At 43.7% G+C, this 144,179-nt stretch overlaps 5 protein-coding genes and 1 long non-coding RNA gene across 9 annotated transcripts; 4 read left to right on the top strand and 2 right to left on the bottom strand.

Moving 5' to 3' along the window:
* Nucleotides 1–16,021: 16,021 nt before the first annotated feature.
* Nucleotides 16,022–27,546, bottom strand: LOC109896960 (prostaglandin reductase 1). 3 transcript variants are annotated; one of them, XM_020491434.2, is made up of 11 exons: nt 27,424–27,506; nt 26,532–26,681; nt 26,072–26,196; nt 25,890–25,935; nt 24,855–24,914; nt 23,931–24,098; nt 22,063–22,219; nt 21,829–21,945; nt 21,515–21,620; nt 20,234–20,352; nt 16,022–16,366 (listed from the first exon to the last, which is right to left on the bottom strand). In XM_020491434.2, exons 3-11 carry the CDS (start codon nt 26,175–26,177, stop codon nt 16,256–16,258), a joined length of 990 nt encoding a protein of 329 aa, XP_020347023.1. In that variant the 5' UTR covers nt 26,178–26,196; nt 26,532–26,681; nt 27,424–27,506; the 3' UTR covers nt 16,022–16,255. The 3 variants fall into 3 exon arrangements, with proteins under 3 accessions (XP_020347023.1, XP_031688081.1, XP_031688080.1); XM_031832221.1 differs by lacking the exon at nt 26,532–26,681 and having other exon boundaries at nt 27,424–27,546; XM_031832220.1 differs by lacking the exon at nt 26,532–26,681 and having other exon boundaries at nt 27,456–27,525.
* A 76-nt stretch (nt 27,547–27,622) lies between these two features.
* On the top strand, nt 27,623–35,010 carry haus3 (HAUS augmin-like complex, subunit 3). Of its 2 annotated transcripts, none has more exons than XM_031832219.1 (6): nt 27,623–27,748; nt 29,623–30,657; nt 30,850–31,062; nt 31,297–31,535; nt 33,287–33,530; nt 34,325–35,010. In XM_031832219.1, exons 2-6 carry the CDS (start codon nt 29,650–29,652, stop codon nt 34,553–34,555), a joined length of 1,935 nt encoding a protein of 644 aa, XP_031688079.1. In that variant the 5' UTR covers nt 27,623–27,748; nt 29,623–29,649; the 3' UTR covers nt 34,556–35,010. The 2 variants fall into 2 exon arrangements, with proteins under 2 accessions (XP_031688079.1, XP_020347022.1); XM_020491433.2 differs by having other exon boundaries at nt 33,287–33,581.
* A 182-nt stretch (nt 35,011–35,192) lies between these two features.
* LOC109896486 (uncharacterized) lies at nt 35,193–49,643 on the top strand. Its single transcript, XM_031831349.1, has 11 exons — nt 35,193–35,331; nt 35,572–35,665; nt 40,030–40,203; nt 40,403–42,045; nt 42,733–42,863; nt 45,575–46,420; nt 47,956–48,137; nt 48,247–48,359; nt 48,458–48,600; nt 49,332–49,446; nt 49,636–49,643. Exons 1-11 carry the CDS (start codon nt 35,193–35,195, stop codon nt 49,641–49,643), a joined length of 3,588 nt encoding a protein of 1,195 aa, XP_031687209.1.
* Nucleotides 49,644–49,763: 120 nt separating this feature from the next.
* On the top strand, nt 49,764–53,468 carry LOC116375285 (uncharacterized). The gene is made up of 6 exons (XR_004211043.1): nt 49,764–49,827; nt 50,017–50,081; nt 52,437–52,690; nt 52,780–52,836; nt 52,941–52,997; nt 53,403–53,468. It is a non-coding gene; the product is annotated as an uncharacterized LOC116375285 (long non-coding RNA).
* A 30,351-nt stretch (nt 53,469–83,819) lies between these two features.
* On the top strand, nt 83,820–121,580 carry poln (polymerase (DNA directed) nu). Its single transcript, XM_031832217.1, has 10 exons — nt 83,820–83,885; nt 86,303–86,380; nt 96,794–96,905; nt 101,081–101,163; nt 108,158–108,289; nt 118,819–118,929; nt 119,028–119,106; nt 119,753–119,820; nt 120,161–120,222; nt 120,896–121,580. The coding sequence occupies exons 2-10, from the start codon at nt 86,341–86,343 to the stop codon at nt 120,986–120,988; spliced, it is 780 nt and encodes a 259-aa protein (XP_031688077.1). The 5' UTR covers nt 83,820–83,885; nt 86,303–86,340; the 3' UTR covers nt 120,989–121,580.
* A 1,794-nt stretch (nt 121,581–123,374) lies between these two features.
* LOC109896437 (N-acetylaspartate synthetase) lies at nt 123,375–142,917 on the bottom strand. Its single transcript, XM_020490690.2, has 3 exons — nt 142,478–142,917; nt 140,608–140,772; nt 123,375–131,010 (listed from the first exon to the last, which is right to left on the bottom strand). Exons 1-3 carry the CDS (start codon nt 142,791–142,793, stop codon nt 130,643–130,645), a joined length of 849 nt encoding a protein of 282 aa, XP_020346279.1. The 5' UTR covers nt 142,794–142,917; the 3' UTR covers nt 123,375–130,642.
* Nucleotides 142,918–144,179: the final 1,262 nt, after the last annotated feature.

Raw genomic sequence — 144,179 nt, 5'->3', positions numbered from 1 at the left:
AAAAACGGCAGCTCTAGCCTTTAGCTCAATGCGGATATTGCCTGTAATCTATGGCTTCTGGTTGGGATATGTACGTACAGTCACTGTGGGGACGACGTTATCGAGGCACTTATTGATGAAGCCGATGACTGAGGTGGTATACTCCTCAGTGCCATTGGATGAATCCCGGAACATATTCCAGTCTGTGCTTGCAAAACAGTCCTGTAGCATTTGCTTCATCTGACCACTTCCGTATTGAGCGAGTCACAGGTACTTCCTGCTTTAGTTTTTGCTTGTAAGCAGGAATCAGGAGGATAGAATTATGGTCAGATTTTCCAAATGGGGGGCGGCAGAAAGCTTTGTATGCATCTCTGTGTGTGGAGTAAAGGTGGTCTAGAGTTTTCTTTTTCTGGTTGCACGTGACATGCTGGTAAAAATTTGGGCAAACGGATTTAAGTTTGCCTGCATTAAAGTCGCCGGCCACTAGGAGTGCCGCTTTTGGGTGAGCATCTTCTTGTTTGCTTATGGCCATGGAGTTGATTGAGTGTGGTCTTAGTGCCAGTGGTGGGAAATAGATGGCTACGAATAATACAGATGAGAACTCTCTTGGTAGATAGTAGAGGTCGACCGATTATGATTTTTCAACACCGATACCGATTATTGGAGGACCTAATAAAGCCGATACCGATTTAATCGGGCAATTTTTTAAAAATGTATTTGTAATAATGACAATTACAACAATACTGAATGAACAGTTATTTTTACTTAATATAATACATCAATAAAATCAATTAAGCCTCAAATAAATAATGAAAGATGTTCAATTTGGTTTAAATAAGGCAAAAACAAAGTTGGAGAAGAAAGTAAAAGTGCAATATGTGCCATGTAAGAAAGCTAACGTTTAAGTTCCTTGCTCAGAAGATGAGAACATAAGAAAGCTGGTGGTTCCTTTTAACATGAGTCGTCAATATTCCCAGGTAAGAAGTTGTATGTTGTAGTTATTATAGGAATTATAGGACTATTTCTCTCTATACCATTTGTATTTCATTAATATTGGATGTTCTTATAGGCACTTTATTATTGCCAGTGTAGCAGTATAGCTTCCGTCCCTCCCCTCGCTCCTCCCTGGGCTCGAACCAGGAACACAATGACAACAGCCACCCTCGAAGCAGCGTTACCCATGCAGAGCAAGGGGAACAACCACTCCAAGTCTCAGAGCGAGTGACGTTTGAAACGCTATTAGCGCGCACCCCGCTAACTAGCTAGCCATTTCACATCGTTACACCAGCCTCATCTCGGGAGTTGACAGGCTTGAAGTCATAAACAGCGCAATGCTTGATGCACAACGAAGAGCTGCTGGCAAAACGCACAAAAGTGCTGTTTGAATGAATGCTTACGAGCCTGCTGCTGCCTACCACCGCTCAGTCAGACTGCTCTATCAAATCATAGACTTAATTATAACATAATAACACACAGAAATACAAGCCTTAGGTAATTAATATGGTAGAATCAGGAAACTATCATCTCGAAAACAAAACGTTTATTCTTTCAGTGAAGTTCGGAACCGTTCCGTATTTTACCTAAGGGGTGGCATCCATTAGTGTAAATATTCCTGTTACATTGCACAACCTTCAATGTTATGTCATAATTATGTAAAATTCTGGCAAATTAGGCGGCCCAAACTGTTGCATATACACTGACTCTGCATGCAATGAACGCAAGAGAAGTGACACAATTTCACATGGTTAATATAGCCTGCTAACCTGGATTTCTTTTAGCTAAATATGCAGGTTTAAAAATATATACTTCTGTGTATTGAGTTTAAGAAAAGCATTGATGTTCATGGTTAGGTACACATTGGAGCAACGATACACACCGCATCGATTATATGCAACGCAGGACACGCTAGATAAACGAGTAATATCATCAACCATGTGTAGTTAACTAGTGATTATGATTGATTGATTGTTTTTTATAAGATAAGTTTAATGCTAGCTAGCAACCTACCTTGGCTTGCTGTATTTGCGTAACAGGCAGTCTCCTCGTGGAGTGCAATGAGAGGCAGGTGGTTAGAGAGTTGGACTAGTTAACTGTAAGGTTGCAAGATTGAATCCCCCGAGCTGACAAGGTGAAAATATGTCGCTCTGTCCCTGAACGAGTCAGTTAACCCACCGTTCCTAGGCCGTCATTGAAAATAAGAATGTGTTCTTAACTGACTTGCTTAGTTAAATAAAGATTAAATACATGTGTAAAAAATAAATAAATAAATCGGTGTCCAAAAATACCGATTTCAGATTATGAAAACTTGAAATCGGCCCTAATTAAATCGGTCGACCTCTAGTAGATAGACCACACTACCGCTTATCATGAGGTACTCTACCTCAAGCAAGCAATACCTCGAGACTTCTTTAATTATTAGACATCGTGCACCAGCTGTTATTGACAAAACGACACACCCCCAAGTCTTACCAGACTTAGCATCTCTGTTCTGCCAGTGCATGGAAAATCCCGCCAGCTCTATATTATCCATGTCGTCGTTCAGCCACGACTCAGTGAAACATAAGATATTACAGTTCTTAATGCCCAGTTGGTAGGATAATCGTAATCATAGGTCATAAATGAGATTTTCCAATGACTGCATGTTAGCAAGTAGAACAGATGGCAGTGGGAGTTTACTCGCTAGCCTATGGATTCTCAGAAGGTAGCCCGATCTGAGTCCTCTTTTCCTTTGTCTTTTCTTCACGTGAATGAAGGGGATTTGGGCCTGTTTCCGGGAGAGCAGTATATCCTTCTCGTTGGACTCGTTAAAGGAAAAAGTTTCTTCCAGTTCGTGGTGAGTAATCACAGTTATCACAGTTATTTTTGGTCATAAGAGACAGCAACATTATCTTACCTCATTTGCACACACTGTATATAGACTTTTTCTACTGTATTATTGACTGTATGTTTGTTTATTTCATGTGTAACTCTGTGTTGTTGAATGTGTCGAACTGCTTTGCTTTATCTTGGCCAGGTCGCAGTTGTAAATGAGAACTTGTTCTCAACTAGCCTACCTGGTTTAATAAAGGTGAAATAAATAAATAAAAATAAAAACATTATATGCAAAATAAGTTTAAAAACTAAGTTAACAAAACAATGCAAAAAAACGAACAAAATAGCACAATTGGTCAGGAGCATGTAAACCATCAGCCATCCTCTTTGGCACCATCTTAATATGCCAAGGACAGAGTTTCTCTATCTACCAGGACTACTCCCCCACTGTGTCGAGGCAGCGCGCAGCTTTCGGGCAGACCAAACGACTACCACGGGACCATCCATTTTTCATGATGGAAAAGACTACACCTTTGATTCTCCGGGAGGAGACTATGGCTCACATTCAACTCCACATCAAGAAGTCTTGAACTTGCTCATAGATCAGCAACTGTTGCTTGCTAACTGTGGATAGTAAGTAAGTAGTACCCGACCTGTGGTATAACTATGTTTAGTTATAACTAAAATTCCTGTAAAGTTCGGGAGTTGGCGAACCCAGGTGAGCTACTACTCAGGCTTATTTGATGTGATCGAATGTTTTGATCATCTAGTGTGCTTGCCTTAAAAGCATTCTGTAACGCTTGTCGTTGTAAGGAAGAGTGGACCAAAGTGCAGCGTGGAAAGTGTTCATGATCTTTATTGTTAAGAATCACTCAAACTAAAATAACGAATACGAAAGCGAACAGTTCCGTCAGGCACAGATACTAAACGGAAAACAACACCCCACAAAACCCAAACGGAAAATGACAACTTATATATGATCCCCAATCAGAGACAACGATAGACAGCTGTCTCTGATTGGGAACCACACTAGGCAAAAACAACAAAGAAATAGAAAACAGATTCTCCCACCCGAGTCACACCCTGACCTAACCAAACATAGAGAATAAATTAGGATCTCTAAGGTCAGGGCGTGAAACAGTCATTTTTATTTCATTTTATTAAGGTTTTACATAATTCCTTTGTTTCTATGCTGTCTCAATGACCTATTCAGTATGTTTACATATTATCTCATTGACTTTTGGTTATTTGTTTACCACATCCGTTTGTCTCAACCCAGTAAACAGTAAATGTTCTGAGGCTACATGTTTTTGGGGGTCTTTAATTCAATGTTGAAGGCTTTTAACATAATTTATACTCAGCAAACGTTCAATGTTGCACAGACGTTGTTTTGTGGTCTTGGCTGTACATTGTCACATCGTCCAACTAGATTTTTTTTCTGGGGTTGTTTTACTACAATTTGCTTACATCAAATGAGAGGTTTTTGGCTGAGAGCCTGTCGTGGCAGAAATCAGAATCAGAATCCTTTAGGTAACATTTATAAATATTAATTTTTATAAGTATGCTTATGTGGAAAAGGTTACTTGGGCCCAGAGAGGGGAGAGGTCGGGTTAGTCTTATCTGTGAATGTGTCTAACTATTCCTAAACCATGTGAAGGGATGGTGTGATTAATGGGGAACCAGTTAGGTTGGCTCCACAATGTCTGTGTGCCAGTCACGTCTCTCTGTAAGCTTGTCCAGGAGGGGGTGTATTTGATATATGCCATTGGATGAGGTAATGTCTTGGTTCTAAGTGGTATCAAGAACGAGATAAGAGCTTCGGTTTAGGAGACCAAACTGAACGATAATTTATAGCTATAGCTAATACTCTTTTTTTCTGGTAAAAGGTTCTTTGTATAATGTTTCTAAGATCTGTTATTCATCATGTGAGTTTTGATGGGTGTGTCTTGGGTATAATGATACTAAGGACTGTTTTGTAAGCACTCTCAGAGAATTCATTTATAGACACTGAATTGATCTGAGAGTCACAGGGCTATGGTGAAGCTCATATAATTAAAAATGAACTTTATGATAACTCTGACTTGTGTGTGGTTTGCTCTCTCATGATTTGGTAATACAGGAAATGTCCACGACAAGCCTTAGTATATTTAATTTATTTTCTCTCTCAATACCTGTTATAAGACTGGGAATATAATTGTATAAATCTGGTGCTTTTCAAATTTTGTTTGCACATGGGATTCACTTTTTAAAAAAAATTTTTTTGCTGCTTGATTCACTAAGGCAGAACGCTACTTTAAATGGTGGGACTGTGGGTTTGGGTTTAACACCCCACTCTCACACACATACTGTATGAAGAAAACATGTTTGTACCTCGTTTGGGGAGGTATTGTCTGCGTTGGGGGGAGGAAAGAGTTTGAATTGTTCAGTTCTAATGTTGTCATTCTGTACTTTTTCCAAGTATCTTACACCGTACATTATTACTCTGAGACAGGTTATTCTGGGGTTTTTGGCTATTCATTGTTTTTCCACTCTATGCTCTAATGACAGGGTTGTATAACGGGAGTGCTCGGGGTGGCCAAAATAATACCATCACGTACATTTCATGGAACATCAAATGGGCTAACAAGAGGGTGCTGACACATTTTAAACGGTTTGGACGCAAATTTAGCAAGAGGCTTTCTTGAAGACTGGTGAGCACTTTAAGATTAGCAGGGACTGGGTTGGTCAACTGTGTCACTCAGACTTTCATAGTAAATCAAAGGGTGCTGCCATTTTGGTTGATAAATCTACTCCCTTTGTAGCTTCTGAGGTTATTGCTGATCCTAAGGGACAGTGCGTCATAGTAACTGTTAAACTTTTCTACCCCTCTTGTTTTGGCTAGTGTTTATGCCCCCAATTGGGATGACACAAGTTTCACTTCTACCTTTTGATCTGCTATACCCAATGTAGATTCCCATTTGTTGATTTTAGAGGGTGATTTCAATTGTACAATATCCCCAGTTCTTGACAAGTCCTCACAAAGAACTACAGACCCATCTAAATGTACCCTACTTATTCAATCTTTTCTTCAGAAATATGCTATGTATGCTATGCCTGCTGTTTCCTTGACAGTATTCCTTTTTTTTCTCATGTTCATCAAACATACTCCCGCATTGATTGATCGGCAGTGTACCTTTTAATGCTTGAACTAGAGTTTCCCCAGCGATCTCCTATGTGTTATCAATGGCGTCTTAACCCCATTTTACTCTCAGATAAGGAGTTTGTCAATTTCATTTCTTCTGAAATCACCTTATTCCTAGAAATTAATTCAACTGCAGGGATGTCCTGCTCTTCCATATTGGAGTCCTTCAAAGCATACCTATGTTGCCAAATTATTTCTTATACAACCAATAAAAACAAAGCTCACTCTGAGCGGCTTCGAGACCTGAGCGAAGCCATAGCTACATTGGATGAGAAGTATGCCACAAATCCGTTCCTCTGATCAATATAAAGAACGCCAGCTACTCCGATCTGAATTTGACAAGCTCTCTACCAGACAAGCTGAACAATTACTCTTATGAGGTCGATACAGAGTGTATGAGCAAGGCGACAATGCCAGTAAACTACTTGCACATCAGATCTGTAAATTGGGGGACCCAGATGTGGTGGTTGCACTCGATGCCTAAAAAGCTTTTGACCGTGTTGAGTGGGACTACCTAACAGCTACTCTTTATAGATTTGGCTTTGGTCCCAAATTCATTGCTTGGATAAAGATAATTTATTTCTCTCCCATAGCTTCAGTACGGACTAATAACTTGTCTTCTGACAATGTTCCCTTGCACTGTGGATCCAGACAGGGTTGTTTTTTTTGTAATCGAGCCCTTCGCCGTCATACTGCACACGAATGATGCTATTCAAGGTATACTCAGGAAAGGCTTAGATCAGAAAGTCTCGCTATATGCTGACGACCCCTGTTTATCTCCAACCCTGATGCCTCATTACCACATGCCTTATCTATTCTTAAACAGTTTATTTGCTGTACAGCTTTTGGAACGGGTTCAGCGCAAACTGAAAATTGTAGGGAGAGAGGATTGACAAATTAATTTGCAGCTCCAATTTTTTTTTTGAATATGTTGATCAAGAATATGAACATTTTACTTTGCAGGCTCACCAGCAATGGGGAATAAAGCAACAATACTAGCATAGGACTGCTGGTCTTTTGGTAAGTCAAAATTGCTTGAAACATTTAGGCCGACTTATGAAACTTGCATTTGGAATTTGTTCAAATTAATTACATAACCAAAATGTGTTGTCGACAAAATAATGAAATGGTCTATCTGGTAGCCTCAATAAATAGACAAAGATTTGTAGTTTAACAAGTCATTGCCTGTAAAGATTTTTTATACTTGACTTAACTTGCTCTTAGAATGCAAGATTTGGACGTGACTGGAGACTCGACCCATTCTACTTGGGACTCGACTTGAGACTTAGAACTTGCTTGTGACTCAAATAATAGTGACTCGAAAACCGATATGGGACCGAGTGCACTTAAAATATGCTGCATGCAATACGAATTGCCTTGATCGTAATGAAGAGGTACTCCGTTAGCCATTTAGCCAATTTATTGAAAGTGAGGCCAATGTTAGTTTGACTAGCCTAGCCAGCTACTGTGTAAATGTCAAGTTACGTTTTATTAGCTAGCTAGCTCTGTCAGTGAATAAAAAAAATGTAATCATATTTTGGCATGATTGTCTAATTTCAAGTAACTATCTACAGGCTTAAAGAAACATTCAATTATATACTTTGCATAGAACCCAAATAAAAGCATGTTGATAAATGCAGGCATGAAACGAAAGCTGCACATGCATATTAGCCAATACATGTGGCATAGCCTACACATATAGCATACCTTGCAATACAATCTTAACAGTTGTACAATGTACTCTGCAATAAGAACCAGAGTTTGATTTCTAAACCAGATCAGTTTTTAAATACCATCTGCCAAATACAATGGTGGGCATGCATAGGAATATAAGGTATGGAGAATTATAAAGACCCTGTAGGATTATAGAAAAAGCAGCTAGGAAATGAATGTTTGAGTTTCAAATACTAAATGTTCGGTGAATGTGAGTGTTGGAGCCAATTTGGTTTATCTTATATTATGGTAATATTTGGGCAATTACACTCCAGACCACTAGGTACAGATAAATGGTGGCGGTAAACACACATCAGGGATCTATAAACACCAGTGGAGGCTGCTGAGGGGAGAACAGCTCATAATACTGGCCGGAACGGAGCAAATGGAATGGCAAACACCTGTAAACCATGTATTTGATGCCATTCCACTGGTTCCGCTCCAGTCATTACCACAAGCCCATTCTCCCCAATTAAGGTGCCACCAACCAACTGTGATAAACACTGGTGTTTGAACATATGGTGTGTGTGCGTGGATGGTGGGAGAGCTCACGGTTCTTACTGCAATCAAACAAAGGTAAGAAAACGCAAGGAACTCCAAACAAGATACATAGATTTGCTACAGTCTACGGATCAAGAGTCATTCATTTAAGGTAACCCCTACTGCTAGTTTGAAGCACGTAAAGAAGTCTAACTGCTACCATCCACTCACCTGACTGAGTATATTTAGGTGGTTTACATGATTAACTTTCCTACTAACCTAAAAGTTTGATAGTGCCAAAATCTTGTCAATCCATTAATTATTCTACTAAATATGTATATAAATACTTAAGTGTGAGACATGTTTTCCATAATGTACATTTCATGCAAATACAGTCCATTCAAACAAAGAACACCATGTAATAGTGTTTCAGTATTTGAGTGCAGAGACAAGTAGCAAAAGGTGTCTCAGGCAGTATTTGAAGTATCTAAATATAATGTAACCTACCAACCAAGTGCTGTGGAGGGCACAATCTTACAATGCTGTAGTCCAGAAATTAAAGCTTTTCCAGCTATGCCAAAAGCCTGGGCTTCTGATGGAGATTGTAGAACTGCTGTGGCATGTATTCAAATCCAAGTTTGTCACGTGCACTGAATACAACTGGTGCCAAGGGAAGCCAGGCTTCCCCAAAGATATTGACCAAGGATTTTTTTTAAATTTTATATTAGCTTTCGTCTCTGTGTTCCATCATTTTCCTTCAGTTCACAAGGCTGAATGTATCTCATCGGAAAAATAATCAGAGTTAGTGAAACAGCGTGTCTCTGTATGTGTAGCCCATCTGATGCTGTCTGGTCAAAGTTTAATTTCAGTTGAATTGTTGAAGATGATGGGATGGTTAACGAAGATACAAAAGCATACATGGTAGTGATTTTCTATTAAACAAATGCTCATGAATCTCAATAACATGAACAAACATAGGCGAACATGAGTAAAGGAAATGCATAAAGCAAACATATTGATCAAATAAAGTGAATGTTCTCAATCAAATTATAGTATCAATTTAAGAAGTAAGAACAAACTTACTTTGTCATAAATATATTGGGGCGGCAGGGTAGCCTAGTGGTTGGACCGGAAGGTTGCAAGTTCAAACCCCCGAGCTGACAAGGTACAAATCTGTCGTTCTGCCCCTGAACAGGCAGTTAATCCACTGTTGCTAGGCCGTCATTGAAAATAAGAATTTGTTCTTAACTGACTTGCCTAGTTAAATAAAGGTAAAATAAATGCATCCAAAATACACAAAGAAAGGCATAAGGTGTCTTGTAACAAAATACAAACTGAAATGGTAAGGTTTGCCACACTGATTATTGGCAGGTGTGGGTATTTAAAGGTGGTGCTGGAGTCTGGACAGGGGATGGTGGTTGGTGATAGTCTCAGGGTAGGGGCAATTCGACCACAGCTGCCCCAAATATGGAAACATATTTCCATCTTCATCCTTCATGGCTGGTGTAGGCGGAGATGGGAAGAAGGTAGGTCTGACATTTTGGGGACATGGGGCTTGGCTTTCCATTCCCTGCACTTGAGGCAGGAATGTTGGTGTTGACGTACAGCTTGACGTCCCTTCAGAACCCAGGAATGTTGGCGGATGTCAGCAAACACCGTATCGGCACCAGGATGGACAAGCTTGTCATCATAGTGATTGATGAGGAGCCAAGCGATTGGGTTATTCGGATCCAGCACTACTGGGTGCACCAAGTCTGGTTTAAGAGTCTCAGCTCTCCGGAGCCTGCCCCCAACTCAAAGGAGACCTGTAGACTTGTCCAATTCAGGAGAGAGGTTTTGAAGTTGGCTTTTCAAGGGGGCCACTTTACTTACTAATTAACAGCGAATGGAGGTCTTCTGGGATGGATGTTCTCTGGGAGTGCTGGAGAAAGAGGATCTCACATTAAATGGTCAGTAGCTGGAGAACCAGGGTTTTGAGAGTGAGTTTGGTTGATGGACCGTAAGTGGCTTCAATCAGGTCCTTCCAGGTACTGAAGTGACTTGCATCTGGCAGAGGAAGCACAGCTTCCTGGGGGGCCTGGGTAAGTGGTTTCCTCAACTCTGATAGTTGCTCCTGTGGCGCTATGGGAGGGGAATAGGTGAAGGAAGGGAGGGCCATGATTCCACATGTGAAGAGCAAACAATTTAGCCAGACTCTTTCCTCGGGTGATGTCATCTGCTGTGGTGTTCTGTGTGTCAACATACCTCCAGTCGTGGGTGATATGTGGTCCAGGATTTCAGTTACAGGGTCGGCAACAACAAAGACTTTGTATCGACTGAATTCTGAGTGCAACTAAGTCAACACTAGTGGAGTCTGACCACAGAACTGTCCTGTCCATAGGTAAGGTGATCTCGGTCTGTAACAGCTTGGCCAGCTGGTCACCTGTAAGGGCAGCGCAAAGTTCAAGGTGGGGAATGGCGAGAGGATGTTTAGGAGCTATTCTTGAGTGAGCCATGGCAGTAGGAGACATGGACCTGTGCCTGCTGGGTTTCTATCCTGAGAAATGCCACTGACCCATAAGCATTCTCTGAAGAATCATAGAACACATGCAACTCTTTGGAAAGTGACTCTATGGGATGTACACTGGGACTATAGCATCTGGATCTTGACCAAGTCAGGAAGCTCACCTTCCCACTCAGTCCAGGCCTGATGGATAGTGCTCTCTGGGGGGGATTGGGTCATCCCACTCTGTTATTCATCCACAGTCGCTGTAGCAGGACTTTACCTTGGGCGGTGAAGGTTGATATGAAACACAGCGGGTTATACTGACTTGCCAAGACTTTGTACACATTTTGTGGCGGTATTGTTAGAGAAGGGTAAAGATTTTCGTTCTGGCACCAGGCAAGTATTAACTCCGCTGATATGAATGGAGATGGATAGGGATACTGCTACCACACACGCACACATCAGCAGAGGAGACTGCCTAGAATGTAGCCTGTTTGCTAGCTAGTTAGTGGAGAGAAAGGATAAGACACACCATATAACAACAAGTCACAGCACAGGGGTATCCCAACCAATAATGCATCATACACTAATAATAAATAGATCAACTCAGAGGCAATTTCGTAGGGGCAACAGACAATAACGAACCCAGTTATTAGATTTACAAATATCTGTATTCCTTACATAGAGTGAAAAGGGAGTTAGGTACATTAATGTGTGACTGTGTAGTTCAAAACATAAAAGGACTTTAAAAATATCCCCAAAGTCTCATTGGCCAATACAAAATAAATCAATCCATACAGTTCCAAAAATATAATAACAAGCGATATACTCAAACCCACACCCCCTTTAACGCAAATGTCAATACCAGTGCATTTACAGATCCCATCTGCACTGAACAGAAAAAAGTCAGCTCCAGTGTAATGCACTAGAGAGAGACGGAGGGAGAGGGCTATGGTTTTTGCTGTGAACTTCCGGCTTGCAGTGCATTTACTTCATCCTACCTGACAGCTGGTGTGCTCTTAAAGTGCAGGATTTCGCCACACAATTATCAGGCTCTTGTACTCAACTGGTCAGTGCTTGTAGCCCAATCTATCCGATAGACAGTGCCAACTCAGGCCCAGGGTACCCTGTCTTGGTTTTGTTTGGTCATGACAACCAGAGTTTAGTGCTTTCAGATCGTGCTTCAGGAGGTATGTGGTCAACTCCAGATAAACGGTTGCTGGCCCACTGCTGTATTTCAGAGCCCCTTGAAGCTAGCAGTTGTCACATTCTGACCAGTAGTTGTTTGGACTCCTGGATGGTGGGAAGGCTTTGTAGACTTATCTACATATGAGTGCAGTACTGAGTTGTACTCTCAGTTGTACTGCACATTTCTGCAATGCATATGTGGCACAACATGGACTGCAGGTGGCGCCAAAGGGTAAGACTTGCCACTCATATACATCTGGGGGTTTTCCTTTCTCATTCCCCTCCACAGGAATCTCAGGAGAGAGCGGTTTTTGGGAGGCAGTCGTACCTGGTGAAACATGGACTCGATGTCAGCACTGATGGCGATGCTGTTCTGGCGGAATCAGAGGAGCACATTGAGCAAGGATGGTCCCAGGGTGGGTCCAGGGAGATGTTCATTCTGGGATTCTCCTTGGTACAGGAAGGTCAGAGGATAGGTATGACTGCTACCTTGGGGGCATGGATTTGGGGTGCCATATTAGTGTGAAGGAAGTGTGTTGAGTAGTGGTCAATCCCATTAATGGAGTCTAAGGACATGGCTTCTGTATCTTGCTTGGATCAAGTGGTTATCTTCTCATCCTGGAAAGGGAGCACATCAACTTGCCATAGTTTCTCTATGTTGTAGAGTAAGTTAGATTTAGGAGCAAGGGATGTTGTGAGCAGGCACTGCTGCAGAGTGGACTGGTCTAGGAGTTGGGTATGGCCTTGGAGTGTCCATCCAAGTCTAGTCTTTAAGGCTGCTGGTGCTCCTGGTGGACCTAGGTGAACATGCTCAATTGGAGTGATGAGATGGGGGGGTTATCAGATCCAATGAGGAGGAGGTTTAACTCTGGAGAAGGCACGCAAAGGGAGGCCTTTGAGGTGATGGTGGCATCTCTGCATTATATCTACTGGGTAGCTTTGTTCTACAAGGCCCATCTTGTTGGAGGTGAATGCACCCTGGATGGTGAATTTCTTGTTGCAAGTGGACTGTGGCTCCTGCTAGTGTCTCTGTCTCTTGTAGGATTGTCCAAAGCACTAGGTCTTCAGCTGCTCCGTTGCGCCCTAAGTGCTTGGTAGCAGCTGACAGTAGCAGTATGCGTTCTGAGTCATCATCAAGGAATAACAAAGATCAACATCTTGAGATTTATGCCACTCGGGAAGACTTTAACAACATTCGATGGGATCTTTGGCGGAATGGCTTTGTGGGTTAACATAGATTCTAGAGTCTGGTTTTCTGTTGTGTACATCATGCAGGATGCCAAGATGCTTTCTGTGACACTTGGTACAGGGTTTCTTCAAGTTACACTCTGAAGCCATATGTGGGTGTATGGAACATTGTCTGGTGGGTGAGGATTTGGAGGTCGAATTGGAACCATGCAGGACTGTAGCTTTATTAGATGAGGGCTTGGAGAATGTCTGGCAACCTTTCCTTTGTGTCCAAGATGGTGCTTGGTGGAGCTCATCAACCTGGGCAGCAACTGCCTGACACTCTGCTTCATCTTGCAGCCACAAGGAGAAGTCCTTCAGATTGTACTGGACACCTGGCCTGGTTCTGTGGGCATGATGGGCATAACTGGCAACTTGTTCTCCTGATAACTTACTGAGGAGTTGCTAAACATGGGAGGAGCAGGCCAGCTCAGCAGATCCCTCGCCATGCTGGAATGACTGGAGCATCCCCACCAGTGAGCGGATTCGAAGGGCAAAGCTACTGAAAGCTCTTGCTTGCATCACCTGGGCAGATTCTGAATGGTTGCTATCTCTCTCAGGACTAGGTGGTGGGGTTGGCCATACTTCTGGTCCAGTGCTGAGGAGTATGGCTGGGGGCATTAGCATAAGCCAGGCCCATGTGGCAGGCAGAGACCAAGTGCAGGTGATCCAAGAGGATGTGGTACTTGTACTTCTCCGTTTCCTCCTCTGGCAGTAGGTTTGTGAGGGCCATTCTTAACGTTGCAAACTCTTCAGGATCTTCGTGAATGAAGTTGGGGAAGGAAGGTTCCTCTATCTGGGATGAATACCTGGGTCTCTCCGGAGCCACTTGTGGGGTGTGAATTGGTACTACTGGGACTAGCTATTGGTCGGACCGTTGGTAGTAGTGAGCAGTAGGCACATCGAAGGCTTGTGAAGCTGGTTGGGGTCTACCATACTGCTCAAGGGCAGAAGCTGAAGGGTATCACACTGGGGGGGGGGGGGTCACCTGAGGTCTCTCTGGGTTCAGGACGTTCTAGGTTTGAGTGGTGGACGTTTCAAGGTTTGTACGCTGGGTAACGAGGCTGACCTGGTGTAGGACTGGCATAGGACGGGGTAGGATAAATCTCTGGGTGGAGGAGGCTGGTATTAGTTGGAATAGACTTGAGGGTCTGGGTAGTATTGTGGTTGTTGGTGAAACTGCACAGTAGGTTGAGAGTTCATGAGAGATTCCAAGTGCACAGGAGGTCGATAGCGCATGGAAGGCCAGTACACATCAGGTAGAGATGGAGCTTGTGAGGATGCTGATTGTTCAGGCTGAGGGGTTGGTAACATGTAACCTGTAGGGAGGGGAAGAGACTCCGGTTTACTTTGTGGGGGGTGGGGAGGGGGGGATATGCTTCTTAATAAAAACCTATCTGAAGCAAGCCATTACACTTCGTTAATATCATGGCATTGCATTATTATTATTCATGTTATTACTTAAATATGAATCAACAAATTAAGAAATGCTAGGCTGGAGAGGATACGTCACATTTTTTTATTGACATTATTGGAATCAAAATAAAGATATAATGTATGCCTACCTGGTCTTTGTCTGTTGGCTTTTCTGCATATCATTTATTATAATACAGGTCCTATTTCGACGCACAACCATTCAAGCAAAGTCCGATGGGTTTCCTCTGATAATGTCACAAACCCTGCTGCTGCGGTCCTTCGATGGCCGTGGCATTGACATATGTTCTTCAAAGAGAGGATGGCGTAATGAGAGAAATAAGGTAGCCTAAGCTACTGAAAACAGGCATTTTATAAGATTAAATCATGACAGGAGCATTTCATTCTTATTAAAGAGAGATGGAGTCCAGACATGCTACTTTAGGAAACTTTCTGAATAGAGATAGGCCTACGGAAATAATCTCTCTTCCTCTCTTCCTCTTCTCTCTTTCTCTCTTACTCTTCCTCTTCTCTCTTTCTCTCACTCTCTCTTTCGCTCTCTCTCTCTCCTCTCCTCTTTCCTCTTCTCTCTTTCTCTTCCTCTCTCTCTCTTCTTTCTCTCTCTCTCTCTCAGCACCCGTCAATCATGTCAGTTACAAGAGCAAATATTTATCCTTTGCTTAAAACCTAACTTAGGCTATAAGATAATGACTTGACAAGGAAAGTATGAATGGGACAGCTATGCTATAGTATGGCGATGAAATTGACAATCATTAAAATAGAAACGAATACACGTAACATGTCCATAGACCTTTTTATCAGCGACGTCGCTTATCGAGGGGGCGAGTGTTGGAAATGTTTTTCAAAAACTGTGAGGAACTATTATAATTTGAATGGATGTTAAAACACATTTACTTTGACTCACTGTGTTTTTTTTTTTACTTAGTAGGTTAGCTGGGAACTTTCCTACATTTGTGAGAAGCAGGTTTACTTTATTTACTAGCAAGTTAGCAAGCAATGAAAACGTACATTGTGTAAAAGAAAGTACACATCAATGTTCCATGTAAACAAATTTGTGCAGAAAAGGAGATAAATAAGCGTTGTGTATAGAACTTTTCTGGAATCTTTTATTTCAGTTCATGGAACATGCGGCCAACACTTTACATGTTGTTATATATTTTTGACCAAGTGTGCATGCGCCAAATCCACTTAAAGGAGAATCGTCATTCAACGTCTCCTGTAAGCCCAGATCCTGGTTCAGATTAGGCTGTTTTTTTCTGGGTCTATTTAGTCAGTTATAGTATCGTCAATTGTCACTGAAAAATAGGTGTTTGACGAATATTTAGTGACTTTTTGTGGAAGAAATTAAAACTGGAGCAGAGTTATTTTTAGAGCTATAGCCTGCAACAAGACAGAATAACCTAGATCTGGTACAGTGTGGCGATGCAGATCTTACCATTACTAAATTACTACTTGCTTGCCTACGAAACCCTATTAATTCATTTGAAACTGATTTGTGAGTAAAAATATGTAGTCAGACAACCTTTTTACAAAACAAAAGCCTGAAAGGACTTTAATACTTCATACAAAGTAAACATTTTTGAGTCAAGGACGGACTATGATGTGCTGGTATAATAGGGTTGTTCTACGAATACACTCTACAATACAAATAATTCCAAAATGCATTGTCATAGTTACACTGTGGCTTTCCTATGGGTAGAATAGAATGCTCCTTGAATCCTAATTCTATGGGTTATAGAGTATCTATTGAAGCCACATCAAACTTTAACAATAGCTTTTCCAATGTTTTCTCCCTGCAGCATTCCCATAAAGGCAGCAGGCATGTTCTCAAAGCCTTCAGTGACTTGCTCACGACACTGCAGTTTCCCCTGTGGATGAAAACACTACATTATGACATGGTCATTCAGCAGTCACCTCCCAGCTAGCACATTTGGTTCCTTGGAAGTTTTGGGAATGTACGTTTTTAGTTTCCCATTGATTCTGGGAACGAAGCCATAATTTTCCTGATTGTTAAAACGAAAGTGAAAATTGCAAAAGCTGGCAATTAGGCCTACCGGCTAATGGAAGATTTGATAAGCCTTTTCAATTCTAGTTAAGGATACGATAGTTATCACATTGGATTTATTAACTACAAAAAAGGTATAATGTGTTTTTATTTGAATTCTGATGCCACAAAAAAACGATATACAGTCACTTTTCTGGGGTTCGAACCGGTTCAGAACTTTATTTTGCTTGTCAGAGCAATGGAACGGAACAAAAAAAAAGTGAAAATAATTTGTTCCAACCCTGCTTTTAACTTCTTTAACTCATACAAAGCTGTTCATTTTAGTCTATTAAAACAGACCCTATTTCAAAGGATCATTAAGATCAGGTTTGGCCAATTAGTGGGCGCGGCCAACAAACATGAACACACTTAGCAAGAAAGAATAATTATTATAAAAAAAAAAAACATTATTACTACATTCTTTGAACGTTGCTAATGTTTTCTTATGGAAGGTTTTCTTAATGTTTTGAGAACAACTTTAAATAGAACCATGAGGAAACCTGTCAAACGTTATGCTGAACTACTGAAATTCCCACAGAAGAACGTTGTTTCTTAAGGTTTCAGACGATTGCTTTAAATAGAACCATGAGGAAACATTATGGGAAGGTTGTATGCAATATAACAACCATGCCTTAAGAAACATATGGTTCTCAGAACGTTATGTGCTAGCTGGGTATAATCTAAAGTATACAGTGGCAAGAAAAAGTATGTGAACCCTTTGGAATTACCTGGATTTATGCATACATTTGATCTGATCTTCATCTAACTCACAACAATAGACAAACAAAAGTGTGGTTAAACTAAAAAACATAATTTAAACATTCATAGTGTAGGTTGGGAAAAGTATGTGAACCCCTAGGCTAATGGCTTCTCAAAGCTAATTGGAGTCAACTAACCAATCAATGAGACGAGATTGGAGATTTTGGTTAGGGCTGCCCTGCCCTATAAACACACAGAAAATTTGAGGGTTGCTATTCACAAGAAGCATTGCCTGATGTGAACCATGCCTCGAACAAAATAGATCTCAGAAGACCTAAGACTAAGAATTGTTGACTTGCATAAAGCTGGAAAGGGTTACAAAAGTATCTCTAAAAGTCAGTCCACGATAAGACATGGTCTATAAATGAAATTTCAGCACTGTTGCTACTCTCCCTAGGAGTGGCCGTCCTGCAAAGATGACTGCAAGAGCACAGCGCAGAATGAGGTTAAGAAGAATCCTAGAGTGTCAGCTAAAGACTTACAGAAATCTCTGGAAGATGCTAACATCTCTGGACGAGTCTACAATACACTAAACAAGAAAGGTGTATATGGGAAGACACCATGGAAGAAGCCACTGCTGTCAAAAAAAAGATTGCTGTACATTTGAAGTTCGCAAAAGAGCACCTGGATGTTGCACAGCGCTACTGGCAAAAATATTCTGCGGATAGATGAAACTAAAGTTGTGTTGTTTAGAAGGAGCACACAACACTATGTGTGGGAAAAAAGGGACACCACACCAACATAAAACCTCATCCCAACTAAACTATGGTGTAGGGAGCGTCATGGTTTGGGACAGCTTGTTAACATCGACAGAAAGTTAAACATTTTGTCTGCCAATTGAAGCTCCACAGATGTTAGATGATGCAACAGGACAACAACCCAAAAGACAGAATTAAATCAACAACAGAATGGCTTGAACAGAAGGAAATACGCATTCTGGACTAACCCAGTTAGTCCTGACCTCAACCTGATTGAGATGCTGTGGCATGACCTCAAGCTGTTCACACCAGACATCTCAAGAATATTGTGGAGCTGAAGAGGAATGTTCCAAAATTCCCCCTGACCGTTGTGCAGGTCTGATCCGCAACTACAGAAAATGTTTGGTTGAGGTTATTGCTGCCAAAGGGGGGGTCAACCTGTTATTACTCCAATGGTTCACATACTTTGTCAAACTGCACTGTGAATGTTTACACGGTGTGTTCAATAAAGACATGAACAATTATAAATGTTTGTGTTATTAGTTTAAGCAGAGTGTTTGTCTATAGTTACATTAATGACTTAAATGAAGATCAGATGGGCCTCCCGGGTGGTGCAGTGGTCTAATAGCTGTGCCACCAGATACTCTGGGTTCGAGCCCAGGCTCTGTTGCAGCCGGCCGCGACCAGGAGGCCCATGGGGCGGCGCATTGTTGGCCTAGCGTCGTCCGGGTTAGGGAGGGTTTAGTCGGCAGGGATATCCTTGTCTCATCGAGCACTAGTGACTCCTGTGGCGGGCCGGGCGCAGTGCACGCTGACCAGGTCGCTTGGTACACAGTGTTTCCTCCGACACATTGGTGCGGTTGGCTTCCGGGTTGGATGCGCGCTGTGTTAAGAAGCAGTGCGGCTTGGTTGGGTTGTGCTTTGGAGGACGCTCGACCTTCGCCTCTCCCGAGTCCGTGCGGGAGTTGTAGTGATGAGACAAGACAGTAGCTACTAACAATTGGATACCACGAAATTGGGGAGAAAAAGGGGGTACAAAAAAAAATGAAGATCAGATAAAATGTTATGACCTATTTATGCAGAAATCCAGGTAATTCTAAAGGGTTCACATACTTTTTTCCTTCCCCCTTCCCGGATGTCGTCGTACTAAATTCGCCAATATATGAAGTATACACACAAAGGACGCTATTTCCTTAAGGGCTCATAGTAAAATTCAGAAAATGGGCGTGGCTTCACATCGTTTTCAGATTTTAAGAAAATGGTAGAAAATATGCAGCCGAATTCCAATGATAGCGGATACAATTTCATTGCTTTAACTAATTATGACAAATGTTAAAATGTTGAGCAATGTAATAAAGTAATTACTTTTCAAATAAGTTACCTTACACGTTATGCTGGCTGACAATTTGTTAGCTACGCTGTCCTTACGAACCACATAGCATATCATTACAGCACACCGTATGTTAGCTATGGGAAGGTAAACTTGCCACTTGTCATAAACTTGCCAGTATATTAACTATAGGCTCACTAACTACCCAACGTTAATTGACTTGATTATTCCCGTTATTCTTAGCTTAGCTAAATGGTATAGTCGTTGTGTGTTCTCAATGGACATTCGGGTGCCTTCGTAAATTCTTTGTAAATTCAGAGCCTTGTCAGATTGTTCGTTTGTAAATTCAGAGCGATCTGACAACGCTCTGAATTTACGAGCGTACTCTGACACTCCAGATAGAATTTAAGAACACACCCTAAATCGTAAAATGTCGAACTAGTAATTTGTTATGCTACCTAGCTAGCAGGTGGTTGCATAGCAACATCATCAACTTCCGCTAGACCGGCGAAGAGCTAGTACGCTCAACTGAAAGGATACTGTTCCGTTTACAGTGTACTAAAATTAACTAATAGTATGTAGTATACACTATGTTAGTATGGGTATTTGAACACAGCTATAGTATGTGACAAACATTTCATATTGTAAATGTGAATACCTGCAAGCAGGGTGTACAGTTAACAGACATATTCAGAATATGTAAAACATGGTGTCCAAATTGATTACCATAGAATTGTCATGATTATGATTGGACAGTTTTATCTAGCCTGAAATCTCAAACCTGTTTTGTGCTAACATTCCACTCCATGTCAATGCTAAACTGTGTGCATGACAATGAACAAGGAGTGGAATGATGGCACAGACTGAGACCCAGGCTAGCTTTTATCCCAAGTACTGTACTTGCCTCTCTCTTCCAAGCCATGAGTCTCCTCAGAGACTCTGGGTTCTTATGCTCCCACCTGCCCACCATGAAGCCCTCCATCTTTAGCTGCTTGAAGATCATGGTCAGGTGGGGGTATGGGCCTGATAGATAAGATTAGATACAGTGCATTCAGAAAGTATTCAGACCCCTACACTTCTTCCACATTTTGTTGTGGAAAAAGGCTGTAACGCAATAAAAAAAACTGAAATTACATTTACATCAGTATTCAGACCCTTTACTCAGTACTTTGTTGAAGCACCGTTGGCAGTGATTACAGCCTTGAGTCTTCTTGGGTATGACGCTACAAGCTTGGAATACCTGTATCGCAATTTAGAGTGCCAAAGGGTCTGAATACATATGTAAATAAGGTATGTTTTTTAAAAATCACTGTGCACTAATTTCTAAAAACCTGTTTTCGCTTTGTCATTATGGGGTATTGTGTGTAGATTGCGGATTTTTTAAAAATGTTATCCCCTTTAGAATAAGGCTGTAACTTAACAAAATGTGGAAAAAGTCAAGGGTTCTGAATACTTTCTGAATGCACTGTAGATAGACTGATATAGACAGAAATAGGAGAGAGAGGTGATGTATAGGCATATTTTTTGATGTTGATTTGACCATTTAAAATACATAAAGAAGCCACACCAAGCAACAAATACATCTACCGAAATGGCAGAGGATTATATACACAAAAAGTCTAGACTTGTTTCCATTGTGGTCCTTTATAATGGAACACAGAGTTCCAATATGTTAATTCATATATTTCTATGTAATCTCTCATGGCCAGATCTATGTAAACATAACTGGTACAGTAGAATATTTTGTGACTGAGCGAGATGCATACGGTTGTTCCGGTGTTTGGGTTATTCCTTACTGGTTTTTCGGTGCTAGCATCTATTCAAACATGGGACATTCAGAGAGGGTGAATGAAGCATCCTGTTCCGGTTCCTCTCCTTGTTTTAGCCTTTCTTGATCCCTTCTCTTTAACATGTTTGGACCCGGAACATAATCGAGTAGTTGACCAATTACATGAGACTAGTTCTGGGTTAATCGAGATTATTTACTATGCAATGAAACATGAGTGAAATGCATTCAGTTGGTCACAGGTCAGTCTGAGTGTAATGCTGGCTAATGGTGCTCTCTAGTGGAATATTAAAATGAGCAACACTGACAACATATCAACGTACCAATACAGTATGAGAGTTAGGCAATGTAGACTTGACATCTTTGAATGGTTTTGAAGATGAAAGAGAGAGATCAGACCTGTCTGTGGATTGGTGTCATTATAGGTTGAGATGCTGCCACACACAGCTATCCTTCCAAACTCCTTCATCTGAGGAATGGCGACACTGGAGAAAAGTCCTCCCACCTTAAAAACGGAGATGTCGAGCTAAATATGTTAAGATGAAATAACTATTACCCAATACTGACAATTTATATCCATGTCTAACAATATTAAAACCAGAGAAATACTACTTTATCACTCAATATTAACCCTCCATATCTAACAATATTACCAACTACCAGAGTGAATTACTACACTTTATATAACTACAACTAACTACTTTATAACCTACGTTCTCAAAGAAGCAATCGTATCCGTCGGGCGCGGCAGTCATCAGGACCTCCTCCAATGAGTTGACTGTTTTGTAGTTGAAGGCCTCATCGAAGCCTAGCTCCTTGAGGAAGGCCACCTTGGCATTGGGAGAAAAAAAAAGTGAGTGCTGGCCTCTTTTTCATTTTCAGGATAAGCAAGGATAGAGATCACTAGAATTTGTGCCTCCCAGTATTTCATCTTAATCCCTTTTTACCTTGCCGTTGGACCCAGAGGAGCCCACAACTCTGCAGCCCTTGATCTTAGCGATCTGGCCCACGATGGAGCCCACGGCCCCAGCTGCAGCGTTCACCAGTAGGGTTTCTCCAGCCTGAAGTCCCAGTACCTCCTCCAGACCGTACAGGGCTGTCAACCTGAAGTCAGAGCACAAAGGGAAGATGGAATAGAAAACAACTTCCATTCAAACAGAAATGTGTATTTTGCGATTTGTTTATCCATTCTCAACCTCCTGGAAACCACACGTACACACTGGTGACCAGTCTGCAGTCAGAGAAAAAGAGGGGTAGCTCTTTAATAAGAAATGTAACTACAGTCACCTAGCTACAGTAAGATAGCCGTCGATGGGGTTTACTTCCGTTAAAACAAACAGTATCAAACTCATTATCAACACAAGCAATCATACACATAACATCTGTGTATCACCACCAACTGTCTCGTCATCCTAAAGCACTGATTACCTTTCTCCCCCTCGTCTCAAAACAAATCCTCGCTTCAGTCATGTGTAACATTTAATTACTTGTAATCAGTGTTGTAGTACCCGAGTCCAGTCTCGTGACTACATATTGAGTATCTCGGTCTTGGATACATTTTTACTCCGTCTTGGACACGAGGACTCATCATTTCTTCCCGAGACCAGCTGAGACAAAAACTCAGAATTATCAGCTTCTTTTCTGTCAGCGCATAAAACCGCTTCGTCAGGCCAAATACTTACACTCCATGTATGACACATGAATATCTTATCACCTATTGAAACTTGGGCCTCCTACTTTACTCGTAGCATTACCGTCCTTTCCTTTTGTAGAAAAATATCCTCAAACTTGGTGGCGCTCATCAGAATTTCCTTGATTCCCTGGCAGGGAAGAGTGGGGGAAATGGTTTGAATGTTCCGCGCTCACTTTTAGTAAGGGAGATTGGGGAAATTGTAACAGTGTTTATCTATTATAGGCCTGTTTGAGTTCGCAATCATTTGTAGAGTGGCACTCTATTTGCCCTCAGCATCCATTTGTTTCGCCATTCTGACTGGCTAAAGAATCCATATGTTGTTCTGAAATATGAACACAGAAATAATGAACATTTTTAGCTCTTATAATGGTGGCGATTTGACAAAATTACAATTTGCTTCGGTCTTGAATCGGTCTCGAACCCAACACTGCTTGTAATATTTTAAATTCAAAATAGTTGTGATTCAGTAAAATCTGCTTTTTGTTCTATGTTGCTATGTCTGTATGCTACGTCTTGCTTGTCCTATGTTGTTCTGTCTGTATGCTATGTCTTGCTTGTCCTATGTTGCTATTGTCTATATATTGTAATTGTTTTTAATAACCTGCCCAGGGACTGCGGTTGAAAATTAGCCGGCTGGCTAAAACCGGCACTTTTACTGAAACGTTGATTAATGTGCACTGTCCCTGTAAAAATAAAATCAAACTCAATAACTCTTTAAAAGAGTTCTGTGGGAAAGCAGAACAGGACCATAAGTGGTGACCGTGACCTGCTCGCGAAGATACCTGGGGCCCAAATGTTTATTTTATCAACCTAGAAGGAAAGCATGCAGCTGCTTTTCCTGGCAGACTTGAAGTCAACATTTTTTTCTGCCTTTATTCTGTGAGCTAAAACTACGAAACAGTTGTGCTGTAAGCTCTCCCACACTAGCTCCACTGTTAGTATAAACATATGTCAGCATCCCTCTTTACCCAGGACGCCAGAGCGTGACATGCATTTCTCTTCTGGCATGAAAATATAAATGTTCTACTCTTTGTGGCCAGAGGTTCATAGTGACCCCCCCCCCCCCCCCCCCCCATATTTTACCCAGAAAGCACCGGCACTCAGGAAGCCCCTCCTCCTTACCCTGGCATGCCGATGGCCCCCAGAGCCAGGGACATGGAGACATCCTGAGGCCAGTCAGACAGAAGGCATGTCAGACCTGTCCCGTCAGACACAGTGTGGGTCCTCCAGCCGCATCTACCAACCACATGGCACCCCACAGGGAAGGCTGGGTTGATGCTCTGGATCACCCTACAAAAAAAAAAACACACACAAATAAACAAACTGAATTAATGAGGGTTGTTTATTATAATTAAAGTCTGTCTACAACAAGCCTGTGTCAGAAGACACAGATTGTAAAGTATGCTTAATGGAGAATCTTCCATTGAAAGTGCTTTTTAGTTACAGAGAATGCTTCATCTGGGTCTATATGAACCACCCTTAGTGGTTGTTAAATGGTTTTATCTGGAGGCTAGATCGAAGACATCCTGTAGGAAGAGTCAATGGAAGCCTTTGGGATTTTCCCGAAGTATCTGTACTCCTTTATAAAGACAGTAAGTACTCAGGCAATTTAAACTAGTGAAATAATTTTAAAAGCCCTAGGGGGCAGGGAAGAGTCATTCGGTTCTGTATATTTTCCCAGACTGACTCACTCGCACAAACAAACTTTCTCAGTGAAAACACATTGAACCACTTACTTGTGGCAGGAATGGAACCTCGGTACACACTGCCAAGTACATTCAATTTGTTCTCTTACAACTTGAGTCATGAAGAATAATATATGGCCTCAGAAATGAAAAACTGGTGCAGGACTTTTTCTCTTCCAGTAAACAGCAGGCATGCATGTCACCTCATGGTAGAGAGATGAAATGCAGATAACTTGGCCTGCATCCCAAATGGCACCTCATTCCCTGCATAGTGCACTGCTTTTGACCAGGGGCCTAAAAGCAGTGCACTATGTAGGGAATAGGGTGCCATTTGGGAAGCAAACTTGTTTATTTTCCTTACTTGGCCACTTGAGTTCCGATCATCACTTCCCCCTCCTTCATACGCACTCGGCTGAACGGTCTGGAAACAACCACAGATGGCAGGAGAACAATCAGATGCAATGTTTTTCTGTACTATCTACTGAAGTATGTGATTTAGTAATGTTATGGAAAAGTCAATACTGTTCAGAGAACTTTCAATGTTTTAATGTGAAGAGTAACATCTGCCACACTGATCCTCAACACTGGGGCCCCTCAGGGGTGCGCGCTCAGTCCCCTCCTGTACTCCCTGTTCACCCCCAAGAGCGTAACCAACCACAACACCATAATTAAGTTTGCTGACGACACAACAGCGGTAGGCCTGATCACCAACAACGATGAGACCGCCAATTGGCAGAAGATCAGAGACCTGGCAGTGTGGTGCCAGGACAACAACCTCTCCCTCAATGTGAGTAAGACAAAGGAGCTTATCGTGGACTAAAGGAAAAGGAGGGCTGAACAGGCACCCATTAGCATCGACAGAGCTGAAGTGGAGCGGGTCGAGTTTCATGTTCCTTGGTTTCCACATCAAGACAGTTGTGAAGAGGGCATGACAACACCTTTTCCTTCTCAGGAGACTGAAAAGATTTTGCATGGGTCCCCAGATCCTCAAAGTTCTACAGATACACCAGAGAGCATCCTGACCGGTTGCATCACCGCCTGGTATGGCAACTGCTCGGCATCTGACCGTAAGACGCTACAGTGCGTACAGCCCAGTACATCACTATGCAGTGTCAGAGGTAGGCCCCAAAAAATTGTCTAAGACTCCAGTCACCCAAGTCATAGACTGTTCTCTCTGCTACCGCACGGTAAGCAGTGCCGGTGCGCCAAGTCTGGGACCAAAAGGCTCCTTAACAGCTTCTACCCCCAAGCCATAAGGCTGCTGAACAATTAAATGGCCACCCAGACTATTTACATTTGATCATATTCCGTATAGATATCACATTACATGAGTCATGACAAAAAGTGTTCAGTGGCAAACGTTAGGGGAATCCCTCCCTGTCCATTTTTCTCCTACCTCATGTATGGATCTACACTGAGAAACAGTGCCTCCAAAAGCACCTCTGAAACAGGAAAAAAACAAAAAACATTAATGTATGACATCACTTGGCTTTAGTCAGGTACAGGAATGTTGTATTTAGTACAAGTACAGGTCCAGATAACCTCAGTAATAGTGCAGATGAGACCTTCAGTCATTACCTCCATCTTTAGGCTCTGGCAGCTGCTCCAGCTTCAGCTCAAAGTTGCTGTCCTTCGGGAAGCCTTCAAAGTGACGTGTCAGGACCCAGGTCTTGGCTTGAACCATGGCTCTTTGCTTTGGACAACTGAAAAAATAGGCTGTTTACTTACTACTTAGTTAGTTACTTGCTATGCCAAAATCTGAAGTGATCTCAGAGCTCATCTTGGGAACTGTTTCTTTTCTATATGTGCTAGGAATTTTGAGGTAAAGAGAAGAGCAGTCAAACAATATCTATTTGCTTTATTACAAGTTGTAAGAGGGAGACACCTCCAGCACAGAAGCAGAGAAAATGTCTAGCAAACCTCTTGGAGACCCTTTATATCCTAATCAGACAGCACCAAACGTTCTGTTAACACCAGCCCGGGAGGCTTGTAGGAAGACAAACAAAAAGGAAGTGACTGAGCTGCAACAGAATCACACCGTGTTCACAAAATGTCATCAATGAAACAGTGAATAATCCGTGTCCTCTGTCCTTGTTCTTGGACCTCCAGTCTGGTGTCAATCACTATCAACCCATATGAGGATAATCCATAACTTTCAGGATCAAGTCGATTGACCATCAAGCCACACCTAGAGTTTCACAAACAGAACACTGGAAATAATGCGTATTTCAGAGAGGGAAAATATATAAATATGCTAAAGATCGCTCTAAACTTCAGTTACATTTCCCCATAACAGCAACCTTTTCTACTTAAGTATCCTACATTTAGCAACATGTTACTGTCAAGTCACCTATATACAAATATCATACTTTGAGATCTAAAATAGCCAAAGTGAAGAAATGTAAAAGAGACAGTTGAAATACCCACATGCGTCTATCATAGCAGGAAGATGAGAAACTTGAATACTTCAACAAAGGTTGTTATTCAAAGACTTTACATCTCTCTCACACACACACACACACACACACACACACACACACACACACACACACACACGGGGGGGGGGGGGGGGGGGGGCTGTGCAGGAAAGAGTGCACTGGTGCCAGAAGATGCTGCACAACTGAAAAAATATGCTGTTTACTTTGTTTAGTATATGCATTGATTTACAGTACTGAACAATTCTGACTGTAGTGCAGGTTGCTATCTAGAATAGCTAAATTCACATGGATTTATTTGCAATCTACTGCACTAGCTTAGCTTGCTAGATAAAGGACTTGCAGAACCTAGGAGAGCGCAGTGCATTGTTGCAAAGTGAATGCCATGCAAGCCCGCTTCACAGTGGGCTGTCAACCACAACCGGCGAAGAAACTATTTAAACATTTCTCTCCAAGAACGTGGTTTAATATCATGCGGTACTCAGCAAAACTCACCTCGAATAAATGTTCAACAGATGGACACCTACCGGTCACTGCTCTCCATGCAGAATGAATGAACTATCAAAATGTCACAGAAAGGACAAAGCGAGCGTGGGTAGGCTGTGCTCGACTACTTTCTCATTGGCTAAAAACGGTTGTTAGTCGATCCGCCTCCGCGTGACGTACTCTACGCAATGTTTCCGGAGTGAATTCATTTTGGATGAGAACGCGCGCATTTATCTAGCCGACCTTTGGCTAACTGTTACCCGTTTCCTTCTACCAGAGAAACTGTCGGAAAACAAGTCTGAAACTGATTTCTTCGTCGAAATTACTTGGCAAGGTAAAATAATACTTAAAACAGATGGACAAATTACTTCAGAATTTATGGTGGTTTTGGAAAAATTATTCACCAACTTCAGGCGTTCTATAGCATGAATGATGCTGTGGCTAGCGGTTAATTAGCTAACGTTAGCTAGCTTGCATAGCTATCCGTGAAACAACTTATTCTATCGTTAGCTAGCTAGCCTGTAACGTAAAGGACACTGATAGTTTCACTGTCATACCAGTTATAGGTAAACAAAACAAGTGTTTGGTTAAGTATTTCTACAATGATCAGCTCTATAATGTATTTGCATGAGTAAAGTAACTTAGCTAGCAATCCCTGTTGTGATTTCTTTCAATTTCCTAGCCTCCTAATAAACGTGGGCTAACTAGCTACCCATCTAATAAATAGTGGATCTTTTTGACTGACAGGCGATCATCAGGGTGGAGAAGCTCTGCTCCTGGCAACTTGTTTGTCCTTATAGATTTCACATTAAAATAGCTAGTTAAGACTGGGGAGGATGCCTCATTTCAGGGACCGTCTTCTCCACAGGAAATTGTCTCGCTTTAATCAGTGTTTCCCTTTAGGATTTATTTCTGCAGGGTGGAAGCACCCCTGATAAATGAATATAGGGGAAGCACTGCTTGATGGTACCATTTCTATTAGGGGTGTAACGGTTCACCATGGTTCAGTACTTATTGTGGTTTTGGGGGTAATGATTTGTTTTCTGAACAGTGGAAAATGAGATGACAACAGTTACTGTAGTTAATTTGTTTAAGAAAATAAGAAAGTGTTGGTATTCCTGATTCCATATGATGAGTCATATAATGTCTGATGACTGCACAATCAGGAATAACAATTTTTATTTTCTTAAATCAACAACAACACTAAAATAAAGTGCAATATCTGTGTGAAATCAACATGTTAACATGGCTCAGACAATGTATAAGCTTATGCTATGTTGCAAAGAGGAAAAATATACTCACTTGTGTCACTCATAAAGGGGGCGTGTGTTTAGCACAGTAGGCCTACTTTTCGTTTCCCTCTTTTCATTTCCACTGCGGTGTAATGTGATGGGCTGTCACTTAACTAGCGCTCTGTAACCCTGGAGGTCCATCCATCTGCAGAAAGGGGATACCCAGTCAGTTAAACAAATCAAAACTGGTTGAGAGAATGCCAAGCGTGCAAAGCTGTCATCAAGGCAAGGGGTGGCTACTTTGAAGAATCTCAAATAGACACTTTTTTTTGGGTTACTACATGAATCCATATGTGTTATTTCATAGATTTGTGGTATTCACTATTATTCTACAATGTAAAAAATAAAGGAAAACCCTGGAATAGTAGGTGTGTCCAAACTGTTTGACTGGTACTCTAGGTGTGAGAAGGCAACGTTCGTAATTAACTGAGCACTTCCAAGAGGCGTTGAAACTCCCCATTCTTCTCAACCACGAGAATGGTCGTACATCTTTGGCTATAAGCAGACCTATTGCTCATGTCATTTATTTGGCCCGGTCAGAATCGACTGCGGTTCGTCTTGCTCCGGTGGTAGGAATACGGGGTTTATGTCACCGTAAATGTGTCAACATGTTTGAGGTGTTGGCAGTTGCATAGGCCGTTCTCATTCAGCAGTGGCGACACACACTCTCTTTCCAGGCATAGCCTATAGGCCTAGTGTTTAATATTTTTACTTGTAATTTTTATATGTATTCATTTGGGTTCACTGTGCGGACCGAAGAGGTCCCCATACCGAACAGTTTGTTACGAATACGTGCACCGCTACACCCCTAATTTCTATTGAGTGACTATGATTTTACAGTGTAAATATCGTTGATTATCTTTCTGTCAATTCTCATCTGTATAACTCCCACCCTTGACCCTACTGCTTCTGACAGTTTGGTAGCCTGTAGAGTGCTGTCATCATGTTAGACGGTGGTCAGTTCGTGGAGGCGTTGGGTCGCCTAGGTTACCCAGGCACCCCATCCTTGAAGGGCTCTGAGTTTGACTGGCTCTTCGACTGCGCTCCGGAAAACCTCCAACTCCTGCGCTTCGTCTGCCGCACCCTCAACCAGGGAAATGTGCTCACCCCGGAGGAGGCCCGGGCCTTCAAGGCCCTCCGCAACTCTGGCAAGCCCATCCTCGATGGGACTGCGCTTGATGAGGTCCTCAAGACCTGTGGGCCTGCTGCTGGAATGGGTGTGGTCGGTCCTTCCTCAGCGGAGGGGGAGGTGAGCGTGGAGGATCTAGAGGCGGAGCTATCTGCTCTGAAAAAGGAGAAGCAGCTAAAACAGCGCAGGTACAAGAAGCTGCAGGTGCTCGCCACCGCCCGGGCTGACGTTGCGCTCCGATTGGCCTCCCAGCAGGACGCTGCCACCAGCAGGCTGAAGGACGCCAACGCGGCGCTGGGGGCGGAGAACGCTGGAACCAACGCCGCGCTACAGAACCTCATGGACGAGGTGAAAAAGCTAGGATCATTCCTCAAAATAGACCCAGTGTCCAACGAAGGAAAGGCCCAGGGAGAGGCTGCTGTCTCTGGTTCTGTGACCATCACCTCCCCTCCAGGGCCCCCTGTCCTGCTCTCCCAGCTGTCCCTGGAGCCCTACCTCCACCAGGAGGAGCTTAACACAAAGACCCTGGCCGCCCTCACCCAGCGCCAGTTCTTCCAGGGTATCAGCAACATGGTGGAGACGTCCTGCTCCGAACGCTTCCAGCTCCTGGACCTCAGCCTCTGCGATGTCGGGGATGAAATAAAGGAGAAGGGTAGAAAAGAGACTGAGGAGAGAGTTGTGGAGCAGAGGAGGAAGGAGATGGCCAGGCTCCAGTGGGGTCATATGGTGGCCCAGCACCAGCTGATCAAGGCCAGGGCAGAAGAGCAGGGAGCCAGGGTTGGGCTGGAGTGGATCACAGGGAACCTGCAGTCATTCACCAAGGTAAGGCACTGGAGAGGGGTAGAGACTAGAGTAGTACATCTAGCACAGTTCAGTTCAGTCTTTAGTGCTGTTGGTTTTGTAAGTGTTGCATGCTCTGCAGTCTGTACACACAATCACACCAGCCTTACAAACAAACATCATTATACCCACTCTCTAATGCAACCTTTTATCGTTCTTTCTCTCCTCTCCCAGGGCACCACCAACTCCACCTCTGCTCTCCAGACGCGTGAAGCCGTGTCTAGGCGTGAGCTGCAGGTTGTGGCGGCTGATCTGGAGTCTCTCCTCCAGGGTTCTCTACCGGCTGCTCTGAGGGAGAGCGCCAGGCTGCTCAACGTGCCCGTGGTGAGGGGAGACTTGGACCTGCAGCTGGCCAGACAGGACTACTACACCTCCAGACAGGAGCAGGTACAGTTACTTAGTTTTGCACAAATGCTGTTTTGGATCTTGTTGTTAGAATATCCATACTCAGATCTGCATGGGTTTTCCCATCATTTAGTTTTGAACACCAGGTGAAACAATTATCATCATCCAGTCCATCATTATCATCTTGTACGTATTGTCAATGTTTCTATTGTTGCCCTCCTTAGAGGATAATAACGTTCTCTCTCTATCCATCCATTCCTTCATCTCTCCATCTAGGTCCGAGACCACCTCCTGCGGCAAAAGGCCTCATTCGAGCTGCTCCTCCTGGCCCAGGAGATGGAACTGAGGATGGGTAGGCAGGTGCTGAAGCAGCTTGGGGAGGTGGCAGGCCGGCTGGGGGAGGGAGGAGAGAAGGCAGCCCTCAGGATCCAGGCCCTAGCCCATCCTGAGCTGTCCCATAACCCCAGACCCAGTCCTCAGTCCATCATCAGCTCCAAGGATGCATCCTTCACCAGGTAAGGATTAGAGAAGGACAGGAACCAGGGTCGTGCTCAGTCAGGGACACTGAAGCAAAATGCTTTTCAATGGAAAGCAAGGCGTTCTTATTGGACGGGTTTAGGTAGTTATTTCCCGTTTCACTGAAAGCGACCCAGATGTATTTGCTTCTCTCACACTAAAATAAATATGGAACACAGTGCGTTGATAATCGGTACAGTAGTGATTGGGGTGGGGGTGGGGGGGGGTGGTGGTATCGATACAGTTGCATATCACAGTATTATTTTTGGAAGATATATCGATATTTGACTCCAAGTGTTGATTTGTAAATAAATAAATACAAATATACAGTGAGGGGAGAAAGTATTTGCTGATTTCACGTTTGCCCACTGACAAAGAAATGATCAGTCTATAATTTTAATGGTAGGTATATTTGAACAGTGAGACCGAATAACAACAAAAAAATCCAGAAAATGCATGTCAAAAATTGTATAAATTGATTTGCATTTGTGCTGCCCCCCATGGGTCTCCCGGTCACGGCCGGCTGCGACAGAGCCTGGACTCGAACCAGGATCTCTAGTGGAACAGCTAGCACTGCAATGCAGTGCCTTAGACCCCTCCACCACTCGGGAGGCCCCACCTGACCAACATTCGGTGAAATTGCAGAGCTCCAAATTCAAAAACAGAAATACTCATAATAAAAATTCAAAAAACATACAAGTGTTATACATTGGCTTAAAGATTAACATCTTGTTAATCCAACCGTTGTGCCAGATTTCAAAAAGGCTTTACGGCGAAAGCATACCATGCGATTATCTGAGGACAGCGCCCAGCACACAAAACATTACAAACACTTAACTGCCAAGTAGAGGAGTAACAAAAGTCAGAAACCGCGATTAAAATGAATCACTTACCTTTATGATCTTCATATGGTTGCACTCACAAGACTCCCAGTTACCCAATACATTTTTGTTTTGTTCGATAAAGTCCCTCTTTTATATCCAAAAACCTCTGTTTTGTTCAGTAATCCAATGGCTCCAAGGCGGTCACAACAGGCAGAGGAAAAATCCCAAAAGTAAGTATAAACATGTCGAACGATGTTTATAATCAATCGTCAGGTTGTTTTTAGTCATAATAATTAATAATATTTCAACCGGACAATAGCTTCGTCAATATGAAAGAAAAGCAAGAAAGGTGCGCTCTCGGTCGTGCGCAGTAAACAGCTCTGGGACACTGCAGGGTCCACTCATTTAGAGTGGTCTTACACTCTCATTTTTCAGAATACAAGCCTGAAACAATTTCTAAAGACTGTTGACATCTAGTGGAATCCATAGGAAGTGCAATCTGAGTCCTAAGTCATTGGATCCTGTAAAGGCAGTCAATGGAAAATTACAAACATAAAAAAAATGGCAGATTTATTTTAATTTGTCAAACGGCAGCCAAGCTTCGATCACCAGAATAAAACACTCAATATTTATTGGAAACAAGCATCAAGGTCATCACTGTGCACTTTCACCACCCTGTGAAGTTCATCATTTATTTCATCTGTAGCCAAAGAAACTGTATGGTTTCCCGAGTCGTAGTGGGAGGACCACACACCATATCATCGTGTGACTCCAAGTTGACTTTGATACGATGGTTATTATATCATTATTTGCGCATAAAAGCGTTTCCACCTCCATTTCTCCCATGATTCAAAAAGATCCCACCTAATCTAGAGTGTTTACAGTATGTAAATATACAGTATGTGTCACACCTCTCACTCCCCCAGGCTTCTCCGGATCCTAGAGTCAGGCCACGCCTCAGAACGTGGTGGCCGCGAGGAGCCCTTCCGTACCTACGAGGGGTTGGAAAGTGCCGCCCGCGACCTCCAAGAGGAGCTCCAATCCTGCCGCGAGGCCCTGGCCGGGGCCGCCCGCCAACAGCACTACACGGGTGCCCGTCTCCACGGCGACTGCGAGGCGTTGCGCCGGGCAACCTTCTCGGGGTTGCAGCAGCTGTTCTTGGCGCCGCAGGTATGTCCTACTGCGACGTCACTTGACGAGGATCTCTGCCCCAACGCACAGGTACGTTTATGAACACCCACACACTTCCTCGTTATCATCGTCTTCTCAAAGTAGCGTGAGTTAGCAGAGTTTTATTATAAAACACGTTTGGGAGATATAGTGGTAGCACAGGTCCTATGGATTTTATACGTAATTTGCACTGCTGCCGGAGTAATTGCCCGTTGTTTGATAAATACAGTATTTTGAAATGAATGGAATTCTGTTTAGTGGTGGATTCACTGGTGATGCTTCACTTTTAGAACACTGCATTTGTATATGGGTTTTGTATAGTGACTGCACTGGACAATGAGGCACTGCCACTTCTGTAATGTACAATATGTAAAGAGCACACGTTTATTTCTTACAGGTCCACAGGGATCCTTTTCACCCCCCCGGTTCTCTTCTTCCTCTGTGTAAAATGTACTAAATTCATGTTTGCTTCATACAGGGTTTCATCTCCGTTCCTCCTGCAGTAAAGAGAGACTTTTGTTTCTCTCTAAAAACGTGTCGTTGTTTTTAAAAGCTGTGAATAACCATCTGTGCGAGGAACTGTTGGTGTATGTCAGTCAATATTCTAGAAAAGCTCAACCACTTGTGGCATGCAGATGTGAGAAAATACTGAGTACTGTTCTTGCAGTACAGGATAGGACTTTTAAGTCAGTGTCCCCACTATTCGTTACTTTATCAGCACTAGCTAGCAGTTATCTGATGTGTCTCTCTGGATGTCTACTAAAAGCCTCTTCCTCCCCTCCCCCTCTCTCCAGGAGTTGACAGTGAAGCTGGGAGAACTGGAGGTCCAGCAGAACAGTCTGTACAGGCTGATGCAGGACGTGATGGGGGAGGTCCGGGGTAAACGCTCCCAGCTGGACCACAGTCCCCTCCTCAGGAGAGAGAGGGAACTGTATGTCTACTTCCACCTGGACCCCAGGCTGCTGAACAAAGTCGTGGAGGAGCTGGAGAGCAAAGCGGCTGCTGCCAAGAAGGGCCGGTTGTAACGGGGCTCTCTTACCACCTCCTACCTCACCTCTCTTCCCCTCTCAATGACCCCTTTCTCTGGTTGTGAGCGCAAAACACAGCTCATACAGAACAGTGGAGAATCCTGCAGAAAGTAGTGGCGGTGCTTCAAGGTGAAGTGGCCACTGAGAGGTTCCTGCTCTGCCTTAATGAACCCTGGCTTACCCATTTCCTCTTCCCTCTCGCCACCCCGGGTGCCAGTTAAATGCCAAGCATTTGGAAATACAATATGGAGAGAGGGTTCCGACCGAAAGACAATTGGAAGAGGATGACTATTGGATCTCTTCTCTGTTTTCTTGTGGCAATGTTTCAATTCAATGTAATGTCACTTGTTTTACTGCTAGTGTTCTTTGCTAATGTTCCTGTAAGCGCCTTAGTGTAATTTGTTTGTTTCGTAAGAAATTATAATAAATATTGTCTTCACAACTAATAGAAAAATGTTTTGTGCGTGTGAGTATTCCGTTTTTATATTTTTTCTCCCCCCCCCAATTTTTTTTATTTGAAGACAATTCGGCTCCATCAACCAGCTTGATATAACCAGTGACAGGACAGAGAAAGCATGATCATAACTCTGATATTCTTCCTGTTCTTTGTGTAGGCAGCTAGGAGGAATAGGAAATGGAGAGGTACAGTAGCAGCAGTAATAGGCTGTACTCAGGGCCTCTGTCTGCGTCTGGACAGAAGATCCTAGCAGCTCTCCGAGCCCAGAGCCACAACCACTACTCTGACACAGCCAGGGCCCAAAGCTACAGACAGCGTGAGTCGGCAAGGACTGAATAGTGCAGTGCAATATTTAGAATGATGCCGATAGAAATGTGACCTACATATATTCTATAGACCTGACACCACTGTTTTATTCTAAACAATCGTAAGCAGTGGTGTAGTGGTAAAAAAAGAAGTGGGTAAAGTAAGTATTCTCTATTCTACTGTACCTGCAAAAAAATAAAATAAAATTGAATTTCTTTTTTTGTAAAAAGCCTATCTGTTCAAATGTTAGATGAGCGGTATGACAGCAGACCGAGAGGGTACAAGTCAGAGGCCAGCTGGAGCAGAGGAACACAGGAGGAGAGGAGAGGGAGAGAGGCAGACCGGTGAGGAGATGATACAGTAGTAGTGGGGGGGGGGGCAATTGGCTTGGGTGTATAGGCTGTGTTAGTTGTCATTAGCAACCAAACATGGTACAGAATGAAGTGACATAAAATAGTTTATTTGGTTAGGGATAGGCAGGTAAGAGGTGTCGTTAGAAACCTGAAATGCAGTAAGGTGGTATGCTCTTCAGGGAGATGGATTGAGTCCTTACTATATGACAGTGGTGCATGTGGTGAAATTCAATTAACTATTAGTCCCTTGAGGAAAAATCTGGTGTGGTATTTCTTGTGCAGACACAGAACATATGGGCCAGTTTCCCAGACGCAGATTATGCCTATAGTCCTAGACCAGGGATGAGTAACTGGCGGGGTCCCTATTTTGAAGGCCCTTAGAACTCAGTCGGGGTCTCGACTTAATGTTGCGAGTTAGCATAGTATAATAGACTATGTGCCAATTTGGTTGTGCATCGTCAGTTTTTCTCTTGTTTCGGTCACTGATAGTCAAGTAGCCCATGTCAGCCAATTTTCTTTTTAGATCGCTACATAATTTAGCGGCCAGCTATCTAAATTTATGGTCGAATTACTGGCCGTGGTGCCCCCATTGATTTTGTTTGTCTCATTCAGATGTCATTAAAATCTACTAACATTTCTTTCCACCCTATGACAAAATGTGTAGAATTGCAGGAAATTTGCTGTACAACAGCTTATTTTCCTATCCGCCCCATGGCAAAATGAGTAGAATTGCATGAAATTAGTTATAAAGTTGCAATATCTTCTCTAGGCTCCATGGCAATATGTGTGGAGTTGCAGCAAACTTGCTTTAAAACTAGTGTTGTGTTTGAGACCAGCTAAAGCGAGACCGGTTCAAGACCAGAGGGCGGGGCGAGACTGAATAAAGACCGGGAGGAGGACAACGAGACCCAGTCGAGACCAGAAAAATGCGAGTCCAATTCAAGACGATGATTTTGTCAAATTGCCACTATAATAAGAGTTAAAAATGTCCAGTATTTCTTCTGTTCATATTTCAGAAGAACATATGGATTCTTTATACATTCAGAATGGTTTAAAAAAAAAAAAAAGGCATACTGAGGCCAAATAGAGCCACTACAAATGATTACGAACCCAAACACTGGGGAACAATGAGGGCTTTTATATTATTAAATTCAATGATGTTCTGATTTAATCTCTTCAGTTTTTGTTTGAACGGAAACAGTTAACACTGAATTTGAAATAAAATGTTTCTTTGGTCTCTGGGGAGATAAATCTAGCTAACTAAGTCAGCCATTGGCTAGGCCATCAGAAGCTAGGTAATAAGCCTCTGCCATTCAACTGTATTAATTAGGGCAACATTTTGGAGTGACAGTGGACTCATCACTTTTTGACTGGGACTGTTTTTACAAAAGCTTATGGAAACGTCTGCCTTCTGGAAGGCCAAGAAGTCACTGCAATACCAAAGAGTAGTTTTCCCAAGGTCTAGCTAGCCAGCTTTTGCGTTAGGCTTGTTTGCAGGGGCTGTAGCAGGTGTTATCGAAGAGGATGTTTTGTTAGCTACTCCCTTTTCAAGAATAACTTTTAAGAGATTAAGTTTCAAATGATCATCGTATGAGTGGAAGTGATTTTTAATTGCAGCTTGCTTGCTATTGTTAGCCATCTCTTGGAAAATAACTTGTGTGTGAAACATTGTTGCATTTAAACTTTAGATCATCGGTTACTTTGTGTGCTAAATGTGAAATGTTTTTTGCAATGGGAAGTAATAGTTGTACATTTCGATTAGGAAATACACATCATGACCAAAAGTGGTCACCTGCTCGTCGAACATTCCAAAATCATGGGCATTAATATGGAGTTGGTCCCCCCTTTGCTGCTATAACAGCCTCCACTCTTCTGGGAAGGCTTTACACTAGATGTTAGAACATTGCAGAGACATGCTTCCATTCAGCCTCGAGCATTAGTGAGGTTGGGCGGTTAGGCTTGGCTCGCAGTCTGCGTTCCAATTAATTCCATAGGCAATCGATGGGGTTGAGGTCAGGGCTCTGTGCAGGCCAGTCATGTTCTTCCACACCGATATCGACGAACCATTTTTCTATGGACCTCACTTTGTGCACGGGGGCATTGTCATGCTGAAACAGGAAAGGGCCTTCCCCAAAGTGTTGCCACAAAGTTGGAAGCACAGAATCGTCTAGAATGTCAGTGTAAGCTGTAGCGTTAAGATTTCCCTTCATTGGAACTAAGGGGCCTAGTCCGAACCATGAAAAACAGCCCCAGACCATTATTCCTCCTCCACCAAACTTGACAGTTGTGACTATGCATTCGGGCAGGTAGCATTCTCTTGGAAACCGCCAAACCCAGATTAATCTGTCGGACTGTCAGATGGTGAAGAGTTCCAAAGAACAAGTTTCCACTGCTCCAGAGTCCAATGGCGGCGTGCTTTACGCCACTCCAGGCGAGGCTTGGCATTGCGCATGGTGATTGTAGGCTTGTGTGCGGCTGCTCGGCCATGGAAACCCATTTCATGAAGCTCCTGACGAACAGTTCTTGTGCTGACGTTGCTTCCAGAGGTGGTTTGGAACTCGGTCGTGAGTGTTGCAACCGAGGATAGACGATTTGATTTGTATGTGCTTCAGCACTTGGTGGCCCCGTTCTGTGAGCTTGTGTGGCCTACCACTTTGCGGCTGAGCCGTTGTTGCTCCAAACGTTTCCACTTCACAACAACAGCACTTACAGTTGACCAGGGCAGAAATTTGGCGAACTGAAATGTGGCATCCTATGACAGGGCCATGTTACAAGTCACTGAACTCTTCAGTAAGGCCATTCTACTGCCAATGTTTGTCTATGTAGATTGCATGTAGATAGCCTACTACATAATTGATCAATTGTATACAACTACACTACTTGAATATGCATAAATGGGGGTTAAGAAGTGAATATACGCAATATGAAAACAAAGTGGGTATAGGACGTATATCTGCATGTAGCATACACTACACCACTGGCCTTTTTTGTATTACAAAAAATCAGAGGTGTGAAGTACTTAAGTAAAAAGTACTTTAAAGTACTACTTAAGGTGTTTTTTGCGGTATCTGTGCTCTACTATTCATATTTTTGGTAACTTTTACTTCACTACATTCTTAAAGAAAAAAATGTACTTTTTGCTCCAAATATTTTACCTGACACCTAAAAGTTTGAATGCTTAGCAGGACTGAAAAATGGTCCAATTCACACACTTATCAAGAGGTCATTCCTACTGCCTTTGATCTGGAAAACTCACTAAACACACATGCTTCGTTTGTAAATTATGTCCGAGTGTTGGAGTGTGCCCCTTGCTGTCCGTAAATGTAAAAACAAAGAGAATTGTGCTGTCTGGTTTGCTTAATATGATCATTTTGAAATTATTTATAGTTTTATTTTTTACTTTTGATACTTAAGTATATTTTAGCAATTACATTTATTTTTATACTTAAGTATATTTAAAACCAAATAATTTTTGACATTTACGCAAGTAGTATTTTACTGGGTTACTTTAATTTTTACTTGAGTCATTTTCTAATAAGGTATCTTTACTTTTACTTAAGTATGAAAATTTTGTACTTTTCCCACCACTGCAAAAAGTACATTCTCCTACATAAGTGCCCTGGTATTACGGTTGTTATCCTTTCAGTATCACGAGCCTGTCACACACTGTAGCCTAGGTCCAATAGGTTTGCCACTGTGCAAACATGTCTATAATAGATATAAAAACTGTTACAAATCCCCCTCTCTCCCCTTACTAATAGTGAGAGCACAACTTTCCAACAATTTCTCTCACTCTTCCTTACCAGCGAATCAAGGAAATGCGTACAGTTTGAGGATATTTTTTTATTGAAAGTAAAGGACACTACTGTTACTAGTAAAGTAGGTATCCCAGGTGATAAGATATTCATGTTTCAAGAAAGGAGTGTATATTTGACCTGGCGAAGCGGTTTTTATGCGCTGACTGAATGGAAGCTGATAATTCTGTGTTTTTTTTACTCAGCTTGTCTCGGGAAGAAATTACAAGTCCTCTTGTCCAAGATCAAGTAAAGATTTATCAAAATCTTGGAGGGGGGGTGGGGGTGGATGTGGATACGCAGACCCGCGAGCAACTGCGGCCCCTCATGATGAGTTAATATTTTTTTGTGTTGCCCATCCCAGTCCTAGACAAACAAATATCATATTCAATGGAGATTCTCCATAAAAATGCTTCAAAACTAGGCTTAATCTGTGTCTGTGAAACTGTCCTGTAAATAATTAAATGGTACCATCCTTCTCTGTTCATGTACTTTTAGTACATGTAAAAGAGACAAAACATAGAAATAAATGGTAATATCCTTCTCTGTGCTGTGTACCAGGCCTTGGTCCAGACCCCAGTCCTATTCCCAGTCTTCCTCCTCATGGGACGCTGCATCCCAGAGGGACTACTCTCAGACCCCAGCACTGTCCCAGGACTCTGCCTCCTCTTCTACCCACAGAATGAGGTACCCTCTGGCCCTGCACAGGCCCTCAAACGAGCCTCACTGGAGAGAGTGAGTATCTAAGCACCTCTCTAATACATAACAACAACTATCCCCTAGTACTCCTAGATGCTTATTTCTCCTCAGAGTGACGGATGCATCAAGCTCGGGTTCAGTAGGGGATTTTTTAATTTAAGAATCGGAGAGGTACTATCTCCAAACAGATTTTCATTTTCTCTGTTGACTGATAGCTTTTGGTCTTTTCCCATAGCGCTCCTGAAGAGACAGAACCCACCTTCTCACTCCACTTCGCCTTGGAGGACCAGGGCCCTTCCAGACCACCCTTGCCCAGAGTGGAGCACCAAAGAGAGAAGCCAACTGGGGCCTGTGGACCACCATTCTCCAGAGCTAATGTTAGCGTAGCCCCAAAGAACCACGTAAAAAGCCTAGAAACTCAAAGTGAAGGCTGGCACTTAGGCAGTGGAGATGGGGAATGGCAATGCCCTGAACGTAGCCAAGAAGAAACCTCCATAGCCCCAGAGGACCAAAGAGAGAGGCTGGCTAAAGCCAAGCCCATTGAAGTAGCCTTAGCTGGTGGAGGAGATGCTGACCGTCGGGCCCCAGTGCCTGTTACTAAATGGCAGTTTGGGAGTATAGTACTGCCTCCACCTCAGAGAGCTTACAAGGCCGAAGAGAAGGCAGACTGTGACAAAAAGAGACCAGCGAGAGGGCTGTTACTTCCTGCATCAGAGAGTGAGGACTTCACAATGAAGGACATGGACAGTGGTCCGAGCTTTGAACTAAGAATGGAGGATGACATTGGGGAAAGTTGTGCATTGGAGAAGGATAGCTTTGGAGCAAGTCACACAGTAGAAAGGGATGGCTTTGGAGCAAGTCAAGGTTTGGAGAGGGATGGCTTTGGAGCAAGTCACATAGTAGAAAGAGATGGCTTTGGAGCAAGTCACACAGTAGAAAGGGATGGCTTTGGAGCAAGTCAAGGTTTGGAGAGGGATGGCTTTGGAGCAAGTCACATAGTAGAAAGAGATGGCTTTGGAGCAAGTCACACAGTAGAAAGGGAAAGCTTTGGAGCAAGTCACACAGTAGAAAGGGATGGCTTTGGAGCAAGTCACACAGTAGAAAGGGATGGCTTTGGAGCAAGTCACACAGTAGAAAGGGATAGCTTTGGAGCAAGTCACACAGTAGAAAGGGATAGCTTTGGAGCAAGTCACACAGTAGAAAGGGATGGCTTTGGAGCAAGTCACACAGTAGAAAGGGATGGCTTTGGAGCAAGTCATGCTTTGGAGAAGGATGGCTTTGGAGCAAGTCAAGGTTTGGAGACTGACTTTGGAGCAAGTCACACAGTAGAAAGAGATGGCTTTGGGGCAAGTCATTCAATGGAGCGATATGGTTTTGGAGCAAGTCATTCACTGAAGAGAGATGAGGGTGATGTCACTGGGGGCCACAGGGACAGCACAGAAAGCCCGTGTGTAGTTGGGTTAGTTGATCAGCAGGGGGCGCTGCATGGAGACACAGCCCAGTCAGAGGAGGAGATTGTGACAGGAGGAGGACCAAGGGAGAACCTCAGCGAGAGAGATCCCTTTAAGAGGAAACGGCTCTTCGGTGATATGACTACTGACAACCAGAGAGGGATGGGGGGTGGAGAGATGGGGGGAAGAGTGGAGAGGGAGAGAAAGGATGACATCAATAAAGGAGGGTTGAAGAAAAAGATGGAGAGGAAGAACAGCAGGAGTAGTACCAAACCCCACCAGCAGAGGAAGGTGTCACCCTCACTGGGGCAGATGAGGGATGGAGAGGGCCAGGGGGTGACAGAGACTGATAGTCACCCAGAAGAGAGAAGGAACATGGATGGGCCATTGGTGACAGCTGCACAGAGGAACAGTGGAGGAAACACAGGTTAGTTCAGGACAGGACCCACGCACACACACACACACAGGTTAGTTTAGGACACAGATAGATAGGTTGCCTTTTAGTACAATATATGAGAGCGGAATGTTGGGGATTTTATATGCTGGACAAATAGGCACTTTAGTAATACGCCACTAGATGGCGGTACAGCACTTCATTCAGTAGTTACCCAATGAAGTTGTCCATAGATGCTGTTTTATGGTCAGTTTTGCATTTTCCTTTTAAGCTGATCCTGGATCTGTGCCATGGGCAGCGTTGCGATGTCCAGCACTCTATAGGACCCTGAGTTTTCCCCTGACCACAAGGCCTGACTAGGGAAAACTCAGGGCCCCAGTGAGCTCGTATATCACAGTGCTGATTAAATAAAAAGTGTGAACAAGTATACAGCAATTATAAAGGACCAGTCTGAACACGCTGACAGAATCTGGACTGCTCTTGTTTCAGTACACAGGAAGTGTGTGCGTGTGTTGTGTGAAATGCTCAGTCAAGAACAGCGTAGTGTAGTGACAGAATATCAGTCCTGAGCAATGCGTCTGAGTTTAGCTGACCTCACTCAATATGCAGACACAGGTCTCATATTCAAACGCAATCACACACACATTTACTCATTCAGACACAAGCACACACACACGATTTTAAGCAGAGAGAACGCATATTTATTTTGAATTTTTCTAGAACCCTTAGCTGCTGGACATTTCATTCCGAAGCCGTCTCAGGAGGGTGGGAGAGTATTCAGAGCCCCCACTCTGCGGGGCACCTGTCTGGGACAGACCCCCCTGGCTACTAATCATCACAACGACACTCAGGTATTTTACCGCTTCAGCCAGAGGACCATACTGCTTCACATAATAGAATGTTTTATCTGCAGTCCGTAATTCAAAAAAACAATACAAAATGGCCTCCCAGACGCCATTTGTTGTGCTGAACAGTGAGGGATGGGCCTGGAGAAATGTAAGCTTGTAATAGTTGGTATTTAGCTACCGTGCAGAAAACCACTGAAACCTCAACCCCCTGTCCCTCTCACAGAAACCCCTTTTGCTGCATCCTAAATGTAACATTTTCCTCATTTAGTAGACGCTCTTATCCAGAGTTAGTGCATTCATCTTAAAGGGATACTTTGGGATTTTGGCAATGAGGCCCTTCATCTACTTCCTCAGAGTCAGATGAACTTGTGGATACCCTTTTTATGTCTCTGTATCCAGTATGAAGAAAGTTAGCGCAATGACTGGAAGTCTATGGGTATCTGAAAATAGTCAAGCGCGAGCGAGTGTTAGTTCAATCGAGTACAAGATTAACTGAATGAACAACAGAGACGAATACAATATGGAATTTTCTTAACTAGTTTGGGGTAAGGCCTCAACTCCGAGGGATGCTCCTCGAAGGCAGATGCTGATGACAGGTTGCTATGCTTTTATTTCTTTTTTTACGGGCAGGTTGGTGCTGTGGGGTTATTAAGGATACTCTTTGAAGAGGTTTCAGATGTTTTCGGGGGTTGGGCAGGGACTCTGCTGTCCTACCATCAGGGAGAAGCAGGTTAAACTAATGGGGTGCCAGGACAGGGAAGAGATTTGACTGGGCTGAGTGGGAGCTGCCCTCCCGTAGGGGTCAGAGGGCCAAGAGACCAGAGGTGGCAGAACGGAGTACTCGGGTTGGGGTGTTGGGTTTGAGCAGAGCCTGAAGGTAAGGAGGGACAGTTCCTCTTGCTGCTCCATAGGTAAGCACCATGGTCTTGTAGGCGATGCGAGCTTCGACTGGAAGCCAGTGGAGTGTGCGAAGGAGCGGGGTGACATGGAGAACTTGGGGAAGGTTGATCTTGGGAACTACTTTTGACCAGAGCTCTATGGGTCTTGGTCTAAAGTATTGCACTACATAGGGAATAGGGTACCATATGGGACGCACCCTAGAGGGTGAGGGGAGTGAAATAAAGAGAATTCCCCCAATGCTCATTCCCCTTCATTTCCATGGAAATGGAAGACTTCAGCAGTATTACACCACACCACAGGAAAGAGAAGTGATGACTCCCAGTTGGGTACTAAAGTAAAAGGCCTGGCGATCGGGCCTTCTAGTCTATTTACTGTATGTCTCTCTCTGTCTCTGTGTGTGTGTGCGTGTGTGTGTGCGTGCGTGTGTGTCAGTGTCAGCAAGTAAGCGTTTCTGTTTACAAGGAAATGAGCAGAGCTCTCCCTAGAGAGCTGAATCAGTTGATGATGTTCTCTTGGTAGAACACACACACACACTGTTCCGGCTGACTATTTACCTCTACAGTCCTATATTCCCTAGAGCACAATTCAGTTCACTCACACACATACACACACACACATTGACTCGAACTCTGCACTCACTTTGCATTAAAAATGGAGTTTCTTCCTATGAATGATGCCGGTGTTCCAGTGCAGAGTAGAGAGACTTGGAAGGTTAGATGGAGGTTAACCTGTTTTCTCTGGATTGGGAAGTCTGGACTCACTGTCTGGGACTAGCTGTGCCCTAGAGAGCACTGTCTGTGACTAGCTGTGCCGTAGAGAGCACTGTCTGTGACTAGCTGTGCCCTAGAGAGCACTGTCTGGGACTAGCTGTGCCCTAGAGAGCACTGTCTGGGACTAGCTGTGCCGTAGAGAGCACTGTCTGGGACTATCTGTGCCCTAGAGAGCACTGTCTGGGACTAGCTGTGCCCTAGAGAGCACTGTCTGGGACTAGCTGTGCCGTAGAGAGCACTGTCTGGGACTAGCTGTGCCGTAGAGAGCACTGTCTGGGACTATCTGTGCCCTAGAGAGCACTGTCTGGGACTAGCTGTGCCCTAGAGAGCACTGTCTGGGACTAGCTGTGCCCTAGAGAGCACTGTCTGGGACTAGCTGTGCCCTAGAGAGCACTGTCTGGGACTAGCTGTGCCCTAGAGAGCAATGTCTGGGACTAGCTGTGCTGTAGAGAGCACTGTCTGGGACTGACAGGTTTGCTCTGTTAACGCAACTAGACACCCACTCTCTTTCTCTTACTCTCCTCTCTTTGGCTCTTCACCCTTTCACTTTCTTTCTCTATCTCTATCTGGCTCTCTGTCGCGGTCTCTCTGTCTCTCACTCACTCACTCACTCACTCACTCACTCACTCACTCACTCACAAACACACACTCTCTTGCTCACAGGTGGAAGGAATTGAGAGAATAGCTAGGTTTATTTTCAGTCTACTCATGCTCATTATCTGCAACCAGAGAATTTAATCACCATCCTTCTGGACTTGAGCCGTCACACTTATCTCTCCATTCATCTAGCTGCGCCCCAAATTGCATCCTATTCCCTACATAGTGCACTGCTTTTGACCAGGGCCCATAAGGTAGTGTGGTATATAGGGGATTTGGTAGTGCACTATATAGGGAATAGGGTGCCATTTGGGTCGTTACCATTGACTGTAGTAGTAATAGAATCAGAGCACAGTCTATTTTAAGTTTCAGAATGAATCGCTTCCTGTGACTGGAATAATGCTTCTCTTGTTCTCTCTTCTCTTCCTCTCTCTCTCTATTGTGAAGGCTGGTGATGGAGGCTCCAGAGAGAGGGGGTTGAGTATAGATCCTGCACTAACCAACCCCTCTCTTGCTGGGCATGGAAGGGCTGCAGGGCTGGGGTCCGGCCTGACCTCTGTACGTGCTAGTGGTGAGGAGGAGAGCAGCGGCCATCACCCTCTCCTCTCTGCCCAACAACCGCCCCTGACCCCTACCTTCTCCCTCAAAAGTAAACACGGCGCCCCTCTGCCCAAAATCGCCCTTTTCAGGCGGCCGGTGAAATGGGAACCCCCTCAGTCCTGTCAGGAGAAAGCAAGGACCTTGCAAAGGGGCCAGGAGTGGTGCAAAACCCAAACCCTCAAACACCCAGACCTGACCCCAGCCTTTAGCCTAGACCCCCGAGCCAAAACCAAGACCCTCCACAAGACTGAGGGGACCAAGAGTGTTGCTCTAACCACTAACACCCCACATCGACCCCCAGCCAACCCAGTTAGGCCAAGACAGGGGGTCCCAATGGGGGAGAGGGGGCTTGAATCAACCAGGGACCATTCTAGTTCAGACACTCCTCAGCATAGATCCTCCAAAACCCCCAAACCACCCAAGCCGAAGCGGGCCAAACCTGGGCCTAACCAGTCTCAACTCACCCCAGAAACTGAACCAGAGGGGGGAAGCGGTGCCGGTGACTCCCGGACCCAGTCCAACCAATCCAAAACCTGTCTGACTACAGCCATGATCTCTGACCCCAGAGTAAGGGATGCTGGGAAGTTGAGTCCTGAAGAGAGAGGCAGGGTGCTGGAGGAGGCAGGGCAGGCCAGTGCGCTGGTTCTGACCATGGTGTACCAGGACGGAACCACTCAGATGGACCCAGAACAGGTGGGCAAGAGTTGGCGAGGCCGGATTGGCAGTTTACTTTTGACCTTCCAGAAAGTCAAAGCAATGTTTCTAACCTCAGTCCAGTAGACCTGGGCAGAATAGTTTTTATTTCGTAGCTTATTAGAAATACCAATTTTTCAAATACTCAAGGTGGTCAAATATAACCAATCAACTAATGGCAATTATTTCCTTTGATATCCGAATACAGGTCTTAGAAAATACAATATATAAACCAATATTTTAAAATATTTTAAATACCTCTCAGAAAAACAAATCATATTTGAAGGCATTTGATATGCAAGTTATTTGAAAACCGACCAAATATTTATTTGATGAAGAACAAAAAAAACTACAACAGTGACTTTTTAGGTTGTGGTCTTGGTGGCTCTGGGCCCATGCAGGTTTCTGTTCCAGTCTGAGGTAGACCAGACTGTCTCGTTGTGCCACCCCCTCCTCTGTTCCTGGTACTGGTCCAGTCTGGTCCAGATCTCTTTTCAACATCACCAGCACCCCAAACTGACTAGGCAAGTCAGTTAAGAACAAATTCTTATTTTCAATGACGGCCTAGGAACAGGGGCAGAACGACAGATTTGTACCTTGTCAGCTCGGGGATTTGAACTTGCAACTTTCCGGTTACTAGATACAATACCTATGTAACAACACTAGACATGTCATTTTGTTATTACTACATTGTTACATAGACATTGCTTTATAATTGCATTATAATGGAATAATTAGGAACAGTCACTATTCCTCTTGTGTACAGTAGTGACAAAACATCTCAGCTTGTTGCAATGCAATTTAAATACAATTACCGAAGTATTATGTAACATCATGCTCATAAAATGTTGCTCTAAAAGTAATTCCAGGCACAAGAACACTTTAATTTGACTGAAAATACTACCAATAACTGGTCAAACATGACTATTAAGTCAAGGGAACTAAATATCTCAAAACTGCCTTGTTGAATCAACTACAGCCGACATAAGTGGAAAATCATGTTGATTTGTGTTCTGATTAAAATATCCCTTTGTAGCTCAAAATGTGAGCATCCAACTTCCTGTTCGCAACGTTACCAAATGGCTTTGCATTACTTTGCAGTATTTTCAGGTATCGCAAAATGAATTGTAGCTTTCGACCTTTTCAGCGGCACGTTGGAACAGTCATACAATAGTGGAGTGTCGCAACTTATTTATACTCATCATCTGTACTTCATCTGTTCTATACTATATCATCTGGATGTAGTGGTGCTACTGCTGTAAACTGGGCAAGCAAGGCTAATCTGTGTCCCAAATGGCACCCTCATTCCCTACGTAGTGCACTACTTTTGACCTGGGCTTATAGGAAATAGGCACTATATAGGAAATAGGGTGCCATTTGGGACGGACTGCATTTATGTTGTTATGTGTACTCTCTGTGTGTCCTATAGACCCTCAGTCTGTTAGTGTGTGGGGTCCTATAGCTGCAGAACCTACGTAAATATGGTTGGCCATATTCACTGACATTAACTGCTCTCTTGTCTATGTGTCCCATAGAAGCTCAGTCCGTCAGTGTGTGGGGTGCTGGTGATGTTGAAAAGAGATCTGGACCAGACTGGACCAGTACCAGGACCAGAGGAGGGGGTGGCACAACGAGACAGTCTGGTCTACCTCAGACTGGAACAGAAACCTGCATGGGCCCAGAGCCACCAAGACCACAACCTAGACCTCTTCAATAGGTATGGTATATGTGTGGGAGGGAGGATAGGTGCACTACATAGTACAAGTCTGGGGGGGGGAAATCCCACTGATGATTTGCGTCCCTCTCTGTGTTTGTGTGTCCTGTAGAGAGATGCTGCTGCAGGTAGTGTCAGGGTCTCAACTGGTGGTGTGTTACAAGGCCAAAGACCTGCTCCGTACAGCACTGCAGCACTACAGACCAGACCTACACTGGAAACAATGTAACTTTGATAAGGCTGTTAAGAACTCCCTCCAACTGAGCTCTGTTGGGATTTGGGATTACAACATTATTCTGTTGTGTTCCCCCCCTCCCCCCCAGTCTCAGCTTGTCGCATCCAGGACCCCCAGGTAGCAGCCTGGCTATTGGACCCAGCTGACCCATCTTCCTGCTTCACCAACCTGCTCACCAAACACTGTAGGACACCCCCCAGAACCCCCACACCTGCCCTGGGGGCAAGGAAGGTCTGTAGCACCAAACAATACAACTAGTCTCTCTGGCACACCGGCCATCAATTCCGCCATTGAAGCAGAAGACCCCACCAATCCTGGTCCAGAATATCGATAAGGTGTGCAGGCTTTATTTCCAGCCCAGCATCACCACACCTAATTCAACTGATCTCTCATTTTTGTCCTTTATCTAGAGCCGTGCACAAGCATGAAATTTAGGCCCGAGCTCTACCCATGCCCGCGACGTTCAGGCCCTACCCAACCCGGGCCCCATTGCTTCTGCCAAATTGAAGACCCGGCCGTACCCGAAATCAGAAATAACTTTCTCTGTCAGTATATCCATTAGCTGCTCCTCTGTCCGTCCCCCGCTCCCTGCACGACCCCCTCTTCCCTGCGTGTGTGAGTATCCACAGCAACGGCTCCGCTGGGCTGCCTGCTCAATGACTACGAGACGTGAGAGAGCTGTTAGCCGGCTACATTTCGTCACTCGAAACTCTGACCAAACTCACAGAACATTATTGTTTTCTGTAATTGATATAATCTCTCCTGTCGACTCCTTACATTTGATGAGGTTGAAGCACCTCTAACACCATGTTATGATCTTAGTCAGATACGGCTGTACAGAGAGACACTGCGCAGCGGAGTATGAGCAAATAGCTCTGCCTCAAAATGTTATCGATCAATTTAGTCTTGAAAATGATAACCTACACTGGCCCATACCCTATCTCCCCCCCACCCTCTGTCAGGTGTACCAGGTCATTTCCAGTCTGTCTCTGCTCTACCAGCTGAATATGGAGCTACGCTCTAAACTACAGGTCAGTCCCTCCCTGAGGATCCATGAGACCATGAAACTTCTCAGACGTATGAGCCTCTCTCTTGTAGTACACACACACACACACTGATACACAAACACGTTTTGTTCTCCTGTCCTCGTGGGGATTTCCATTCAAAATCCTAGTTTCCCTTTGCCACAAGGGAGAATTTTCCATGTTTTACTATGCTTGTTGGGACTTTTGTGGATTTCAGGTCTCTGTTTGTATTGCATTTAAGTTTTTTAATTAATTTTTATCTTATTAACACTTTATTCTAGCTAGCTATTTGTGTAGGTAGCTGTCAAGTAAACAAAATGATTAAAAAAAAACACACACACACATCCTACCTTACTGTCTCTGTGTATCCAGAGCCAAGGTCTGTGGGAGCTGTACTCTAACATGGAGCTGACTATGATCCCTGTGCTGGCAGGTAAGGACACCATGTTGAGAGGTCATCACGATCCTATGACCTGACCATGCTGAGCTCCTATAACTAGAGATGAAAGGAGACAAGCAGGAAGGACATGAGGAATTAAGGAAATGCAGTTGACATTCTGTCTAGGCCTATATGTATGTGTACTCTGCTACTATTTATATAATGCTACTCTCCTTCTCTAAGCCATGGAGAGTCACAGGATCCATGTGGACACGGAGTCCCTAAAGACAACATCAGAGATGCTGGGGGTAAGAACTATAATTACAGTACTGTAAAAGGGAGAAAACAGAGAGGGTTTAAGTAGTACACACACCATGATGCCTCCAGTAGGTGGATGTTTGGAGAGTGTGTCCTGTGTCTTGCTGTGCTCTATAAATAGAAAGGAGAGTCTGTCTGTCTGTTTCCTTCCTTTAGGGTGGAGTGTTGCAGTAGGAATGAGCATCGCCGTCTTACACACACTCACTAACGCACGCACACACACGCTAGCTTGCGCGCACACACCACGCACGGATAAAAAATTGCTGTGATTATCCAGCAGAATACTAACCAAACTTTTATTTTGTTTCTCACGACGACCCACACACAACACATGATGAGGATGCAGAGGAGGAGGGAGGAAGGGAGAGAAAGAGAGAGAATGATTTAGGGATAATAAGTTGCAAGGGAGAATGGAGAAGTACTAACATAATCATATTCTGAACCGAAGTGTTTGTTTTTCAGTGTGTGTGTGACACCTACACAGTGTAAGCACATTACAAGTCTAACTGAAACAGACAGTGCTTTTAAACGACTGACAGAGACCTGGAGAGAAAAAGAGAGACGAAAAAGGGGAGGGAGAGACTCATGGAGGAGGCGAGGGAGAGACGCACCGAAGACTGACAGAGAGAAATGGAGAGAGGAGGGAAACAGACGGGAGGACGAGAGGGGTGGTAAATGGAGATGCAGGGACAAATAAAAAAAGAGAGTAAAGTGGGAGAGAGAGTGACATAACAAAGTGACGTTTTAGATGTACATTCCCCACCGCAGGAGGACAATTAGGAAAATGTTAATTCAGATATCTGACAGTATATCAAATCAAATGTTATTTGTCACATGCGTCGAATACAACAGGTGTACACCTCACCGTGAAACGCTTACTTACAAGCCCTTCATCAACAATGTCGTTTTAAGGGAAATACGTTTTGAAAATATTGACACAATAAAGTAAAAAATAAATAAATGAAAGAGTAACAATAAAATAGCAATAACGAGGCAATATACAGAGGGTGCTGGTGCCAAGTCAATGTGCGGAGGTACAGGTTAGTCGAGGTAAATGAGGTAGTATGTACAGTACCTGTCAAACTTTTAGACACACCTACTCATTCCAGGATTTTTTTATTATTCTTTTTTACTCTTTTCTACATTGTGGATTAACAGTGAAGACATCACAACTATGAAATAACACATTTTCATTCATGTAGTAACCAAAAACAGTGTTCAACAAATCAAAATATATTTATATTTGGCTTCAAAGTAGCCACCCTTTGCCTTGATGACAGCTTTGCACACTCTTGGCATTCTCTCAACCAGCTTCATGAGGAATGCTTTTCCAACAGTCTTGATGGAGTCCCCACATATGCTGAACACTTGTTGACTGCTTTTCCTTCACTCCTCGGTCCAAACCACCTCAATTGGGTTGAGGTCGGGTGATTGTGGCAGCCAGGTCATCTGATACAGCACTCCATCACTGTCTTTGGTCAAATAGCCCTTACACAGCCTGGAGGTGTGTTTTGGGTCATTGTCCTGAAAAACAAATGATAGTCATGTAGGTAGGGGTAAAGTGAACAGTGAGTAGCAACAGCAGCGTAAGAAAAAGGGGGGGGGGGTGCAATGCAAATAGACCGGGCAGGCATTTGACTAGATGTTCAGGAGTCTTATGACTTGGGGGTAGAAGCTGTTCAGAAGCTGTTCAAGCCTCTTGGACCTAGATTTGGCGCTCTGGTACCGCTTGCCGTGCGGTAGCAGAGAGAACCATATATGACGGGTGGCTGGAGCTTTTGGAGCCAATAGAGGTATTGGATGGCAATTGAGTCTTCATGTATTTGTCTGTCTCTCTCTCTTAACATGAAAGGACACTCTTAACAACAGAACATGTTGCATCTCTCTCTGAGATAAAATAACTGATTACCATATGCTTTGAAACAGAAAAAGAGAACAGAAGCAACGCACACACACACACACACACACACACGTTAGGGAAACCCTTTGGTGGAATGTGTTGTTTGATTTCGAGAACATAGATAAAATACATCAAACATAGGAGAACACACACACACTCTGGCACACGTATACTGGCACACAGACATTGAAGAGTGTGTATAGCAGTCAGATTAGCCCAGCTCTGCCCGAGGTTTAGGGGAGAGCAGTGATAAGTCCCTGTACTGACGATTCTCTCCCATCCTCTCTCTCTGCCTCTCTCTCTCCCCTCTCTCCCCCCTCTCTGTTCCTGCTCTCCCCCCCTTCTCAACCTCCCCCTCTCTTCCCCTCTTTCTGTCCCTCCCTCTCCCCCCTCCCCACTCTCTCTCTACCCCTCCTCTCTCTCGCTCTCCCCCCCTCCCTGTCAGACTAAGATGAAGCAGCTAGAGCACGAGGCCCACCAGGCAGCAGGCCAGATGTTTCTAGTGACCAGCAGCACCCAGCTCAGGACGGTCAGTGTGTGTGTATAGGCGTGTTTATAGGTACTATGTATGTGTGTGTGCTGTCCTAATCCTGCTCTCTACAGGTTCTGTTTGAAAAGCTGCATCTGCAGGAGCGCTGTGAAAACAAGAAGCTCCCCAAGACTCTCAACAAACAACAGCAGTCTACATCTGAGGCTGTTGTGAGAGATGCACGCGCTGATACAAACACACACATTTGCATTGCCCTTCAGTAGTATGAGGTAGTGACGCCTCTCTTCTCTGTGTGTAGTTGTTGCAGCTCCAGGACCTGCACCCCCTGCCGAAGATCATTCTCGAATACAGACAGGTCAGTGATGAACACAATATGTTTGACTGACTGATTGATTCATTCATTGGTATCTGCTTACATTACTATATGACTTTGTGTGTGTGTTTTTCTTACCCCCCCAGGTTCATAAGATCAAGTCTACCTTCGTCGACGGGGTTCTGTCTTGTATGATGAGTAAGGTGAGCACAGACGCTCAGGCTGGGATTAAAGCATCTCTAAAGTAGCTGATCTTCTGCACTCCTACTCTGACAAGTTTTGTGAATATGGGGCCAAGGAGTAAAAACATTTAAATGGAGGGACCTTTCTATCTCTTCTTAATTCCCTATAACAAACACTAGAGGGCAGTACTAGTTAATTGTCTTTTGAAGCTTTTGTTTATTGCAAAAGCTCTGTATGGAAATGTAGCTTTGAGTCTGTTCTCTGGAATTTCTTAATGACATGTACAAAGAGACTTTTGATGTTTGGTTGGTTGTTACATGCTGAACTGCTCTCTTTCTTCCTCTCTCGCTTCTCTCCCTCTCCTCCCTCTCTTTATGTCCTCCCTCTTTCATTGCTCTCTCCCTCTCTCTGTCTCTGTCCTCAAGAACTTCATCTCGTGCACATGGTACCAGACCAGTGCAGTGACTGGAAGAATTTCTGCCAAACACCCAGTGAGTCCCTCATCCTCCATCTCAGGGTTACTCATCCTTTCAACCCATCCCTTTTCTCAGCAATGTCCTTGGCTTAATTTCTCTTTCTCGCTCCCTCTTTCTCGTTCTCACTCTCGCTCGCTCTCTTTTTCAAACGTTCTCTCTTTCTCCTTCTCGCTCTCTGTCTTTCTCTCGCTCTTTCTCTATCTCTCTCTTATACACACACTCTAATGTCTGATGTATTTTTGCTGAGAAAAGCTACTCTCTCTTGTCCGAACTAGAGGTCGACCGATTATGATTTTTCAACGCCAATACCGATACCGATTATTGGAGGGCCAAAAAAAGCCAATACCGATTAATCGGCCGATGTTTATATATATATTTGTAACCATGACAATTACAACAATATTGAATGAACCCTTTTATTTGAACTTAATATAATGCATAAATAAAATCAATTTCGTCTCAAATAAATAATGAAAGATGTTACATTTGGTTTAAATAATGCAAAAACACAGTGTTGGAGAAGAAAGTAAAAGTGCAATATGTGCCATGTAAAAAAAGCAAACTTTTAAGTTCCTTGCTCAGAACATGAGAACATATGAAAGCTGGTGGTTCGAATAACATGAGTCTTCAATATTCCCAGCTAAGAACTTATAGATTGTAGTTATTATAGGACTATTTCTCTCTATACCATTTGTATTTCATATATCTTTGACTATTGGATGTTCTTATAGGCACTATAGTATTGCCAGCCTAATCTCGGGAAAGGCTTAAACCGCTGTGCTTCAAGTACTGCGAAGAGCTGCTGGCAAACGTAGGAAAGTGCTGTTTGAATGAATGCTTACGAGCCTGCTGCTGCCTACCACCGCTCAGTCAGACTGCTCTATCAGATATCAAATCATAGAACTAATTATAATATAATAAACACACAGAAATACGAACCTTAGGTCATTAATATGGTCAAATCCAGAAACTATCATTAAGAAAACAAAACGTTTATTCTTTCAGTGAAATACGGAAACGTTACGTATTTTATTGAACGGGTGGCAACCACACACAACCTTCAATGTTATGTCATAATTATGTAAAATTCTGGCAAATTAATTACGGTCTTTGTTAAGAAGAAATGGTCTTCACAAAGTTCGCAACGAGCCAGGTGGTACAAATTGCTGGATATACCCGGACTCTGCTTGCACTGAACGCAAGAGAAGCGACACAATTTCCCTAGTTAATATTGCCTGCTAACATGAATTTCTTTTAACTAAATATGCAGGTTTCAAAAAATATACCTGTGTATTCATTTTAAGAAAGGCATTGATGTTGATGGTTAGGTTGATTTGTGCAACGATTTTGCTTTTTTCCCGAATGCGCTTTAGTTAAATCATCAGCCGTATGCAAAGTAGGCTGTGATTCGATGATAAAATAACAGGCACCGCATTGATTATATGCAACGCAGGACAGGCTAGTTAAACTAGTAATATCATCAACCATGTGTAGTTAAGTAGTGATTATGTTAAGATTGATTGTTTTTTTATAAGATAAGTTTAATGCTAGCCAGCAACTTAGCTTGGCTCCTTGGCAGGCTAGTTAAACTAGTAATATCATCAACCATGTGTAGTTAACTAGTGATTATGTTAAGATTGATTGTTTTTTTATAAGATAAGTTTAATGCTAGCTAGCAACTTAGCTTGGCTCCTTGCTGTAATCTCGTAACAGCTGGTCAGCCTGCCACACAGTCTCCTCGTGGATTGCAATGTAATCGGAGTCAAAACAAGGCTGATTACCGATTGTTATGAAAGATTGAAATCGCCGTATCGATTAATCGGTCGACCTCTAGTCCGAGCCTTTCACTCAGGTTTTATTTTAGTCACAGACAGGAGAGAGAGAGAACTGTCTGGGTCAGAGTACTGTGGTGCGTTTATGTGTGCCCATGTGTGCTTGTAGGCTGTGGTTGTGATAGGCTCCATGGACTAGAGGGGCTCTTGTGCGCAACCACACACACAACTAGTGAGTCGGGGTGATTGAGTGAGTGAGTGCAGTAAAGCCTTTAGATTTGAGATTCTTCAAAGTAGCCACCCTTTGCCTGGAGGACTGCTTTGCACACTCAACCAGCTTCATGAGGTAGTCAGTCACCTTGGATGCATTTCAATTAACAGGTGTGCCTTGTTAAATGTTAATTTGTGGAATTTATTTTTGTTTGAGACATTCAGTTGTGTTGTGACAAGGTAGGGGTGGTATACAGAAGATAGACCTATTTGGTAAAAGACCAAGTCCATATTATGGCAAGAACAGCTCAAATAAGCAAAATGAAACGACAGTCGATCAATACTTTAAGCCATGAAGGTCAGTGAATCCGGAAATTCAACATCAATTGTTCTGAAGCGACTGCGTGAATCAGGCCTTCATGGTCGAATTGCTGCAAAGAAACCACTACTAAAGGACACCAATAAGAAGAAGAGTCCAAATTTGAGATTTTTAGTTCTAACCGCCGTGTCTTTGAGAGATGCAGAGATGATCTCCGCATGTGTGGTTCCCACGGGGAAGCATGGAGGTGGTGGTGTGGGGCTGGTGACACTGTCAGTGATTTATTTAGAATTCAAGGCACACTTAACCAGCATGGCTACCACAGCATTCTGCAGCGATAAGCCATCCCATCTGGTTTGCGCTTAGTGGGACTGTCATTTGTTTTTCAACAGGACAATCACCCAAAACACACCTCCAGGCTGTGTAAGGGCTATTTGACAAGGAAGGAGAGGGATGGAGTGCTGCATCATGTCACGTTTGCTCCTGCTCCTCCCCTCCGACGTCGCCAGAGTACTAACCACCGGTCCTGGGATTCATCATTACGCACACCTTCCAGGCAGTAGCAGCTTCCAGTGGATGGAATGAGCCTGCGCTCAGCATGTTATTTAGAAGAGGTCTGCGCGAGGAGGTCCAGACGGAACTGGCCTGCCGAGATGACAACCTCACCCTGAACTCTTTGCGATGGCCATCCATCTGGATAACCTCAGGGAGCGTCGGCATCTACATTGCTTCCCTCCCTCTTTCAGGGAGTGTTTGGGATCAGAGCCTGAACCCCTTGGAGGTAGGGGTCACACGCCTTCCCGCGGCGGAATGTCGCAGACGGATGCAGCTGGGGCTCTGTCTGTACTGTGGCCAGGGAGGGCACAAGCGCCAGCGGTGTCCGTTACGTCAGAATTCCTGATCCACTGGAGCAGAGGGACGATCATGTGATGTTACATCCCTGGACTAGGAGTGATTATTACATCTACTGCTCTTCCTGTCAGACTCTTTTTAGTACCCATCATTCTGTCTGACTGTCCCTCATGCCCTGTGTCTACAGCTTTAGTAGATTCCGGTGCCGCAGGGAAATTTATGGTCAGACCCTTGTCTCCTCTCTCAATATTACTACCTACCCTGCTCTCCTCTCCTTTTCAAGGTCTTGACTGTCAGCCTCTATCACACACATCATCCAACCCCTCACCGTGGAGCCCAATCACCAGGAAAACATCCCCTTCTTCATCACCAGTGCACCAGTTCACAAGATCATCCTTGGCCTACCTTGGCTTCAGTGCCATAACCCTACCATCTCACGGTCGAGGATGAGAATGGTCACCTGAATGCCGGAAGACCTGCTTTCCTGTCCCCTGTCGTTCCACGTCGGTTGAGAGTCCTGTGGTTTCCCTCCAGCCCAACATCCTGGAGGAATATCAGGATCTAAGGGAAGTATTCTCCAAGACCCGCACTACCTGTCTCCCTCCTCATCACCCCTGGGACAGTGCCATTGACCAGTTTTCCGGTGCTACACCTCCGCACAGATGCATCTACCCTGTGTCAGTGGCTGAGACCCAGGTCATGGAGGACTACATACAAGAGGCGCTCCAACAGGGTTTCATCCAAAGGTCCACGTCCCCTGCGTCAGCTGGCTTTTTCTACGAGGCCAAGTAGGGAGGATTACACCCTTGTATCGACTACTGTGGACTCGATGATATCGCCACAAAGTGTCGGTACCCTCTCCCGCTGGTGCCGTCAGCCATCAAGCAGCTCCTCGGAGCCCGGTTATTCACAAAACTGGACCTGAGGAGTGCCTACAATCTCATTCGCATCCGGGAGGGGGATGAGTAGAAGACGGCGTTCAGCACGATGTCTGGTCTCTATGAGTACTTGGTTATGCCCTTTGGCTTAGCCAATGCTCCGTCAGTGTTCCAGGCATTCGTCAACGAGGTGTTCAGGAACATGTTTGGACTCCAGGTGATTTTGTACATCGATGACATCCTGATCTTCTCGACCACATCACTCACGTTCGAGCAGTACTGTAACGCCTCTTGGCTAACCATCTGTTCATCAAGGCGGAGAAGTGCCAATTCCACCAGAGGGCGGTCTCCTTCTTGGGCTACCAAATCAGCCTGCAGGGAGTGAAGATGGAGGACAAGAGTAAGATCATGTCCAGTCCCAACCACCATCAACGGGTTACAACGGTTTATAATGGTTTTTGGGGTTTGCTAACATTTTACCGCCGCTTCATCAGGAACTTCAGTGCCGTCGTCGCCCCTCTCACCTCCCTCATCAAGGGTGGGGCTCGTAGGTTGGTTTGGTCTCCAGCAGCCGACGAGGCCTTTCGTCTCCTCAAGGGGCGTTTCACCTCCTCCCTATTGCTAAAACACCCAGACCCAACGCTACCTTTTGTGGTTGAGGTAGACACATCGGAGGTGGGTGTGGGGGCAATTTTGTCACAAAGACAGGGGGACCCACTAAAATGGTGTCCTTGTGCTTTCTTCTCCAATAAACTGTCCCCCACAGAGAGGAATTACGACGTTGGCCATCGGGAGCTCTTGGCGGTGAAGTTGGCATTACAGGAGTGGAGACACTGGCTGGAGGGTGCCAAGGAATCATTCATCATCCACACTGACCATCGGCACCTTGAATACATGCAGACAGCGAGACAGGACAGGAGAATGAATCCGCGCCAAGCCAGGTGGGCCCTCTTCTTCACCAGGTTCGACATCACACTGACCTATCGCCCAGGTTCTAAGAACATCAAGGCTGATGCCCTGTCCTGTATCTACAATTCGGGAGAGGCTCCTGTCCAGAGGGCACACATAATCCCATCCTCCCGAGTCGTGGGTCCAGTGGTTTGGGACGTAGATGTGGACTTCCGCCAAGCTCTAGAGAGGGAGCCCGCACCCCGGAATGGTCCTCCCACACGCATTTACATTCCCACAGGGATAAGGGATCGGAAGATGACCTGGGCACACACAGCTGCCGTTGCTGGACATCCAGGTATTTCTCACACCGTCCATTCCATCACTGAGAAATACTGGTAGCCCACCTTGGTGCAGGATGTTACTCGGTATGTAAACTCCTGTTCCATGTGTGGTCAAACCAAGTTCCCCCATAGTGCTCCAGCAGGGAAGCTCCTGCCGCTTCCCGTGCCTCAACGACCTTGGTCCCATCTATCCATTGACTTTGTTACTGATCTTCCCCCTTCTGATGGTTTCACCAACATTCTGGTGGATGTGGATATATTCTCCAAGTCATGTCGTATATTCCCTGAGCCTGGTCTTCCCACTGCTCTCGAGGTCGCTGAGGCACTCTTCCAGCAGGTCTCCTGGCATTATGGCCTTCCGGAGGACATCGTCTCAGACCGTGGCCCCCAATTCACATCCCGAGTATGGAAGGCCTTCTTGGAGAAGCTCGGCGTCACGGTTAGCCTCACATCTGTATATCAGTCTCAGTCTAATGGGCAGGTGGAGAGGATGAATCAGGAGCTGGGGAGGTTCCTGAGGAGTAACTGTCAAGACCGAAAGGGTGAGTGGGCACGTTTCCTTCCTTAGGCAGAGTACGCCCAGAACTCTCTTCGTCACTCCTCCAATGGGTTGACCCCCTTCCAGTGTGTGTTGGGTTTCCAGTCGGCCCTTGCCCCATGGACCCCGGTCCAGACTGCGGTTCCTGCGGAAGATGAGTGGTTCCGGCGCGTGGAGGAGATGTGGAACAACGCGCACTTGAGACTCCAGCGCGCTGTCCATCGTCAGAAGGAGCAGGCAAACCGTCACTGCAGTGAGAGCCCTGTGTTCCATCCTGGGGATCGCGTCTGGTTCTCTACCAGGAACCTCCCACTCCGGCTGCTCTGCAGGAAACTGAGCCCCTGGTTTGTGGAGCCGTTCAAGGTTCTCTGGAGGGTCAATGAGGTGACATACAGGTTACAATTGCCCAGTCACTTCCGTATCTCACCCTCTTTTCATGTCTCTCTTTTCTGGCCGGTGGCCACCCCCCCTGGATATTGAGGGGAGCCCGGCGTACGCTGACAAGTCCATACTGGACTCCCGGCGTCGTGGGGGTCGGCTCCAATATGCTGTTCATTGACTACAGCTCAGCGTTCAACACCATAATGCCCTCCAAGCTCAGGACCCTGGGACTGAACACCTCCCTCTGCAACTAAATCCTGGACTACCTGACAGGCCGCCGGCAGCAACAACAGATCCACCATGCTGACCCTCAAAACAGGTGCCCCTCAGGGGTGCATGCTTTGTCCCCTTCTGTACTCCCTGTTTACCCACAACTATGTGGCCGTGCACAACTCCAACACAATCATTAAGTTTGTTGACGACACAATGGTGGTAGGCCTGATCCCCGACCACATTGAGACAGCCTATAGGGAGGTGGTCAGGGCTGTGTGCTGCCAGGACAATAACCTCTCCCTCAATGTCAGTAAGACAAATTTACATCGATGGGGCTGTAGTGGAGCGGATCGAGAGCTTCAAGTTCCCCGTTGTCCACATCACTATGGACCTATCGCGGTTCAAACACACCAACACAGTGGTGAAGAGGGCATGACAACGCCTCTTCCTCAGGAGGCTGAAAATATTTGGCATCAACCCTCAGATCCTCAAAGTTCCCCAGCTGCACCATTGAGAACATATTGACTGGCTGCTTCACTGCTTAGTATGGCAACAGCTTGGCATACGACCGCAAGGCTCTACAGAGGATATTTATCAATACTTTCTATTATTTCTCGATTTTCTTTCTCGCAGCGTTGTCGGGAATGGCCCGTAAGTAAGCATTTCACTTTTAGTCTGCACCTGTTGTTGTCAAATAACTTTTTATTTTATTTGACACACACAGGCACTGATGCGCTTTACCTTATACACACAACCACATATTCAAATGAGGCATATTGCAGAGCGATACGCTTTCATCTGAAAGGAGTTCATTTGAGGTAACTGCAATCTGCAATAACAAAACGGAGCAACTATAAACGCACAGAGTTTGAAAAGACGTAACGCATCGACCAAGCCAAAACAAAGGGATTCTTCTCTTTCTGCCAGCTTTATCTTGCCCCAAAAATATGTGCAGCATGTCCCAGTCTCTCATCTCACGCACACAGAAGCAGACGGCTCACACACACCCTCTATCTCTCTCTCTCTCTTACGTTCTCTGTGTCTTCCCCCCCACCCCCCACAGAGACACACACCCAAAAGCAGTTGGCACATACACACACACTGACATGGATGCCCTTGACAGTGAAACCAAAGAATGCAAATGAGATCAAGCTTCCTCTCTCCTTTTTCCCCCTCTCTCTTCCTTTTTTCTCTCGTTTGGCTGGTTTGAAACGGTGGGGCCCAAAAAGCATTTAGATTTTCGGGCCTCTCTGCAGCATTTTCTTTCTTTCTCTCTCTCTCTCTTTCAGTCTCTCCATCACTTTCTTTCTCTCCCCCTCTCTTTCTCCTTCTGTCTCTCCCTCCATTCTCTCTCTTCTGAGTTTGTCTGCCAAAGCTTTGAATCAGGTTCATTTCTGGTCCTTTTATGTTTATGATGATGTTCACACACACTTGAATACGATTTAAACACCCTCACGCACGTGCTTGCGAGCGCACACACACACACACTCTCTCTTTCTCTGCCTCTCAGCCTGTGTATATGGGTGTGGGTTAGAGATGAGAGCAGCACAGGGGACCTCATTCATGACTGTGTAATTTTAAAAAGGCAGTAGTCTTGCACTGTGCTATCCGGGGCAGGAGAGAGGAGCAGCAGTCAGGGACATAGACGACAAATGAATAAGGTGCAGGGTGGTAGTCCATTCAGTATGGGATCACTGTGAGGGAACCCAGTATGGGATCACTGTTAGGGAGCCATTTGATGTAGGATTGAGTTGGGGTTGTGTGTGTTTGGGGAAGGTGTGTGTGTGTGTGTGTGTGTGCCTGTGTGCTTTTCTCCTGTGATGACTCATTAAATTGGTGCAGTGTGATTAAATCACTGCACACCCGCACAGCAATCCCCATCTGTTTAACATGGGGGTCCACTGGGACCATTCTCTCTTTCTCCCTCTCCCCATCCTTTCTCCTCACTGTCACTCCCTAACCTCTCTCTCTCTCTCTCTCTCTCTCTCTCTCTTTCTTTCTTTCTTTCTCTTCCCCCAACCCATCTTTTCTCCTCACTGTCACTCCCCAACCTCCTCTTAGAGCACTGTCATGAGTCTCACCCCCTCTAGGGAGTCTCAAAGAAGAAACTGCATACATAGAAGCATCTCAGACACGATGTGTGTGTATGTTGGTGAGGAGGGTGCTCTTGAAGAAGGGGAAGATGGTGCCTCAGCACAGGCTCATTTGTGTTGAGTTGCTTAGATGTACAGTGTCTTGCGAAAGTATTCACCCTCCTTGGTATTTTTCCTATTTTGTTGCCTTACAACCTGGAATTTACATTTATTTTTGGGGGGTTTGTATCATTTGATTTACACAACATACCTACCACTTTGAATATGCAAAATATGTTTTTATTGTGAAACAAACAGGAAATAAGACAAAAAAAAGAAAACTTGAGCGTGCATAACTATTCACCCCCCCCCCCCCCCCCCCCCAACGTCAATACTTTGTAGAGACACCTTTTGCAGCATTTACAGCTGCAAGTCTCTTGGGTATGTCTCTATAAGCTTGGCACATCTAGCCACTGGGATCTTTGCCCATTCTTCAAGGCAAAACTGCTCCAGCTCCTTCAAGTTGGATGGGTTCCGCTGGTGTACAGAAATCTTTGTCATACCACAGATTCTCAATTGGATTGAGGTCTGGGCTTTGACTAGGCCATTCCAAGACATTTAAATGTTTCCCCTTAAACCACTCAGGTGTTGCTTTAGCAGTTTGCTTAGGGTCATTGTCCTGCTGGAAGGTGAACCTCCATCCCAGTCTCAAATCTCTGGAAGACTGAAACAGGTTTCCCTCAAGAATTTCCCTGTATTTAACACCATCCATCATTCCTTCAATTCTGACCAGTCTCCCAGACCCTGCCGATGGAAAAACATCCCCACAGCATGATGCTGTCACCACCATGCTTCACTATGGAGATGATGTTCTCTGGATGATGAAAGGTGTTGGGTGTGCGCCAGACATAGCGTTTCCTTTGATGGCCAAAAAGCTCAATTTTAGTCTCAACTGACCAGAGTACCTTCTTCCATATGTTTGGGGAGTCTCCCACATGCCTTTTGGCGAACACCAAACGTGTTTGCTTATTTTTTTCTTTAAGCAATGACTTTTTTCTGGCCACTCTTCCGTAAGGCCCAGCTCTGTGGAGTGTACGGCTTAAAGTGGTCCTATGGACACATACTCCCATCTCCACTGTGTAGCTTTGCAGCTCCTTCAGGGTTATCTTTGGTCTCTTTGTTGCCTCTCTGATTAATGCCCTCCTTGCCTGGTCTGTGAGTTTTGGTGGGCGGCCTTCTCTTAGCAGGTTTGTAGTGGTGCCATATTCTTTCCATTTTTTAATAATGTATTTAATGGTGCTCCGTGGGATGTTCAAATTTTGGGATATTTTTTTATAACCCAACACTGATCAGTACTTCTCCACAACTTTGTCCCTGACCTGTTTGGAGAGCTCCTTGCTTGGTGGTGCCCCTTGCTTAGTGGTGTTGCAGACTCTGGGGCCTTTCAGAACAGGTGTATACATACTGAGATCATGTGACACTTAGATTGCACACAGGTGGACTTTATTTAACTAATTATGTGACTTTTGAAGTTAATTGGTTGCACCAGATCTTATTTAGGGGCTTCATAGCAAAGGGGGTGAATACATATGCACGCACCACTTTTCATTTTTTTAATATTTGTAATTTTTTGAAACAAGTTATTTTTTAAATGTCACTTCATCAATTTTGGACTGTTTTGTGTATGTCCATTACATACATTACAATCCATTTAAATTACAGGTTGTAATGCAACGAAATAAGAAAAACACCAAGGGGTGAATACTTTTGCAAGGCACTGTACAGCAGTGTCATCCACCCACCCGCACACTATCTCAATCTGTCTTTCTCTTTCACACACACACTGCGCTCACACACACACACACACACACACTCACTTTCTTTTTAACACACATTAATTGTGCGCAGTGCACACACTGCACACTAGAGGTCAACCGACTATGATTTTTCAACGCCAATACCGATTATTGGAGGACCAAAAAAAGCCGAAACGGATTAATCGGCCGATTTTTATATACATATTTAATAATGACAATTGCAACAATATTGAATGAGCAATTAACACTTTTATTTTAACACATAAATAAAATCAATTTAGTCTCAAATAAATAATGAAACATGTTCAATTTGGTTTAAATAATGCAAAAACACAATTGGAGAATAAAGTAAAAGTTCAATATGTAAAAAAGCTAACATTTAGAAAATGTTTAGAACATGAGAACAAATGAAAGTTGGTAGTTCCTTTTAACATGAGTCGTCAATATTCCCAGTTAAGAAGTTTTTTAGGTTGTCATTATTCTAGGAAATATGACACATCGACTATTTCTCTCTATACCATTTGTATTTCATATATCCTTTTGACTATTGGATGTTCTTATAGGCACTTTAGTATTGCCAGCCTAATCTCAGGAGTTTGATAGGCTTGAAGTCATAAACAGCACTGTGCTTCAAACATTACTAAGAGCTGCTAGCAAACGCAGTGAAGTGCTGTTTGAATGAATGCTTACGAGCCTGCTGCTGCCTTCCGCCACTCAGTCAGATTGCTCTATCAAATATCAAATCATAGACTTAATTATAGTATAATTAACACACAGAAATACGAGCCTTTGGTCAGTAATATGGTAAAATCCGTAAACTATAATTTTGAAAACAAAACTTTTATTATTTCAGTGAAATACGTAACCGTTCCGTATTTTATCTAACGGGCGGCAACCCTGAGTCTGCATATTGAGGTTACATTGCACAACCTTCAATGTTATGTCATAATTATGTAAAATTCTGGCAAATTAAAAAAGAAATGGTCTTTACAAAGTTCGCAACGAGCCAGGCGGCCCAAACTGCTGCTTATATCCTGACTCTGCTTGTACTGAACGCAAGAGAAGTGACAGTGAATTTATCTAGTTAATATTGCCTGCTAACATGCATTTATTTTAACTAAATATGCAGGTTTCAAAAAATATACTTCTATGTATTGATTTTAAGAAAGGCATTGATGTTTATGGTTAGGTACATTTGTGCAACGATTGTTTTTTTTTTTGCGAAGTTGAAGTAGGCTGTGATTCGATAATAAATTAACAGGCATCGCATTGATTATATGCAACGCAGGACAAGCTAGTTAAACTAGTAATATCATCAACCATGTGTAGTTAACTATTGATTATGTTTAGATTGTTAAAAATAAAAAATCAAGTTTAATGCTAGCTAGCAACTTAGCTTGGCTCCTGCACTCGCGTAACAGGTGGTCAGCCTGCCACACAGTCTCCACGTGGATTGCAATGTAATCGGACATAATCGGCGCCAAAAAAGGCCAATTACCGATTGTTATGAAAACTTCAAATCTGCCCTAATTAATCGGCCGACCTCACACACACACACTACACACACACTGCGCACACAGCGGTAGCTGCCAGACCCATGTGGTGTATATTTTTTATTTCACCTTTATTTAACCAGTTAGGCCAGTTGAGAACAAGTTCTCATTTACAACTGTGACCTGGCCAAGAGGGAGGTAAGGCAATAAATAGGCCATAGTGTGGAAATAATTACAATTTAGCAATTAAACACTGGCGTGATAGATGTGCAGAAGATGAATGTGCAACTTGAGATACTGGGGTGCAAAGGAGCAAAAAATATAAATAACAGTATGGGGATGAGGTAGTTGGATAGGCTATTTACAGATGGGGCTATGTACAGGTGCAGTGATGTTTTGAGCTGCTCTGACAGCTGGTGCTTAAAGTTAGTGAGTCTCCAGCTTCAGTGATTTTTGCACTTCGTTCCAGTCATTGGCAGCAGAGAACTGTAAAGAAAGGCTGCCAAAGAGGAATTGGCTTTGCCGGTGACCAGTGAAATATACCTGCTGGAGCGTGTGCTACGGGTGGCTGCTATGGTGACCAGTGAGCTGGGGCTTTACCTAGCATCTATATTTACCTAGCATCTATATCTCAGAATCCTGTATTCCTCCACTACTTCTGCTAGTTTACCCACCTAGCATTATCCTGTATCTCATTAGCACAACTCTGTGTATGAGCCGGTTCCCATATTATTACCATTCTAATTCACAAGCACTGTGTTAGCATAGCGCTTAGCGGTCAGTGTGCCATCCATCCATCCATAGACACAGACAGACAGAGACAGGCAGGCAGGCAGAGCTAAACCACACCCATTAAGGACAGCGTATTGTTCCCAAGCTAATTGAATCAAACATAAAACATAAATAAAACATAGCTGACACACGCTCTTGTCACACACACTGTTGTTCATATAAACACACACCTGTTTAAATAAGCATACACACCTGCTTATATATAAACACCTGCTCACAAACACACACACACACTCCCTTTCCCAGGCTCATTGATTCTGAATGGGCCACTCATACAGACCACTCATAGTTTTCATATTGTCTCCTCCCCCTCTGACTATGAATGGACACCCTTGGAAATGAGTCCATGTTTTTGTTTCCTTATTGCCTTGTCAGCCTCATATGAGCTGACAATGACAAAACACCGGCTAGTAGTGTTAACCAGGGGATTGTTTAACATTTAAATATTTGTGTTGTTTTGGTTGCTTGTGGCCTGTGTTGCTTTCCTCCATGTGGCCTGCGGAGAATAAACAGAGTTGGTAGTCTATACAACATCCTAATGGGATATGGTCTAAACGTTTTGCAGTATCACATACGCCGTATGTTTATACATGCATCGTCTTATTTATAGAAATTAGGGCCAAGAGTTATTTTTTTTCTGGATCCTAGTTATAGCTAGAACTAGTTTCAATCGTTTTGTCATGAACAAGTCTCGAATTGTAACAAGGGTTTTTACTGACCATGTGACCTGACTTCAGACAGTAGAAGCTGAGATGTGATGTGGCCTTAGAGAAAGTAGTGTTGACTGATGGGCTACAGAGAGTAGTGATATCTGTCTCTCTGTCTGCCTTTCTGTTTCTCTTTCGGTCTGTCGGTCTGCTTGTCAGAGAGCCTCTTACATTGAGCTGCAGGGTGTCTCGGTAAGAACAGTGCAGTGTTAGTGGTTGTCACTTCAACGTGCTGCCCCTGTGTGATGATTGAGCTTTGCTGCGTTATCTCGTTGTTGCTCTTTTTGCTGACGGGGGATGATTTGAAGGGTGTGTTGTCATAACAACACTTTCAGAATTACAGTTTGAGGAGACTTTAAAAAGATAGACAGTTGTGTGTGTCTTCAGACTTGAAGTTTGAGGCAGTTCAAGGATGTCTGGGTCATTCCACGAAAAGGGTACCTTTTGCATCCCTTTGATATTTTAAGGAGAAATTGTGCACCAATAGTGCATTTTTACAAGGCTGTTATATTAAAGGGCCTATCAGCAGTTGAAAAAAATAACAAAGACACTATTCCAGTAAAGAGGCAATCAAATCAAATCAAATTTATTTATATAGCCCTTCGTACATCAGCTAATATCTCAAAGTGCTGTACAGAAACCCAGCCTAAAACCCCAAACAGCAAGCAATGCAGGTGTAGAAGCACGGTGGCTAGGAAAAACTCCCTAGAAAGGCCAAAACCTAGGAAGAAACCTAGAGAGGAACCAGGCTATGTGGGGTGGCCAGTCCTCTTCTGGCTGTGCCGGGTGGAGATTATAACAGAACATGGCCAAGATGTTCAAATGTTCATAAATGACCAGCATGGTCGAATAATAATAAGGCAGAACAGTTGAAACTGGAGCAGCAGCACAGTCAGGTGGACTGGGGACAGCAAGGAGTCATCATGTCAGGTAGTCCTGGGGCATGGTCCTAGGGCTCAGGTCAGTTGAAACTGGAGCAGCAGCACGGCCAGGTGGACTGGGGACAGCAAGGAGTCATCATGTCAGGTAGTCCTGGGGCATGGTCCTAGGGCTCAAGTCCTCCCTCCGAGAGAGAGAAAGAAAGAGAGAAGGAGAGAATTAGAGAACGCACACTTAGATTCACACAGGACACCGAATAGGACAGGAGAAGTACTCCAGATATAACAAACTGACCCTAGCCCCCCGACACATAAACTACTGCAGCATAAATACTGGAGGCTGAGACAGGAGGGGTCAGGAGACACTGTGGCCCCATCCGAGGACACCCCCGGACAGGGCCAAACAGGAAGGATATAACCCCACCCACCCCACCCGCAATACGGTGTTCTTCTACATTTACCTTGTTTAAAAACATTGGTGTAGAACAAGCTTATATTTGGGTTCTGATGGAGTCCAACAGTTAAACTAAGCTCATGAGGCATACGATAAGTTATATTCTTCAAGAATCAATGGGTACATATCATTAATTTATAAGTTCAAAAATGTATGTACCAATTTACTTATGTGCTGCTTGCCCCTTTAAATGAAGTGCCCTTTAATAACTTTTCATGTTCAAAATTGTGCACTCTCAAACAATAGCATGGTATTCTTTCACTGTAATAGCTACTGTAAATGAGATTAACAAGAATTTAAGCTTTCTGCCAATATCAGATATGTCTATGTACTGGGAAATGTTCTTGTTACTGACAACCTCATGCTAATCGCATTAGCCCTTATTAAGCTCAACCGTCCCCTGGAAGGGACACCGATCCCGAAAATTTTTTAATATACAAATTAGGCACATTTGGGCAGTCTTGATACAAAATGTTGAACACAAATGCAATGTTTAATTGGATCAGTTTAAACCATTGCACATACACTGATGCCATCTAGTGGCCAAAATGTAAATTGCACCTGTGCTGGAATAATACATTATGGCCTTTCTCTTGCATTTCAAAGATGATGGTACAAAAAAACCAAAATAACAGTTGTTTTTTTCTTTGTATTATCTTTTACCAGATCTATTGTTTTATATTCTATTGCATTCCTTTCACATTTCCATCATCTTCAAAGTGTTTCCTTTCAAATGGTACCAAGAATATGCATATCCTTGCTTCAGGGCCTGAGCTACAGACAGTTAGATCTGGGTATGTCATTCTAGGCGAAAATTGAAAAAAAAGGGGGCTGATGTTTAATAAAGACCACATAATTTTATTAAATGAATAAAGACTTGGTGAAGTGCCAAAATTCTGCAAGTTGACATGTCCTCTCTGTGCACCCTCTTTGACTTTCTCCACATTTTCACCATCGTTGTAAAGCCCTAGTTATTTAGTTGCTTGACAAAGTCATTCAGGAGATTATTATTTATTTAATGTGATTAATGATTCATTTATGTCTGTCCCTCATTTTAAGGTCAAACCTGTTACGTGAACGGAAGTCTCGTTTTAATATGGTGAAACTGTTCCTTTTAAAATGTTTTTCAAAAATAACATTAAACATTTGATAGTCAAATTATAGTGTAAACGCAGGTGAGCTGGTTCGACTCTTTTTTGTCCATTTTGTGTTGGAAAACTGAGATGGTCGAGCATAACAGCACAGACTGGAATATGTTCCGGGATTCTTCCGATAGCATTGAGGAGTACACCACATAAGTCTCTGGCTTCATCAATAAGATGACGTGACTGTACGTACATACCCAACAACTTTGCAGGCACAGTTCAGTGTGTCAAATCGGAGGGCATGTTGTCCGGACCTCTGGCAGCCTCTATGGGGGTACCACAGGGTTCAAATCTCGGGCCAACTCTTTTCTCTGTATATATCAATGATGTCGCTCTTGCTGCGGGCGATTCCCTGATCCACCTCTACGCAGACGCCACCATTCTGTATACTTCTGGCCCTTCCTTGAACACTGTGCTCACTAAGCTCCAAACGAGCTACAATGCCATACAACACTCTTTCCGTGGCCTCCAACTGCTCTTAAATGCTAGTAAAACCAAATGCATGCTATTCAACCATTCGCTGCCCGCACCCGCTCGCCCGACTAGCATCACCACCCTGGATGGTTCCGACCTAGAATATGTGGACTGCTATAAATACCATAGGTGTCTGGCTAGACTGTAAACTCTCCTTCCAGACTCATATTAAACATCTCCAATCCAAAATCAAATCTAGAATTGGCTTTCTATTTCGCAACAAAGCCTCCTTCACTCACGCCGCCAAACTTACCCTAGTAAAATGACTATCCTACCGATCCTCGACTTCCGCGATGTCATCTACAAAATAGCTTCCAACACTCTACTCAGCAAACTGGATGCAGTCTATCACAGTGCCATCCGTTTTGTCACCAAATCACCTTATACCACCCACCACTGCGACCTGTATGCTCTAGTCCACTGGCCCTCGCTACATATTCGTCGCCAGACCCACTGGCTCCAGGTCATCTATAAGTCTATGCTAAGTAAAGCTCTGCCTTATCTCAGTTCACTGGTCACGATAACAACACCCACCTGTAGCACACGTTCCAGCAGGTACAGTGGGGCAAAAAAGTATTTAGTCAGCCACCAATTGTGCAAGTTCTCCCACTTAAAAAGATGAGAGAGGCCTGTAATTTTCATCATAGGTACACTTCAACTATGACAGACAAAATTAGGGAACTAAATCCAGAAAATAACATTGTAGGATTTTGAATGAATGTATTTGCAAATTATGGTGGAAAATAAGTATTTGGTCAATAACAAAAGTTTATCTCAATACTTTGTTATATACCCTTTGTTGGCAATGACAGAGGTCAAACGTTTTCTGTAAGTCTTCACAAGGTTTTCACACACTTGCTGGTATTTTGGTCCATTCCTCCATGCAGATCTCCTCTAGAGCGGTGATGTTTTGGGGCTGTTGCTGGGCAACATCGGACTTTCAACTCCCTCAGGCTGACTGGTGTAGAATAGAAGTTTATATGGCATTCTGGCAGAGTCCGTCTTAGTTATTCAAACATATACAGGATTTCTACACATCAATCCTGGAACAGGAAGAGGACTGACAAATACAGCGATGAAAATAAAATGAGGGTCAAGTCCTGGGGGGCAGCCAGACACTATGGTGGTTTTGTCTGTTGTTTGTTTTCCATGATTGACTCCACACAGACACACACAATCTTAACCTAAACCATTAGTGGGAAAAATGCTAAACTGACCCGAGATCAGCATCTAGGGGCAACTTCACCCTACACCGTAAGAACCAAGAGAGTGGTGTAGATAAGATAAGGACCTGGGTGAAGAACTCTCTGTGTTCTGTGTAAGAGGAGTAACTGATTCAGGGTCAGTTTTTCTGAGAGCACTGAGCAGAATGCAGGTTCAGCAGTGACAGTGTAGAGCTGTGTGTTTGACAGAGCAGTATTAATCAGCCGCGTGTGTGTGTCTCATACTGTCAGCAGTAGCAGAGGTAGCTGATCCAAGCTTCTTTATTTTAGCCTTCCCTCATTCATCCATCTTCGGTGTCCGCCGTGACGTAGTTGACACGGAGGCTGAATCTCACAAACACACACACACTCTCACACACCGCACACACGCCATCCATCACCCTTAACCCTTTACATTTGTGGGAATTGGCCTATATGTATAGTGCTAAATTGAAATGTTTCTTACAGAAGGAATATGATAAGCATGGTAGTGTTGTGTCTTTACTATCATTAAATTGAAGACATAGTTTTATCAAAGATTCCCTGTAATTAGTATAACGCGATCAAAGTAATTAATCGTGTAACTGTAATTAACTAGGAAATAGGGGGCACCAAGGAAAGTATTCAGATTACAAAATTATAATTTCCCAATATAACCTTTCAGATATTTTCATATCTGATCAATAGTCTTCTGATTAATGATTTATTTATTTTACCTCACGTTAGTCTCATTCCAAACGTCGTAAATGGTTGGTTATCTGCACGAATCCGGTCTTGACTATGAGTCTTCCATACATCAATTGTCTTAAATCGTTTATTTATTACTAACTAAGTAATTCACAGAAATGCATAAACAAACAGTAAATATGGTTACATGAAATGATAGAATGTGCCCTAGTGGGCTGAACCGGCATGGCAGCTTGTTAGACAGAGGGGCAATGGTGGGTCGACTAAGAAGTCCCTACAGAGTTAATTATAACAATTAAAATGCTAATCCCTTACACATGAACGCTCACTCATTCGGGAACAATTGCAATCAATATATATATTTACGCTCAGTGTGTTGTCTTGATCGGCGGTGAAACGTTCATTTCTTTTGCAGAATTGTCCATTTCTCTCCCTCTCTTGTGGTTTAGAGGGGATTGTTCAGAGTCACATTCGTTATAGAATGGGTGTTTCGGCGGTTGTCGTTCTTCTCGTTCAATGATGCCGAATTCCTAGCTGCAGACTAGTAATTAGTATCAAAGACTTATTCTGTCGGTATCGATAGTCTAAGAGTTTTAACCACGTGGTATGGTTAAAAAATTCAGCAATGGTCTACAACCTTCAGTCCCTCTCCTACTGGAGAAAAACATGGTCTCAACCTTATAGTCCTCCCCTAATGGAGAAAAACATGGTCTACTGATAATTTCTCAAAGTGGGGTTTTATTCAGAGTGGCAGACGAGGGCTGTCCCAGGATGTCTGGCCCTAACTGTGCTCAGGGGCGGTCCTCTGATTTAGTTCAAATCAAAAGGGAATTGTACTTTTCTTCATTAAACAGTCCACAATCATATTACACCATTATTCAAACAGTATCATCCTCACTCATTCATCTTATACAACCATTAGATGTAAACCTCATATCTGAGGCTATCATATAATAAACAGCGTTATGGTAATGTGGCCACACCGTCTCTCTTGAGCTTCCCAAGTTGTTCCAAACGCACCAGTTCGTAGCTGGATTCTTCACCAATCTTTTACACTTTCTCTGGAACATGACATTTGTTCGTACCTCACGTTCTGTGAGGTGGAAGGATTTCCTTTGTCTCCATCAAAACTACTCTCTATAACTGTGTCCATGAGGCAGGGTCTTCCTTAGGAATTTACAACCTCACTCTGCCCACAGCAGTCTGGTTGTAGAAGCAGAGAGCGGGGGATGGTGCTCGAAGTACTCAAAGAGGGCAACATCATGACAGTAGCAATTTAAAAATCTGGTAGCAGTTACATATCTTTGGAGATTATGGGGACATTTTCAGGCTGAAGGTGAGGACACAACAGTTCACCTGACACAAGCCTGAATCCAAAAACATCACACTGTTGATTTTATATGCGATCGCTGATGAATTTGTTTTTGTACAACGTCCCTTATTTTGAAGTCACACGAACGACTTCTAGGATGGCAGTTACAGATTGAATGTATGTAGCGATCGATAGAGCAGCGGAATGAAATTCAGGGTGAGTCGTTAGGCAAAGAGCTTTCAACTTTTAGGTGCTTTTTTTTGTTTGTGGCTCTCCTAGCTGTGCCGTTCAGGCAAGCACGCTTGTAGTTTTTTGTTTGGAAGACGGTCTTTCATCCCCACCATCACACAATTACAGTTGTTGTTTACGCAATTTAAAAACAGGCCATTATAAATCTCAATCTGGGTCAGGTGGGCATCTTTTGAAACCTTGTTCTATTGCCAACATGACTAGCTAAATTATAAAATACGATCTTACGGTTTTGTTGCGCATAGAATGGAGTCATTCAGGTGCATGTTTCCGCAAAACAAATTTTCTCCACTATAAAGCTCGCCAGTTTCTAGTCCTAAAAGCCTTATACATTTTGTTCTATGATGTAATATCAGGCAGTTAACTTGTATGAATTATAAAGGCTTTATGTGCTTATTTTGATGATATAAATGCTTCAAAATTCACAAAAACTGACTTTAGGTGATGAAGATTATCTCATAGAACAAAATGTCTAAGATCTCCTAAGCTCGTACCCCTGCACATTGACTCGGGAATGGTACTTCTTGTATATAGCCTCGTTATTGTTTTTATTGTGTTACTATTTCCCCCTATCCCTACCCACATGTTCATACTGTATTACCTCAACTATGACTTTTTCCACATTTTGTTTAGTTACAGCCTTATTCTAAAATGTATTACATTTAAACAGAAAATCCTCAGCAATCTACACACAATACCCCATAATGATAAAGCGAAAGCAGTTTTTTTAAATTGTTTTGCAAATTTATAAAAGAAAAAAAATGAATACCTTATTTACATAAGTATTCAGACCATTTGCTATGAGATTCGAAATTGAGCTCAGGTGCATCCTGTTTCCATTGACCATCCTTGAGATAGTTCTACAACTTGATTGGTCGGGACGGCAGGGTAGCCTAGTGGCTAGAGCGTTGGACTAGTAACTGGAAGGTTGCAAGTTCAAATCCGCGAGCTGACAAGGTACAAATCTGTCGTTCTGCCCCTGAACAGGCAGTTAACCCACTGTTCCTAGGCCGTCATTGAAAATAAGAATTTGTTCTTAACTGACTTGCCTAGTTAAATAAAGGTAAAAAAAATAAATAAACAGTTGACAGTGCATGTCAGAGTAAAAACCAAACCATGAGGTTGAAGGAATTGTCCGTATAGCTCCGAGACAGGATTGTGTCAAGGCACAGGTCTGGGGAAGGGTACCAAAACATTTCTGCGCCATTGAAGGTCCCCAATAACACAGTGGCCTCCATCATGCTTAAATAGAAGAAGTTTGCAACCACCAAGACCCTTCTTAGAGCTGGCTGCCCAGCCAAACTGAGCAATCAGGGAGAAGGGCCTTGGTCAGGGAGGTGACCAAGAACCCGATGGTCACTCTGACAGAGTTCCTCTGTGAAGATGGAGGAATCGTTTCTGCAGCACTCCACCTTTATCGTAGAGTGGCCAGATGGAAACCACTCCTCAGTAAAAGGCACATGACAGCCCGCTTGGAGTTTCAGGCCATGAGACTCTCAGACCATGAGAAACAAGATTCTCTGTTCTGATGAAACCAAGATTAAACTCTTTGGCCTGAATGCCAAGCGTCACGTCTGGAGGAAACCTGGCACCATCCCTACTGGGAAGCATGGTGGCAGCATCATTCTGTGGGGATGTTTTTCAGAGGCAGGGACTGGGAGACCAGTCAGGATCGAGGCAAAGATGAACGGAGCAAAGTACAGAGACATCCTTGATGAAAACCTGCTCCAGAACCCTCAGGACCTCAGACTGGGGCAAAGGCTCACCTTCCAACAGGACAACGACCCTACGCACACAGCCAAGACTTGAACAGATCTGGAGAGACCTGAAAATAGCTGTGCAGTGACGCTCCCCATCCAACCTGACAGAGCTTGAGATGATCTGCAGAGAAGAATAGAAGAAACTCCCCAAATACAGGTGTGCCAAGCTTGTAGCGTCATACCCAAGAAGACTTGATGCTGTAATCGCTGCCAAAGGTGCTTCAACAAAGTAGTAAAGGGTCTGAATATTTATGTAAAACTGATATTTTTTCTTTGTCATTATGGGCTATTGTGTGTAGATTGATGAGGAAAATGTTTTTTGTAATCCATTTTAGTAATGTAATGTAACAAAATGTAGAAAAAGTCAAGGGGTCTGAATACTTTCCGAAAACATCTGGATTTAGAGAGCCGGTTACTAGCACTCAGTGTGCACTGAAGCAGACAGTGGATGAATATGAAATGTTTGGCTGTGAGTGATCATAAAAAAAAAAAAACATCTGCCTCTACGAAAATTACTTGAAGAATGTTATGGATGTTTTGTGTACGAAGGTAATGACTAAAGTGTCTTATTTAAAAAATAATAATAATTTGACTTGTATCTGAGAATTGTCATTTTGGGCATGACTTCAACTAAACTGCAATACCAGAGTGGGCCTGTAGGTGCAGTGAATAGCGTGCTTCCAGACCGGAAACACTGGGACTTGTTCTCAACCCCTACACGGTTGTAAAGGGTTAATGAGAGATGACAGATCTGCTGGGACTGGCAGACACACTCCTTCTCTTTCCTCTCCTTTTTTTTCTCTCCTCTCTTCTCCTTTCCCTTTTTTAGGCTACCTTCCCTCTCTTTTCTCCTCTCTTCCTTGTTTTGTCTTCTCTGATTCCTCCCTCTCTCACATTTTGTCTTCTGTAACTCTTGCTCTGTCTGTCACTCTCGCTGTTTGTTTGTCTGTCTGTCTCTCTCTCTCACTGTCACTCTCTCTCATCTGTCTTGTGGTGGTTTGTTCGCTGTGCTGCAGGATTGGGTTTTTGTGTCTGTGTGCATTTCTGTCGTCTGCAGTTGTCTGTATCTGTCGTTTTCTTTGTGTGTGTGTGTGTGTCTGTCTGTCGTTCTGTCTCTCTCCCTGTGTGTGTGTGTATTTGTGTGTATGTGTGTGTGACTGTGTCTGTGTGTGGTCACAGTGCTGTGCTTCAACATATGCTGTGTAGGAGCAGGGGCCGGGAGAGAGACCTGCAGGGGCGGGGTCAAGCCTTCTGTCAACCTGGCAGCTCTCGCTCTCTCTGTGTGTGTGTGTGTGTGTGTGAGGGGAGGTTTTAGCCTGATCCTGATATCTGCCGCCCTCAAAGGAATACAGTGCATGATGGGAAAGCTGAGCAGACACATCTGACACTGTGAATCACCTGCCATGCCATGGCCAGAAACCTCTCTGTTTCACAGACACACACACACACACACACTTGACACAATATGGTTATACCTAGAAAACGTGTCATTACACACATTCAACAACACACACTCAGCATTATTTTGCTGCCATTTACTGTTTTCTATGTCCACTGTGGGAATATGCTCAGCTCTATCCCCACCCTACTGCTGCAGTATCTCTCTTTCCTCCCTTCCCCTCTCCCTCTTTCTCTCTCTCACACCATCCCCTCTATCTCTCCCCCCTCTCTCCCTTCCCCTCTCTTCCCTCTCTCTCTCCCGCCCCTTCTCTCTTCCCCTCTCTGTCTCCCCTCACTTCCATCCCTCTCGCTTCCCCTCTCTCACCTCTCTCTCCCGCCCCCCTCTCTCTTCCCATCTCTCTCTCCTCCCCCACCTCACTCTCCCGCTCCCCCTTTTCTCTTTCCCTCGCCCTCCATCTCTCCCTCCCCATATCACCCCGCCCCTCTCTGTCGAGTGAATAATAGATGATGTGCTGTAGGTACAGAGTGCTGCTTTCTCTGTCAGATGACACAGACTGGGAGGAGGTGGCTCGTGTTAATGTCTGTTTCTACTGCAAGTATGTGTTTCTACTGTGATGATGTGTGTTTCTACTGCAAGTGTGTGTCTACATTACATTTCAGTACTGCAGATCTTCTTTCCTGGTTCTCCCCTATTTAACCATCACCATCACTCACTCACACACACACACACACACCCTCTGCAGCAGTGTCAGTTCCAGTGTTATAGATTGTGCGGTGTGTGGGAGCAGTGTGGACTGGTCTGGATGAACAGGGATTACAGGGAAAACAGTTGAGCCCGGCCCAATCTCTCCCTGCGCCTCATCAATCCTGTGTGTGCAAAGGCTCAAATTCCTTCGTGGATCGATAGTGTTGATCTGAGGTTATTTAAAGTTCTGCCTCGGCTCAGAGAACTCAATAGACCTGAAAACATCTTAGCTACCCAACCTCATCTGACATCACACTTTGGTTTAAATACTATTCAAAATCATATCAGCTACTTTATCTGGGCTTGATTGAGCCTGCCTGGTGAAATAGAAACAATAGCATAGTCCCAAAACTGCAAACCCTGCCCATCTGGCACTCCAAGCAGGCTAGAGAAAACACTCAAAAGTATTTGAAGAATTTTCAAATACTAATTGAACCCAGGTCTGGAAGACCCTGATCTGAGGCCAGGGTTTATATGTGGTCACAGGTTATGTGACGAGAATCATTGTACCATCTAAACTGCTGTGAAATGTCTTTTCCATAACCAAAAATATTGTGTTTTCAGCTGTTTGAAGCTGGCATACACAACCGAAAGTAAAAGCCGCAAAAACTTAAGAGCAGAAGGGATAAAACGCATCTACCGCTTCTTAGACTTACTTTCAATGAAAATTACATATCTATAACTCACATTTCTATGTGAATTTGGTCGGGTTGCGCAAAAAGTTACATATTGTACATTTAAAATATCTACGAGATCGGTGTCCCTATACTGGGACGGTTGAGTTAACGTCCGCTAATGTGATTAGCATGACGTTGGAAAGAACATTTCCCAGGGCATAGACATGTCTTATATGGGCAGAAAGCGTCAATTCTTGTTAATCTAACTGCATTGTCCAATTAACAGTAGCTATTACGGTGAAAAAATGCCATGCTATTGTTTGAGGAGAGTGCACAACAGCAAAAAACTGTTATCACTGCAACTGGTTTGATACATTCACTTCTGAAGGTAAATAATGTACTTACATTCAGTAATCTTGCTCTGATTTGTCATTCTGAGGACCCCAGAGATAAAGATTTAGCATAGTTTTGTTTTATAAAATCTATTTTTATATTCAAATGTAGTAACTGGGTTCTACAGTTTGAACCACTGCTGTCTCTGGCTCCACACCCACCCCGCCCGGCCATCTAGATGTGTGAAAGTTAGTATATAAGATAATGATCCATCATGTATGACATTCCTGGCAGTGTGTACACTTAAATGTTTTATTACCATATCATTTTTGTATGTTCTCCATAGTTATGTGTTTGAAAATGTATCAATTGACCAATTCGGCACATTTGGGCAGACTTGATTTAAAATACTGTCCAGTATTGCAATGCTTCACTGGATCAACCTGAAACTTTGCACACACACTCCTTCCATCTAGTGGCCAGAATATGAATTGCGCCTGAACTGCAATATTACATTATGGCCTTTCTCTTGCATTTCAAAGATTTATTTTAATTTTAATTTTTTTGAAAACATGTTTTTTTGTTTGTATTGTCTTTTACTAGATCTAATGTGTTATATTCTCATTCATTTCACATTTCCACCCACTTCAGAGTGTTTCCTTTCAAATGGTATCAAGAATATGCATATCCTTGCTACAGGCAGTTAGAAATAAAAATGTAAAAAAGGTTCAGATCCTTAAGAGGTTGCATCAAACTGATCAGGGAACAGTGTTTATGATTATTCCAAAACATCCATCCTGCTTGCAACGAGACACTAATGTAATACTGCAAAAAATACAACACATTACTGAGTACCGCTCTCCATATTTTCAAGCATAGTGGTGGCTGCATAATTTTACGAGTATGCTTGTAATCTTTGAGGACTGGTAAGTTTGTCAGGATACAAAATTAACAGAATGGGGCTAAGCACAGGCAAAATCCTAGAAGAAAACTTGGTTCAGTGTGCTTTCCGCTAGACACTGGGAGATTAATTCACCTTTCACCAGGACAATAACCTAAAACACAAGTCCTAATCTACACTGGAGTTGCTTACCAAGAAGACAATGAATGTTCCTCAGTGGCCGAGTTACAGTTAAAGACTTACATCTTCTTGAAAATCTATGGCAAGACCTGAAAATTGTTGTCTAGCAATGATCAACAGCTAATTTGACAGAGCTTGAATAATAAATAAATAAATAATAATCGGCCAATGTTGCACAATCCAGGTGTGGAAAGCTCTTAACTTGTTGTTTTCACTTTGTGATTGTGGGGTTTGTGTGAAGATAAGGGTTAGGAAAAATGTATATTTAATACATTTTTCATTCAGGCTGTAACACAACACATGTGGAGTAAGACAAAGGTGTATGAATACTTTCTGAAGGCACTGTATATACTGTACAGTACAGAGGCCCAGCCCGTCTCCCTGACCTTATTAGTATGTGAACAGCATCCCATTGCTATAACCCCATCCCATACTGACTAGTAATAAACTAGGGGTCGGCAATTAATTTCAGCCGTGGGCCAATTTTTCCTTGAGCGGATGGTCGGGGGACCGATACATGGTTCTAAATCATTTGCACACTGAAAAATGAATGCAAGAATCCCAAACAGATATATTATTAGATATTTTTTAATACATTTTTTTTTACAAACCTTGATTAAGTTTGCCTGGCTACCCAGACTTCTTGCTCCGGCCAAACGCTACACCACACCCACAGACGTTAGTTTTGTCTCCACAATGAGTCTGGATCTGAGTACCTCCCCGATTGATTTCTAGAACGGAAAAATATTCTAGCTGTTCTGACCGGTCCCGGAAACTGATGAGTTGGGCCAGAGCCAGAACACACGTGGGTGAAGTGGCGGCTTGAAAATGTCTCTTTGGCTTTGATACTCTGGTTGGAGATGATCCTCTGGTTGGAGATGACAGGCCAGTACATCAGGAGGCCGTAGGAGGGCAACAACCCAGCAGCAGGACCGCTACCTTCGCCTTTGTGCAAGGAGAAGCAGGAGGAGCACTGCCAGAGCCCTGCAAAATGACCTCCAGCCGGCCACAAATGTGCATGTGTCTGCTCAAACTGTCAGAAACGGACTCCATGAGGGTGGTATGAAGGCCTGACGTCAACAGGTGGGGGTTGTGCTTGCAGCCCAACACCGTGCAGGACATTAGGCATTTGTCAGAGAACACCAAGATTGGCAAATTTGCTGGCGCCCTGTGCTCTTCACAGATGAAAGCAGGTTCACACTGAGCACATGTGACAGACGTGACAGAGTCTGGAGACGCCGTGGAGAACGTTCTGCTGCCTGCAGCATGACCGGTTTGGCGGTGGGTCAGTCATGATGTGGGGTGGCATTTCTTTGGGGGGGCCGCACAGCCCTCCATGTGCTCGCCAGAGATAGCCTGACTGCCATTAGGTCCCGAGATGAGATCCAAAGACCTTTTGTGAGACCATATGCTGGTGCGGGTTGGCTCTGGGTTCCTCCTAATGCAAGACAATGCTAGACCTCATGTGGCTGGAGTGTGTCGGCAGTTCCTGCAAGAGGAAGGCATTGATGCTATGGACTGGCCCGCCCGTTCCCCAGACCTGAATCCAATTGAGCACATCTGGGACATTATGTCTCGCTCCATCCACCAATGCCACGTTGCACCACAGACTGTCCAGGAGTTGGGGGATGCTTTAGTCCAGGTCTGGGAGGAGATCCCTCAGGAGAACATCCACCACCTCATCAGGAGCATGCCCAGGCGTTGCAGGGAGGTCATACAGGCACGTGGATGCCACACACACTACTGAGCCTCATTTTGACTTGTTTTAAGGACATTACATCAAAGTTGGATCAGCCTGTAGTGTGGTTTTCCACTTTAATTTTGAGTGTGACTCCAAATCCAGACCTCCATGGGTTGATAAAGTTGATTTCCATTGATCATTTTTGTGTGATTTTGTTGTCAGCACATTCAACTATGTAAAGAAAAAAGTTCATTCATTCAGATCTAGGATGTGTTATTTTAGTGTTCCCTTAATTTTTTTGAGCAGTGTAGTATCCCTGCACATTGTAAATATGGTACTAGAACTGACCCTGTATATACTTTGCTTACTTACTTTATTGTGTTCTTATTCTTATTTTTATATCTTGTTTATTTTTGTTCTACCTTGTTATTTCTAGTATTACAGTGTTATTGATTACTGCATTGTTGGGGTTAGAGCTAGCAAGAAAGGCATTTCACTGTACTTCTGCATGTGACATTCAAACTTGAAACACAGATTTACCACCCTACACCGCCTCCTGGGTCTATGATGTGAAATAGAAATGGGATGAATCAGACTGTGGCTGTGAGACAAATGAATTATATTACTTTTATATTACTTTAGAATCCCCAAGGGAAAATGGATTTGTCAACGCAGCAAACAAAACAGACTACTATAAAAACTCTCCCTTCTGAATGAACGCTCCATCCACTCCACCACTGCTTTGATCTCCTCCCATCAGGTCGGACATACCAGACAATGAAATGTCGCTCTGAACTCTTCGGTAGGAGTTTCATCCCTGTGGCTGTCTATAATGAACAATAATGAACAATTCTATGTACTGTGCCTTCAGAAAGTATTCAGACCCCTTGTCTTACAGTGCCTTCGGAAAGTATTCAGACCCCTTGCCTTACAGTGCCTTCGGAAAGTATTCAGACCCCTTGCCTTACAGTGCCTTCGGAAAGTATTCAGACCCCTTGCCTTACAGTGCCTTCGGAAAGTATTCAGACCCCTTGACCTTTCACATTTTGTTACGTTACAGCCTTATTCTGAAATGGATTAAATATTTTAAAAATCATCAGCAATCTACACACAATACCCCACAATGACAGTGAAAACATGTTTTTAGAAACTTTTTCAAATGCATAACAAAGTAAAACAGAAATACCTTATTTACGTATGTATTTAGACCTTTTGCTATGAGACTCAAAATTGAGCTCAGGTGCATCCTGTTTCCATTGATCATCCTTGAGATGTTTCTACAATTTGATTGGAGTCCACATGTGGTAAATTCAATTGATTGGACATGATTTGGAAAGGCACACACCTGTTTATGTAAGGTCCCACAGTTGACAGTGCATGTAGGAGCAAAAACCAAGCCATGAGGTTGAAGGAATTGTCCATAGAACTCCGAGACAGGATTGTGTCGAGGCACAGATCTGGGGAAGGGTACCAAAACATTTCTGCAGCATTGAAGGTCGCCAAGAACACATTGCCCTTCATCATTCTTAAATGGAAGAAGTTTGGAACCACTAGAGCTGGCCTCCCGGCCAAACTAAGCAATTGGGGTAAAGGACCTTGGTCAGGGAGGTGACCAAGAACCCGATGGTCACACTGACAGAGCTCCAGAGTTCCTCTCTAGAGAAGGGAGAAACTTCCAGAAGGGCAACCATCTCTGCAACACTCCACCAATCAGGCCTTTATGGTAGAGTGGCCAGACGGAAGCCACTCCTCAATAAAAGGCACATGACAGCCCGCTTGTTTGCCAAAAGGCACCTAAAGACTCTCAGACCATGAGAATCAAGATTCTCTGGTCTGATTAAAACCAAGAATGAACTCTTTCAGGTTCTCTTTCTCCCTGCCTGAATGCCAAGCGTCACGTCTGGAGGAAACCTGGCACCATCCCTACGGTGAAGCATGCTGGTGGCAGCATCATGCTGTGGGGATGTTATTCAGCACCAGGGACTGCGAGACTAGTCAGGATCGAGGGAAAGATGAACAGAGCAAAGTACAGAGAGATCCTTGATGAAAACCTGCTCAGGACCTCAGACTGGGCCGAAGGTTCACCTTCCAACATGACAACAACCCTAAACACACAGCCAAGACAAGGCAGGAGTGGCTTCAATACAAGTCTCTGAATGTCCTTGAGTGGCCCAGTCAGAGCCCGGACTTGAACCCGATCGAACATCTCTGGAGTGACCTTAAAATAGCTGTGCAGCGACGCTCCCCATCCAACCTGACAGAGCTTGAGAGGATCTGCAGAAGAGAATGGGAGAAACTCCCCAAATACAGGTGTGCGAAGCTTGTAGCGTCATACCCAAGAAGACTCGAGGCTGTTAAAGGTGCTTCAAAAAAGTATTGAGTTAAGGGTCTGAATACTTATGTAAATGTAATATTTGCTAAAATTTCTGAAAATATGCTTTTGATTTGTCATTATGGGGTATTGTGTATGGTTTGATGAGGGATTTAAAAACATCAATTTTAGAATAAGGCTGTGACGTTACAAAATGTGGAAAAAGTCAAGGCTTCTGAATACTTTCCGAATGCAATGTATTGTGGAGTGACACTTAAATACATTTTTCTAACTAGAACTTGTCTCCATTAGTAACACCTGTGTGTGGCATGGGGCACTGCATGCCAGCTTTGTCTGTGTGCCAGCCTTTGCCAAGTCTCCAACCATCCCTCTCTCCATCTCTCTATCTCCCTCCTTCCTCCCCATCTCTTTCGCCAACCCTCCCCATCTCTTTCGCCAACCCCCCCCATCTCTCTCTCCCCCTCCCTCCGACCATCTACCTCCCTTTCTCCAGTCTCTCTTGTTAACAATGGTAGCTGTTCAGATCTAATGATGTCGTAGTAGTAGAGCCAGTCAGTGTTAAATATCAACCGCTCCTGTGCCTTTTAACACTCACTGACTGAAGGTTGGGATTCATTATCTGGAAATTCTAAAAAGCTTCTGAGAAAAGGTCTCTTGCGCTCTTATTTTCTCTAATTATCATGCATATAAATATATTTCTCTAGGTGTGTTGTGCTTTGCTTGACTATAAATGTTTTGTGATTTTAGAACTTCCAGGCCCTCCCAAGGCAGCCGGTGCAGATCACTAAGAAGCAATATGTTCAAGGTACAGTTAATCACACAACACACACACATTCAAATTCAAATCCGGTCTAATTATGCATTATGCACAGCCTCTCCATATGTTTAATGTAAAATGAATCATCCCTCCCACACTCGCAGGCACACAAATACACACACACACGCTGATCTTTTTTTGTACAGGCTTCCTACTTTTCACACTGTCATTTAGGTTAGTATTGTGATGTAACTACAATGTTGTTGATCCATTCTCAGTTTTCTCCTGTCACAGCCATTAAACCCTGTAAATGTTTTAAAGTCACCATTGGCCTCGATCCCCGATTTCCTTCCTCTCTGGCAATAGTTGTGTACAGGAGATTCGTCACACTAGTCATGCAGACATGTACACTTTCTCCTTTTATTCACCCTGGTCATCACTAGTTCTATGGTTCTCTTTCTCCCTGCCTTCGGTGAGTCGCACCCCCTGCCCTGCCACTCACCCATCATATCCCCAGAGCACCTACTCATCAACTATATATCTCTCTCTCACTCTCTCTTTTTCTCTCTCTCTCTCAATTCAAGGACTTTATTGGCATGGGAAACATATGTTAACTTTGCCAAAGCAAGTGAAGTACACAATAAACAAAAGTGAAATAAACAATAACAATTAACAGTATACTTTACACAGAAGTTCCAAAAGAATAAAGACATTTCAAATGATTTCTACTGCCAAGTTTACACCTTCACTATTACAGTGGAACGCTTTGTCCAGGAAGTTGTCTATAAGGAATTTAATTGGTTGTTGCCTAATTGTTTTTTGGTAGGTTTCCACACTACTTTCCTTCCATTTATAGCATTTATTAATATTATTCACTTACTTTGGCTTTGATGCCTCATGATTGAGTATTGCTCTGTTCAAGTAGACTGATTTTGCTGTGATCTGATAAGGGTGTCAGTGGGCTGACTGAATGCTCTGAGAGACTCTGGAATTGAGGTCAGTGATAAAGTAGTCTACAGTACTACTGCCAAGAGATGAGCTATAGGTGTACCTACCATAGTAGTCCTCTCTCTGTCTGTCTGTCTGTCTCCTCCTACTCTCTCCTTTTTTCACCTCTCTTTCTCCCTCCATCAGTCACCCAGCCCCTCTTTGAAGGTGATTGAAGCCCTAATCAGTCCTTATTAGAGGTGTTACACTGGGTTTTGTTGCACTGTGTGAGTGTGTGTGTGCGAGCGTCCGACGTGTGTGTGCCTGTGACGTTGATGGTGAACAGTAGGGGACGTTTTTCCTCTTTTACTCAGTCGGGGTCAGCACTTACCTGCCCAGGATAATGAAGTGGCATTAGATTCGTCCTGATGGGATTCTGATTACCTCAACCAACGACCCAGTTTCTTACCTAGCTAGTTTACTGCTAACCACAACCTAGTTTCTTACCTAGCTAGTTTACTGCTAACCACGACCTAGTTTCTTACCTAGCTAGTTTACTGCTAACCACGACCTAGTTTCTTACCTAGCTAGTTTACTGCTAACCACGACCTAGTTTCTTACCTAGCTAGTTTACTGCTAACCACAACCTAGTTTCTTACCTAGCTAGTTTACTGCTAACCATGACCCAGTTTCTTACCTAGCTAGTTTACTGCTAACCACGACCTAGTTTCTTACCTAGCTAGTTTACTGCTAACCACGACCTAGTTTCTTACCTAGCTAGTTTACTGCTAACCATGACCCAGTTTCTTACCTAGCTAGTTTACTGCTAACCACAACCTAGTTTCTTACCTAGCTAGTTTACTGCTAACCACGACCTAGTTTCTTACCCAGCTAGTTTAATGCTAACCAAATAGTGGATGATGGACTAACTGTTCATCTCTCCCTCTTGTCTCTTTTTTTCTCTCACCTGTCTACTACATCTCTTTCTTTCTCTCTCTCTCTCTCTCGCTGTCTTCTCCATCACTCCTATATATTTTCCCTACCTCACTATTTCTCACTATTTCCTTCTCATATTTCCATATAGAAAAAAAACACTTACTTAATTATTTTTTCCTCTTTTAATTGAAGTCAGGAGATGTCCTCTAGTTAACTTCTCACACATGTTGTATTTATAGGGCTGCCAGTTAATTAAAGCACTGACTGGCTGGCTGACTGGCTAGGAAACTCACCAGCACTACTCACTATAGAATGGAGAGATGACAAGGCGGTTATAACACATGTATAACCTGAACAGTGTAATTACATTATTCAGGCTCACCGTAGGCTGGTAGCTGTGTTATATCTTTCTAAAAGTGGAAGTTGGGTTTTATAGCTGGGTATTTCATTTTAAATTCACTTTATTTTCTTTAGTTCATTCAGTAACACTTGCCACTGTTTTCCGGGGAGTCCGGGGTAATAGGATTGTACTATATTAACATGGTTGGTACAGTAATGTGGTACGGTAGGTTCATGGTGGCTGTGTGTTTTGGTTCTCTCAGGAAAGGAAGCGGAGGTGGTGACGGTTCACCCACGGGCCATGTTCATCCCCCAGGTTGGCTACACCTTCCTGGCTGCAGGTAGGCAAAGGTCACACTGGCCATATCATTCATTATTAGTGTACTTGTGTCAGCAAGTTATTCCACATGCTTATTGTTAATGTACCTTTTGGAAATGTACCTTTTTCTAGTTACATTTTTTTTTTTTTACCCCTTTTAGAACCAAGGCGCACACAAAATATCAATTGAGTGAATGTTTCACTTTCAGGGGTTAATGTACTGTATCGTTTTCCCTTCATTTTATTTTGCTGGGCTCTAATAACCAGCCATCTGAGATGTAGGCCTAGATTATACTGTATGTACAGTGGGGCAAAAAAGTATTTAGTCAGCCACCAATTGTGCAAGTTCTCCCACTTAAAAAGATGAGAGAGGCCTGTAATTTTCATCATAGGTACATGTCAACTATGACAGACAAAATGGGGGGGGGGAAATCACATTGTAGGATTTTTAATGAATTTATTTGCAAATGATGGTGGAAAAAAAGTATTTGGTCACCTACAAACAAGCAAGATTTCTGGCTCTCACAGACCTGTAACTTCTTCTTTAAGAGGCTCCTCTGTCCTCCACTCATTACCTGTATTAATGGCACCTGTTTGAACTTGTTATCAGTATAAAAGACACCTGTCCACAGCCTCAAACAGTCACACTCCAAACTCCACTATAGCCAAGACCAAAGAGCTGTCAAAGGACACCAGAAACAAAATTGTAGACCTGCACCAGGCTGGGGAGACTGAATCTGCAATAGGTAAGCAGCTTGGTTTGAAGAAATCAACTGTGGGAGCAATTATTAGGAAATGGAAGACATACAAGACCACTGATAATCTCCCTCGATCTGGGGCTCCACGCAAGATCTCACCCCGTGGGGTCAAAATTATCACAAGAACGGTGAGCAAAAATCCCAGAACCACACGGGGGGGCCTAGTGAATGACCTGCAGAGAGCTGGGACCAAAGTAACAAAGCCTACCATCAGTAACACACTACGCCGCCAGGGACTCAAATCCTGCAGTGCCAGACGTGTCCCCCTGCTTAAGCCAGTACATGTCTAGGCCCGTCTGAAGTTTGCTAGAGAGCATTTGGATGATCCAGAAGAAGATTGGGAGAATGTCATATGGTCAGATGAAACCAAAATAGAACTTTTTGGTAAAAACTCAACTCGTCGTGTTTGGAGGACAAAGAATGCTGAGTTGCATCCAAAGAACACCATACCTACTGTGAAGCATGGGGGGTGGAAACCTTCATGCTTTGGGGCTGTTTTTCTGCAAAGGGACCAGGACGACTGATCCGTGTAAAGGAAAGAATGAATGGGGCCATGTATCGTGAGATTTTGAGTGAAAACCTCCTTCCATCAGCAAGGGCATTGAAGATGAAACGTGGCTGGGTCTTTCAGCATGACAATGATCCCAAACACACCGCCCGGGCAACGAAGGAGTGGCTTTGTAAGAAGAATTTCAAGGTCTAGCCAGTCTCCAGAAAATCTTTGGAGGGAGTTGAAAGTCTGTGTTGCCCAGCAACAGCCCCAAAACATCACTGCTCTAGAGGAGATCTGCATGAAGGAATGGGCCAAAATACCAGCAACAGTGTGTGAAAACCTTGTGAAGACTTACAGAAAACGTTTGACCTCTGTCATTGCCAACAAAGGGTATATAACAAAGTATTGAGATAAACTTTTGTTATTGACCAAATAATTTGCAAATAAATTCATTAAAAATCCTACAATGTGATTTTCTGGATTTTTTTTCTCATTCTGTCTGTCATAGTTGAAGTGTACCTATGATGAAAATTACAGGCCTCTCATCTGCATCCGTAATGGGTCAGTCCGGGGTATCTGACCCATTCAGGATACCTGGCCGGATACCTGGCCTTCCAGGATACCTGGCCGGGGTATCCTGGAAGGATATTGATCTCATCCCGTCAGTAGAGGATGCCTGGATATTTTTATTTAAATGCCTTCCTAACCATCTTAAATAAACATGCCCCATTCAAGAAATTTAGAACCAGGAACAGATATAGCCCTTGGTTCTCCCCAGACCTGACTGCCCTTAACCAACACAAAAACATCCTATGGCGTTCTGCATTAGCATCGAACAGCCCCCGTGATATGCAGCTGTTCAGGGAAGCTAGAAACCATTATACACAGGCAGTTAGAAAAGCCAAGGCTAGCTTTTTCAAGCAGAAATTTGCTTCCTGCAACACTAACTCAAAAAAGTTCTGGGACACTGTAAAGTCCATGGAGAATAAGAACACCTCCTCCCAGCTGCCCACTGCACTGAAGATAGGAAACACTGTCACCACTGATAAATCCACCATAATTGAGAATTTCAATAAGCATTTTTCTACGGCTGGCCATGCTTTCCACCTGGCTACTCCTACCCCGGACAACAGCACTGCACCCCCAACAGCAACTCGCCCAAGCCTTCCCCATTTCTCCCAAATCCATTCAGCTGATGTTCTGAAAGAGCTGCAAAATCTGGACCCCTACAAATCAGCCGGGCTAGACAATCTGGACCCTTTCTTTCTAAAATTATCTGCCAAAATTGTTGTCACCCCTATTACTAGCCTGTTCAACCTCTCTTTCGTGTCGTCTGAGATTCCCAAAGATTGGAAAGCAGCTGCGGTCATCCCCCTCTTCTAAGGGGGGGACACTCTTGACCCAAACTGCTACAGACCTATATCTATCCTACCGTGCCTTTCTAAGGTCTTCGAAAGCCAAGTCAACAAACAGATTACCGACCATTTCGAATCTCACCATACCTTCTCTGCTATGCAATCTGGTTTCAGAGCTGGTCATGGGTGCACCTCAGCCACGCTCAAGGTCCTAAACGATATCTTAACCGCCATCGTTAAGAAACATTACTGTGCAGCCGTATTCATTGATCTGGCCAAGGCTTTCGACTCTGTCAATCACCACATCCTCATCGGCAGACTCGACAGCCTTGGTTTCTCAAATTATTGCCTCGCCTGGTTCACCAACTACTTATCTGATAGAGTTCAGTGTGTCAAATCGGAGGGTCTGCTGTCCGGACCTCTGGCAGTCTCTATGGGGGTGCCACAGGGTTCAATTCTTGGACCGACCCTCTTCTCTGTATACATCAATGAGGTCGCTCTTGCTGCTGGTGAGTCTCTGATCCACCTCTACGCAGACGACACCATTCTGTATACTTCCGGCCCTTCTTTGGACACTGTGTTAACAACCCTCCAGGCAAGCTTCAATGCCATACAACTCTCCTTCCGTGGCCTCCAATTGCTCTTAAATACAAGTAAAACTAAATGCATGCTCTTCAACCGATCGCTAGCTGCACCTACCCGCCTGTCCAACATCACTACTCTGGACGGCTCTGACTTAGAATACGTGGACAACTACAAATACTTAGGTGTCTGGTTAGACTGTAAACTCTCCTTCCAGACCCATATCAAACATCTCCAATCCAAAGTTAAATCTAGAATTGGCTTCCTATTTCGCAACAAAGCATCCTTCACTCATGCTGCCAAACATACCCTTGTAAAACTGACCATCCTACCAATCCTCGACTTTGGCGATGTCATTTACAAAATAGCCTCCAATACCCTACTCAACAAATTGGATGCAGTCTATCACAGTGCAATCCGTTTTATCACCAAAGCCCCATATACTACCCACCATTGCGACCTGTACGCTCTCGTTGGCTGGCCCTCGCTTCATACTCGTCGCCAAACCCACTGGCTCCATGTCATCTACAAGACCCTGCTAGGTAAAGTCCCCCCTTATCTCAGCTCGCTGGTCACCATAGCATCTCCCACCTGTAGCACACGCTCCAGCAGGTATATCTCTCTAGTCACCCCCAAAACCAATTCTTTCTTTGGCCGCCTCTCCTTCCAGTTCTCTGCTGCCAATGATTGGAACGAACTACAAAAATCTCTGAAACTGGAAACACTTATCTCCCTCACTAGCTTTAAGCACCAACTGTCAGAGCAGCTCACAGATTACTGCACCTGTACATAGCCCACCTATAATTTAGCCCAAACAACTACCTCTTTCCCAACTGTATTTAATTTTAATTTTAATTTATTTATTTATTTAGCTTCTTTGCACCCCATTATTTTTATTTCTACTTTGCACATTCTTCCATTGCAAAACTACCATTCCAGTGTTTTACTTGCTATATTTTATTTACTTTGCCACCATGGCCTTTTTTGCCTTTACCTCCCTTCTCACCTCATTTGCTCACATTGTATATAGACTTGTTTATACTGTATTATTGACTGTATGTTTGTTTTACGCCATGTGTAACTCTGTGTCGTTGTATCTGTCGAACTGCTTTGCTTTATCTTGGCCAGGTCGCAATTGTAAATGAGAACTTGGTCTCAACTTGCCTACCTGGTTAAATAAAGGTAAAATAAAATAAAATATTTTTAAGTGGGAGAACTTGCACAATTGGTGGCTGACTAAATACTTTTTTGCCCACTGTATGTATGTGCAGTTGAAGTCGGAAGTTTACATACATGTTAGCCAAATACATTTAAACTCAATTTTTCACAATTCCTGACATTTAATCCTAGTAAAAATTCCATGTCTTAGGTCAGTTAGGATCACCACTTTATTTTAAGAATGTGAAATGTCAGAATAATAGTAGAGAGAATTATTTATTTCAGCTTTTATTTCTTTCATCACATTCCAAGTGGGTCAGAACTTTACATACACTCAATTAGTATTTAGTAGCATTGCCTTTAAATTTTTTAACTTGGGTAAAATGTTTTGGGTAGCCTTCCACAAGCTTCCCACAATATGTTTGGTGAATTTTGGCCCATTCCTCCTGACAGAGTTGGTGTAACTTGAGTCAGGTTTGTAGGCCTCATTGCTTGCACACGCTTTTTCAGTTCTGCCCACACATTTTCTATAGGACTGAGGTCAAGGCTTTGTGATGGCCACTCCAATACCTTGCCTTTGTTGTCCTTAAGCCATTTTGCCACAACTTTGGAAGTATGCTTTGGGTCATTGTCCATTTGGAAGACCCATTTGCGACCAAGCTTTAACTTCCTGACTGATGTCTTGAGATGTTGCTTCAATATATCCACATAATTTTCCTACCTCATGGTGCCATCTATTTTGTGAAGTGCACCAGTCCCTCCTGCAGCAAAGCACCCCCACAACATGATGCTGCCACCCCCGTGCTTCACAGTTGGGATGGTGTTCTTCAGATTGCAAGCCTCCCCCTTTTTCCTCCAAACATAACGATGGTCATTATGGCCAAACAGTTCTATTTTTGTTTCATCAGACCAGAGAACAGTTCTCCAAAAAGTATGATCGTTGTCCCCATGTGCAGTTGCAAACCGTAGTCTGGTTTTTTTATGGCGGATTTGGAGCAGTGGTTTCTTCCTTGCTGAGCGGCCCTTCAGGTTATGTCGATATAGGACTCGTTTTACTGTGGATATAGATACTTTTGTACCTGTTTCCGCCAGCATCTTCACAAGGTCCTTTGCTGTTGTTCTGGGATTGATTTGCACTTTTCGCACGAAATGTTCTCTAGGAGACATAGTATGTCTCCTAGACCGGTATGATGACCGGTATGATGGTTGCGTTGTCCCATGATGTTTATACTTACGTACTATTGTTTGTATAGATGAACGTGGTACCTTCAGGCGTTTGGAAATTGCTCCCAAGGATGAACCAGACTTGTGGAGGTTTACAATTTTTTTTCTGAAGTCTTGACTGATTTCTTTTGATTTTCCCATGATGTCAAGCAAAGAGGCACTGAGTTTGAAGGTAGGCCTTGAAACACATCCAGAGGTACACCTCCAGTTGACTCAAATTATGTCAATTAGCCTATCAGAAGCTTCTAAAACCATGACATAATTTTCTGGAATTTTCCAAGCTGTTTAAAGGCACAGTCAACTTAGTGTATGTAAACTTCTGACCCCCTGGAATTGTGATACAGTGAATTATAAGTGAAATAATCTGTCTGTAAACAATTGTTGGAAAAATGACTAGTGTCTTGCACAAACTAGATGTCATAACCGACTTGCCCAAACTATAGTTTGTTAACAAGAAATTTGTGGAGTGGTTGAAAAACAAGTTTTAATGACTCCAACCTAAGTGTATGTAAACTTCCGACTTCAACTGTATGTATGTATGTATGTATGTATGTATGTGTGCGTGTGCGTGCTTAGGCCAAGATGATATGACCCTTAGGACTTATCGATTGTAGATGCTCTATCTTTAGCCATCTTATTTTCTTCCTGTTGGGATCAATAGGAAGATGCTAGTTGGTAGTGATTTTGTCACTAAACAAAATCTCGCTGGAGCAGACCTTGCCGAAACAACTCTATTACACACACACACATGGGCAAAGCACGTCCAGACACACACACAACCCCCCATCCCACACGTAGTATTCTCTGGGCTACAAATGTGATCTGATGGAGAGATCTTTAGAAACTCCCCTTTATAAGCCTATCATCATCAGAAACACACACACTCATGCATACACACACACACACACACCCTTTATCAGCCTATTATCAAAGCACACTGCACTAAACTAGCTATATTTATTACCAGCCAACCAATATTAAACTAGACAGGCCCAGCTCATCTAGCACAGTCAGGCAGACACTATTTATCATTTTATAGACGATTTCATTCGGCTGCAGGAGGGAAATGTGATTGTTTTGTCATTTTTATGAGAGGAGAGGGGATGATAGGGTTCCGGCGGAGAAAATTGTCTATGCCGCTGTCGAGAGTGACACTGTTGAGATAGACCAATGACTGTATATGAATGGACAAAGCCATCGATCATGTGACACCATTCATTCCTTTGTGAAGACTCAGTAGTGCATTTGAAACCAAGGAAGCCGGTTAAGATGGCATCTCATGGAGACAGCATGCGCAGTTTGAGCTACTCCAGGAAGAGACGTTGCAGGCTAGCTCAGTGCTGCCGTTTCTCATTGAGTATCTCAAGTTGAAGGCCGACCGGGGTGCTGCCATTGGCAACTCAATTAACCTTATAACTTCTTCTATGTGCAATTTTTAAATAATCTGTTCAAGGACATACATCTGGTGTCCTAGAAGCCAATGTGCCGGTATGTGTGTGTCTACATTTGCAAGATGGGAGTGACTCGGTCAGTTGTTTGTGTGTGTGTGTGTATGTGTGTGTGTGTGTGTCCTCGTGTGTTTGTGTGTCATGTATGTGCTTGTTTTCTTGTGTGTGCATGTCAAATCAAATCAAATTTTATTTGTCACATACACATGGTTAGCAGATGTTAATGCGAGTGTAGCGAAATGCTTGTGCTTCTAGTTCCGACAATGCAGTAATAACGAACAAGTAATCTAACTAACAATTCCAAAAAACTACTGTCTTATACACAGTGTAAGGGGATAAAGAATATGTACTTAAGGATATATGAATGAGTGATGGTACAGAGCAGCATAGGCAAGATACAGTAGATGATATCGAGTACAGTATATACATATGAGATGAGTATGTAAACCAAGTGGCATAGTTAAAGTGGCTAGTGATACATGTATTACATAAGGATGCAGTCGATGATATAGAGTACAGTATCTACGTATGCATATGAGATGAATAATGTAGGGTAAGTAACATTATATAAGGTAGCATTGTTTAAAGTGGCTAGTGATATATTTACATCATTTCCCATCAATTCCCATTATTAAAGTGGCTGGAGTAGAGTCAGTGTCATTGACAGTGTGTTGGCAGTAGCCACTCAATGTTAGTGGTGGCTGTTTAACAGTCTGATGGCCTTGAGATAGAAGCTGTTTTTCAGTCTCTCGGTCCCAGCTTTGATGCACCTGTACTGACCTCGCCTTCTGGATGACAGCGGGGTGAACAGGCAGTGGCTCGGGTGGTTGATGTCCTTGATGATCTTTATGGTTCCCTCTGCTGTTTCCTGAAGTCCACAATCATCTCCTTAGTTTTGTTGACGTTGAGTGTGAGGTTATTTTCCTGACACCACACTCCGAGGGCCCTCACCTCCTCCCTGTAGGCCGTCTCGTCGTTGTTGGTAATCAAGCCTACCACTGTTGTGTCGTCCGCAAACTTGATGATTGAGTTGGAGGCGTGCGTGGCCACGCAGTCGTGGGTGAACAGGGAGTACAGGAGAGGGCTCAGAACGCACCCTTGTGGGGCCCCAGTGTTGAGGATCAGCAGGGAGGAGATGTTGTTGCCTACCCTCACCACCTGGGGGCGGCCCGTCAGGAAGTCCAGTACCCAGTTGCACAGGGCGGGGTCGAGACCCAGGGTCTCGAGCTTGATGACGAGCTTGGAGGGTACTATGGTGTTGAATGCCGAGCTGTAGTCGATGAACAGCATTCTCACATAGGTATTCCTCTTGTCCAGATGGGTTAGGGCAGTGTGCAGTGTGGTTGAGATTGCATCGTCTGTGGACCTATTTGGGCGGTAAGCAAATTGGAGTGGGTCTAGGGTGTCAGGTAGGGTGGAGGTGATATGGTCCTTGACTAGTCTCTCAAAGCACTTCATGATAACGGATGTGAGTGCTACGGGGCGGTAGTCGTTTAGCTCAGTTACCTTAGCTTTCTTGGGAACAGGAACAATGGTGGCCCTCTTGAAGCATGTGGGAACAGCAGACTGGTATAGGGATTGATTGAATATGTCCGTAAACACACCGGCCAGCTGGTCTGCGCATGCTCTGAGGGCGCGGCTGGGGATGCCGTCTGGGCCTGCAGCCTTGCGAGGGTTAACACGTTTAAATGTCTTACTCACTTCGGCTGCGGTGAAGGAGAGACCGCATGTTTTCGTTGCAGGCCGTGTCAGTGGCACTGTATTGTCCTCAAAGCGGGCAAAAATGTTATTTAGTCTGCCTGGGAGCAAGACATCCTGGTCCGTGACTGGGCTGGGTTTCTTCCTGTAGTCCGTGATTGACTGTAGACCCTGCCACATGCCTCTTGTGTCTGAGCCGTTGAATTGAGATTCTACTTTGTCTCTGTACTGGCGCTTAGCTTGTTTGATAGCCTTGCGGAGGGAATAGCTGCACTGTTTGTATTCAGTCATGTTACCAGACACCTTGCCCTGATTAAAAGCAGTGGTTCGCACCTTCATGTGTTTGTGTGTCCTTGTGTGTGTGTGTCCTCGTGTGTGTGCATGTGTTATGAAGCTCATCAAAAGACATCGGTAGCTAGCTAGATAGTAATTTGGCTAAAAACAATGTATTATCGCGCTTCGTTGCTGCTCAGCGTTACCATGGCTTCAAACATCGCTGTCGGTGATGTCGAATCCAGCGTTTTTAGCTTCAGAGTTATTCGTTAGTGTTCTGTAGCTGTACCGTTTCGTAGTTAGATGTACTTTCTCTTTTAAAAAACGGAGCCAGTGGCTTGTGCGTGAGTATCAACAACATACGCTGTGACATCGTTGCGTGAGACCAGTCATTGAGTACAGCCATGTGTAACCCTACCCACCAGCCTACTTGGTTGGAGGTCAGTACCAGGTATCAAACGAGGCTGGATATATCCCGCTTGGTTCCAGGAATCAAGCGGGCCATGGGCAAGTGGGAATGAAATAGAGGAACCGTGATATTCACAGCAAGGCACGGCCCTGCAGTGGAAAAACATCATTAGAGGCTAATAGCTGAGTACGTTTGTTTTACTGTGGAGAGAGAATACAGGGCCGGCCATCGACATTCTCATCAAGTCCAGTTTGGAGCCCCAGCACTAAAATCAATGTTCAATCCACTAATTGAATTACACTGAATTACAGTGTGACGTGTGTGTCAGCATTCCCCCTCTATCTCTTTCTCTCCAGGAGGTGTATGTCAGTAATGGTAATTCTCTTGAACATTCCAGCCTGACAGCAGTATGATAAGGGATAGAAAGGTGTGGCTCACACATACACACACAACAGAGACCAGGGTCTCTCTGTCTATCCGGAGAGGAACATGCGCAAGTGTGTCATCAACATGTGATAGGCTGTGTTTGGGAGGGAGGGGTCTTGGAGATGGGTGGGGGGGGGGGTGTCACAGATTATAAGGGGTTAGGGGGTTCGGGGTGTTAATGGGATGGGGGTAAGGAAACTCCGGCCCCCAGGCGTCTCACAGGAGGGGCTGGCTTGCTGCCTGCCTCATCAGCCATTCTCTGTCATCTGACAACAGGATCAGGGTGGGAGGAACACTCATCTGTTCCCCTCCTCTCTTTTTTCCTCTCTCTCTCGCTCTCCCTCTCTTTGTGTATCTGCCTCCTCCCCATTATTTTCTCTCTCTCCACCTCTCCCATCCCTCTCTCTCTCGCTCTCAACACACGTGTTGTTTACAACCTCTCCCTCTATTCTCTTATCTCTCTTTGCCTTTCTGTTAAATGACATTACCGCTGACTACCTGGTTCATTATCAGCTGATTACATTGTCAGTTAATATACAAATGTTGAGCGATGATGGTAGTGAAAATGAACAGTAGTGTGAAGGAGAATGATGGTGGTGTGTGTGTGTCAGATTTCTGCCAGGTGGAACTGCGTCTGCTGGCTCACCTCTCGTCAGATCCTGAGCTGCAGAGGATCTTCAACAACCCACAGGCCGACGTCTTCACCATGCTGGCCTCACAGTGGTGGGTCTCACACACACACACACACACACACACACACAAACTGTCTCGCAGTGGGGGGGTACCACAGACAAACACAGTCTCTCAAACTCTGACACACAGACACACAGTCTCGCAGTTTGTAGTATCTCACACACACACTAATATGATATTCACGCATCTCACAAAGTTTTGCCTCTCATTTCATAGTTCTATGACCTCTGATTTCCTCCCTGCTACACTAGCTAGTTTCCTCCTCTCTGTCTGTCTTTTAGTTGTACTCAACAGGACTGCTTTGGGCATGCTCAGTTCACACACCACTCAGCCGTTTGGGATGAGCCTATCAACCCAGACACACACACTCATCCACAGAGCCTCATACCGTATTCCCACGTTCACACTCTCTCACACACACACACAGCCCATCAGTCTGCCCAAACCGCAGCATCACTTCAAACGCTCGCAGCCTTGTTGCCATGACTACAGCAGCAACCGGCGTATGAGGCTCCTTCCTCTCTGTCAGGGCACCCCCAGGCCGATCGCCGCAGTGATTACACTTTTTGAAATGTGTGTGTTAAATGTTAAAAAGGGACCCTGTGGTGAGAAAAACAAGGGAGTCCATTAGAACTGTTAGAACCCTCTGTCAGAACACTGTTAACCCACTGAAAGAACTGTTGGTACACTGATAGAACTGTTGGTACACTGATAGAACTGTTGGTACAATGATAGAACTGTTGGTACACTGTTGGTACACTGATAGAACTGTTGGTACACTGATAGAACTGTTGGTACAATGATAGAACTGTTGGTACAATGATAGAACTGTTGGTACACTGTTGGTACACTGATAGAACTGTTGGTACACTGATAGAACTGTTGGTACACTGATAGAACTGTTGGTACACTGATAGAACTGTTGGTACACTGATAGAACTGTTGGTACACTGATAGAACTGTTGGTACACTGATAGAACTGTTGGTACACTGATAGAACTGTTGGTACACTGATAGAACTGTTGGTACACTGATAGAACTGTTGGTACACTGATAGAACTGTTGGTACACTGATAGAACTGTTGGTACACTGATAGAACTGTTGGTACACTGATAGAACTGTTGGTACACTGATAGAACTGTTGGTACACTGATAGAACTGTTGGTACAATGATAGAACTGTTGGTACACTGATAGAACTGTTGGTACACTGATAGAACTGTTAGAACACTGTTAGATCTTTTGGAACGCTGTTACAACTGTTAGAACACTGTTAGAACTGTTAGTATACTGTTAGAACGCTGTTAGAACTGTTAGTATACTGTTAGAACTGTTAGATCTGTTGGAACGCTGTTAGATCTGTTGGAACGCTGTTAGAACTGTTAGTATACTGTTACAACTGTTAGAACACTGTTAGTATACTGTTACAACTGTTAGAACTGTTAGTATACTGTTAGAACTGTTAGAACACTGCTAGAACGCTGTTAGAACTGTTAGAACACTGTTAGAACTGTTAGTATACTGTTACAACTGTTAGAACACTGTTAGTATACTGTTACAACTGTTAGAACACTGTTAGAACTGTTAGAACGCTGTTAGGACACTGGTAGAACTGTTAGGACACTGGTAGAACTGTTAGAACGCTGTTAGGACACTGGTAGAACTGTTAGAACGCTGTTAGGACACTGGTAGAACTGTTAGAACGCTGTTAGGACACTGGTAGAACTGTTAGAACGCTTTTAGGACACTGGTAGAACTGTTAGAACGCTTTTAGGACACTGGTAGAACTGTTAGAACGCTGTTAGAACTGGTAGAATACGGAACTGTATTTTATCTAACGGGTGGCATCCAGTCTAAATATTCCTGTTACATTGCACAACCTTCAATGTTATGTCATAATTACGTTAAATTCTGGCAAATTAGTTTGCAACGAGCCAGGCGGCCCAAACTGTTGCATAAACCCTGACTCTGCGTGCAATGAACGCAAGAGAAGTGACATAATTTCACCTAGTTAATATTGCCTGCTAACCTGGATTTATTTTAGCTAAATATGCAGGTTTAAAATATATACTTCTGTGTATTGATTTTAAGAAAGGCATGGGTGTTTATGGTTAGGTACAGTCGTGCAACGATTGTGCTTTTTTCGCAAATGCGCTTTTGTTAAATCATCCCCTGCGTTGCATCGATTATATGCAACGCAGGAAACACTAGATACACTAGTAATATCATCAACCATGTGTAGTTAACGAGTGATTTTGATTGATTTATTGTTTTTTATAAGATGAGTTTAATGCTAGCTAGCCACTTACCTTGGCTTCTTACTGCATTTGCGTAACAGGCAGGCTCCTCGTGGAGTGCAATGAGAGGCAGGTGGTTAGAGAGTTGGACTAGTTAACCGTGAAGTTGCAAGATTGAATCCGGGAGCTGACAAGGTAAAAAATCTGTCGTTCTGCCCCTGAACAGGCAGTTAACCCACTGTTCCTAGGCCGTCATTGAAAATAAGAACGTGTTCTTCACTGACTTTAACCGGACAAATCGGTGTCCAAAAATACCAATTTCTGATTGTTATGAAAACTTGAAATCGGCCCTAATTAATCGGCCATTCCATTAATCGGTCGACCTCTAGTTAGAACACTGTTAGAACGTTGTTAGAATACTGTTAGAAAGCTGTTAGAACATTGTCAGAACGCTGTTAGAATGCTGTTAGAACGCTGCTAGAATGCTGTTAGAACGCTGTTAGAATGCTGTTAGTATACTGTTAGAACACTGTTAGAACTGTTAGAACGCTGCTAGAACGCTGTTTGAACACTGTTTGAACACTATTAGAACGCTGTTAAAAGTGTTAATAACACTGTTAGAACGCTGATTGAACACTGTTTGAACACTATTAGAACTGTTAGAATGCTGTGCTTCTCCACCTGCATTGCTTGCTGTTTGGGGTTTTAGGCTGGGTTTCTGTACAGCACTTTGAGATATCAGCTGATGTACGAAGGGCTATATAAATAAATTTGATTTGATTTGATTTGTTAAAAGTGTTAATAACACTGTTAGAACGCTGTTTGAACACTGTTTGAACACTGTTTGAACACTGTTAGAACGCTGTTAGAACGCTGATTGAACACTGTTTGAACACTGTTAGAACACTGTTAGAACGCTGATTGAACACTGTTTGAACACTATTAGAACTGTTAGAATGCTGTTAAAAGTGTTAATAACACTGTTAGAACGCTGTTAGAACGCTGATTGAACACTGTTTGAACACTGTTAGAACTGTTAGAATGCTGTTAAAAGTGTTAATAACACTGTTAGAACGCTGTTAGAGCGCTCTTTGAACACTGTTTGAACACTGTTAGAACACTGTTTGAACACTGTTAGAACACTGTTAGAACACTGTTTGAACACTGTTTGAACACTGTTTGAACACTGTTTGAACACTGTTTGAACACTGTTTGAACACTGTTTGAACACTGTTTGAACACTGTTAGAACACTGTTAGAACGCTGTTTGAACACTGTTTGAACACTGTTTGAACACTGTTTGAACACTGTTTGAACACTGTTAGAACACTGTTTGAACACTGTTTGAACACTGTTTGAACACTGTTTGAACACTGTTTGAACACTGTTTGAACACTGTTAGAACTGATAGAACACTGTTAGAATTCTGTCTAGAATAGATAAATACTCTGTCCACCAGGTGGTGCTGAGCACTTTTAATTTGACTTTAGCCCCAACCATCTGACTCCACCATTTGACAGCTCTGTGTGTGTGCGCATGCGTGAAAGAGAGTGTGCGGGCCGGAGGTACTACAGATAAAACGGTTTGAAAGTCTGTCCCTGGGGCTACATGCAATGAAACTAGGAGAGAGAAATAACAGGTAGAGATGGAGAGAACAGATAGAGAGAGAGAGAAAACAAAGAGGGTGAGAGGACATGTATAGAGACAGATAAACCAGAGAGAGAGAGGGTATAACAGAGAGAGAGGGTGTATGCATGGGCCCATGTGTGTGTGCATGTCTCTGTGCATCTGTGTGTGAGTATGTTCTGTGATGTGATGTTGCAGTCCCTTGTCAGGCCCTTTGGGACTCTCACTTTTCAGACAGAGGAGTTGCACTCCAGTAGGACTTCCTTACATAACGTCTCTCTCTCTTTCTCCCCACCCCCTCTCTCTTCCCCTACTCTCTTCCTTCTCTCTCTGTCTCTCTAGGAAGGGTGTGAGTGAAGGAGAAGTGAGTTCAGAGGATAGAGAGCATGCCAAGCGTATCGTCTACTCTGTGGTGTATGGAGCAGGTGAGAAGAACTACCCACATGACTCAGTTAGTTAGCCACATCACTTCAGTTGCCCTTAACCAGGGAAAGAGAGAGTGGGAGAGGAAGAAAGAGTGGGAGAGGAAGAAAGAGAGAGAGAGTGGGAGAGGAAGATAGAGAGGAAGAAAGAGAGAGAGAGTGGGAGAGGAAGAAAGAGAGAGAGAGTGGGAGAGGAAGATAGAGAGGAAGAAAGAGAGAGTGGGAGAGGAAGAAAGAGAGAGAGTGGGAGAGAAAGAGAGCGAGTGGGAGAGGAAGAAACAGAGAGGGAGAGTAGTGGCGTGGGTAGTAGGGTGATGGTAATGATAGCAGTTTAATGATGGTGTTGGTAGTAGTAGTAATGATGATGGTAGTTGTAGTACTGATGTAATGGTGAAGATGACAGTTATTTAGTTATAAGTTAGTTATAGTTTCATTTTCCATGTTTAGCTTTTTATATTTCTTACATTTCTACTATATTGTTGTTATTTTTGTATTCAGTTTTGTATTATTATTTACTACCATTTTATGTAATTCTTTGTTATTGTTTATAATTTTATTACAATGTATATTGCAAACATTGTTGCTTTGGCAGTATTGACACAATGTTTTTCATGCCAATAAAACAGCTTGAATTTGAATTTGAGAGCGAGAGGAGGAAAGAGAGAGAATGGGAGAGGAAAAAACAGAGAGGGAGCAGGAATGTAGAAAGGGCCCGTGTTGCCTAAGTATGCCTTCTTCATTTGTGGCCCGTTTAATGCTCACACACTCGCACACGCAACACATTTCCCTGCTGTAGCCAATGGAAACTATTTCAAAACGCTGGCCCCGTGACCATAGGTTTCTAACGTGGAGGGAATGTGCATCGTGAAAGTGTAATGTGTAATGTGTCTGTGTGTGTAAGACTATTCTGTATCTGGGTCACTTTGCATTGTCTGTTATGTATTTCTAGCCTGTTGATTAACAGCCTGTTATATGAGTGTTGTTGTTTGTGTGAGACTGAGTCACACACTCTGCTGCTGTATCTGGACCTCACTGTTGGCTCACACTCATCAAGAGACACACACACACACAGCCTTGTACAACTAACCTTGTGGGGACACACGATTCAGTCCCATTCAAAAATCTAATTGTCCCCAACCTTTACCTGTAAACCTTAACTTAACCTTAAACCTAACCCTAGCCCCTAACCCCAACCCTAAACATTCATTTTAACCTTAACCCTATACCCCTGAGAAATCGCATTTGACCTTGTGTGGACTAATAAAATGTCCCCTGTTGGTAAAATGTTTGTAAATGTACTATTCTTGTGAGTATAGTTAAACATGTCCACACACACACACACACACACACACACACACACACACACACGTGCGTAGCAGTAAGGGAGCCTTCAGGCTGTGCTGTCAGGCAGGCAGTAGTAGAGGATTGGGAGACGTTGAGAGGTTGTGATGGCTGGCAGTGGTCTGTCAATGTTAGTGTGTGTGTGTGGCTGGCTGACTGACTGGCTGGCGTGAGTCGACAAGCCTCTCCCGTCCGCAGTTCAGAGATCAGACGAGTGCAGTATCATTGCCCGGAAACCACCACTCAGACTCACGCACACAGTTACAGCTCTGACATGTATGGGTGTTTGTCTTTTCACAGATGAGTGCGTTCAGTGACAAAGGGACTTGATGATGGATTATTCTTTGGTCTTTCAATGACATGTTTCATTATGACTGTGTGTGTGTGTGTGTGTGTGTGTGTGTGTGTGTGTGTGTGTGTGTGTGTGTGTGTGTGTGTGTGTGTGTGTGTGTGTGTGTGTGTGTGTGTGTGTGTGTGTGTGTGTGTGTGTGTGTGTGTGTGTGTGTGTGTGTGTGTGTGTGTGTGTGTGTGTGTGTGTGTGTGTGTGCGTGTGTGCGTGCGTGCGCGCATGGTAGAGAGGGAAGGAAGCCTCACGGCTGATTTGAATGTTTTTAATAGCATAAGACGTGATACATTGTGTATCTGTCGTCAATGAGGATAAGAGAAGCTGAGAAAGGAGGAGAAAGACACAGGGAGGAAAGGAGAGGGGGTTAGTGGAGTGAGGGAGAGCGTTCGTTTTCAGCGTAGACAGCCTAGGCCTTCCTAGTGGCTCGTCTCCTTGGTTACGGAATACTAAAAGGAAGCTTTCTCCCGGAGACAATAATCAGGCAGAGGGAGAAGAGGAGGGGGAGGGGAGGTATTGGCCATGGAGACAGACGCACACACAAATGGGTCAGAAGAGAAAGAGGCCAAGTGTTGACTGTTGCACTCTGGGAGAGGGACAGGGGGAACGAGAGAGGAAGAAAGAGAGAGAAAAAGAGACGGAATTGGAAAAGAGGTGTGGGGGAGAGAAAGAAAGAAAGAGGAGAGAGATGGATGTGGAGGAGAGAGAGAGAGAGATGGATGTGGAGGAGAGAGAGAGAGAGAGATGGATGTGGAGGAGAGAGAGATTGATGTGGAGGAGAGAGAGAGAGAGAGAGATGGATGTGGAGGAGAGAGAGATTGATGTGGAGGAGAGAGAGAGATTGATGTGGAGGAGAGAGAGATTGATGTGGAGGAGAGAGATAGAGAGAGATTGATGTGGAGGAGAGAGATAGAGAGAGATGGATGTGGAGGAGAGAGAGATTGATGTGGAGGAGAGAGAGAGATTGATGTGGAGGAGAGAGAGATTGATGTGGAGGAGAGAGAGAGAGAGATTGATGTGGAGGAGAGAGATAGAGAGAGATGGATGTGGAGGAGAGAGAGATTGATGTGGAGGAGAGAGAGAGATGGATGTGGAGGAGAGAGAGAGATAGAGAGATGTGGAGGAGAGACAGAGATTGATGGTGGAGGAGAAGGAGAGAGAGAGATGTGCGTGAGCAGTAACGAGGCTGGAGGGTCACACAGGACTGACCTCATTCAGCTGGTATGTGTTTTAACGTCCCATCCGAAAGACGGCACCCTAAGGGCAATTTCCCCTTCACTGCCCTAGGGCAGAGGGAGATCCACCTACTGGCCCTCCAACACTGCTTCCAGCAGCATCTGTCCTCCCATCCAGGCAGCAACCCTGCTTAGGTTCAGAAGCAAGCCAGCAATGGGATGCAGGGTGGTATGCTGCTGAAGGGAAATAACATTAGATTTGAGCATTTGTGGTCTCAATTTACCTAAAATGTATCATTGGTGTTCCCACTCCTACTGGTGGTACAATGTTATCATAGTCATTGAGCTACCATATTACAGATGTAGGATCTTAATTTGAGCCAGTTTGCTACAGCAGGAAAGTAATGCTGAAGCAACAGGAAATGTGAATGATCAAGTCAGAAATGTCAGAGTGGAAATTACAAAATTCAGAAGCCTTTTGAAATGGAGACATTTTCTTTTTTACAGCCAAATCTCTATTTTTGATGTAACTGGCATCTTATAGGATGGTCCAGACACCTTTTTTGTGATTTCATTTGTTTTTGAGAAAATCAGCACTGTGTCAATTACCTCTATCTCGTACTCGCCTGTACACGCTCACACACTCTTTAGCGTGCACGCGCACGCACACACACACACACACACACACACACACACACACACACACACACACACATCCAAACTGCACTGATACATACTGACACTCACACAGAAGTATATGATTTTCACAAACAGACCAACTCCATCTCTCTGTGTGACATAGAGCTGCCCTCCCCCAAAACACACTCACACTATCCCTGCATGTTCACACTCTCTCCCTGTGTTTCCCTGGGTGTGTGTGTGTGTAGAGGGCACGGGGGACACGTCCACCCAGGCAGGGGCCCCAGACTGGCACAGATTTGGGGCTTAGCGCTTGTCTCCGCTGGGCCAACTGCCCCCTCCTGCTGCACCCATCCCTGGCGCTCCCTCTGTCTGGCAGAACATTATTCATCACCAGCCGCGCGTTAACCCACAGAACACAGACACACACACACAGTGCCACGGAACACACACACGCTGTGAATAAACACACTGTGAACACACAAACACAGTGCTGCAGAACACGGACACACACGCAGTCTGTGAACACAAATATACACAAACATTCTGACCCTATGAACACACATACACGCACAGGCTCACATACTGAGCACACAGAGCCACGACTCTCTCGACTCGAATCTCCTTTGGGCCAGAGCTAGGGTGGAATGGCCGATAGTGATCTCTGCACTCACATCGTAGATAGGGCAAGCAGTCAGTGGCATTACTTTGAGATGATTTCCTGATATAACTTTTTCTATATATTTACAGTACCAGTCAAGAGTTTGGACACACCTACTCATTCAAATCAAATCAAAGTTTATTTGTCACGTGCACCGAATACAACCTTACAGTGATAATGCTTACTTACAGGCTCTAACCAATAGTGCAAAAAAGGTATTAGGTGAACAATAGGTAAGTAAAGAAATAAAACAACAGTAAAAATACAGGCTATAAAAGTAGCGAGGCTACATACAGACACGGGTTAGTCAGGCTGATTGAGGTAGTATGTACATGTAGATATGGTTAAAGTGACTATGCATATATGATGAACAGAGAGTAGCAGTAGCGTAAAAGAGGGGTTGGCGGGTAGTGGGTGGCGGGACACAATGCAGATAGCCCGGTTAGCCAATGTGCTGGTGTCACGATGTTCGTAGCAATGGTCGGACCAAGCACAGCGTATGTTGAGTTCCACTTATTTGAATGAAAGTGAAACTAAGCAACGACAAAAACAAATTAACAATAAACTAAAAACGAACCGTGACTAAAGAGATGCTATGTGCACTAACTCAAAACACATACATTCAATCAATATCCCATAACCCACAGGTGGAAAAATGCAACTTAAATATGATCCCCAATTAGAGACAACGATGACCAGCTGCTTTTAATTGGGAAGCGTAAAAAGAGGGGTTGGGGTGGGCACACAATGCAAATAGTCCGGGTAGCCATTTGATTACCTGTTCAGGAGTCTTATGGCCTGGGGGTAAAAACTGTTGAGAAGCCTTTTTGTCCTAGACTTGGCCCTCAGGTACCGCTTGCCATGCGGTAGTAGAGAGAACAGTCTATGAGGGGTGGCTGGGGTCCAGGGTTTTTCTTAATTTTTTACTATTTTCTACATTGTCCAATAATAGTGAATGCATCAAAACTATGAAATAACACATATGGAATCATGTAGTAAGCAAAAAAGTGTTAAACAAATCAAAATCTATTTTAGATTCTTCAAAGTAGCCACCCCTTGCCTTGCTGACAGCTTTGCACACTCTTGACATTCTCTCAACCAGCTTCATGAGGTAGTCACCTGGAATGCATTTCAATTAACAGGTGTGCCTTGGTAAAAGTTAATTTGTGGAATTTCTTTCCTTCTTAAAGCGTTTGAGCCAGTCAGTTGTGTTTTGACATAGTAGGGGTGGTATACAGAAGATAGCCCTATTTGGTAAAATACCATGTTCATATTATGGCAAGAACAGCTCAAATAAGCAAAGAGAAACAATCATTACTTTAAGACATGAAGGTCAGTCAATCCGGAAAATTTCAAGAACTTAGAAAGTTTCTTCAACCATCAAGCGCTTTGATGAAACTGGCTCTCATGATGACTGCCACAGGAAAGGAAGACCCATAGTTACTTCTGCTGCAGAGGATAAGTTCATTAGAGTTACTAGCCTCAGAAATTGCAGCCCAAATAAATGCTTCACGGAGTTCAAGTAACAGACACATCTCAACATCAACTGTTCAGAGGAGATATTGTGAATAAGGCCTTCATGGTCGGCTGTAAAGAAACCACTACTAAAGTACACCAATAAGAATAAGAGACTTGCTTGGACCAAGAAACACGAGCAATGGACATTAGACCGTTGGAAATCTGTCCTTTGAGTCCAAATGTGAAATTTTTGGTACCAACCATCGTGTCTTTGTGAGACGCAGAGTAGGTGAACGGATGATCTCCGCATGTGTTGTTCCCACAGTGAAGCATGGAGGAGGAGGTGTGATGGTGTGGGACGTACTTTGCTGGTGACACTGTCAAAGATTTATTTAGAATTCAAGGCACACTTAACCAGCATGGCTACCACAGCATTCTGCAGCGATAAGCCATCCCATCTGGTTTGAGCTTAGTGGGACTATCATTTGTTTTTCAAGAGGACAATGACCCAACATACCTCCAGGCTGTGTAAGGGCTATTTTTGACCAAACACACTTCCAGGCTGTGTAAGGGCTATTTTTGACCAAGAAGGAGAGTGATGGAGCACTGCAGCAGATGACCTGGCCTCCACAATCACCTAACCACAACCCAATTGAGATGGTTTGGGATGATTTGGACCACAGAGTGAAGGAAAAGCAGCCAACAAGTGCTCAGCATATGTAGGAACTCCTTCAAGACTGTTGGAAAAGTATTCCAGGTGAAGCTGGTTGAGAAAATGCCAAGAGTGTGCAAAGCTGTCATCAAGGCAAAGGGTGGCAACTTTGAAGAATCTAAAAATATATTTTGATTTGTTTCACACTTTGGTTACTACATGATTCCATATGTGTTATTTCATAGTTTTGATGTCTTAACTATTTTTCTACAATATAGAAAATAGTAAAAATAAGAAACCCTTGAATGACTAGGTGTGTCCAAACTTTTGACTGGTACGGTACATAATTGTGGTACAAATGTTGTATCACTATGCTATGGTATATGGCAGGGGTATTCAAATTTGGACCTTGGTGGTCCAGAGTACTGTTTGTTTTCTGTTCTACCGGATAAGTAATTGCACTCACCTTGTGTCCCAGGTTGAAATCAGTCCTTGATTACATATACACATTATTTTTTGTTTGTTGTATTGTTTGTATATCACATTTGGGTGAGTGTCCTTGTCTGTCAGTGTACCAGTGTTTTGTTACTTGTCATGTTTTTTGTGGACCCAGGAAGAATAGCTGCTGCCTCTGCAAAAGCTAATGGGGCTCCAAATAAATAGAGGGGAATGGATAAAACTGGCATTGAATGTGGGCGATATATGTTATGGTTGTCTGTCTCCCCCAGGTAGGGAGCGTCTGTCGGGCATCCTGGGTGTTAGTGCTGAACAGGCCAGCCACTTCCAGGACAGCTTCCTCCACACCTACAGAGAGGTCCAGACCTTCATACACACCACCATCCAGCAGTGCCACAAACGAGGTATGTGTGTGGGGTGGGGGTGGGGGGGGGGGGGGCTCACTCTGTGTGTGTCTTTCTGTGCGTATGGGTGGATGCGTGTTTGTGGGAGGGAGGGATCCACTTTGTGTGTGCATTGGTGGGTGAGGAAAAATATGTGCTTGTATTGGCAGGACTGAGACAAACTGCCTGTGGACGGGGAGGAAAGAGGTTGGTGGTGTAATGGTTCAACTAGGACACTCGATATATCCTGGCCGATATGTCTACACAGTACACCTGAGACTGTAGCACTGCGGCCTAGAGTCAACACACACACACTCCCTGGTCTCGGCACTCTCAATCACACTGAAAACATTTAGTTCAGGCAATAAGGCCAATCGACGTCTTTGAACGCTGAAAACACCTTTTACAGCTTAAAACTCTGATATGGAGGAAAGACGTTGGTTGGTGTGACTAAGATTTATCAAGAATGATTCAGGAATACTTAGCTTTTCTTGCGTCTTGTGTTCATTGAGATTGACCTGCCCCCTAAACACATGTTCTGTGTTATCCTGATATCTTATATATTGATACTTTTTACAGTTGGAACATTTTGAGAAAATATTCTGATAAAAATTCTTATCGTAGTCAGTTAAAATATGCAGTTCAAGTTTAAACTTCTAGAAAGAGTATAGCAGAGAGTGTCTCTGTCACAGTGGCATAACAGCCATCGACCCCGACACGCACTCTGTCACCCGTGGCAACCAATCACCGTTACTACACCCTCTTCATCTCTAAATGAGCCGAGCGCAACGGAATGCTCGTGAGACGCCACACAGATAGCCACAAAAATGCTGTAACTGAGCATGCTCACTGGGGACCCGTGTAATGTCGCCCGGAACGGACCGTTTTAATTTCAGTCATCGCTGTGGCGCCACTCCTGGGATTTATCAGCCTCACCTGTCAGGGCTGGAGCTCTCTCTCTCACACAAACACACTATCTCTCTCCCTAACCTCTTTCTCTCTCACTGTCTCTCTCTCTCTCACAAACACACTATCTCTCTCCCTAACCTCTTTCTCTCTCACTGTCTCTCTCTCTTTATTTTTCTCCTTCTATTTCTCTCTTTTTCCCTCCTCTCACTCTCTCTTTCTCTCGCTTCGTTCTCCCTAACTCTCTCTTTCTCCCTCTATCTCTCTCACAGCCTAACAGAGATTTCAGTTGATCAATAAACATCTCAGCTTGCAATCTGCTCTAGCTAGGCCCAAGAGACACGTGTGTGTGTGTGTGTGTGTGTGTGTGTGTGTGTGTGTGTGTGTGCGCGTGTGCGTGTGTGTAGCCATTTTCTCTAACTGAATATAGTGCTATCTAGCAGTGCATGCCTCTCATCAAAGCAGAATTGTTGATTTATACTCTGATGTTGAAATTAGCTCTGGCCCCATTTCGCACTGGCATCCTCCTTATTTTCCATATACTTCCTTAGCCATCACACACTATCAGGGAGGTCCCCAAAGGACAAGTGTCATACCTATACTTCTAAAGACATGATGAAGGGAAGAGGAGGAGGTGGCGGGGAGCTTTATATATCCAGTACCAACAGGGGAAATTAAAAGAGAGAGAGAGAAAATAGGACAAGTCATCAAGAGGACACAGTGAAAAGGGGATTTACAGATGCATCTTCAGTTCACAAACACTGATGTGTAATAGATAGTAAACCTACACACACACACATCAAGAGACTGTCCATCTTCACAGACTTCACTGCCTCCGCGGCCAAGAAATTAGCAGCGTTTGACAACGCAAAGCGGCTTCTGCACACCTGTCCGGGAGTAAAGTTTGGCCTCTTCTTCCCAGCCGAGCTGAGGATCATGCTACCGAGCGGAGCTCTTCACAAGTTCAACGACCCGACCGCCGCAAACTTTATCTAGAACTTGAAGGAAACTGCTCCCCCGGCCTGACCGGAGCAACGAGATGGACACTTAGCCTATCTGCAGTGCAGCGTTTGATATGTAAGGCCCAACACATGGAGCCTACTACAGTGCCTTTTAGTGTTCTATTTGCCTGATACGTACATTCTCCTCGTCGTCAGCTGAAATAGTAAGTCTTAATTAAAATAAAAAATCTTAGATCTTTCTTCACTGTTTTCTGTGTGGGCTTGTGAAACAGGTCCATTTTTATTTTGATGAGTGACACTAGATCGGCCATAAGCTGTCATGCTGCCTATGTTATTTGATTTAACACCCTGTTGTTACTTTACTTGTCACTATTGGTAAACTGTGCTTTCTATAGTTTTTGTTGTTGTTGTATATACAAAGTATGTGGACACCCCTTCAAATTAGTGGATTTGGCTATTTCAGCCACACCCGTTGCTGACCAGTGGTGGAAAAAGTACTCATTTGTCATACTTGAGTAAAAGTAAAGATACCTTAATAGAAAATGACTCAAGTAAAAGTGAAAGTCACCCAGTAAAATACTACTTGAGTAAAAATCTAAAAGTATTTGGTTTAAAATATCTGATACTAAAATAAGTATCAGAAGTAAATGGAATTGCTAAAATGTACTTAAGTATCAAAAGTAAAAGTAGACACCATTAAGAAAAAAAAAAAGTTATATTAGGCAAACCAGACGTCACAATAAAACATTTGTAAAAAAAAATGTTTTTTTAAATTAAATGTTAAAAAATGGACAGATAGCCAGTGGCACACTCCAACTCTCAGACATAATTTACAAATGAAGCATTTGTGTTGAGTCCACCAAATCAGAGGCAGTAGGGATGATCAGGTATGTTCCCTTGATAAATGTGTGAATTGGACCATTTTCCTGTAAAAATGTAACGAGTTCTTTTGGGTGTCAGGGAAAATGTATAGAATAAAAAGTACATTATTTTCTTTAGGAATGTAATGAAGTAAGAGTAAAAGTTGGCAAAAAGATAAATAGTAAAGTACAGATACCCCAGAAAACTACTTAAGTAGTACTTTAAAGGATTTTTTACTTATGTACGTTACACCACTGCCGGTGTATAAAATCGAGCACACAGCCATGCAATCTCCATAGACAAACATTGGCAGTAGAATGGCCTTACTAAAGAGCTCAGTGACTTTCAGCGTGGCACCGTCATAGGATGCCACCTTTCCAACAAGTCAGTTCGTCAAATGTTTGCCCTGCTAGAGCTGCCCCTGTCAACTGTAAGGGCTGTTATTGTGAAGTGAAAATGTCTAGGAGAAGCAATGGCTCAGCCGCGAAGTGGTAGGCCACACAAGCTCACACAACGGGACCACTGATTGCTGAAGCACGTAGCATGTAAAAATTGTCTGTCCTCGGTTGCAACACTCACAACCGAGTTCAAAACTGCCTCTGGAAGCAATGTCAGCCTAATAACTCTTTGTCGGGAGCTTCATACAATGGGTTCAATGGCTCGCCGTCATTGGACTCTGGAGCAGTGTAAACGCGATCTCTAGAGTGATGAATCACGCTTCACCATCTGGCAGTCCAATGGACAAATCTGGGTTTGGAGGTTGCCAGGAGAACACTACGTGCCCGAATGCATAGTGCCGACTGTAACGTTTGGTGGAGGAGGAATAATGGTCTGGGCTAGACTCCTTAGTTCCGGTGAAGGGAAATCTTAATGCTAAGGCATACAATGACAATCGACGATTCTGTGCTTCCAACTTTGTAGCAACAGTTTGGGGAAGGCCCTTTCTTGTTCCAGCATGACAATGCCCCCGTGCACAAAGGGAGGCCCACACAGAAATGGTTTGTCGAGATCGGTGTGGAAGAACTTAACTGGCCTGCACAGAGCCCTGACCTCAACCCCATCGAACACCTTTGGGATGAATTGGAACGCAGACTGCGAGCCAGGCAAAATCGTCAGTGCCCGACCTCACTAATGCCCTTGTGGCTAAATGGAAGCAAGTCCCCGCAGCAATGTTCCAAGCTTTCCCAGAAGAGTTTAGGCTGTTATAGCAGCAAAGGGGGGGACCAACTCCATATGAATGCCCACGATTTTGGAATGAGGTGTTCAACGAGAAGGTGTCCACATACTTTTGGTCATGTAGTGAAATTGTCACCACGCTCCACTTGGTAAGAGTTTAGCCTAGCTACTGTAACCACTATGTTTCCTGGAGCGTATTTAGGAGCTTGTGTACTAGCATGGGATGCGCGGGTCTTGTTTGGGAAGACACTTCAACTGATGGGAGGTAGTTCAACTGTTTTCTTGTATGTCAAGTTTGGTCTTCTGCTAATATTTAAATTAATTTAAATTAAAGAATGATGACTCAACAACCTAATTTAATAGGGTAGTCGGCTGGGAGTATACTTACATGTTCTAGTTGGAACTGTAAATATTTGAACCAACCAGTCAAACGTGGTAGAGTACTTCAGCATCTTCAACATCTGGAAACACCGTTTGCTTTCTTACAAGAGACCCATCTGAGAGTTTCTGATCACTTTAGAATGCAGAAAGGTTATGTAGGCCATCTTTATCAAAGTAAAGGGAGAAAAGCTGCAATTTTCATACACAAATTGGTGCCTTGTGTCAAATCATGTCACATACTACTTTTGAAAGAAAACAGAGGGAAGGCAGACTGAACTGACAATTCAAATTTTGTACGCTACCTCACCATCCCCAAATGTGTACAGGGATCGACTCTCTTTACACGCTGAATTCGATACCTTGTCAGCAGGCCTCGTGACATACTCACTGTGAGTATGGCGTCAAGGGAAGTAAATTGCTTTCTCATCAACTTTGCCAGGCTTCCTCTACTCACAAAATGGCTCAAATTCAAACGCCCGCAGGTGCAACAATCGATCCCCAGCTAATAAATAATCAGTTTAAGGACTTCTATGCATCTTTATACACTTCTGAACATTTTGATAAATGTTGTAATACTCTAGCTGCCCCTACTATTGATTCAGTTGGGCTGCCAACTTCCATGTAATTCAGTACTGGATGCGCACAGATGCCCCACATGTCATTCCAGCATGGTTGAAGATAGAGTATTTCCCCCTGTATGCCATTCTCATTGGCTGCTTTGGCAAACTCGCCTATTAACTCTGCTATTTCAGGTTATACCAGAACCATTTGAGTAAAAACCACTCTCAAGATCTGGAACCAGTTTAGACGTCACATTGGATTGCAAACCTATTCATTAAGGGCCCCTCTAATCAGAAATCACGTTTTCTCCGTCCATCGATAGTAGATGGAGCCTTCGCCGTTGGGTTTAACCTTGGCATCAAATCCTTCAATGATTTGTATGTCGACGGCACATTTGCAACAACTCTCAGCTAAATTCCACCTTCCCAATAGTCATTTCAATAGATAGAAAGGTGCAACTTTATCCGTGACATGAGTAGTACTGGTGCATTTTGCTCCTCCTACTGTCATAACATAACATTATTCTTGTATAATGGCAAAATATAAATCAGACTTTGTAGCCTTTTTGAGTTTGTTGTGGCAAGAAGGTTGATTTTACTTCGGTGGAAATCGCCCTCTCCTCATTTTGTGTGGATTAAAGATGTCTTACACTTTAGTAAATTGAAAAAGATAGCATTTGTCCTATGGGGTTCTTTTGGCAAATTCTACAGAATGTGGCAGCTTTTCTTTACCTACGTAGAGACACTGCAATTTCTCTCCACAGGAAACGGCCTGTTCTTATCTGTCTTTGTGAGTGTTTAATATTAGCCTGACTTTGAATCAGTTTGAAGACCAGCTGTGTTTTTCTTTTCCTTTGTTGTTGTTTTTAATGTACCTTTTGTTATGAAAGTATTATTTTAAGTATTTCATATTTTTTTATTGGCATATACATTCCTACCTCCTTTAAAAAAAAACATTTCCATGTTATATTTCAATGTATAAAATCACATATGCAGTATATTTCAATCATTGTTTACACTGAAACAGAAAGAAATCTCAATAAAAATACTTGAAAAAAACACGTTTTTTAAAGAAAGACACTAATTAGATAAATAAATGTACTGATTTCAAACACTGGTCGTCAAACTAATGTATACCAATATATAAACATACACAATCCTGTTTGTTCTTATAAGACATTCTTTGAAAATCATGCAAAGTTATATTAATGAATATGACATGTCCTGACATGCTACACACAAAGCATTAAGAACACCTTCCTAATATTGAGTTGCACCCCTCACCTCCACAGGGAAGCTGGCACATGTTGACTCCAATACTTCCCACAGTTGTGTCAAGTTGGCTGACTGTCTTTTTGGGCGGTGGACCATTCTTGATACACACGGGAAACTGTTGAGGGTGAAAAACCCAGCAGCGCTGCAGTTCTTGACACAAACCTGTGCGCCTGGAACCTGCTACCCGTTCAAAAGCACTTCAGTCTTTTGTCTTGCCCATTCAACCTCTGAATGCCACACATACACAACCCATGTCTCGAGGCTTGAAAATATTTTTTTAACCTGTCTACTCCCCTTCATCTACACTGATTGAAGTGGATTTAACAAGTGACATCAATAAGGGATCATAGCTTTCACCTGGATTCACCTGGTCATGGAAAGAGCAGGTGTTCTTAATGTTTTGTACGGTCAGTGTAAACACGCAAGCCTCATTCATGGCTCCAACACAGTCAAATGTAAACATTCACACCCATGCACATTCCTATGTATGACCATCACACTATCCATCCGTGACTCTATGAATGAATGTTGACAACCAGTTAGCCCCTTTACATGCTTGTCATTATACCCTAGACCAATAGGTCACATTCCTGTAGGCCAGGTCACGCGTGTAGCCCCCGCTGTATGGGGTGAAATAATACAACCGACACACACTCACTGCGAACACACATGCTATGAATGAACACACACTCACTGCAAACACACACAAACACATTACAGAGGGTCATTCTGTGTGTATGGCTGTGGATTACCTCACTGTGTTCCAGAAGGATTTTCCTGTAAAGCCTGGGGCCTTTGTCTAATACTGGAATGCACTAGGACAGACATGCCTGACGTGGGCACGTGTGGGTGGGTGGGTGAGTGCGGGTGTGTGGGAAGTCTGAGTGTCAGGGATGGGAAGTTTGAGTGTGTATGTGTGTGTGTGTGTGTTTGCCACCCAACTAGTTTACAATGCTGTTATGACAGGGGACTGTGCTTACTGGAGTTAAATAAATGCAGTCATGCCATCTGTTTTTCCCCATTGAAATTCTTGGTCCGGCCGTCAAACAGTGTAACATGATTTTTTTGTTATATACATTTTTGGGATATAAAAAAAACACTTTCATGTGTAAAATGAATCGAATAAAAGCAAGATATAACATATGTAGAAAAGATAATGGACAAACAGTATATATTTTTTAGGCCGTAGCAGCGAATACTGAGTTTTCAGCCCCGCCCCTCTGGAAACGTCTTGCTCAAAGCTGTGGATATGGATCAAGTTCTGCGCATGACTTATTTTACACACACAGCACCCTTCACACGGTTCTCTCTTTAATCACCCTCTTCTGAACCATGATGATAGAGTAGGTCTCTACATCATATTTCTGCACAGCTGAAATAAAAACCCTGTGGTGATTTGAACGAGCATTCAAGGCTACATTATGAAGGCTACATTATGAAGGCTACATTATGAAGGCTACAATGAAGGCTATATAATGAAGGCTACATTATGAAGGCTATATAATGAAGTCTACATTATGAAGGCTACAATGAAGGCCACATTATGAAGGCTACATTATGTCTGTTGTAACGGATATTGCGGTTGAACTACACATTGCATTGGAGCAAAACAATCTGTATTTTGTGTGATGTTGTAGGCTAATCTTTATACTTGCTGCCATATCTTAGCTACTAATCAGAGTTGCTGAAAAAGAACGCTACTACTTTGACTGCTTGTCTGCCTCCTGCTTAGCCAATGTTTGCAATGATGATGAAAAAATAACATATATTTGTTAATTAGACTGCATGTCTAACCCTTTGATATTCTGCTTAGATAGCTGCATTATGAAAGCTACAATGAGTAGCCTTCAAAATATGCTGACCTCTTGACTTTATCCATTTAGTTTTACGTTACAGCCTTATTCTAAAATTGATTAAATGCTCCCCCCCCCCCCCCCCATCACTCTACACACAATACCCCATAATGACAAAGCGAAAACAGATTTTTAGACATTTTTGAAAATGTATGTAACAAAATAAATATCAGAAATGCCTTATTTACGTAAGTATTCAGACCCTTTGGTTTGAGACTCGAAATTGATCTCAGGTGCATCCTGTTTCCATTGATCATCCTTGAGATGTTTTTGCAACATGATTGGAGTCCACCCGTGGTAAATTCAATTGATTGGACATGATTTGGAAAGGCACACACCATAAGGTCCCACAGTTGGCAGTGCATGTCAGAGCAAAAAACAAGCCATGAGGTCAAAGGAATTATCCGTAAAGTTCAGAGACATAATTGTATCAAGGCACAGATCTGGGGAAGGGTACCAAAAAATGTCTGCAGCATTGAAGGTCCCCAAGAACACAGTGGCCTCCATCATTCTTAAATGGAAGAAGTTTGGAACCACCAAGACTCTTTCTAGAGCTGGCCGTCTGGCCAAACTGAGAAATCGGGGGAGAAGGGCCTTGGTCAGAGAGGTGACCAAGAACCCTATGGTCACTCTGACAGAGCTCCAGAGTTCCTCTGTGGAGATGGGAGAACCTTCCAGAAGGACAACCATCTCCACCAATTAGGTCTTTGTGGTTGAGTGGCCAGACGGCAGCCACTCCTCAGTAAAAGGCACATGACAGCCCGCTTGGAGTTTGCCAAAAGGGACCTAAAGGACACAGACCATGAGAAACAAGATTCTCTGGTCTGATGAAACTAAGATTGAACTCTATGTCCTGAATGCCAAGCGTCACATCTGAAGGAAACCTGGCACTATCCCTATGTGCTCCCGAGTCGCGCAGCGGTCTAAGACACTGCATCTCAGTGCTAGAGGCGTCACTACAGACACACTGGTTTGAATCCAGGCTCTATCACAACCGGCCCGTGATTGGTTGTCCCATAGAGTGGTGCACAATTGGCCCAGCGTTGGCCGGTGTAGGCCGTCATTGTAAATAATAATTTGTTCTTAACGGACTTTCCTTGTTAAATAAAGGTTAAATAAAATTGTTGTGGCAGCATCATGCTGTGGGGATGTTTTTCAGCGACATGGACTTGGAGACTAGTCAGGATCGAGGAAAAATGTATGGAACCAAGTACAGAGAGATCCTTGATGAAAACCTACTCCAGAGCGCTCAGGACCTCAGACTCAGGGCAAAGGCTCACCTTCTAACAGGACAACGACCCAAAGCACACAGCCAAGACAACGCAGGAGTGGCTTCAGGACAAGTCTCTGAATGTCCTTGTGTGGCCCTGCCAGAGCCCGGACTTGAACCCGATCAAACATCTCTGGAGAGACCTGAAAATAGCGGTGCAGCGACGCTCTCCATCCAACCCGACAGAGCTTGAGAGGATCTGCAGAGAAGAATGGGAACAACTCCCCAAATACAGGTGTGCGTCATACCCAAGACACAAGGCTGTAATCACTGCCAAAGGTGCTTCAACAAAGTACTGATTAAAGGGTCTGAATACTTATGTAAATGTTACATTTCAGTGTTTTATTTTTAATACATCTGCTAAAATGACTAAAAACCTGTTTTTGCTTTGAAATTATGGGGTACTGTGTGTAGATGGATCAGGGAGAAAAACAATTTAATCAATTTTATAAAAAGTCTGTAAGGTAACAACATTTGGAAAAGGGGTCTGAATACTTTCCGAATGCACTGTAACTGCATTGGGGCAAGAAACAATCTGCGAGTTTGTACAAACACGTTGATCTTTTGTGTACAACATGTAAATAGCTGCATGTGGCCTAGCTCCCCTCCTGAAAAAAAGAACATGAAAACTTGCTTATGTTTAATAGTTTACTGAGACATGGAATGCAGTAGTTGTTGACCATGTCCTTAGTGTAAAACATGAAGTGTGTAGGCTACACCAGTCAAAGGCGTTCATCACCAATCAAAGCAGCACTGAGCAGCAGGTGCGCAGCAGCTACATTTTTAAAAAATTGTGCACATTATTTATTTTTTTGCCGCATAAAATCGGATTTCCAGAAAATCCGGAACCACAGCCACTCTGTAATTTAAAAAAATATATATAATCTTTGAGAACTAAAAATAATCACCAAAATAAAAGCTTGACAATTTAAAAAACAATGAATTTAGCAGTATTGAGTTTGTTATTATGTTTGAGCAAAAGAACACAGCATTGTGTTCTATGCAAAATGCATAGAATTGCAGCAAATTAGCTTTAAAACTGCAAAAATGGATCCCAGCTCCATTAAGAAATGTGAAGAATTGCAGGAAATTGACTTAAAAATACCAGCATTTCTCTACACAGCCAAAATGTTCTCTAAAATTCAGCCGGGCCAACCACACCCATTGCAACTACTGCGCCCACCACCTAAGCCCCCTTTTGATCCAGAATAAAACCTGTTACAATACCAAACACATCATCCTTCCTCATACCTTTCAATTGCAGTGTAAATAACCTCTAGTACTGTACCTGTGTGTTGTTGCCTAGGTTACGTGGTGTCTATTATGGGCCGGCGAAGGACACTTCCTTACATCCACTCTACAGACTGGGGAGTCCGCATGCAGGCTGAGAGACAGGCCGTCAACTTTGTGGTCCAAGGTAGTGTGGAGGGGACAGGTGTGTGTGTGTGTGTGCGTGTGCGTGTGCGTGTGTGCTTGGGTTAACTTCTCTTCTGGCTTTCTGTTTCTTCTCTCTAGGGTCAGCTGCTGACCTGTGTAAGATGGCCATGATCCGTATCTTCTCTCAAGTCTCCTCCTCCAGCTCTCTCTCCGCCAGGTTAGACCAAGACTTCATCTCAAATGGTACCCTATTCCCTATATAGTGCACTACTTTTGACCAGAGCCCTATGGGTTCTCGCCATTAGTAGTGCACTATCTACAGAATAGGGTGCCATTTGAGATGTAACCCAACTTTGCCTCTCCTCACCCTTCTCTTCCTCCTGTTCTCCATACAATAATGGGCCATTTTCATTCCAGGAATTGACTTTCAATTTATCTTCTGAGTTCAAATTGAATCTACCAGCCCTGCTGCCAAGATTATCTTTCCCTTCCTCCATCCTTCCCTCTTTCCCTCCCTTTCTATCTCCCTCCATGCCTTCCCTTCCTTGCCCTCTCTCTCCCTTCCCTCCGCTCATCCCTCATAATCATAGCTCAGGGTCATCAAGTCACTCCACATCATTCACTTACCTTGCCGCAATCATCAGTTACAACCACTCATCTTTCTCTTTTTACCCTGAGTGCTCTCTCTGACGCAACCCACGTGTCTTCTCTCAATCTTCTCTACTCCCTCCCTCTATTTCTTATTTCGGGAGGCGGTGTTTTCTTCTCTATTCCTTTGTCTCTCTCACCTCTTGTCCCCTTTTCTTTCTTTCTCTCTTTCTTTCTTTCTCTCACTATCTCTTTATGTATTATGTCCTGTTCAGGCTGATAGCTCAGCTCCATGACGAGCTGCTCTACGAGGTGGAGGACTCTCAGGTGGGGGAGTTCGCAGGTGAGACATCACACAATCACACAAAGGTCAGACGTCACACAATCCCCCTCTTCTCTCCGGGTCATCCACATGAGATATAGAATCTTCACGCTTCATCCTACTTCAACTCATCAGAGATATTCATATGTGGTCCTGTGTGGCTCAGTGGGGTCCCGTGTGGTTCTGTTGGTAGAACATGGCGCTTGCAACACCAAGGGTCATGGGTACGATTCCCGCTGGATCCACCCATACAAATGTATACACACATGAATCTAAGTTGCTTTGGATAAAAGCGTCTGCTAGATGGCTTGTATTGTATTATGTATTAGTATGTGTTTCTGTCTGTCCCTTTGTGACACAGTGTTGGTCAAGAACACTATGGAGTCCCTGCAACACATCGATTGTCTGGGAGTTCATCTCAAAGTAAGTGAATAGGACTAAAGAACTAAAAGTAAAGAAAAGTTTTTTTAATTTTAATTTTATTTGTACTGTGGCAGTTGTGTGTATTTAATTTGCTGATATTGTCAACCAGGGAGACTGGTTAACTTAACCTATCGTTATGCTGTGTTTTATTCTAAAGGAAATAGCGCCGGTCGCTAGCTGAGATATGTGCTTCGCCTTTATTATCTTCAGTAGTTCACAGAGAGACTAGCAAGGAATCTAGCTAAGTTAGCTTAGCGTAGGCCTAGTATGTGTTTTATTGATAAGGTAGTAGCTACAGTAGCTAGCAAGGAAACTGCTAAGTTAGCTTAGCGTAGGCTTAGTATGTGTTTTATTGGTAAGGTAGTAGCTACAGTAGCTAGCAAGGAAACTGCTTAGTTAGCTTAGCGTAGGCTTAGTATGTGTTTTATTGGTAAAGTAGTAGCAACAGTAGCTAGCTGCTTCCTGTCTTGCTGTGTGACAGCGGGAGGCCAGGTGAGTGATGATGAGACCCTGAGAGAATCTAGGTCAGTGTGGTGCTACGCACACGCTGATGTCACACACACACACCTCTTCTCCACACTCCTGCCAATGCTGATGTCTTATACACGCTTACATACACACAAATACACCTCAGTTTGATGTCCCCCTCCCCCACCCGGTGTGTTTTACCCAGGTCCCCCTGAAGGTGGCGGTCTCAAGTGGCAAGTCCTGGGGCTCCATGTCCGAACTACACCTCCCCCAAAAATCTCTCCCACCCTCTTCCTGAGTCCCTCTCTCCATCTCTTACTCTATCTCTCTCCCTCATTGTGCTGCATCTCCATCGCTATGGAAACCAGGCAGCTGCAGCTCCTCCAAGCTCCCAATTCTCCTTCTCGCTCCCTCTCTCTCTCCCTCTCTATCCAATTTTCTTCCTCACACACACACACACACACCCCTCTCTCTCTCTCTCTCTCTCTCTCTCTCTCTGCCCGTATCAGGGGGCAACGGCAGGAGCCTCCCACTGGAACGCATCAGTTTCTTTTTTTTCAACCTCCATTTTGTGGAATTGTAGTCCTCCTCTCTTCACATTTTTCTGTTCTCACCCCTCTTCTTTAGATTTTTGGTTTCTGTCTTCCGTTGCCAAGGCAAAACCACACTTTGAGAAATTTGTTTGGCACTGTTGCCTTTTTAAAAGTATTTCTCAACTAAAGTAAATATACCTCATTAGCTAGATAACAGTCAGAGGTTTTTTTTGAAGGTTCTATACTGTTTGATTGTATTTATTAACTGATATCCTGTCTGAATGTCCTATTATTGCATTAATTGTCAAGTAAAGCTGGACTCATCAATGTATTTCTACAATAAAGTGAAACAATCTAGTCTTTGCATTTCTTTAATAAACTTATATTTTCTTTATTAAACCTCTCGCTCTTCTCCCATTGGAGTGATTCGCTGATTTCAAACAGATCGTCTAATTCCACTCGCCCTGGGCGCAGTCAGCCATTCCTTGTTCATTCTGAACTAGTCTTTTATCAGCTTATTTGGCTACTGGAGAGCCTCGCTCTTTTGTCTCTCTGTCACACACAGTGCCTGACCCAGTTCCTGGTCGCTGCCAGAGATGGTGAGATCTTTGGCGGCAGGTAGCCGACCTATTTGATGAATGTCACAACATCACTGGGTAATATGAAGCTTTTAGTTGCTGTTTAGAACCAAAATGTCCCAATATCACTGGGATGCTAATGTGACATTTTAGTTGTTGTTTAGAACAAACGTGTTCTCTATTGTCCTGCCATGTCTTCAGACATTCAGAGTATACAGTATGTCTGTCCTTTTAAGTGCAGTTGCCATAGAAATAGAATAAGGATACATGTTGCAGAGTACACCTATGTGTCTTTATGGAGATGATCTTGGAAAGTATCAGTCAGCTTACAGGGATTTTTCAACTGAGTGTATTTTACCCTGACCAATGGCCTGGTCACTACAATAGCAGGCAAGTTCCCTCCTCTCCTCCCCTCCTCCTTTTCCCTTTCATTGTTCCACAGCTCAAGGGAACCCAGCCACAGCTCAAGGGATGGGGGACGGACGGACGTGAAAGTGGCATGTGTGCAATTTTTGGAGAGCGTGTTCACTTCAGGGGGAGGATGGAGGGTAGTGGAGGAGAGCCTCAGTGTGCGAGTGACTCAGCCTACTACTACACAAGTTGATAATGGTTACAACCTTTGGTAACCCAATGCTTTGTTTGTATGGAAACAGACGGTTCTGAATGTGTTATATAATGACTATTACGTGAACGAGTATGATGTGTGATGGACGGCTATTTGTGTTCATTATAATAACTAAAAGAACAGAATGGTATGTTAACAGGAAACCAAGGCCAAAGGGTCCCTTAAAAGCCTGCAGTTGTCAAGGGCAACAGAGTTATCTCCAGATAGCCCACCAGCATCCCCATGGCGACAGGGTAGATGGGTGTTGAGTGAGAGAGAGACCTAAGGCTGGATCCATGCTAATGGCAATTTAAGGTTAATATAGTTGTTTGATTTTTAAAGCCTCTATATTAAGGTGAATATTGTAGAGTTTGCTTTTTTGAGCCTCTATACCAAGGTGAATCTAAAATGATAGAGTTTTCTCTATTGCCTTTAGCCTGGGTACCAGTCTGGTTGTGCTAATATTCCTGTCCTTGAACTCCATGTCATACGCCAAACAGAAGTAAGCACAAAACAGGTCTGGACTTCAGGCTATATTGCCTATAGTTCTAGTTGAATCTCTCGTGGACAGACTACATAAACATAAATGGTACCGTAGATTTGTCATGATACAACGGGATGTGTGAAATAACAAGCAGCATTAGTTCCGGTGCTTTGGACAAATCCCGATTTTGTAGGTGTTGGCATCTTTCGAATTTTGGAAGGGTGGGGGGGGGAGGTAGTTGGCCCATAGACTTGCCTGCAACTTGCAAAGAGAGTGGGGGGAGCTCTTCGTTCGGGTTCCGATCCCCGTTCTAGCGCTTCTCTTTACACTTAATCGAGCATCTGACCGATTACACAAGACTTTAGTTCTGGGTTAACCGAGATTAAGCTGAATCTAATAGTGTCCACTTTCTTTAATATGACAAACGATATGATATTAAATGATCATTTAAATCAACGTTCAAATCAATTGACCGGAGGAACATATAAAAGCTTTATGCATTGTCGTTTTAATTGATACAATATGTACATCCATTTTTCTTTCACAATGCAGGAAATCTTTATCTTTACAGCTTTACAGTGTTCCCATTGATCGGCAAAAAACAAAAAATGGTTAATCAGTAGTAACAATACAGCAGTCAAAAGAAAGGAACGTCAGAAGGAGGAACATAAAAGAATAGTCCGTATTCATAAAGCGTCTCAAAGTAGGAGTGCTGATCTAGGATCAGGTTTCCCCAGTCCATAAAATCGTATTCATTGTGATCTAAAAGGTCCAACTGATCCTAGATCAGCATTCCTACTCCTGCTTTGTAAATACGAGCCCAGAAAGGTACACCAGGTCATCACTGCATCTACACTCTATTCAGGTAAGGTCAGGCGCGGTCTGGTCGAGCCGGCCGTACCTTAACCGCGTTTTAACCACGGTCAAATCCCTCTGCCTTATGACCACCTTTCACCTCTTTTCTGCTTGGCTGACCTCTTGCTAAGGCCTTGAGCCAATTGAACCCTTAGGTTCCCCTAGCCCTCTTCTCATTTGCTCTTCAGTCTCAGACCCTCAACTGTCTGCGATCGCACCCTGATCCATCTTCTCTGTAATAACCCTCTCTTTTCCCTGTCACTGTTTACCTCATTTTTCTTCCCCAGTGGCCTACTTTAAGTACCCAAGGCATCCTCATACAAGGTTCCCTCGCCCCTCTTAATCATAGCCTTGCCACACACTCACTCCCACACTCCTCCCCCTCTCCCTCAGGGGCGGCCCGGCTGGTTGACCTGCCTGCCTCCTCACTCCCTCAGTGTGGCTGCATATCATTTCCCTGCTGCGCTTTGTGTGGGTTGGTTTCCTAGCAACAGACAGCCATGACAGCTCAGGATCTGAAAGTGGAGAGAATATGTTGCTGCTGCACACTCTGCTGCACACTCCTAGGGCTAGCTAATACACTGGCTGAGTCTGAAATGGCACCCTATTCAGTGCAGTACTTTTGACCGTACCCCTATGAGCCATGGTCAAAAGTAGTGCCAGGGAATAAAGTTCCATTTTGGACACATCTACTAAGTGCTGTGCTACAGTGTTGGGTGCTCTCCAGCCACTGACTGGCCACTCCCTCTCCATCAGAACAGGACAACAGTAGGCTTTTCTCTCTGACTACTGAGGTTAAACCACACAGCACCTTGATCCTGGGAAAGATGGCAGTGGTCTCTGAAAGAAGTTGAAAATGATTCAACGGTCTCTGGCTTGGTGAGTTTAGTGAGAGAGTTGAAAAGATCGTTACAATTGAATCTCAGGTTTGGATATATTTTTTTGTGTGATTTTGTAAACTTTGTATAAAAAAAAAAGTTAAGGTATTTCTGTTACAAAATGATCATAAAAAATACCCCGTGGATGCTATTTACAGTAAAATACACTTTACAACTTTATTAAATTGTTGATAGTATATATAAAATAAACGTTGAATCACTTTCATGGAAATCACACAAGATTAGTTTTTTTTCAGCTTGCGTTTTAAACTTTGTTATGGGCTAACTGATTTTTATTTTCAGTAGTAGTGACAAACCCCTGGCTGTAGTTGAGTTACTGGGATACTCCTCCTGACTACTAGACAATCAGAAGCTAGATGTTGACTGATAAATAAAGCTCATGACTGATAGATAACAGAGACCACTTTCAGAAACTCTGCCATCTTTCACCTCTCTGCTGGGAGAGACTTTTCTCCCCCCAATACCCCCAATAACACCTGTACAAACAATGCAAGTGGTACACCAGTAGAATTCATCTTCAAGTTAAAAAAAAAATGAAACAAAAAAACATTTGAAACCTCTTATAAAGAAAAATACAAAAATAATCATTATACAATCACACCTCTTATTCAGGCCTCAACATATCGTCAGTGGTGATGTGTTGCCATGCCAACGGTGATAACGTCACGGCGCCCGACCCTCCGTCACCAGCATATGAGATATAGCAACAATGCAGCATTTCGTGCTAATAAAATAATTTATACGATTGTATTTCGTTATCTCATTGTTTGTTTGTTTTTATTGCTTGATTAGATGGCACGTGAGCAGGGTTTCCAAAATGATACCGATAAATACGGGATTTTGTTGACACTTCTTGAACACAACATAGCAGTTTGAGAGAAAACTGCAACAAAACTTTCACCTTTGGCAAATTTCAAACTTCAACAAATAGCCACGGGTCATAGTAATGCATTTCTTTATATAACGTTGTCTTGTATATAAGCTTATGATACATACGGTATATGAGCAAGAGGGGTAGATATTGGCTAGGAGGAGAGAAAAAATCCATACTCAAAGAAAAAAAAGACAATTGTGCTACAAGTGCTTCTGCGTTCTTGGTACCTGTGGCCACAGTGGAGAGTTAGTCATCCTGTTAGCCACAGCAGAGTGATAAGTTCACCAGAGGAGTACAGAGAGAGGGAGAGTCCATTTTGTCCCGTCCCCCCAGGTAAACTGCCACAGTGACATGTCCCCCCCCCCCCCACACACTTTTGGTGGAACATTCCAAAGACAGCCATCTTCTCAGACAGACAGTTCCAATGTCCATTATTTTAGCATTGATGAAATCAACAGAAATTATATATATATATATAAACTGTAAATCAAAACAACAGTAATAGATATAGCTATGTACACAGTCACTCTTAAACATCAAATGTTGTGGTTTTCTCAGCAATAGAAGAACCATTAGCTGCTTTTTGTCATTTTTTTCTTAATCCTTTCTCTCTTAAAAGAAAAAAAATGTTTTAACAATTTCTCGCAACAAAGACCCTTAGTAACGGCACCCATATACATTCATGTCTGCTATTAACTAACTCCACGGCCTTTGAAATCTGCACTCGCCCAGGACAAAACACCTATACTCACAGGAATACTATTTGTGCGGTTTTGATATCTATACTTCTACAATAGTGTGCGTGTTCAACTTGACATCTGGGTGACAGACGTTGAGGGATTCTTGTCTCATACTTGTATTTCCAGGTGGGAGGGACTACGATAAAGTATGAATTGAGTATTTTGTGAGCCTGTATGGTTTCTTCACCACAATTTAGGTGATCGGATGATAGTTTTTGGATTGGAAAGCACTCGATAAAGGAGCGCTCCAATGAGAGAGGCGTTTAGTTCTGATGCAGCACACATGTCTGAAACCCTTTGCAGATAACAATACATGAACATTCTCCTATGTTCCCAAGTCAACACTAACAATATTTCCCTATTTTCTCAGAACCAAAAGAAAAGAAGAAAAAAAACATTTTCTCTTGAATTGTACATCAGCAGAGGTTCAGTGGAATGGTATGGAATAGTATTATTAAGTTACAGAATCACACTAGTGGTGGTGGTTGCATACAGTATTTCTTCTACTTTCTAATACTGCGTATGCTTTACCAGAATCAAGAAGTACTAAGACCAGACCGAACAGGGCATAGCATAGCATTCCCCATATAAACACAGGCTTGACCCTTTTACGAAACAGAATACAGTAAAATGCATTGTAGGCTAGTGACATAACAGTGTAGTTTGTCTGTTCCTCTCTAACAACTTAAAACAGGAAATTAATCATTCGCTACCTTAAGCCATATAGATTGTTGGTGGGATATTTGAATGTCAGCATGTAATTATTACAGTACATAAGGCTTTTGTGGAGTCTTGGTATACTATTACGTCATTTATCAAGAACACAAATAGTAGCCTAGGCTGAGATCACCCACAATGCTTAACGAGAGGGTATATTATTATTGAAATGGCGACAGCAGCATTCATGGCTCAGTTTGATAAGACTTCACATTCATCTTTTAGCAGACATGAGTCCACTTACTACATTACTATGTAGTGTACACTTGTAGTGAACACCAGAGGAGGCTGGTGGGAGGAGCTAAGGAGGAAGGGCTCATTGTAATGTCTGGAATGGAATTATTGGAACGGTATCAAACATATGGGAAACATATGGGAACCACACGTTTGACTCCGTTTCATCTACTCCATTCCAGCCATTACAATGAGCCTGTCCTCCTACAGCTCCTCCCACCAGCCTCTGGCATACCTTCTTAGTACGCTCTTATAGCCTCACCATTTAACCTCTGCCTCCTACATTCTGGTGGATCCACGCCAAAATACTATACCCAGGTCTGTTCTGAATTTTTCAGATGGGGGGATTGATCATAATTTAGATAATTTAGTACGTCCCAAATTTGACACTATTCCGAATGGCACCCTATTCCCTATATAGTGCACTACTTTTGACCAGGTCAAATTGGAGAAGGAGAAAAAATCTGGGCTAACTGGTTCATTTTTTGTGCCCTCCACATCTCAATTCACATGGTTGAATGAGGAAGAGGGGAGTGTCAGAACAGTGAGAAGTCCTCTGATAATACAGCAGACAGTTAGTCGAATGACCCAACATCTGATACATCAACATGATCTCACTGCTCACTACAAACTATGACCTTGTCACATCTCCATAGGATTCTTCTGACTGTGCATGATATCACCACTCCCTTGATAAAAAGAGTCCATTGATAATATCAACTTAATGCAAAAATGAAACGTTTTATCTCCACTGCTTGCCATGTGGTACAATGTATCCTCTAAGACATTTTCATTCAAAGACACATCTCATGCAAAAAAAAATGTTTTTTTTTCTCTTGACAAAGAAACACACATTTTTGTTTATATGTTCAGCTAAAAAATATATATTTTTTAAAATTTTCCGTCGTTTTCCGATTATTTTTCCAGGGCAGGCACCGTACGTATATACGCACACACCAGGAACAGAGGCATGCCACACTTGCATTGCTTTTGCATTTTACAATTGGCAGGCTTGATGTCATCAAGGCAGTGCTGCGCTGCGGTGAGTGGGTTTCATGCACCTCTTCATCTACCCTACCTCCACACACACACACAGATACACACTCAACACACACATACACGCTCAACACACAAACACTCAACCAGACACTCAACACACACAAACACTCAACCAGACACTCAACACACACAAAATTAACACACACACCTATGCATCCTCCACCATAGTTGCAGGGAGGGGCCAGACTGCTTTGATGACATCACAATAGGGGCAGGTTTTTTTTTTGGGGGGGGGGGTTGTGTTACAAGCTCAAATGGAATAAAAGCAGCGCAGCAAGACTGTGGCGCATGCAGAGATGGGGTGGGGAGTGGGTAGAAGAGAGGGGAGGGGTGGGGGGGTCTGGCCCAGGGTTGCAGTCAGATTTATGAATGGGGGGTCAGAAGGGGTAGTAGAAGTCAAGGCAAGGAGGATCAGCACGACATCTTTTTGTCGACTTTTTTTAAATTTTAAATCTATGTTTTTTTTATGATCTTTTTTAAAACATTTAATTTCTTGATTTTTGTACAAGTATGACAAACTCTTGGGCTCATAGAAGTTGTATCTCTCCCTCTGCTGGTTCTGTCTCTGATAGGAGGATGGAAATGGAGAGAGTGGTTATCTTTATGAAGGGGAGGGAGAGGGACGTCTTTTGGGTTTGTCAGCTACATACTGTACAGAGTATTCCAACTGTATACACATTAATACATACACAGAAGGATATAAATATACCTGTAAATTGGATATAGTATTGTGTCTAAATTCAAACTGAAACATTTGTGCTTAGATACATTTTGTTAAGCCAGCTATGTACTGTAAGTCCGCAAATATTTTGAATAATGTATTAGGTCTACCCAAGTAGTTTCCCCCAGTTACCTGGTTTAAATATATATTAGATTGCGGTTACTATGTACATGTAGGAGTATCCATAAAATGTGCATACTACAAAGTAGCAATGCTTCCATCAAATGTTGTGAATAATAATAACATCTCTAATTTCTCAATCAAATACCAAACATATTCAAAATGTTCAAATTTATCTTGATTCAATTAGTAAACCATTGATAATTACACATACAACTCAGTAACACTCAATGTTTCATTAGATTAGATAATTTACTCATTAGAAAAACCCATGATTAAATTAGTAATATGATTAACATTGACACAGTATTCACCCTGCATGGGTACGTACCCCTGGCCTGAACTACCCTCTCGTCTTCCCAACCAATCAGAGAGACCCTCTTCATAGTTCCCATGCAGGTGGAATGGAATCATAGAATTAGATTCGGACACTGTGTTGAATGAGGGGACGAGAACGTGACCAAAGATGGAGGAAATAGTGAAAGCAGAAAGCAGGAGGGTTTAGGAAACAGAAAATGCACTGTGTCTGCATCTAAAATTACACCCTTTTTCTTACACCGTGTACTACTTTTGACTAGAGCCCTATGGGCCTTTGTTAAAAGTAGTGCAATATATAGGGAATAGGGTGCCATTTGGGACGCAAGCCTGTTTGTGTTTGTTTTCCTGCCTATGCAGGATCCACAGTGTGTGTCCACAGTACACGTCCTGCCTGTTCCTCCTGTCTCTCCACAGGGCTGGTACAGTACACTTGATGACCCTTGCTGTGCTTCAATATGGGCTGAGCTGGAGAAATGCCAACCTACTTTGTCTTTTTGTCCAGGTCTTTTTGGGCACAAACGTTGTTGTGACAATGGAGAGGGCTTAGGCGGGCTAACGAGAGACAGGGTGCGTTTGAGATAGAAACTATTCAGATAGAAATGCCATGTATAGGGCGGACACGAATGCCTGTTTTCCATGGCAAAGGACAATGACTGTTCTACGTGATATATTTCTATCTGAATGTTACGGAACACGCCACCCTCCTGATTAAGCCTCTGATTGGTGTTCTGAAGGGGGTGGGAGGGGATTTTAGTAAAGGAAGGGTGGAAGGAAGGAAGGGGGGGGGGGGGGGGATTTTGTCATGGTGATCGAAAAACTGATTGCAATCAAATTTCTATCAAAAGCAACAGGAACACTCAATTGATGATGTCATTTGAATAGGCATGGGACGGTGATATATGTTAGGGATTCTTTTTTCTTACAACAGGAAAGGACATGAAAATAGGCAAAACAAAATAATTTACTCAAAGGCGAGGGGGGGGTAAAACACTACATCTAAAAGGTAAAACAAAAACCCATAAGTTAATGACTTAGAAATAATGAATAGACATAGTAGTGGTAAGTAGTAAGAAGAAGTAACTGATACAAAATAAAGTTGTCAGAGGAGTATAAGATTGATCGGGGACTTGGTCGAGGCTCGTCGGGCGAGGGGCTCTGCTTCGAGGAGGAGGTGTCGTTGCTCTCTCTTTCCATCCCTCTCTCCCTCTCTCACCCCTCACTCCTCGCGGAGCTGCAGGCGGTAACGCTGGTAACGGATCTGAAAGAAGAGCCTCTCTAGCGGCGAGCCGCTCATGCCAGGCAGCATGTAGTCCTCGCTCCCGCCCGTCCGCCGGAAGCCCAGTGACTCGTACAGCTTGTGGGCGGCCATTTTGACGGCGGTGGTTCCCAGGACAACGGCGGCGTAGTTGTTGTGCACGGCGAACTCCAGCACGCGGCGCCCCAGCACCTTGGCGATGCCCTTGCCGCGGAAGCGCGAGTCCACCGACATGCGGCGCAGCTCCACCGTGTTATCGTCCTCCCGGCCCTGCGCCGCCACGATGCCGACCACCTGACCCTCCAGCACTGCCACCCAGAAACACGAGCCTGGAGGACCAGAGAGCCCAGTTAGACACACACACTATACCAACACAACACATATCACATACCACTGCCAACAGTACCAACACAACACATATCACATACCACTGCCAACAGCACCAACACAACACATATCACATACCACTGCCAACAGTACCAACACAACACATATCACATACCACTGCCAACAGCACCAACACAAATCTGACAGAATATATACATTACATTTAAACCCCAAACGACCTGATGTGAATGGGCTGAAGCAATAAGGGAGTGGCAGCCGGACCTATGACTGCCCACGGACCACGGCTGTCCTTATTGGACTACTGGTTGACTCAGTGAAGGACTGACACAATAAGAAGTGAGCAGAGCTGCCCCATTAGCCCCCTACACTATTTGCCATAACCCTGGGACCTCATTGCAGGCCAGCTAACATTAACATGTCATTCATCACACATCACAGACCTCAGAGCCTCTGGCTGGGTAGATCAAATGTAGAGTGGACTCCCATCCCCTAACTATGGCCAGTACAACAATCATTAAAGCCACAATCTGCAATATTTCCTGCTGTTCAAAGGCCATTTTAATGAAATATGCCTACAAGGTGGCAGCCTGGGCTTGTGAAACGGCAGATTGTGGCTTTAACCCGGCACCACTGCTCATGTGTATCGGGATATCTCATCAATTACGGACTGGTGTTAATGAGTTCAGATTACAGAGCAATTAGAGGTTGCTTTACAATGGCTTCTGTCAAGTAACACGACCATGTGATGCAGTTAAGATGGCAAACATGAGGATGGTTCACTCTTGGCTGTCCCCGTAGGAGAACCTTTTGTAGAACCCTTTTGAGGTTCCGTGTAGAACCCTCTGTGGAAAGGGTTCCACACGGGAACCCAAAAGAGTTCTCCTATGGCGACAACCAAAGAACCCTTTTAGGTTCTAGATGGCCTTATTTGTTTTGTCTAAGAGTGTTGTTAAGACCGGCGTAAAGCCTGTGGTAAGGACAGGCTAGCTGCTTTGACAACAACATAGCACTGTATCATTTACATTTGAGTCATTCAGCATAGCTCCTACGCAGAGCTACTTACAGACTAAGGTTAGGAGGGAAAAAAAACAGACACATATTGCAGGTAGACCTTTTTCCTCAAAATAGCCCCTGTCAGCAGAATCAGGGCAAGGGAAGGGAAAAAAAGCAAGTCCTAATGTGGGTGCAAGAAAGTGAGGTGGAATATCGCATGGCCCCGGCACACACATTATAGAGCTGTATGAGAGAGTCTGTCCTGTTGGTAAGATATGCCAGTTATGGCCTTGTCAAACCCACTAACTGGATGGATCTACTAAAAGGAAGTAAGGAAGGAGGGATTCTACACACGAAACACTCCGGTCACATAGCGGCGGCTGGTGTTTCCATTGGCAACTGGAGTGAAGTGTATCAGAGAGATGGAGAGCATGAGAGAGAGAATCAACTGGAGAATGAGGGAGGTAAAGGCAGAGTGAAATTAAAAGCCGACAAAGGCTGGCGCTAACTGCTTAATGGCATTATTTGCTCTGAGAGATGCTCATAATGAAAAGTACAGTCGTAGGCCCGAGCTGTCCCTCAACGTTAGGGCGATTAGACCCTCAGGGAGAGACAGAGAGACAGACAAATACAGGCACACAGGACAGAGAAGGAAGGACACAAACACACACGTCAACAGTGAAATGTTCGTCCACAATGTAACCTGACCAGGGGGAGAAAGAAAAAAGCCTCCTGGTCTCAGTCATAGTAAAAGCAGTTTTATACAGTATTGAAATGTTTTCTGCTCAACTTCGTAACGTATTCTTAAGTCCATGCCTGCCGTGTTTTTACCTGTGTCAGCATGCCAGGTAGGAGTTGCGTCGACGAGAGTACAACGATTCCCTGTCAGCCTCTGTTGTAACGTGAGAGTACAGCGCTGTCGTCCGTGTGTTGTAGCTACGGTATCTACAGTGTAAAGGGGTCGGTACAGTACTGTGTTGGGAGGATGCTGGACAAGTCGTTGTAAAGAAGACCGGGTTACTATATCCTCATTCTGATAAACCGTCTCCCCAAGTTGATTTTGGATTTGCAAACCCCTCCAAGAACTACAAGGTGAAAACAGACAACCTTTTCTCTTTCCTTCAGCAGGCAAAATGTGTTGCACGGATGCAACAGTAAACTGTTGCTGAAAATAGAATTTTTTCAATGTCATCGGTATTGGTGACATGTCCTTGTAGTCAAGTACAGCACAGAGAATATTCTGCCTTTTCTGGGACTGACTGACTGACTGGTGAATGTAAAAACCTGTGTGTCCATCTTCCAAAGGGTCACCGACACACACAATCTGATACTTGCACACACGCACATACCAGACACACAAGCACACTCTCTCAAACACATCGCGTCATGGGGCGAGTGGTGAAACGATGCGAATGTGCTGGAAGCCAACGTTATGAGGGATTTAAAGGGCCCTGTGGGATTCATTGGATTAGTGTTTGATTGAATAAAACAACTGTCAGATGTCCTGCGGCAGGGTCGCCGCGGTAACAAGCCTGCTGATCCAGACACACACTCCATGACATGTGGGCATCACAGCTGGGGAGGCAGTAGCAGGCAGCTAGATCTGCAAGCAGAGTGAATGGTGGGCCGGGACATTTTCCCCATTTGACCTTGGTCATATTGTGTGTGCAGGGTTCAGAGTGGGTCAGACAATGACTTCTTGTGTTGACTCTTCCTTGTCTGTAGTCCCAACGCAGGAGAATGTATGAGGCGTCTTTTGGAATAGTTACACTTTGGAAGGGGCAGATTCACTCAAGGTACGGTGTACCGTGTCAGCGTCTTTCATTTTTGTTAAAGGGTAGGTTTCACGTAATTTTTTTCCCAGAAATCTAACAGTGTGGTGGTATTTGACCTTATACTCACGATGTGATAGCTAATTCAAAATCAGACTTTAGTTTCCAGCGCTTTATCTCAGAAGAGAGCATGATGTGAGGCGTGCAGTTACCAGAGAGGTAACCCAGAGGCAGTTACCAGAGGTTACCCAGAGGCCCTGTCTCTGGGGGGCTACAAAGAGGAAGGGGGAAGGGGGGGGGGGGGGGGGGGAGGGGGGTGAAGGGACGGCCACGCCTCTGAAACTGAAGCCGTCACCATCTGTCTGAGCAGGGCCTGTGCCAACAGTCAGCACGGGACGGGACAACCAGGCACGCCAGCCCTAGCTCTGTGTGTGTGTGTGTGTGTGTGTGTGTGTGTGTGTGTGTGTGTGTGTGTGTGTGTGTGTGTGTGTGTGTGTGTGTGTGTGTGTGTGTGTGTGTGTGTGTGTGTAGGGGCCCTGAGACAGTGACATACACTCATGTCCTGTGTCTGACGCCATGACGAGAGAAAGGTCGGTCGGAGAATCTCCGAAGCCTTCTCTTCCTTCTACTCCCTCTCCCCCTCCTTTGGAAAGCAGGGGCTATGAGAAGAAGGGATCTGCTGGTTAAGAGTCAGATATGGAGAATGAGAGGAGATAGCTAGACTAGAGAGCAGGATCATAGAGCATGTAGGACATTCATTTGTCTTCAGTCCTCCTGTATTGGTAGATGGGTAGGGGGCAACAGGGAGGGGTTGGGGGTTAGACAAGGGAGCTGATCTATCATAGACCCGGGCCAAGATGAGCGCGGGGGGGTTCTTGGATTTAACCAGGCTAAGAGGACTCTACCACCGACCGAAAGGGGGAGGGATGGGTCGACTTGAAAGATGCAGATAAAATCTCATGGCGGTAAGGAAGGAGAGAGAGCTAACGCGCTCTAAACGTACAGATTTTTTACTCAGGATTTATTGTGACGGCCTTTTCTCTTCTAACTGCTAAAGGAAAAGAACATACTACCTGCCATGCATGTGCATTGGGTTGGAGACAGTTAAATATGGCGTTATGACACGACTATGAACCCTCTCCCTCCCTTTTTATTGTGCTTAACAAGATTAGTGTCTATCCTTTCCATTGAAACATATGAGGGTAATTCAGTTGATAAGCGTTGAGTCTAGACGGCGCACACCCTGACTGTGCGTGTGTCTAAGATGAAACAAAAGCTCATTAACAGCTTGTGTCCGCTGAAAGTGTGTGTGCGTTCATGCTCGTTACAGATCATCCCTATTTTAGGGTTAAGCGTGTGTGTGTGTGTGTGTGTGTGTGTGTGTGTGTGTGTGTGTGTGTGTGTGTGTGTGTGTGTGTGTGTGTGTGCGAGAGAGCAGTGTGAGGTGTGATATCTGCAGTGCGTGGCCTCCTCACTCCCCAAGTCACAGACCCCTCCCCCCACGTGGAATGCTCCCTCCCCTGGGAACAGAGTGCATGTTGGGAGTATGGATCTGCCTGACATCTATACCACACCCTGACAGATGAGACTCGGACAAGGAGACCAGGGGCATACACATGCTTACATACACACATCCACACACACATGTTTACACACATGAAGGTGTACGGGCACACACAGCACATGCCAAAACACACAGATCTCAAGACCAACAAGCTCCACCATATCTACCTGTGTCCAGTCATACATAATACTTCCTGCCCCTTGTACGTTACAACCAACTACACACACACACACACACACACACACCCAGCCTGCACTCGTTCTCCGTTACAGCTCCATTAGCTCTGAGAGGAGCAGTGTAGGAGCATTAATCACTTAAAGGGGCTGCAGCACTGGCCTTTTCCCATTAATTTAACTACCCTGCCCGGGCTAATCAGTGTGTGTGTGTGTGTGTGTGTGTGTGTGTACACTTGTCCAATTTAGGTCCTCTCAGAGGCTAGGAGGGATCATAAAAAGTCCCTTCCCCCCCCTCCTCTTCCTTTAAAGCTCTACCCCAAACCATTTTTTATGAACCTCGAAGATAATGTGGCATAAGGCAGAGGAAGAAGTGCTATTGTCTGCGAGTCTCACCCGCATATTCATAAAGATCGGACCACATTATTGGTCATCCATTAAAGATCGGACCACATTATTGGACATCCATTAAAGATTGTATTGGTCACCTGGGAGTGACTAACTATAGTGTTCAGAAACGATAACGTTGTTAACATCTTATTTTGCTTCTGGTGTGGGTCCATTGTTGCCTAGCTACAGACTCCTTGCTGCGGCCAAATGCTACGCCACGCCCGCGTACATGCCACGCCCGTGGACGTTAGTTTCTTCTCCACGATGAGTCTGGATCTGAGAACCTCCCTGACCATTCACCGAATGCGAACACATTCGGGGCCGTCTGATTGGTCCACAAACCGATGGGTTGGGCCAGAGTCAGAACACACTGTAGTTTGAAAATGTGTCATTGGCTTTGATACTCTGATTGGTTAGAGACAATCCAATCGCTGATGACTTTGTTTTGTACAACGCCCCTCGTCACCACAAACGACTTCAACGATAGCAGTCTCAGACTGTAGCAAACAGAGCTACAACAAAAAATATGTTTTTTGAGGAGCGGTTCTGTGCTATTGACGTGTGTTTGGTTGCGTCATTGTATTATGAATGAATAAGACGCTTACTGAAATTTGCTATGACATTTATAGAACATAAATTCAGTGGATGGAGAATGGAGAATAAAGAATTCTCTCTCTCTCTCAACAGGGACAGGAGGAAGAAAGGGAGTGGAAAGATAGGTGCAACATGTATCTACTGTGTGTGTAACTACCTCACCTTTGTCTGTACTCTACCCGGCAACCCCTATCACCACACACACGTGCCCACACTCCGTGGCCAGACTCAGATATGCTGATAACAACCCATCTGGCCAGTGTTATCACTGCTCTGGGGCTCAGGATGGAACCAGGTGACTGCAGTGTGGAGACACATTGGCCCACCTACTTATCCCTTCGGTTGAGTCCCAAATGGCTCCCTATCCCCTACATAGTGCACTACTTTTGACCAGAGCCCAACGGCAATAGGGTAACATTTGGGATTGGACCCAAGCTTTATACTGTCCTGTTGTGCAGTAGGTCAAGGAGCTTGGTTTTGCCTTGTGCCTATTCACGCCATTGAGGTATAAAAGAACTGGAGACCGCATCCAAGATGTCCAACCGCTGTTTTCAACATAATGTACTAATGTTCGCATACGCCGATTCATGGACCGTCTATATCCGGGTTGCAGCCTGTTTACACAGCCCAACTTCACACGCGCAGAGGTAGAAACCGTGCTTCCAGACCGGAACCCTGGCCCCTTGATTCACACCGATCGATACAGTGCCTTGCGAAAGTATTCGGCCCCCTTGAACTTTGCGACCTTTTGCCACATTTCAGGCTTTAAACATAAAGATATAAAACTGTATTTTTTTGTGAAGAATCAACAACAAGTGGGACACAATCATGAAGTGGAACGACATTTATTGGATATTTCAAACTTTTTTAACAAATCAAAAACTGAAAAATTGGGCGTGCAAAATTATTCAGCCCCTTTACTTTCAGTGCAGCAAACTCTCTCCAGAAGTTCAGTGAGGATCTCTGAATGATCCAATGTTGACCTAAATGACTAATGATGATAAATACAATCCACCTGTGTGTAATCAAGTCTCCGTATAAATGCACCTGCACTGTGATAGTCTCAGAGGTCCGTTAAAAGTGCAGAGAGCATCATGAAGAACAAGGAACACACCAGGCAGGTCCGAGATACTGTTGTGAAGAAGTTTAAAGCCGGATTTGGATACAAAAAGATTTCCCAAGCTTTAAACATCCCAAGGAGCACTGTGCAAGCGATAATATTGAAATGGAAGGAGTATCAGACCACTGCAAATCTACCAAGACCTGGCCGTCCCTCTAAACCTTCAGCTCATACAAGGAGAAGACTGATCAGAGATGCAGCCAAGAGGCCCATGATCACTCTGGATGAACTGCAGAGATCTACAGCTGAGGTGGGAGACTCTGTCCATAGGACAACAATCAGTCGTATATTGCACAAATCTGGCCTTTATGGAAGAGTGGCAAGAAGAAAGCCATTTCTTAAAGATATCCATAAAAAGTGTTGTTTAAAGTTTGCCACAAGCCACCTGGGAGACACACCAAACATGTGGAAGAAGGTGCTCTGGTCAGATGAAACCAAAATTGAACTTTTTGGCAACAATGCAAAATGTTATGTTTGGCGTAAAAGCAACACAGCTCATCACCCTGAACACACCATCCCCACTGTCAAACATGGTGGTGGCAGCATCATGGTTTGGGCCTGCTTTTCTTCAGCAGGGACAGGGAAGATGGTTAAAATTGATGGGAAGATGGATGGAGCCAAATACAGGATCATTCTGGAAGAAAACCTGATGGAGTCTGCAAAAGACCTGAGACTGGGACGAAGATTTGTCTTCCAACAAGACAATGATCCAAAACAGAAAGCAAAATCTACAATGGAATGGTTCAAAAATAAACATATCCAGGTGTTAGAATGGCCAAGTCAAAGTCATGACCTGAATCCAATCGAGAATCTGTGGAAAGAACTGAAAACTGCTGTTCACAAATGCTCTCCATCCAACCTCACTGAGCTCGAGCTGTTTTGCAAGGAGGAATGGGAAAAAATGTCAGTCTCTCGATGTGCAAAACTGATAGAGACATACCCCAAGCGACTTACAGCTGTAATCGCAGCAAAAGGTGGCGCTACAAAGTATTAACTTAAGGGGGCTGAATAATTTTGCACGCCCAATTTTTCAGTTTTTGAATTGTTAAAAAAGTTTGAAATATCCAATAAATGTCGTTCCACTTCATAATTGTGTCCCACTTGTTGTTGATTCTTCACAAAAAAATACAGTTTTATATCTTTATGTTTGAAGCCTGAAATGTGGCAAAAGGTCGCAAAGTTCAAGGGGGCCGAATACTTTCGCAAGGCACTGTATGTCTTGTATAACATCCTATAAGGCCTTGTTACTGTTAATTGTTTATGCTTGGTATAGACAACAGCACAGTGGTGTATATGTACAGGCCAGATGATTCAGTAAAGTGGATTGATTGGTTGGTTAATGAAACAGAATGTATTGATTGGTTGATAGTACCAAAGGGATTTCAGGGAGAATGAATGTCCTGGTTCTTTTGTTGTTAAGAATCCCTAGTCAACCCCCCCCCCCCCCCCCCCCCCCCCCCCCCCCCCCCCAAAAATGCCCCTATTGTTCCTGGTAAGTCCTATGCACACACACACACCTATGAGCTGAGCAGAGGACTGAAGTAACAGCTGGGCTTTAGTGACAGTGGGATGAATAAACGCACACACACACACACACTGAAGAAGAGATAACCGTATGTATCTTTTTCCTGGCTAGTTGAGGCCGGTAGACATAACCGTGTTGCTGCTCATCGTGTCAGTGACTGGCCCTCTCACCCTGCACTGTATGACTCACTGACTACTGACACATACACACACACTGCCCATGGCAGGAACGTGAAAGGGTGGAGGCCACTGTAAATCATTGCACTCTTACTATCATATGACGCCTGCTCTTTCCCTCTCTCTTTCTCTCTCGCTCTCTCACACACACACACACACACACACAGTCTCTCTCTGACAGACCCACACGCTCACACATACAAAGACCTGCAGCGGTTAATCCCATTGATATCCTGTGTGACTCCTACACACACACACACAGTGGATAACTGTAGCTGCCGGACACAAAGTGAGAGACAAAGACAAGAATCAATGATGGGCTTAACGAACACCTGCCCTTAAGTAGCTTCGCAAATAGGGTCCGACTGACCCCAAAATGTTGGGTGGATGGAAGTGTGTGTGTGTGTGTGTGTGTGTGTGTGTGTGTGTGTGTGTGTGTGTGTGTGTGTGTGTGTGTGTGTGTGTGTGTGTGTGTGTGTGTGTGTGTGTGTGTGTGTGTGTGTGTGTGTTTTAGAGAGAGAAAAAGGTTTGATTTGATTATAGCCCAGCGTTTTGGAACGGAACCCGGAGGAAGTGTGGTCACAGCTCAATTCCTCTTATCAGAATGGATAAGAGGATCATAAGAGAGTGATTGATTTTCCTAGTTAGGGAATATAGTTGAGGAAATGACTCCAATGAGGCTTGGCCGACACAGAGTGGACAGACTGCTGCAGAAAGTGTATCAGCAGTTTCCATCTCAGAATCAATAGGCCCAGTAGCATGGTGTGCCCTGGCTCCCTCTGTAACCAAGTAGAGCGGAGCGAGTCGTCCCGCATACTTAATAGGCAGGCAGACTGCCTCTGTTTCTGAACGCACAGGTTACATCCCAAATGGCACCCTATTCCCTACATAGTGCACTAGTTTTGATCAGTTAGTGTGCTGTGTCGGGCATAGAGTGCCATTTGGAATGCAACCATGCTGTCACTATCCAACTCCTGCTGTGCTTAATACAGGCAGGGAGAGCCTATGACACTGAGAGACTATACTTTGTGTTTGTGTGCATGTGTGTGTGTGGGGGGGGAGGGTCATTTGGATACTTTCAAAGGGTCTGTGATTCCATATTTGCATAGGGCTATGTTTTGTATCACATCATTTTTTTTAAATCCCATAATTCACTAAAAGCTTAATGTCTGTGGATGAACTTTATATGCTGACAAAGACAACAGATCATACATTTCCACAGATTATATATAGTTTCTGTTTTGTGTCCAATCTCCCACTAGCCCTCTTACCTGTGGGTTTCATGTAATACTCCTCGATGTCCGCCATGTCAGTTCGGAGCGCGCAGGCCAGATAGTTGTGGATAACTTTGCTGCTGTAGAAGTAGCGCGCGGCCATGAGAACGAACGGCGCACAGCTGGTCAGCGTGAGGGATTTGCTCACAACAAAGCACATTACTATGGAGATAAGGAAGAAAAATAAACGATACCTGTCAGAAAAGAGAATCAAATGTTGGATTTTGGCGGAAGTCACACACATAATATATATTATATAACCAAACAGTGACATTCCAAAAAATAAGTTGCTTAAAAATAACGAAGATCAGTCCCTAATATCACACATTTTGTTTACTGTAGAGAAAGCGATTGACAACCGACGAGCAAACATCACATGACATCCTATGTTGAGTCTATGTATTTATTTGACTCGATGCAAACAGATATTCTACACAGCCTATCAATATCATCTCTGGTCCATTTATTACAGTCAGTGATTTTTGGAAGTAGCCTATTTCTCTGGTTTGGCCGCACGGAAGCGCCAGAGTGGAACCCGGCACAACAGACAGGCTGTGCAGCAGCATTATGTTGTCGTCTGGTCTGCCATGCAAACATCTTTTACTCCATTGCACCACGACATGGCGTGCTTACTGTCAACATAGACATTAGGCTACATTGTAGCGACGTGGTCCTAAATTATAGCGTCATATTCATATTAAAGAACTTTAAATAAAGGTTAAATAAATACAACAATTATACACACATTTCCAGACAAAATGTCAACAGTGAAATAGGCTTATGTGAGATGTTTTGTTGGTCATTATGGTCACTTACCACGGCACAGACAAAGGCATGAGGTGTAAAAAAAAAAGTATTGTTTTAGATGGTGTACATTTAAATGACAATAATGATTATGGAATATATATAGCGTAACACATGTTGTGGTGAATTTTTATTCGAAATTTGGTGCGTAATGACATTCATTCACATCATAGACTAAGCGATGTGTAATGCGTCTGACCATATGGATCAACTGTGCCATAAGAACACCCATGCATATCATACATGGGGAGAATGACGAAATTAACATCTCCACTAATTAATTATAAACAATGCCAACATGCACACATGGCTAGTGGTGGTGGTGCATTAACGCACTGCCTGCAGGCACAGTATAACACATGTGTGTAGCCTATGATGATGGAAACTGGTGATAGGGTGCAATTGGTGCACGCTTAGCGCACACTGTGGGCCAATCCTCACATTCTATTAATTAATTAATGCATCCAACCTAACCGGCAACTGACATCATTGCCCCCTACATGCACACCAAACAGGCCCACCCGCTACATGCACCATGCGTTTGAACCATGCCTTTGTGTTGCGGTTTGATGCGGTGCTGCACATGAGCTACGCTACATGCCGGTATCGAAGATCCAACACACATCCACACACGAACTCGAGAAGAAATCGACAATTATTCAATGTATTTGTTGTTATTGAATTTGTATAATATGAAATCCTTTTCCTCTTGATGAAAGTTTCACATAGCATGTATTTGTGCCATTAAATGAATAAAGCACTTTAGAAAGAAAGAAAAGAGGTCAACGAATTATCAATTGACATTTCGATGCTCCAACAGATTATATCTTTCCTTCAACTTAATTTCAACTCACTTCTAACTTAAAAAAAAAAAAAAAGATATATGTTTTTACAATAATTGGTTTTCATGTGTTAGTATGGATGGGTTATTCATAATGTCTTTGACAATAATAATTTGTAAATACATGGGTAAAATGAAAATAGTTTTTCAATGGGTAATGGCAACTTTTAACGAATTTCAGGCCAGTAAATCGTTAAGTATATGGGAAATATTGTCACTTACGTGTCAGAAGAACATATAAGAATTGGGTTTGACTTTGCTGTAATATGCCTCTGAATGCGGTGTTGGGGATTCTCTCCATGATCCCCTCGTAAAAGATGCGGCGCACTTCCACATGGTCCGTGCGCTCAAACTCACGGATAAAAACCGTATCTTTCCTCACATCATTTTCCTCGATCGGATTCGGTGCCGGTGTGGAAGAAGTCCACATTTGCGAGGAGGAAACGATAATAGAATCTTTTTTGGTCCCTTGTATGGCATCGTGTTCATCCGCAACAATTTTAGTCTCGCAAACCATTTTTGGAGACGAACAATGCATGCAACTGGCCTCAAAGAACTGTAACCTCAGAAATAATATAAATGGGATATGATGCGTTTATAAATATGGAAAGAAAAAAGACGGGGAGTGTTTCTGCTGCAACCCTGAGCGTTTCTGCATGACCAAGGGTTGCAGGAAAACATTTAGCCTATTTATAATGGGCCGTAGTGGATGCATTCAGATTCAGGGGCCGGGGTGGTCCACATAGCGTTCACATTGGCTGAGGCGCTACGCCATTCGATTGTGATAGGCGGATAAGAGACAAGAGAGGCACACGGTCAAATTCTTTTAAAAACCTCAACATTCCTCTCATTGTTCCGGCGAAATTCTACACGTGTGTTTGAGTGGGACGGGGAGGGTGGGCTTGCGTAAGGGTATTTCTGAACCGGTAGGCTAATGGAGGTCTTTGAAGCTCACCCCAAACAACCCGGCCTGCACCAGTGCACCTGCAGCGGGAGCTGCGCCAGACCCTCTTCTTGGATGACTGAAATGACACGTCTTTACAGAACGGATAAGACACGTTCATATGAGGACACATGAGCTTTGATGCGTCAAAATATATAAAGGGCACTTGGTGATGGTTGGACTTTGTACGGGGAATGGTTTGGGAACTGACTGTCCTATGTTAAGGTCTGGTTATGGCGCGGCGCTTCGCTCCTCCCGGCTGTGTGCCTCCTTCGATACCCGGTATCTTGACTGACAGTTCTGCTGCACTGCAGTGATTCCTCCCCGGCTTTATACTCTCGCCTCACCCGTTCTTTCTCCAGACAGTTTCCTTACGATAGCGTTTTGGTGTATCATCATTCATCCATTCACATAATTATCTGACTTTGTAGGCTATGCCACAGTCACAGCCTAGGCTATGTTATAATATAGGCTACGTTCATTGTTTAAAAAAAAGGTCATTCATTCACATAGGCTATCGCCTAAATCACTGTTAACATTAATTCAGTGTTCTATTTAATTCTGGCCATAGGCCTATGCCTCACTGGATTTATCGATCAGAATGCGATGTTGCGCCCGTAAGCTATACATAGGCTTATCACAACGGATAAAGTTTCACTTAACCTAACGCTGAAGAAAATGCATTTTTGGATGGATTTAGACCCCCCCCCCCCCACACACACACACATACACACAGGTCGTCGACGTGTAGCGCAAACAACAAAACATACGCACGCGGCAGAGTATCCTCTGGTTTCTCGCGCCAGAGTATCCTCTGGTTTCTCGCGCCAGAGTATCCTCTGGTTTCTCGCGCCCAAGAACAGCCATTTTACACAGCATGATACTGTCACCCTAACCCTAAATGTTACTGCTATCCGGGATTCTTGGGACATCCCTACCCTAAACCCTAGCCTTAATCAATACCTTACCCTAACCTTATCG

Source organism: Oncorhynchus kisutch, linkage group LG9 (assembly GCF_002021735.2).
Source record: "Oncorhynchus kisutch isolate 150728-3 linkage group LG9, Okis_V2, whole genome shotgun sequence".
NCBI classification, from domain to species: Eukaryota; Metazoa; Chordata; class Actinopteri; order Salmoniformes; family Salmonidae; genus Oncorhynchus; species Oncorhynchus kisutch.
This window is presented reverse-complemented; position numbering and strand designations above follow the sequence as displayed.

What these genes read in the sequence shown, in the direction of transcription:
- LOC109896960 (XM_031832220.1), bottom strand. An exon ending in GGGGCCATCGGCATGCCAGG is followed by an intron (nt 22,220 to 23,930) that starts GTAAGGAGGAGG and finishes CTCTGACTTCAG; the next exon opens with GTTGACAGCCCTGTACGGTC. An exon ending in TGACACCAATCCACAGACAG is followed by an intron (nt 20,353 to 21,514) that starts GTCTGATCTCTC and finishes CTTATCTATCAG; the next exon opens with GCCCATACCCCCACCTGACC.
- haus3 (XM_020491433.2), top strand. Translation starts at nt 29,650, where the DNA reads ATGTTAGACGGTGGTCAGTTCGTGGAGGCGTTGGGTCGCCTAGGTTAC. An exon ending in ACACCTCCAGACAGGAGCAG is followed by an intron (nt 31,063 to 31,296) that starts GTACAGTTACTT and finishes CTCTCCATCTAG; the next exon opens with GTCCGAGACCACCTCCTGCG. An exon ending in AAGGATGCATCCTTCACCAG is followed by an intron (nt 31,536 to 33,286) that starts GTAAGGATTAGA and finishes TCACTCCCCCAG; the next exon opens with GCTTCTCCGGATCCTAGAGT.
- LOC109896486 (XM_031831349.1), top strand. Translation starts at nt 35,193, where the DNA reads ATGGAGAGGTACAGTAGCAGCAGTAATAGGCTGTACTCAGGGCCTCTG. An exon ending in AACGAGCCTCACTGGAGAGA is followed by an intron (nt 40,204 to 40,402) that starts GTGAGTATCTAA and finishes CTTTTCCCATAG; the next exon opens with CGCTCCTGAAGAGACAGAAC. An exon ending in CTCAGATGGACCCAGAACAG is followed by an intron (nt 46,421 to 47,955) that starts GTGGGCAAGAGT and finishes TGTGTCCCATAG; the next exon opens with AAGCTCAGTCCGTCAGTGTG.
- poln (XM_031832217.1), top strand. Translation starts at nt 86,341, where the DNA reads ATGTTCATCCCCCAGGTTGGCTACACCTTCCTGGCTGCAG. An exon ending in CTACACCTTCCTGGCTGCAG is followed by an intron (nt 86,381 to 96,793) that starts GTAGGCAAAGGT and finishes TGTGTGTGTCAG; the next exon opens with ATTTCTGCCAGGTGGAACTG. An exon ending in TCAGGTGGGGGAGTTCGCAG is followed by an intron (nt 119,821 to 120,160) that starts GTGAGACATCAC and finishes TTTGTGACACAG; the next exon opens with TGTTGGTCAAGAACACTATG.
- LOC109896437 (XM_020490690.2), bottom strand. Translation starts at nt 142,793, where the DNA reads ATGCATTGTTCGTCTCCAAAAATGGTTTGCGAGACTAAAATTGTTGCG. An exon ending in CTTATATGTTCTTCTGACAC is followed by an intron (nt 140,773 to 142,477) that starts GTAAGTGACAAT and finishes TTATCTCCATAG; the next exon opens with TAATGTGCTTTGTTGTGAGC. An exon ending in GTATTACATGAAACCCACAG is followed by an intron (nt 131,011 to 140,607) that starts GTAAGAGGGCTA and finishes CTGGTCCTCCAG; the next exon opens with GCTCGTGTTTCTGGGTGGCA.